Source organism: Homo sapiens, chromosome 17, assembly GCF_000001405.40.
Source record: "Homo sapiens chromosome 17, GRCh38.p14 Primary Assembly".
In the NCBI taxonomy this organism is placed as follows: Eukaryota; Metazoa; Chordata; class Mammalia; order Primates; family Hominidae; genus Homo; species Homo sapiens.
This window is the reverse complement of record NC_000017.11, coordinates 59,407,227-59,551,405: the sequence shown is the minus strand read 5'-3', so window position 1 is coordinate 59,551,405 and position 144,179 is coordinate 59,407,227. Positions and strand designations below refer to the sequence as shown.

General features: G+C 43.9%; 4 long non-coding RNA genes and 1 pseudogene across 4 annotated transcripts, besides 5 other annotated features; 2 read left to right on the top strand and 3 right to left on the bottom strand.

Moving 5' to 3' along the window:
- Positions 1 to 871: 871 nt before the first annotated feature.
- On the bottom strand, positions 872 to 21,615 carry LOC105371847 (uncharacterized). The gene is made up of 3 exons (XR_934889.2): positions 21,330 to 21,615; positions 20,484 to 20,668; positions 872 to 901 (listed from the first exon to the last, which is right to left on the bottom strand). It is a non-coding gene; the product is annotated as an uncharacterized LOC105371847 (long non-coding RNA).
- RNU4-13P (RNA, U4 small nuclear 13, pseudogene) lies at positions 13,907 to 14,050 on the top strand (annotated as a pseudogene).
- Positions 21,616 to 24,548: 2,933 nt separating the features above from the next.
- Positions 24,549 to 120,537, top strand: LINC01476 (long intergenic non-protein coding RNA 1476). The gene is made up of 3 exons (NR_110813.1): positions 24,549 to 24,926; positions 48,312 to 48,427; positions 120,486 to 120,537. It is a non-coding gene; the product is annotated as a long intergenic non-protein coding RNA 1476 (long non-coding RNA).
- LOC105371845 (uncharacterized) lies at positions 43,615 to 51,014 on the bottom strand. Its single transcript, XR_934887.2, has 3 exons — positions 50,977 to 51,014; positions 49,926 to 50,033; positions 43,615 to 44,689 (listed from the first exon to the last, which is right to left on the bottom strand). It is a non-coding gene; the product is annotated as an uncharacterized LOC105371845 (long non-coding RNA).
- Positions 51,964 to 110,733, bottom strand: LOC124904040 (uncharacterized). Its single transcript, XR_007065867.1, has 3 exons — positions 110,278 to 110,733; positions 109,770 to 109,941; positions 51,964 to 52,287 (listed from the first exon to the last, which is right to left on the bottom strand). It is a non-coding gene; the product is annotated as an uncharacterized LOC124904040 (long non-coding RNA).
- Positions 108,297 to 108,502: a silencer, noted in NCBI's record as "fragment chr17:57520265-57520470 (GRCh37/hg19 assembly coordinates)". NCBI's record gives its function as "represses an EF-1alpha promoter that drives an FKBP-Casp9 reporter gene in an ReSE screen in HepG2 liver carcinoma cells and phorbol 12-myristate 13-acetate-treated (for megakaryocytic differentiation) K562 erythroleukemia cells {active_cell/tissue: HepG2 | K562(+PMA)}" and the evidence as "EXISTENCE:reporter gene assay evidence [ECO:0000049][PMID:32094911]".
- Positions 110,531 to 110,590: an enhancer, noted in NCBI's record as "active region_12508". NCBI's record gives its function as "activates an Ori minimal core promoter by ATAC-STARR-seq in GM12878 lymphoblastoid cells {active_cell/tissue: GM12878}" and the evidence as "EXISTENCE:reporter gene assay evidence [ECO:0000049][PMID:35858748]".
- Positions 110,601 to 110,710: an enhancer, noted in NCBI's record as "active region_12507". NCBI's record gives its function as "activates an Ori minimal core promoter by ATAC-STARR-seq in GM12878 lymphoblastoid cells {active_cell/tissue: GM12878}" and the evidence as "EXISTENCE:reporter gene assay evidence [ECO:0000049][PMID:35858748]".
- Positions 123,563 to 123,692: a silencer, noted in NCBI's record as "silent region_8780". NCBI's record gives its function as "represses an Ori minimal core promoter by ATAC-STARR-seq in GM12878 lymphoblastoid cells {active_cell/tissue: GM12878}" and the evidence as "EXISTENCE:reporter gene assay evidence [ECO:0000049][PMID:35858748]".
- Positions 135,012 to 135,061: a silencer, noted in NCBI's record as "silent region_8779". NCBI's record gives its function as "represses an Ori minimal core promoter by ATAC-STARR-seq in GM12878 lymphoblastoid cells {active_cell/tissue: GM12878}" and the evidence as "EXISTENCE:reporter gene assay evidence [ECO:0000049][PMID:35858748]".

The window sequence follows — 144,179 nt, the reverse complement described above, 5'->3', positions numbered from 1 at the left end:
ACATTCAAGAGAGAATTCAAGATATTTTCTGACAAATACTAAAATAATATATAGTAACAAGTCATTGCTTTAAAAAATACACTCAAATATTCCCAGCACTTTGGGAGGCCGAGGCGGGCGGATCACGAGGTCAGGAGATCGAAACCATCCTGGCTAACACGGTGAAACCCCGTCTCTACTAAAAATACAAAAAAATTAGCCAGGCTTAGTGGTGGGCGCCTGTAGTCTCAGCTACTCGGGAGGCTGAGGCAGGAGAATGGCGTGAACCCGGGAGGCGGAGCTTGCAGTGAGCCGAGATCGCGCCACTGTACTCCAGCCTGGGCGGCAGAGCGAGACTCTGTCTCAAAAAAAAAAAAAACACAAATATACACTTAAAATGAAAGAAAGTAAACTGGTGGTCAGCCCTGCTGCACCAGGCCCACTCTGCCTGCGAAAGAAAGAAAGAGAGAGAGAGAGAGAGAGAGAGAGAGGAGAGAGAGAGAGGGAGAGAGAGAGAGAGAGAAAGAAAAGAAATTAAACCCAGGAGAAAGGACCCGCTGTAAGTACTAATGGTGAACAGAGAAGTTAGTAAAAATACTGGTAAATCTATATTAATATTAACTGTTAAAAAGCAATAATAGACCAGGCACAATGGCTCATGCCTGTAATCTCAACACTTTGGGAGCCCAAGGCAGGAGGATTGCTTGAGGCCAGGAGTTAAGAGACCAGTCTGGGCAACATAGCAAGATCCAGCTCTACAAAAAAAAATTTTTTTTTTAATTAGTGCCATGTGGTGGTACATACCTGTGGTCCCAGCTACTCAGGAGGCTGAGGTGAGAGGACTGCTCAAGCCCAGGAAGTCAAGGCTGCAGTGAGCTGTGATTATGCTACTGCAGTCCAGTGTGGGTGACAGAGAGAGACCCTGTGTCAAAATAAAACAAAATAAAAGCAATAATAATAAATACTCAGGCCAGGCACGGTGGTTCACATCTGTAATCCCTATACTTTGGGAGGCTGAGGCGGGCAGATCACTTGAGGTCAGGAGTCCGAGACCAGCCTGGCCAACAAGGTGAAACCCTGTCCTACCAAAAATACAAAAATTAGCCGGGCATGGTGGCGTGCACCTGTAATCCCAGCTACTCGGGAGGCTGAGGCAGGAGAATTGCTTGAGCCCGGGAGGTAGAGGTTGCAGTGAGCTGAGATCACACCACTGCACTCCAGCCTGAGCAACAAGAGCGAGACTCCGTCTCAAAAATAAATAAATAAAAAATAAAACAAAAATAAAAATAAATAAATTAATACTCTAAGTTGAGAGGGTTTTTGAAAAGGTGAAACCAAATTACTATAATAACAGGAAGAATGGGAGGAATAAAGTTTCTCAGATTGTATACTGTTCAAAAGAGGCTGACAGTATCTTAGACCAAGTTGAGCCATGCATGTTACAAATTTAAGAGTAAACATTGATTCAGTAAAAGGAAGTGATATTGTTCTTATAAATAAAAAAAGCAAAAGTAAGTTCTTGTTAATTTTACCACTGTGAAGAAAATATACTTGGTAACTGTGAACTTGCCACCAAAGGTAAAGTATACAAGGAAAAATGGATAAAACAAACTTAAAAAAATTTTAAGCTTCTATGTAATTACAATGAGGAAAAGATTGATTTCAAAATTGTGTAAGCCTGTAAGAAAACAACATGCTTTGTTTACTGATACATTTTTCTATATCACATAAAGCTTTACGTTATAAACCTGAAACCCCACTTTTTTATCAGAGAAACTCCTTTTTAATCGATAATAAGTAAAGGTTAATTTTTTTAACATAACTTTCAAGTCAGTAAGGGTGAAAAATAAATCAGTAACTCAATAGAAGGTAGGAAAGTATAAAAAAAGTAAATACATGGTAGATAAAAAACATTAAATAAAAAACAATAGAAATAAATTACTTTTGCAACTTTTCTGATATAATAGAGAACTTATTTCTACTATGTAAATAACTTAGTCAGAGATATGTGAAGGAGTGAAGAATGTGCCATCCCAAAATATTCCGGATTGGTATAGTAATTATTTGAAATTGAAAACAGTTGAGAAATTGTAATTTCATGCAGCAAGAGATACAGATGCCTCTGGGAGGGGCACCCTCTGCATACCAGAGCGAGCAAACCCTTATCACCAGAGACTTAGAATTGGAGGCTGCAGGCCAGGCGGGGTGGCTCACGACTGTAATCCCAGCACTTTGGGAGGTACAGGCGGGCAGATTGCCTGAGGTCAGGAGTTCAAGACCAGCCTGGCCAACATGATGAAACCCCGTCTCTAAAATACAAAAATTAACCGGGCGTGGTGGTGGGCGCCTGTAGTCCCAGCTACTTGGAAGGCTAAGGCAGGAGAATCACTTGAACCTTGGAGGAGGATGTTACAGTGAGTGAGATCGCACCACTGCACTCCAGCCTGGGGTGCAGAGTGAGACTCCATTTCAAAAAAAAAAAAAAAAAAAGAATTGGAGGCTGCAATGGATCGAATAAATGTACTTGACGAAGTAACCCTTTTCTTCCACCTGTTTTACATCCTCCATACATGTCCGAGTGACTCCCCTAGAAAATTTACTGCCCCTGGCCAGATACTCTTTGTTCTGTCATTTCTTTTCAAATGTAACATTTTTTGTCTAAAAATACAAAAGCATCTTGCTTTGGCTACTTATTCAGACTTCATGCTCTTGTGAATACCCCCATGTACATGTAGAACTAATACAATTTGTTTGCTTTTCCCTTGTTAATCTGCCTGGTGTCAATTTGGTTTCTAGATCTAGCTGAAGAGGCCACTAAGAGCAAAAGGGGGTTGATCTCTGGCTCCCCTAAACATGCACTCTGGTATAGAGACAAATTTGATCCTGAGACCCCCACATAGATCTGAGGCCCTTCCTCTCCTTGCCACCCTAGGTCACAAATCCCTCTGTACAGCTAGACATTATTTTGAACAGAAGCAGAGGGAAGCAGGAAGAAATGTGAAAGATTCTGGATTTAACCAAAAGAAAATTTGTTATTCAAAAGTGACTATTTATTTATTTATTTATTTATATTTTTTGAGACAGGGTCTCAGTCACTCAGGCTGGAGTGCAGTGGCACAATCATAGCTCACTACAGCCTCAAACTCCTGGACTCAAGAAATCCTCCTGCTTTGGCCTCCTGAATAGCTGGGACTACAGGTATGCACTGCCACACCCAGCTAATTTTTAAATTTTTTCTAGAAACGGGGTCTCGCTATGTTTCCCAGGCTGGTCTTGAACTCCTGGCCTCAAGCCATTTTCCTTCCTTGGTCTCCCAAAGCACTGGGATTAAATAGAGAAGTAAGCCACCATGCAGGGCCAAAATAAACTATTTAAACTAAAAAAAGATTGTTGCCTGGAATGACAAGTTTAACGTTTGGTTGGTTTTTTTCCTCTTATTATAGAGCAAGGTGGAAGCTTGCAAGGAAAAATTAGGTCCATGATAGAAATTAAAAAGGAGTATTTTCTTTGCATGTATTGGAATTATAATGTGGGTAAATGTTTGACCCCACTATAAACATTTTTGTAGGATTATTTTTCCACACTGTGTTTTTTCTCCTGGTGTTAATATTTTTCTGCGATTTGCATGCATTACCCCTTTTTAAATTAATTGTAGTCCCCATTGCATTGACCAAGGCGCCACCAAAGCGCCTTGTCAGTCTGGAAATGGCAGGTGTAAAGCATAAAGCAAGGGGCAGAAAGGGTAAGAATAGACCCAGTTCTTTGCAATCACAAGAAAGTGCTCACCCAGCCATTCTGCCCTTTTTAATTTGTTCCTTTCCTCGGATCTAAATGCACTGACAATTAGGACTATAGAAAACCATATGCATCGTGACCATCATTACTCACCGCCCTGACCATTCCCCTGGGTAACACAGAACATTTAATAGGCCTGTCCCAGCATCTGATAACAAAGGAAAAACATATGGCAGATCACGATAATGATTTTGTGTCTTTCTGTAATGATGAAAGAAAAACCTGATCCTGCATAATAATCGCTTTGTTATTCATAGAAGTTAAACGGCATTTCCTCATGAATTTTAATGTGCCATCCATTTTCTCACTACTTATCCCCACAATTCTTTGTGAGCCTTTGCAGAACATTATTCTCTTATCTCTTTCTTTCTTACAGTGATGTAATTATTCTGTCTAAACCATAAGACTTCAGGATGTTGTCTTTTTACTGCATTGGTCACACAGTGCTGGTCTAGGTTGCCATAAATAATCTGAAAAGATCAAGCTGTGCACTTAGGATTTCTGCACTTTTGTTTCCTGTATGTATGTTACTTAATTTTAAAGAGTTTACTTTTTAAAAATTATCTGGAAATCCTGTAATCATAAATTTGTGCCTTTTAAAATAAATTATAATTAATTAGTGGCACTCATGAATCTTTTGTTTACTATTCTAAAAGTTCAGGAACCATTTACAATATTTTTTCTTCCTTATTCTTCTTTAGTGGGCATAATTCATATTGAAATTCAGTCCCATATTATGTGTAGACAGAGTAATCTCAAAATTACATACGACTAGACTAGATTTTTAGCTATTTAAGGACATAAACTGAGTCTTACTTATCTTTGTATTCTATGAAGTATCTATCTAGCTCAAGGACTTCTAAGTAGAAGGCCCTCATACCGGGCATGTAAAGGCGTGAGCCAGCACTTTGGGAGGCCGATGGGGGCGAATCACGAGGTCAGGAGATCGAGACCATCCTGGCTAGCACGGTGAAACCCTATCTCTACTAAAAAATACAAAAAATTAGCCAGGCGTGGTGGCGGGCGCCTGTAGTCCCAGCTGCTCAGGAGGCTGAGGCTGGACAATGGCGTGAACCCGGGAGGCGGAGCTTGCAGAGAGCAGAGATCGCGCCACTGCACTCCAGCCTGGGCGACAGAGTGAGACTCCGTCTCAAAAAAAACAAACAAAAATGGAAGGCCCTCATAAATATTTGCTTATAAAGTAAAAAGTATCTTTTGCAGAAAACAAATCAGTGGTTGCCAGGGGCTGAGGGTAGAAGGGGAAAATTGCTTTCAAAGAGGTACAAGGGAACTTTTTACAGTGAGAGAAATATTCTACATATTGATTGTGATGCTGATTACGGTGTGCATTTGTCAAAAATTATACACTGAAAATTGGTGAATTTAATTACATGTAAGTTATATTTAATTATATGTAATTATAATTAATTTATACCTTAATAAAGCTGATTAAGGAAAAGATCTTGTGATGACATCATCATTTCCTTATGGGAAATAACTAACAACAAATGCTATTAACAAATAACTACCACATTCTTTACATGAACAAATAACCTGGTTTCAGATCAAGCCTTTAAAAATGCTTAATTTCTTGATTGAATGACCAACAATTTATTAAATATTACCATGTATCTGGTCCTGTACTAGATTATTTATTTATTTATTTTATTATTTATTTTTTGAGACAGGGTCTCACTCTGTCACCCAGGCTGGAGTGCAGGCTGGATCTCAGCTCACTGCATCCTCAACCTTCCAGGCTCAAGCATCCTCCTGCCTCAGCCTCCTGAGTAGCTGGGACTACAGACACATACCACCAGGCCCAGCTAACTTTTGTATTTTTTGTAGAGACTGGGTTTCACCATGTTGCCCAGGCTGGTCTCAAACTCTTTGTTCAAGTGATCTGCCCACCTCGGCCTCCCAAAATGCTGGGATTATAGGCATGAGCCACCACACCCGGTTCTCTTTTCTTGTACCAATAAATGCTGTCAAATGATTATTATTTCTGATTTTTACAGGAATAACAATTTTACACTTAGGCTCTGAGAGGTTAGGTAAACTTGTCTGAGTCCAGATATTTTATTTTTTAAAAAATCAGCTGGGCATGGTGGCTCACGTCTGTAATCTCAGCATTTTGGGAGGCCGAGGAGGGCGGATCATCTGAGGTCGGGAGTTCAAGACCAACCTGACCAACATGGAAAAACTCCATCTCTACTAAAAATACAAAATTAGCTGGGCATGGTGTTGCATGCCTGTAATCCCAGCTATTCGGGAGGCTGAGGCAAGAGAATTGCTTGAACCCTGGAGGTGCAGGTTGTGGTGAGCTGAAATCATGCCATTGCACTCTAGCCTGGGCAACAAGAGTGAAACTCTGTCTAAATTTAAATTCAACAAATAAGTATTTACTTTGTGACAGGACTGTACTAGATATTTCAAGAACTATAATGCTAAAAATATATAGACTTTGCTTTCAAAACATATACCACATTAGTCAGGCACCATGGCACATGCCTGTAGTCCCAGCTACTTGGCAGGCTAAGGCAGGAGGATCCCTTGAGCCCAGGAGTTCGAGACCAGCCTGGGCAACATAGCAACAGAGCAACATAGCCTCTGCCTCTTAAAAGAAAAATCATATGCCATATTAAATGGATATGAGATGTGCAAATAAATAGCAATAATACCAGACAGAGTGTAGGGCTAGAATAAGACTAGAAGTAATTTTGGGCAGGGTGCAGTGGCTCACATCTGTAATCCCAGCCCTTTGGGAAGCAGAGGTAGGCAGATGTTTTTTTTTTTTTTAGACGGAGTCTCACTCTGTTGCCCAGGCTGGAGTGCAGTGGTGCAATCTCAGCTCACTGCAAACTCTGCTCCTGGGTTCATGCCATTCTCCTGCCTCAGCCTCCTGAGTAGCTGGGACTACAGGTGTCCACCACCACTCCTGGCCAATTTTTTTTTTTTTTTTTTTTTTGTATTTTTAGTAGAAACGGGGTTTCACCATGTTAGCAGAGGCAGACAGATCTCTTGAGGCCAGGAGTTCAAGACCAGTCTGGGCAACATAGACCTCGTCTCTATTAAAAAAACAAAAAGAAAAAAAGAAGTAATTTTGCATTCAAGAAGGAGGAAGTACCTTCAACTTTGGCTAAATTGACTAACCAGCCACAAAGAATAATTTAGGAGACATTCAGGCTTAGATGTTTTTGTGACAAAAAAAAAAAGAAGAAGAAAGGCAAAAACTTTTCTCCTTCTCTTCTCTATTTATTTATTCTCAATTCAAAGCGAATCTGACAAACAACCTATGAGTATATGTGGCTAAAGTAGATGCTATTTCATAGACTTCTACACTGATACCTCCCTCATTCTGATCTCTGCTTAAGTTTCCTTCCCAGAGAAGCCTTTCCTGATGATGCTACCTAAAAGAGTGTCTCATCACTCTCTATGCTCTCTTCTTTATTTTTCTTCTAATCATTGATTACTATTTGATATTATATTGTTTTTTTTTTTCGAGACGGAATCTCTTTTTGTCACCCAGGCTGGAGTGCGGTAGCACGATCTCAGCTCACTGCAATCTCTGCCTCCCGGGTTCCAGCAATTCTCCTGCCTCAGCCTCCCGAGCAGCTGGGATTACAGGTGCGTGCCACCACGCCTGGCTAATTTTTGTATTTTTAGTAGAGATGGGGTTTCGACATGTTGACCAAGCTGGTCTCGAACTTCTGACCTCAAGTGATCTGCCCGCTTTGGCCTCCCAAAGTGCTGGGATTACAGGCGTGAGCCACCGTGCCCGACCAATATTGAGTATTTTTGTATTTATCATTTGTCTCCCCACATTGTTTTTAAGCTCCTTTCAGAAGGATCCATATGTCTTGTTCACTGTTGTGTCTCTAGCACTTAGATTAATACTTGGCATTCTGTTGAATGAATGAATGAATTTGACAAAAGGGTCTTTCTGACTACAACAACTCATCTCCAACTATTCCAGTCTTCACTTGAAGTTCTACCAGTTTTTCATTTTACGGTTATTTGACTTTTGCTACAGATTAATATCTTAACTATATTGAAGTAGAAATATACAGTTTTGAATCAAGGCACATGAAAGAAGATTTGAACCCTAAGACATGCCTGTGGTTTCATGTAATCTTTTGAAAGTGAGTTGTTTCAGAATACTTCCCTCTTCTCTAGGCTCTAGCTTGGGTTACCCGGAAAACAGAACCTAAAAAAACGCTCATAGAGCTCATTTTTATTGTATGTGGGGAGAGGGAGGAAGATGAGTACCATCCTAGAGAAGGAGGAATCGGGGCTACAGCTTCTCAAAGAAACACAACTGGTTGCCTGATCAAATGAGAACATCTCTGGAATGGCTGTATGGGTCTCAATAATCTGTTGGAGGACACAGAAGAAGAATAAATAATTCATCTCCCATGAGTCGTTACCTGACTTCTCCAAGAAGCCACTGGGGAAGCCAGAGCCTGCATACGTTCAGTCATGAGAAAGTAGGTTCCGGAAACTGCTGCTGCAGCCCAGTCCTCACCACCAAGAGGTTGCCTCTCCCTATTCCCTTGGTTATAAAACCCTGGACTCAGCTACCATCTCCTAATACCCCTCTGGCAAGGAAGAAAGCCAAGTGACCGAGATCCTGAGAGGAAGACAGAGCCAAGCAGATCAAGGAGGGCATTTTTTGTTTGTTGCATTTTTTGTTTGTTTGTTTTCAGACGGAGTCTCACTCTGTCGCCCAGGCTGGGTTGCAGTGACTGCAATTTCTGCCTCCCGGGTTTAAACAATTCTGCCTCAGCCTCCCGGGTAGCTGGGACTACAGGCACAGTGCCGCCATGCCTGGCTAATTTTTGTATTTTTAGTAGAGATGGGGTTTCGCCATGTTGGCCAGGATGGTCCTAACCTTGTGATCCACCCACCTCCGCCTCCCAAAGAGCTGGGATTACAGGCGTGAGCCACCGTGCTCTGCCAAGGAGGGCATTTATAAACACATCCCCTCCCCAGAAATTATTCAGGGAAATTATTTCTAGCAACCAAAGCCCAGGCACATGTGTGACATATGGATACATGTAGATTGTCTCCAAGTGCTCACTCTTCGGTGGTATTTTTAGTATAAATTCCCTAATTCTACATCTTGTTTGTTCTAAATGCCTACATTCTCTTCCAAAGTAGTAATGTTTGTTTTTGTTTTTTAACTTTGAGAATTTTGTTCAGCAATTTGAAATGATGAAAAACCCTGTGCATGGTAAAGTTATGCTTGAATATCCTTTCTTATATCAATTTGGCATCATTAATTCATTCAACAAATATTTAATGAGCACCTACTATATTTTAGATTCTATACTAACTGCTAATACTACTACTGCGAATAAAACAGACAGACATTCCTGGATCCCTGAAGCATACATTTTAGTGAAGGGAATCACAATAAACAATGTAAACAAAATATGTGTATTATGTTGGATGATTATAAGTGCCAGGAAAAAAAATAAAGAATGGTGATTTTCTTTTTGATTCAGTGATCTTTTGAATACACAATCTACGAAAGCCTTCAGGGAGAGAGGAAGAAGATGTAAATGGGGCATTTAGACAATGAAGTGTTCAGTAGGATTAGAACTCTGAGTTAGGCCTGTGACCAGGGAGTAAGGAAGTAGCATGGAAGATGTAGAGCATCGTGGCGTCTCTGTACAGGACACAACTTTTCATAACTTTCTCCAAGGAAGTAATAGGCAAGACACATGACACAGAGCAATGTATCTGTGTGAGATACAATTGCTATTAACTCAGCTTTACTCCACAAACAGATTATAGAAAGTACATACTACAGAGAGCTGGATTCTATCAGTTATACAGAAGGAAAATATACATTTTTTTCTATATAACTGATGAAGCCGCCTGATAACTCTAAGTTACTCTTCATGCTTACAACATGAGGTGTAAAGCTACAGAACTGGAGTTCTGTACTGGAGTGAGATACTGAGAAGCAACACTTAATTCTCCAAGATTTCTTGAAGTATGTGCTGCACCAAGTTTTATGTTCCTTCTCTACAAATACTAGAAACTGAGCTATCATTTCCAAGCAGGGCACCTGAAATGCCCTTAACCATGAGAAGAACTTGGAGAACCTACAAACGACCCATATCGTTGGTGACCAAGAGAGCTGAGGGGAAGAATTCTCATATGGTAAATATCAGGTTGCTCTCTTAGGTGGAGATGAAGGACTTTTCAGAGAATCAGACAGCAGATGTCAGTCATTGATGACCTGTTTGATGTGGACACCTAGAAATGAATATCTTCAAATAAGGCATCATGTAAGCTGAACAGGTATTTGATTCCAGAATGGTAGAGCTGAATGGTCTTAACCAAACTGGATGATCAATTCTCATGATGCCAGGGCTCAGAGTAAAGTATGGAGTTCCAGAAGCCAAAAAGTACAAATATTAAAGCTTACTCTCTTAGACCACTGGGTAGATAATTCATTTCCCAATGAAGGATCTCATTTGTTCATGTATTCAAATAATCATAAGTGCTTACAAATTACCTGTGCCAGGTACTTTGCTAGCTGTTGGAAAGACAAAGGTGAGCAAAAATTAACGTGTATCTTGCCCTTACAGAGTTTATAGTTATAACTATAATTCTAACAAAGGCCATTAAGGAAAGCTTGAGACGGTGCTGTGGCTCATGCCTATAATCGTAGCACTTTGGGAAGCCGGGTCAGGGGAATCGCTTGACTTCAGGAGTTTGAGACCAGCCTGAGCAACATAATGAGACTTCTCTACAAAAAAATTTTAAAAAATTATCCAGGCATGGGGTGCATGCCCGTAGTCCCAGCTACTCAGGAGGCTGAGGTGTGAGGATTGCTGGAGCCCAGGAGATCAAGGCAGCAGTGGGCCATGATTACACCACTGAACTCCAACCTGGGCAACAGAGCAAGACCCTGTCTCAAAAAAAAAAAAAAAAAAAAGATAGAGAGAGAGACTAAGGATTCAAGGTTTTTTTTAAAGTCATTAGTAATTTTGATTTTTATTCAAAGATCAGTTGCAAATCTATTACAGGTTTTTAAGTAGGAGATTTGAATTTTGAAATGATCACTCTGGCTGGGCGCGGTGGCTCACGCCTGTAATCCCAGCACTTTGGGAGGCCAAGGTGGGCGGATCACGAGGTCAGGAGATCGAGACCATCCTGGCTAAAACAGTGAAACCCCGTCTCTACTAAAAATACAAAAAATTAGGTGGGCGTGGTGGCAGGCGCCTGTAGTCCCAGCTACTCGGGAGGCTGAGACAGGAGAATGGTGTGAACCCAGGAGGCGGAGCTTCCAGTGAGCCGAGATCGCGCCACTGCACTCCAGCCTGGGCGACAGAGCGAGACTCTGCCTCAAAAAAAAAAAAAAAAAAAGAAAAAGAAAAGATCACTCTGGATGTTCATGGACAGAAGATTGTAGATGGATAGGAGGGGTTCAGAGACACCATTTAGAAGGCTGTTGCAGTAGTTTCAGGCAAGAGATAACAGTTGCTTTGACCAGGGAAGTAAGCCACTTACTTAGCAGAATTGCTTTTGAAGTGAACTTTGTAATCAGCATTGTTCTTCGGCCTCCATCTCTTTCCCACCATTCCCCCATTTACTTTGTGTTTGTTGTTGTTTTGTTTGTTTTTGAGGCTCCAGGCTGGAGTGCAGTGGCACGATCTTGGCTTACTGCAACCTCCGCTTCCCGTGTTCAAGTGGTTCTCGTGCCTCAGCCTCCTGAGTAGCTGGGACTACAGGCACATGCCACGCCCAGCTAATTTTTGTATTTTTAGTAGAGATGAGGATTCGCCATGTTCACCAGGCTGGTCTCAAACTCTCGGCCTCAAGTGATCCGCCAGCCTTGGCCTCCCAAAATGCTGGGATTACAGGCATGAGCCACCATGCCTGGCTCCCCATCTACTTTTAAAACTTGTTTACGGCTGGGCATGGAGGCTCACGCTGGTAATCCCAGCACTTTGGGAGGCCGAGATGGGGGGATCACCTGAGGTCAAGAGTTCAAGACCAGCCTGATCAACATAGTGAAAACCGTCTCTACTAAAAATACAAAATTAACTGGGCATGGCGGCACATGCCTGTAATCCCAGCTACTTGGGAGGCTGAAGCAGGAGAATCGCTTGAACCTGGGAGGTGGAGGTTGTAGTGAGCCGAGATCGCACCATTGAACGCCAGCCTGGGCAACAAGAGTGAAACTCCGTCTCAAAAAAACCCAACCAACCAACCAACCAAACAAACAAACCTGTTTACAAGGGCATCCAGCCCTTTCCTCTGTGAGGTCACAGCCCCCAAAACACAGATTATTAAAGGTTTTTAAATGTCTTTGTCTCCGTTTTTTACTGATTCCAATAGATGCTCTCTACAAGCATCCATGCATTCTATGAGGTCCTTTCAGGCTAATGTGAGTTCCTTGAACAGTACTTTATTGCTCTAAATAAAAAAATTGAGAGAATGTAACATAATATAGGATATTTCGTAAGAACTTAAATGGAAGGTGTTGCCCTCTTTTCTGAGAAACTCTTTAAGGAAAAATTCTGCTTTCTATTCAGTCATATAAACCACCTGCTTACTATGGACACTGTACGACTGTAAGAACTGAGGTTGCAATGGTTAAAAATAAAAATAAATGAAAAATTTAAAAAACAGCCCTTACTCTCACAGAGCTTATATTCTAGAATGGGAGGAAATTGTAATAAAATACATTAAGCACTATAAGATATGAAGTACAGGAGACTAAGGAGACAGGATAACTAAATGCAATATGCTATCCAGGATTAGATCCTAGAACAGAAAAGGGACATTAATGAAAAAAATTAGTGAAATCTGAATAAAGTCTGTAGTTAATAGTATCATAACTGTGTTCATAACTTAGTTTTGATCATGGTACCATGGTTATGTAACATGTTAACACTGGGGAAGCTGGATGAAGGGTACATGGGAACTCTGTGTACCATCTTTGTAGCTCTTCTTTAAATCTAAAATCATTTCAAAATTAAATATGTACTAGAAGAAGGAGAAGGGGAAGAAGACAGAAGAAGAACAAGAATAAGGAGAAAGAAGAAGGAAGAGGAGGAAAAAGAAAAAGAAAGGAAGGAAGAAGAAAGGGAAGAAGAAGAAGGAGGAGGAGGAGAAGGAGGAGAAGGAGGAGAAGGGGAAGAAAAAGGGGAAGAAGGGGAAGAAGAAGAGGAAGAAGAAGAAGAAGGAAGAAGGAAGAAGAAGAGGAAGAGGAAGAAGGAAGAAGGAAGAAGAAAGAAGAAAGAAGAAAGAAGAAGAAGAAGAAGAAGAAGAAGAAGAGGAAGAAGAAGAAGAAGAAAAATACAGGATGATTTGGGAGCTCCTAGCAGGGCACTCAGCCTAATCTGGGGGTGGGGGAGGCTTTCTGGGGAAGTGATGTTTAAGCTGAGACCTGAAGGACAAATAGAAATTAACCAGACAAGAGATATTGAAAAAGACATCCAGAAATAGTATGTAGAATGTTTACAGTGCCAGAAGCAAGAGAAAGCATGACAAATTGTAGATATTAAATAAAATTAAGTATGGCTAGAGCTTAGAATAGGGTGGGGAATGGGAAGGAGAGGAGTGGTAGAAGATAAACCCGGAGTGGTAGGACACCAAGTGCCTTAAAAATCATGTTGAGGAGTTTAGAGTCTAAGGACAATTTCAAGAAGAAATAAAAATGACTAATAAAATGTATATTTTAAAACCTTCTTTACTGGTAGTCAAATAAATGGAAATTAAAGTAATTGGATAATATTTTGACTTACTCATTTACCAAATATTTTAAAATTATAATATTCTTTGCCACCAAGAGTAAGAAAAGAGAATTTCTTACTTTCTGCTGATAATATTAATATTTCTGGAATGCTATCTGGCAATTTAAATACAAAGGTCCAACAATGTTCATATCCTTTTATCCCTTCAGTTTTATGTCTGGGATGTTATTTTAAGGAAATAGTCAGAAATCTATTTTTAATTAACGTAAAAAGATGTTTCTTATCATTATTTATAACAGTACACAATTTAAAACAAAATTTAAAAAATTTAAAATTTAAAACAAAATAGGGACATAGTTAAATAAATGATTATGTTTCCATATGATGAAATAGTATGTGTTAAAAATAACATTTACAGCTTTGTGCAGTGGCAGTATCGTAGCCAATGAGGTTTATCCGAGGTGCTATTACTGCTAATTGAAAACTTTTCCCAATACCCCGCCATAATGACTTGAAATATAGTTGGCATTCGCAATTTTTGACAGTCTCTATGGAGACTGAACAAAAAAAAGAAAAAAATAACATTTACAAAGAATTTTAATGACACAGATTATACATATAATGTACATATTATATATAATATATATCTTACATATATGTTATTATATATATAATTAGTATGTGCATCATCTGTAGACAGAACTGGCTGTGTAATTTGCAGGGCCCAGTGCAAATGAAAATGCAGTTCAAAATTATTAAGAATTTTAAGAAAGCAACAACAGAACCTCAAATCAAGTGTGGGACCCTTCTGAATAGGGGCCCTGCGTGACCGCACAGGTTGTACGCTCTTGTAACTGGCCCTGTCCCTAGAAAAAAAGATGAAAGGAAATATCCCAAAATGTCAGTAGGGATTATCTTTGGTTTGGGGATTACTGATGATTTTTATTTCATGAGTTTAAACAATTTTTCACAATAGACATATTTTATAATCAGAAAAAAAACCAGTATGCATCTTTTTTTTAAAAGCCCCAAGTTACACTAAAAGCAGCACTACAATGAATTACATTATATTTTGCTTTTAGGCTCTTTTAAATATCCCTTTTGGGCCACTGGGAATAACAAATTCTATTTTTAAAGTTTCTATATTGTGTTTTTAAGTCACTGTAGAGAATAGAGCAGGATATAAAAATGAAATCAGTTCTTTGCTAAGTTTAAAAAAAAAGCAAGCACAAGCTGAACTACAAATAACACATTTCCATCTATTTTTGTCCCATATAGAATTAGCTATTTGGTTGGACATTGAACATTTGCTTGAATGGTATAATGCTGAAAATTCCTTCTCTAGCATCCTTAGACCTATATTCATATAATTGGCAGCCCACACTGGCAAAAAGAAGGCCTGCAAGAAGTCTATTGCATCCTTGTCCAATGAAGAATTTAGCAATATATTTTTTATTTTAATTTTGATTTATTTGTTTTTGAAATGGGGTCTCACTCTTTCACCTATGCTGGAGTGCAGTGGAGTGATCTTGGCTCACTGTAACCTCTGCCTCCTGGGCTCAAGCGATTCTCCCACCTCAGCCTCCTGAGTAGCTGGAACTACAGGCGGCCGCCACCATGCCGGGCTAATTTTTGTATGTTTTTGTAGAGATGGAGTTTCACTATGTTGCCCAGGCTATTTTTTTTAATGAAGAAAGGTTGCATCTGGAAGGCGATAAAAGACCCCTTAAATGAGAGAGCATTAAGTGACTTAAAAAATCATACAGATGGGCTGAGCACAGTGGCTCACGCCTGTAATCTCAGCACTTTGGGAGGCCGAGGCAGGCAGATGACTTGAGGTCAGGAGTTCGAGACCAGCCTGGCCAACATGGCGAAATCCTGTCTCTATTAAAAATACAAAAATTAGCTTGGCGTGGTGGCGGGTGCCTGTAATCCCAGATACTAGGGAGTCTGAGGCAGGAGAATTGCTTGAACCCAGGGGGCAGAGGTTGCAGTGAGCCGAGATCGTGCCGCTGCACTCCAGGCTGGGCGACAACAGCAAGACGCCGCCTCAAAAAAAAAAAAAAAAAAAAAAAAAAGTCATACAGATGGTATCTGCAACGTGAGAAAGAAAGAAACTTTTTATCTGAGAAATGCAAGCCCCGCTTTAAATTATCAGGCCCAGAGCATTGAAATGTAACAAGAGTCACGCTTCACTCCCCCTTGAGCTAGGTAATCACTTCATGAAGCTACTTGCTATGTGGGCTCTAGATTTACTGACCCCAAGTAGCTATAAATAAACCTAACAATGCCATACTCTGGACACCATAACTCATACTCTATAGTTCAGCAATGTATATTGCCAATCGTTAATCAATATTATTTCTGTAAACCAATGAAAATTCCTCACAAGGTAGCAGTGAGCCGAGATTGCGCCACTGCACTCCAGTCTGGGAAACAGAGCAAGACTCTGTCTCCAAAAAATAAAAAATAAAAATAAAAATAAAAGAAAATTCCTCACAAACGACTTCTGTAATCACCCCCTCTCCTGATTCATTATTTTTTCTTTAAAAACGTAAGCCTCAGCCAGGCTCAGTGGCTTACTCCTGTAATCCCAGCACTTTGGGAGACTGAGGCGGGCGGATCAACTGAGGTTGGGAGTTCGAGACCACCTTGACCAACATGGAGAAACCCCGTCTCTACTAAAAATACAAAATTAGCCGGGTGTGGTGGCACAGGCCTGTAATCCCAGCTGCTCGGGAGGCTGAGGCAGGAGAATTACTTGAACCCAGGAGGTGGAGGTTGCGGTGAGCCAGAGATCGCGCCATTGCACTCCAGCCTGGGCAACAACAACGCAACTCCGTCTCAAAAAATAAATAAATAAATAAATTAAATTAAATTAAAATTAAAAAAATAAAAACGTAAGCCTCTCCTTTATTCTCTGGAGCACTTCCCAACATAACTAGGAAGTGTTTCCAGGCTGCAGTCCTCAACCTTGGCCCAAATAAACTATATTAATTTTGCCTCAGTTTCTTTCTTTAGGTAGACAAATGCATTCTTTTAGAAGTTACACAGAGAAGCCTTAACAAGTTGAGTTGTCAATTACATAACTAGCAAGTTTGGCACAAATGAAAGCCAAGGCAAATCATTTAATACTTTTAGTGCCCCTAAAGGACAATCTGTCTAATTACACAGGACTGTCCCTGCAGACCTCTTGAGTACAGGCTTCGTATTTTGGTATATGAGTACAGGCTTTGTATTTTGGTATCTGAGTACAGGCTTCATATTTTGGTATATGAGTACAGGCTTCATATTTTGGTGTATATATATATATATATATGTACACACACACATGCTTATAAATATATACATTTATAAGTTATACATATAAAACAAAACTATATATATCATTTTGTTTTGTTTTTTGAGACAGGGTCTTGCTCTGTCACCCTGGCTGGAGTGCAGTGGCACAACCAAGGTTCACTGTAGCTTCGACTAACTGAGCCCAGGTGATCCTCCCACCTCAGCCTCCCAAGTAGCTGGGACTACAAGCACACACCACCATGCCTGGCTATTTTTTTCTTTAATTTATTTTTTTGGAGAGACGGGGTTTTGCCATGTTGCCCAGGCTGGTCTCGAACTCCTGGGCTCAAGTGCTTCACCCACCTTGGCCTCCCAAAGTGCTGGGATTTCAGGGGTGAGCCACCACACCCAGCCTTTTTGGTATATTTTCTATTGTTTTGTGCTAAATGCACTACTGTTTTACGCACTCAATTAATCCTCTGCCCCACTTTGTGTAATCTCAGACAGAAGGAATATGAAAAAGAAAAAGAAAAATGATTATTTGTCATCCCTTCCTGTCTCCCATATTCTATTAATTGTGTATCCTGAAGAAAAGCTTTTCTTTAGAGTAGTTACTGGGGAGGTAGAGATGCAAACTGAAGAACCCAAAAGGGGGTCACTTGTTTCACTTCAGAAAAGGGAAGAGACCTACAGGGGAAGATAACAGGGAAAAAGAGGAAGAGGAAGAGAGGAAGTACGAGGGTCAAAGACCGGGGGGGAGGCTGAACAGATTTGACAGAAAGAAGAGAGAGGCCGGGCGTGGTGGCTCACACCTGTAATCCCAGCACTTTAGGAGGTTAAGGTGGGCAGATCACTTAAGTTCAGGAGTTCGAGACCAGCCTGGGCAACATGATGAAACCCCATCTGTACAACAAATACAAATTTAGCTGGGCATAGTGGTACGCATCTGTGCTCCCAGCTACTCAGGAGGCTGAGGTAGGAGGATCATTTGAGCCCAGGAGGCAGGGGTTGCAGTGAGCTGAGATTGTGCCACTGCACTCCAGGCTGGGTGACAGAGTGAGATTCCATCTCAAAAAAAAAAAAGAAAAAAAAAAAAAAAAAGAGAGGTGTGTGGCTCTCTCTCTCTAGGGAGAGAGAAATGCTTCAGGTAAGAATTGTTTGTTTGTGTGTTTGTTTTGAGATGGAGTTTCACTCTTGTTGCCCAGGCTGGAGTGCAGTGGCGCAACCTCGGCTCACTGCAATCTCCACCTCCAAGGTTCAAGCGATTCTCCTGCCTCAGTCTCCCGAGTAGCTGGGATTACAGGCATGTGCCACCACGCACAGCTAATTTTTTGTATTTTTAGTAGAGACGGGGTTTCTCCATATTGGTCAGGCTGGTCTCCAACTCCCGACCTCAGGTGATCCGCCTGCCTCGGCCTCCCAAAGAGCTGGTGTTACAGGCATTAGCCATCGCACCCAGCCTCAGGTAAAAATTTAAAAGGTGCTGGTAGTAGTGTATTTCATAACTTCCTCTTCTGTTTCCCTTGAAACCTTCAGTAAAAACATTACTCTCCAGTATTTTTGTAGTGGGATTTGCATTGTTTGGATGAGATGACATTTGAGAGGGGCCTTCCTAGGGAATCACAGAGTGCCGAGGAGGCTCAGGTACGTTCACATTACAGATCAGAGAGGGGAAAGGAAGGACTCCATTCTTTCATGTTTATTTGTCACAGACAAAGAGGAGATGCACACTCATTTGTGTTTAAATTCATCTAGTCTGCAAATGTGCACACATTTAAATTTCATTCATTCACTTATTACTCATCAGCTTAACAAATATCACTGCAGCTCCTACTGTTTGCCAGGTACTGTGCTAAGTTGTTCCTAGGGATAAACACCAAGTAATACAAACCTGCTTGCTGTCCTATTGTAGCTTACAGTTTAAAACTATATAGTCTAGTGTGAGGACAAGACCCAAAAGAAGTTATGAATAAATATAGTGTCTAAAGATACTATAATGTATGTTGTTGTTGTTATTTTTTAAAAAGCAAAACTGGCCGGGTGTGGTGGCTTACACCTGTAATCGCAGCACTTTGGGAGGCTGAGGCGGGTGGCACACCGGAGGTCAGGAGCCTGACCAACTTGGTGAAATCCCGTTTCTACTAAAAATACAAAAATCAGCCAGGCATGGCGGTGGGCGCCTGTAGTCCCAGCTACTTAGGAGGCTGAGGCAGGAGAATCGCGTGAACTCAGGAGGCAGAGGTTGCAGTGAGCTGAAACCGTGCCATTGCACTCCAGCCTGAGCAACAAGAATGAAACTCTGTCTCTCGGCCAGGCGCGGTGGCTCACGCCTGTAATCCCAGCACTTTGGGAGGCCGAGGCGGGCGGATCACGAGGCCAGGAGACCGAGACCATCCTGGCTAACGCGGTGAAACCCCATCTCCACTAAAAATACAAAAATTAGCTGGGCGTGGTGGCGGGCACCTGTAGTCCCAGCTACTTGAGAGGCTGAGGCAGGAGAATGGCATCAACCACCCAGGAGGCGGAGCTTGCAGTGAGCGAGACAGTGCCATTGCACTCCAGCCTGGACGACAGAGCGAGACTCCGTCTCAAAAAATATATATAAAAAAATTAAAAAAAGAATGAAACTTTGTCTCAAAAATAAATAAAAATTAAAAAATAAAAAAGCAAAACTTTTCAGATAATTTAGTTATAAGCAAATTGCAATGTTTTACTACAATCTGACTGCAAGGAAAAGGCCTCTAGCAGACCAATCCAAAGATTCACTCTTGGCAGAAATATTTTATAGGAAAACAGAAAGGTTAATCACTTTTAGATTAGATACAAAAGAATGTTTGTTTAAGGTCACTCTACTTAGTTAAATGGCCAGGTGATTGGTTTTCCCAGAACAAGTCGTAATTTAAAGTTCAGAAAAATTCCTTAAGTATTTTATCAGGAATGCAATTCTCTCCCCAGAAGGAGCTTGTGAATTATATTCCAAAAAATATTCCATCCCAGTCCACGTTTGGAACAATTTTTCTCCTATTGAATATTTTAAAATGTAGTTTTACAAGATGGTTCAATGTACTTATTCATCTCAATTTTTAGCAGCAAATACGTTTCATTTCCTTATGTCTGTCCATACTTAGAACATAGTAATTGTTCCTTTCAGTTGTGAAACAAACAAAGGGTTAAGTTGGAGAATCACAATGGAAGTCCTAGTTTAAATAGAACGGACTGGGAAGACCTCTCTGAAGGGGTAAATTTGAGTTGCAGAAGTCATATTTAAGTTGAGGTCTAAAGGGAGACAAAAAAAGCTACTCAAGTGAGATGATAAGGAAACACATTTCACAGGGAAACAGCTTTACAGAGGCCCTTAGGAAAGGAAAGTGACTTTGAAGATGGTATTACCTGAGGAGGCCAACACAGAAAGTTGAAATTGATGCAGAAAGTTCAGAGATGGGTTCTGATTGGTCCATTCTGATGGGTTTTCTCTTCAAAGCAACCCTTCGAGGTACAGTACTAAGAGTAGTATGGGAAGAACTAGGATGAGGTGCTATTACCAGAGAAAAGGGGATCAGAACCCAAGAAATGGGGAGGCAGAGGGAGTGACTCTCCTTAATATTTCCATATCCACAGACAAAAAGGAGACTTGTAGAAATAGACTCCCTGGGGGGTCCACACTGCACTATCCGTGCCTGCTCTTCCTTCAGGGAAAGATGAGTGACTTACCTGATTGCTGACATCAGGACAAGCCATTAGAAGCAGGAACCAGGAGCCATGCACTGAAAAGGGGGTTTGTTCTCTCACATATGCTTGCTATGCTATCTCTTCTGCAGTGCCAGGGTTTATGAAACAGATCTTGATCCTATGCACCACTGGCTTAAGGAGTGTCTTCCTGGCAGAGCCAACTTTTTCTAAAGATAGATTGGAAAGCCTGGATGTGAATAGAATTAGTGAAAGCCCTACTTCAGCTTTGGACTTAAGCCACATTGCTTCAACACAAGTTACAAGGAAACCCTCCCCAGATCTGCTTTCGGAGGGGTGGGATAGAGCTTGAAGGGAAAGAAAAAAGAAGAGCTTAGCCCTCAGACCTCTAACATGTGGATTTTGGTTAGATATGTGAATTTCCCTCCCTCCCTCCCTTCTCTCTCCCTCTTTCTTTCTTTCTTTGATGGACTCTCACTCTGTCGCCCAGGCTGGAGTTCAGTGATGATATCTTGGATCACTGCAACCTCTGACTCCCAGGTTAAAACAATTCTCCTGTCTCAGCCTCCCGAGTAGCTCAGACTACAGGTGCACCCCACCACACCTGGCTAATTTTTGTATTTTAAGTAGAGATGGGGTTTCACCATATTGGTCAGGCTGGTCTCGAACTACTGACCTCAGGTGATCCACCCACCTAGGCCTCCCAAAGTGCTGGGATTACAGATGTGAGCCACTGTGCCTGGCCAGATATGTGAATTTCTTGAAATACAGGGCTATATTAGTTGGGACTCTTCATTATAAGGACAAAAATTCAACTCAAAGTAGCTTAAGCAAAGCAAAAAAAAAAAAAAAAGTGGTTTATTGGCTCACCTACTGGGAAGGACAGGGTTGTATGTGTCATTATGACTTTCTGCCTCTTCTTTGTCATCTCTACTTGGCTTGGCTTCATTCCCTGATTACTTGGTGCCTTCAAGCTTTCTTCAGGGTGACTTTAAAGGTCGGGGAAGATAGCTCCAGTAGGCCCAGGCCTACATCATAGCCTAAGTACCTCAGCTTTTCTCTCCAAACATGTACACATCGAATCCTAGGGAAGATCTATGGATCAAATGGGTAAGAGTTAGTTCCCACATGGTAAGGGGCACTCAATTATCAAAATACGGGGACGAAAAGGGCTGGGCACTGTGGCTCACGCCTGTAATCCCAGCACTTTGGGAGGCCAAGACACGTGGATTATTTGAGGCCAGGAGTTCAAGACTAGCCTGGCCAACATGGTGAAACCCCATCTCTACTGAAAATACAAAATTAAGCCAAGCGTGTGGTGTGCGCCTGTAATCCCAGCTACTTGAGAGGCTGTGGCACAAGAATCAACCTGGGAGGCAGAGGTTGCAGTGAGCTGAGATCATGCCACTGCACTCCAGCCTGTGTGAGAGTGAGATTCTGTATCGAAAAAAAAAATGGTGATGGGGGGGTGGGGAGGAGGAAAAAGATGCTAAAGAGACAAAAATGACAAAATGTGGAATAATAAAGGAAGTTAAGTATAAATTGTCTTATGAGAGCAACACAAAAGATGTGTAAAAATTACACAATCCAGCTTGGCTTTACTCTCCCAGCATCCACTTAAAATACTCTGCCTAAAGAGTAATTTTTTTCATGAAATGAAACTCACGTTATTGAGAAAATGCAGCAGGATGGGAAATAATCTTGCTTTCCTCAGAGGTGTAGAGAAGGGCAAGAACTGGAAGAGAGTTCCTCCACCAAGGTAAAACAGGCATGGAAAGGGACAGCGATGGGCACAGGTGGGGTGGGGGGTAAATCTACCTTGGGCAGGTACAGCAAGAGACATTAGGTAACAGTCCAAGAAAAGTCAGTACCCACAGCCTGGGCAACATGGAGAAATCCTGTATCTACAAAAAATACAAAAACTAGCCGGGTGTGGTGGTGCAAGCCTGTGGTCCTAGCTACTCAGGAGGCTGAGGTGGGAGGATAACCTGAACCCAGGTAGGTCAAGGCTGCAGTGAGCTGAGATTGAGTCACTGCACTGCGGCCTGGGCAACAGAGCACGACTCTGGCAAAAAAAAAAAAAAAAGCCAGGATCAGTGGCTTATGCCTGTACGCCTGTATTCCCACCACTTTGGGAGGCCGAGGCAGGTGGATCCCCTGAGGTCAGGAGTTCGAGACCAGTCTGGCCAACATGGCAAAACCCCATCTCTACTAAAAATACAAAAATTAGCTGGGCATGGTGTTGCACGCCTGTAATCCCACCTACTCAGGAGGCTGAGGCAGGAGAATCGCTTGAACCTGGGAGGCAGAGGTTGCAGTGAACTGAGATCGCGCCACTGAACTCCAGCCTGGGTGACAGAGCAAGACACGGTCTCCAAAAAAAAGAAAAAGAAAAAGAAAAAAAAGAAAAGAAAAGAAAAAATAAAGAAAGAGGAAGGAAGGAAGAAAAGAAAAGTCAGTACCTGTCATCTCAATACAAAGAAGATGGAATGTCTCAGGTGGTAGATGTTAAGTGTTTCCCTGAATAGATCTCCAAATATGGAGAGTTATCTGTCAGATATTTAGGCTGAAGTTGTGGAGCACACCTTCTGTCCCTAGGTATGATAAGAATAGAGACTGATAAGAACAAGGCAGGCCTCCAGGTCTAAAGAAAGTGTGGTTCTCAGTAGGTTTCTAAGTCAGGGATCCAGGCACAGGGAACAGACAGGGATGTAGTTACAAAAACTGGTTACCAGAAAGCCTGGTTTTGGAGACAAGTAGGAAGTCCAGTTATTGGAGCATGTCAGAGCTAGCCTAGCAATGAGTATGACTTTGTGTGCCAAATCTCTGAATGACGGACATGAGTGCCCTCCTGGGGCTGAGATTTGTTTTAGGGGCTGGAAGGTTGGTATCTGTTGGGAGATGAAGGATATAGAAGTAAGGAGTTAGGCAGGTTCTGACAGACACAAGGAAAGATTTTACTATGCAAGTTGAATAGCATGTATTTTGATCAGCTCAATTCTGAAGCTATAAAGTACAATAAAGGAGATGTTTAAAAAATAAGAGGCCAGGTGTGATGGCTCACACCTGTAATCCCAGCACTTTGGGAGGCTGAGGTGGGTGGATCACTTGAGCCCGGGAGTTTGAGATCAGCCTAGGCAACACGGCGAAACCCCGTTTCTACCAAAAATACAAAAAAATTAGGCAGGCATGGTGGCGCATGCTTGTAGTCCCAGCTGCTCTGGAGGCTGAAGTGGGAGGATCGCTTGAGCCTGGGAGGCCAATGGTGCAGTGGGCTGTAATCATGCCACTGCACTCCAGCCTGGTCAACAAAGTGAGAACCTGTCTCAAAAAAAAAAAAAAAGTGGAAGAATCCACATCTAATTTGAAACACCCAGAGCTGTGGGAATATGATAACCAGAGCACAAGAGGTACAATATTGGGGCACTTAGATAAGGGTAATTTGTATTATTGATTTGTATTCATCTCTAAGATGTGCCTCTCACTGTGAAGTTCCATGGATAAAGATTTGGCTTCAGTTTCTGTCTGGAAACCTGGCACCATTTACTTACAAATTAAAAATACAAGTGAATCATTTACATATCTCCTAGAAACCAAAGAGTTTGTATGTTATACCTCAAGTAATTTGGATAATGCCGTGGGTTGTGTTTTTTTCTTTTTTTAAATTCTAATTAAGCCGTCCATCACTTCAAGGTGATAATTTTCTCAAGTATGCTCTTCTTAAAACGATTGCATTTTATTTAGTATCTTACAGCGTGAAGAATTTTGACTCCTAGGGAAAATCTCATGTAAGTGATCATCTGTTATCTTGAGGGGAGGAGGATGGGGAGGAGTCTTTTCTGATCCTCTTCTTTTGAAAGCTATCACCCTCCCACTCTATGGGATTTAGGTGGGTCTGTCAGATACATGGGTTTAAATCCAGAACCTGCTTGATTCCCAACTTCTGTATCCTTTCTCTCCCCACAGATACCAACCATCTGGCCCTAAAACAAATCTCATCAGTTTATGAACCAGGCAGCCCAATCACAGTGCCTAATTCTCCCTATCACACAATTGGTCAAGGAGGGAGCAAGTGACATAATCTAAATTCTTTCCAAAGATGGATGCAAATGCTGGGAAAGCAAGAGTTGAATTGCTAGCCATGAGGAAAACGTAAGCCTGAGCTGTTTGCTGGCCATCTTTGCTTCCACATGGGGATGGCCTGCCTGGAAATGAAGCCACACAGAGAAAACAGAAGAGCAGTGAAGAGAAGGGTAAAAGGAGAGATCCCATGACATGATTTGCACTCTTAGATCCAGTTATGCCTGATGCAGGACCCACCCCTTGGACTTCCCATTTCCAGGAGCTAAAACTAGACTGAGTTGAGTTTCTGTCACTGACAGTTGACAGAAAATATCAACAATCCAGCCACATGGAGCCTCATGGCAGTACCACTAACCCTGGTCACCACATGAATACTGACCAGAGGTAAGCATTATTCGTTTCTGCTTTGTTGGAGGAACATTTGAGAATCTATTTTGTGTTATGTAATCTTACTTTTTGCCTCCAATGTCTACTTGTTGCAATTGCATGCAATGAAGGAACACAAAATAGACTGAATAATAAATGGGTTTTATTTTAATTGAGCACCAAGGAGTTAATATCAAGCCACAAAACTTTAGACGTTAACTTGCTTTGCTAATCATTTTTGATGACAATATTTTGAAAGAATTTAGTTCACATATGTGCTTGCAAATAAGGTGTAATCTTGCAAGATATTCAAGATTGCTCTGTCACTGGGGGTGAATGAAAAAGGTTTCTCTGTATCACTGGACATTTGAAAGAATGTATAAAAAGTGCAGGATGACTCCTTACTGGAATATAATGTTTCCAACTTTGCTATTCTAAAGTTCAAAGCCAATCTGACTCTTGATCCTTGAGTATGTGTTTTTTCTCCTCTCCAGAGGCTTTGAAGATCCCTTTGTCTCTGATGTTCTGAAGTTTCACAATCGTGTGTGTTGGCATGAGTCTTTCCCCATTCTTGTTCTGAGTGGATCCTTACACTCTGAAAATTGATTTCTTGCAGAACTATTTATTGATGGCCTACTGTGTGTCTGGTTCTATTCTACGCAATGATCAAACATACAAAATCCTTGCCATGCAGGATTTCACATTATAGGCAGGTATTGGACATTCTGCAGTGATCCAATAGGTTCCTTATTTTTTTTCTCTTCAATTTCCACTTTCTTGTCTTTTTTTTCTTCTTTCTAAAAGAGTCTTCAATTTCATCTTCCAATTCCTTTATTAAAGTTTTTGCTCCTGCTATATGTTCAATTTCCAAGGGCTCTGTATTATTTCATAAGTGCGTATCTTCTCTTATCTCTCTGAAGACGTCTTTAACAGTTTTATTATTTATTTATTTTACTTCTTGCATTATCTCAATACCTCTACATTTTGTTGTCCTGTTTATTTGTTTTGGTCTCTGTTTTTTAATGATAAAAACTTTCTTTCTCACTTGTATGTAGGGGGCTACAGAACTAAGAATGTACTGACAGCTCTGTCTGAGACTATGGGACTTGTGAATTGAGCTTCATTTGTAAGGTGATTGGGCGAAACTTAAATTTCACTGAGGTTTTCCTCCCTCCATATTGTCTTATCTATAGTTAGTTGCTAGTGTTTACACATGATGTTCTAGCCTCAAGGTGGATTTACTCTAAAATTTATTTTACTCAAGCTTGACATAGAATGTTTTAAATTTTTGTTTGTTTGTTTTTTGAGACTGAGTATCTGTCATCCAGGCTGGAGGGCAGTGGCGCAATCTTGGCTCACTGCAACCTCTGCCTCCTGGATTCAAGCAATTCCCTTGCCTCAGCCTCCCAAACAGCTGGGATTACAGGCACCCACCACCATGCCTGGCTAATTATTTTTGTATTTTTAGCAGAGACGGAGTTTTGCCATGTTGGCCAGGCTGGACTTGAACTCCTGACCTCAGGTGATCTGCCCACCTTGGCCTCCCAAAGTGCTGGGACTGCAGACGTGAGCCACTGCACCCAGACTTTAAATTTTTATTCTACATAATAAAATCAAATTACAGAGCAGCTGCCTGGTACGATTTGTATAAAACAACTTATATTTGGGCCGGGCACGGTGGCTCACACCTGTAATCTTGGCACTTTGGGTGGCTGAGGTGGTTGGATCACTTGAAGTCAGGAGTTTGAGACCAGCCTGGTCAACATGGCAAAACCCCATCTCTACTAAAAATACAAAAATTAGCCAGGCATGGTGGTGCACGCCTGTAATCCCAGCTACTTGGAAGGCTGAGGCAGGAGAATTGCTGGAACCCAGGAGGCGGAGGTTGCAATGAGCTGAGATAGTACCAGTGCACTCCAGCCTGGGCAACAGAGCAAGACTCTGTCTTGAAAAAACAAACAAACAAAAAACAAAAACCGCTTATATTTGGAGAGTAAAAAAAAACCACAAAACAAAACAAAAAACAAGACTTTATTGCAGAGCTGCCCAACAGGTATGCCACAAGCGAGTTATAAATGTCCTGAGGTATGGACCCCTTCCCTCGGGTCAATAAGGTGAAAGTACATGTGTAACAACCAGCTCTCCAGGAAAAAAAGGCTTGATTTGTAGCATTTGTTAATTTCATCTTACTTTTTAGAGATAGAGTCTTACTATGTTGCCCAGGCTGGCCTCAAACTCCTGGGCTCAAGTGATCCTCCTGCCTCAGCCTCCCAAAGCGCTGGGATTATAGACGTGAGCCGTTGGGCCCAGCTTGTATTCGATAATTGTTTTATTTCCGTGGTGTAAGTACTCCTACCATGGACAATTTCAGACTACCAGCAAGCTGTCATTAAGTGCAAATTGGGGAAGATATATACACATTTGGCTCTTGGGATCTGGTAGGAGCTGGCTCGAGCACATTTCTGAACACTTTAAACTCTTGGGAGTTCTGGTGGATGTCTCAGGTGCGCAGTGCCTGCCCTGGGTTATTGCCTTCTGCTGAGAGCAGTCTTGTCAATTTACCCCAATGTGCTGTTCAACTACTATCATTCATATATATATATTCTTCTCATGACATGAGAAAGGCTGGGAAGCCCTGCTCCATCGGATTTTTGTTTTTTGTTTTTTGTTTTTGAGACAGAGTCTCGCTCTGTCACCCAGGCTGGAGTGTAGTGGCACAATCTTGGCTCACTGCAACCTCCATCTCCTGGGTTCAAGTGATTCTCCTGCCTCAGCCTCCCAAGTAGCTGGGATTACAGGCATGTGCCACCACGCTTGGCTAATTTTTGTATTTTTAGTAGAGACAGGGTTTTGCCATGTTGGCCTTGCTCGTCTCAAACTCCTGACCTCAGGTGATCAGTCTGCCTCAACCTCCCAAAGTACTGGGATTACAGGCATGAGCCACCGCACCTGGCCGGATTTGTTTATTTCTAAAATATTGTGTGTTTGTATCTGTCTCCACACATGCAACTCAATTCACTAAAATATATTAATATTTTCTTATAAGTGTATAGATGATATTACTTTTGTGGCCATACAAGAAGTTTCTTGAAGTTCGAAAAACAATTCATACAGAATATTCGACAACCCTGTTTTTCTGGATAAAACTTGAAACCGTGGAGAAACAAAACACTATCCTACCCTCAGAGAGCACACAGTCTAGGAAAAATGATTCCATTTGAAATAACTCAAATACATTTTAAGCTCAGTAGGTTTATTAATATTAGGCAACAATAAACGATGCTTAATATTCTTCATTTTATCCTTTAAAAATTTTGGCATTTCTATTTATCGTTATTAAATAATATACATTAAAAATTGGAGAGGGAAAATGTCTTTTAACCTCACTGAATAAAAGAAAATAATTGAAACTTTAATTTTCATTTTAAAAGTAATTACATGCAGTGATAGCCTAATTTTGATGGCATGGTAGTTAACAGACAGCTGCTTTTATTTTAAATGGAATTGCATTTTTAACAGAAACTACTCTCAGTGTTTGCTTTCATCTTCTGAATAGGAAAGCCAATTTGAGGGTTGAATATTTGGTGAGTTTGATGGAGCCAATTAAGATAATTCAGGTCAATAAAAAAATAATTTAATATGTTTCTCACTTAGCTGACTCATAAAGTTGACAATAACTCCTATCTACAATAGCTATACCAAAAAAGTCCACGATAAATTCAGCCTTCTTCTTAAAGGAAAAGCAGAATACTGTAAATTTTATTCAGAACTTATATTTTTAAACTTCATTAATTGTACACAATAAATTGAAGTGACGATATTTATATAATATAGATTTCAAGATTATCTTCTCAGCACGTATGAAGATTTATTATGATGTTTTCATTATAGCTATGCACCTACTTACATTAAAAATTAATGTATCACAGCAGTGTCTTTCAGGCAGTAGTTAAAATAAAGAGAAATTCTCCACTAGATAGGATAAATACTAACAAGAGGTTGCTGCAAACCCCAAAGTGCAATTTTTTTTTTTTTGAGATGGAGTCTTCCTCTGTTGCCCAGGCTGGAGTGAAGTGGCGTGATCTCGGCTCACTGCAACCTCTGCCTCCCAGGTTCAAGTGATTCTCCTGCCTCAACCTCCCAAGTAGCTGGGACTACAGGTGCACACCACCACGCCCGGCTAGTTTGTATTTTTAGTAGAGAAAGGGTTTCACCATGTTGGCCAGGATGGTCTCGATCTCTTGACCTCGTGATCCACCTGCCTCAGCCTCCCAAAGTGCTGGGATTACAGGCATGAGCCAATGCACCCGGCCTGATGATTGGGTGTCTTAATTTTTACCTGGGAGGCTAGAGTCACTCGTGTGACTACATCAGGGTGGCTATTTGGTTATTTTCGTGATTGTTTAATGTCTTTGTCTGTGTTCATGTTCAGATTGAGTAAGTTGCAATCTTGTTATTGTCTTGTTCCACCATGGTTACGGAGGGACCTTGTCTGATTATTGTTGTTATTCTGTGAAAACTGCTTATCTTGCGTGAGGGAACGCTAGATAGCCGCCAGCTGCAGGCTGTCAGGGTCATCCTGTTGTGTATCACATTCTCAACCCGCTATTAAGCTTGGACTCTGACATGTGCTTGTTTCCACATAGGACTTTACGAAACCCAGGTCACAACGTGTGACCAAGAGTTGGGAAGAGGGATAGTCCCCCTGTTTCTGTAGAGTTTCCATGCAATGACTGAGAGTTTGCTGCTTCAGGAATGCTCTGGGCCTGATGGCAGCATCCTCTTCAGGGCTGGGGTCGGGGGTGAGAGGGAGCTGCTGCCCTCCAGTGGCTGTCTAGGAAATTACATCAGTGACTCTTCCCCCAAATCATGCTTAGATTTTCTGGGAACTTCCCCGAACGTGGCAAGGCAGAGCAGAAGGAAAGAAGATTCGCCTGGGAGTAAAAGCCAGCAACTTTTGGGTATTACTGTTAATATGGCCCCATGAGTACTCTCAACTTGGTGAAGCCTGGAAAAATGGAGATTATGTGACTTGTAGGTTTTTGATAATTATATATTGTGTTGCTTTTATAATCAAAGAAGGTATCTGTTGAAGATAGAAGAATAAGAACTTAAATATTTGTGGCCAGGCACGGAGGCCCATGCCTGTAATCCCAGCACTTCTGGAGTCCAAGGTGGGAGGATCGCTTGAGGCTGGGAGTTTCAGACCAGCCTGGGCAACAAAGCAAAACCCCACCTCTAAGGAAATTCTTTTTTAAAAATTAGATGGACATGGTGGTGCATATCTGTAGTCCTAGCTACTTGGTAGGCTGAGGCAGAAGGATCTCTTAAACCCAGGAGTTCAAGGCTGTAGTGAGCTATGATCATACCACGGGACTTCAGCCTGGATGACCGAGCAAGACCTTGTCTCTCTATAAAAGGACCATGCAACTTAGAAATACAGCATAATTAAAGATAAGAGGGTTAGAAAAGTTTTTACTATCAAGGGTTACATAAATAAAGATTAAAATTTCACTTAAGTTGGAGAGGATGCTGAGAAATTGGAATCATTGTGCATTGCTGATGGGAATGTAAAAATGTGAAGCTGCTGTGGAAAACTATGTCAGTTCCTCAAAAAATTAAACACAGGATTATCATATGATCCAGCAATTTCACTTCTAGGTATATGGCCAAAAAAATTGGGAGCAGGGATTCAAACCGACATCTATGTTCATGGAGGCATTATTCACTGTAGCCAAAAAGTGGAAATAATCAAAATGTCCATCGACAGATGAATGGATAAATAAAATGTGGTATATCTATCTATTCAATGGAATATTATTCTGCCTTTTCAGAGGAAGAAAATTCTGGTACTTACTACAACATGGATGAGTCTTGAAGACATTATGCTAAGTGAAATAAGCATAAGCAAAAGGACAAATAGTGTATGATTCCATTTATATGCGCTACCTAGCACGGTCGAATTCATAGAGACAGGAAGTAGAATGGTGGCTGTCAAGGGATGGGGAGGGGAGAATAGGGAGTTACTGATTAATGGGTATGGAGTTTCTATTTGGGAAAATGAAGGAAGTTCTGGAGATGGGTGGTGGTGACGGTTGCACAACAATGTAAGTGCACTTAATAACGCTGAAGTGTATACTTACAAATGATTAATATAGTAAATTGTATGTTTTGTATATTTTGCCACAATTAAAAAAACAAAAACAAAAAAACCCTGATTCTGAGCCCTAAGCCAAACCAATTGAGTTGGGGAGAACAAAGGGGGAACAAGGGGTCAGGGTCTGAGTGCAGGCTTTTTAAAAAACTTCTCAGCCAGGCACGGTGGCTCACGCCTGTAATCCCCGAATTTTGGGAGGCAGAAGTGGGTGAATCACCTGAGGTTAGGAGTTCAAGACCAGCCTGACTAACATGGAGAAACCCCATCTCTACTAAAAATACAAAATTAGCCAGGCGTGGTGGCACATGCCTGTAATCCCAGCTACTCAGGAGGCTGAGGCAGGAGAATTGCTTGAATCTCGGAGGTGGAGTTTGCAGTGAGCTGAGACTATGCCATTGCACTCCAGCCTGGGCAACAAGAGCAAGACTCTGTCTCAAAAAAAAAAAAAAAAAAAAAAAAAAAAAGCTTCTCAGGTAATCCTCCCATGCGTAACGAAAGTAGAGTACCCCTGACCCAGATGATGTCTAAGATCCTGTTTTGCTTCAGCCGTCCATGATTCCAAGTAAAATGACCCGACAAGACTGCCAACATTTTGCCCCAGTTTCATAAATACAAGTAGCAGCTTCCTTTGACAAATTGTCTGAATCCAAATTGCTAATGAACGTACACTGCTTTTTTAAAGCTATTTTTTCTGCATATTAATTTTACTTATTTTCCTAAAATGAATTGATCTTTTCCACAAAGTTTCATTTGACAGATGTACAAGTTTCCACTCAAATAAGACTTTTATATGCAACAACAGATTCTAACATAAGTTGTTCTTATAGAGAGAGGATACTGTATGTCTACATTCAGCAAGATGTTTCTTTGCCAAAGCTAATCTGTTTTGAAGCCTGGCATTTCTGTTTTACTTGTCACAAATATCCAAATATGTTTTTTACCCAAGGCTTTAGAGTAATACTTTAGAATAATTTTTTCTCAATAAATTATTGTAAAATAATTGATTAGTAAGCATTAAAAGTACTGAGAAAGTTTTCAATAATGAACATTTGAAGTGACATAACGGAAGAAAAACATGGGTTATTTTTCCAGAAGTTTAATTGTTTTATAAAATAGTTGTTTTGAAATATTTCATCGTCCTGATGCAATAATCACAGAATGTTGAGAAAGTCTACAAAATCAGGGCTAAGTCAAATTAAAGATGAAATGGAAAATATTTTTAAATGTTTCATACTAAAATGAGAGAAATGATGCATGTGAAATAAAAAGTAATAGCTTTCCATTCTAGGAGATTTTTTAAATGTACATAACATATGCATCTTTTTTTTTTTTTTTTGAGACGGAGTCTCGGTCTGTCGCCAAGGCTGGAGTGCAGTGACGCGATCTTGGCTCACTGCAACCTGCACCTCCCGGGTTCAAGCAATTCCCTGCCTCAGCCTCCCGAGTAGCTGGGATTACAGGTGCCCGCCACCACGCCCGGCTAATTTTTTGTATTTTTAGTAGAGGCAGGGTTTCACCATCTTGGCCAGGCTGGTCTTGAACTCCTGACCTCGTGATCCACCCACCTCGGCCTCCCAAAGTGCTGGGATTACAGGCATTAGCCACCGCGCCCGGCCAACATATACATCTTCTAATGAGTTTCTTTTCATTTACTAATGAGTTTTGAGTAAAAATTATTCTTAGCAAAACAAGCTTAATTGAATTCAAGCTTCTAGAAGTCAATATTTAAAAATTTTTGCCTTTCTCTGTTAAAATTCTGACTTGAAAATTTCACTTTAAAACACATAAGTTCTCAGTGAACGATGTGGCTTAAATGTGCTTTATCCCGATGATAGCTATGGAATTATTGAATCAATTTGCACTAACAAAGGAGCATATTTTTGTGCTTTTCAACCACATCAGCTACTGGATTCAAACAAGGCATTTTTCTTGAAATCAGTTCAGAGCAGTCAAAAGTCCTGATAATGAAATGTATGATTTAGCTGCTTCCTGTCCTAGAAGAAAAAAAAAGTATGGTTTCAAAGAATAAACATAGTATTCTCTCTCTCAATCTCTCTTCCAAAAAAAATTTATTGGACATTTATGTGCCTTTGCTCACTCCTACGTGTACAAAAAGAATATATCACATTCTTTGCCTTCAAAGAGCTCACAATGAAATGGAGGAAGTAGACAAATAAACATATAATATGCAACGATGAGCATAAACAAATAAATACATAATACGCGTATGCAATATGTTTAGATGCTCACGGTATTTCAGAAGCACAGAAGAGAGGTACCTATACTGGGAAGAGAGAAAGAGAAGGAGGCAGAGAAGGCTTCCCTGGAGCAGGGCGCATCTGAGCATGTACTATTTCTTTGAATGAATATAGAGAGTTTCTTATAATTTGTGATTAAAAAGCATCAAAATATACTTTTTTTTTTTTTTTTTGGAGATGGAGTCTTGCTCTGTCGCCCAGGCTGGAGTGCAGTGGTGCGATCTCAGTTCACTGCAACTTCTGCCTCCTAGTTTCAAGCAATTCTCCTGCCTCAGCCTCCTGAGTAGCTGGGATTACAGGTATGCGCCACCCTGCTCGGCTAATTTTTGTATTTTTAGTAGAGACGGGGTTTCACCATGTTGGTCAGGCTGGTCTCAACCTCCTGACCTTGTGATCCGCCTGCCTCGGCCTCCCAAAGTGCTGGGATTACAGGCCTGAGCCACCTTGCCCAGCCAACATACTTTTAATGTATTTTGGGGTTTCACTATTTTACATCTAAACATTAAGCTCTGGTTTTGTATAGAAAGCATTTAGTCTTACAAAAACAAAGTAGAATGTCCTCTTTGGTTTGATCAGAAAAGGTCTCAAGAAGGCAATGACAGCTGCTCCAGTCTTTCTCAGCCATTCGCTGTGAGGCCCACCTCTCTATCTGGGCTCTCTCATTTTGATTCCCTTCACTAAAATTACCACCTCTGTTCCCAGCAGTGTGGCCAATGCCCTTTTGCTGAGAACCAGAGAAACAAGCCTCTCATTCCTCCATGATACTCCACTGAGTCTTGTCTAAGGAAAATTTAAAAGGAATTAATTTCAGTAAATAGGCCAAGCACAGTGGCTCATGCCTGTAATCCCAGCACTTTGGAACACTGAGGAGGGCAGATCGCTTGAGCCCAGGAGTACAAGACCAGCCTGGGCAACATGGTGAAATCCTGTCTCTACAAAAAATACAAAAATTAGCCAGGCATGGTGGTGCACACCTGTGGTCCTAGCTACTCAGGAGGCTGAGGTGGGAGGATCTCTTGATACCAGGAGGTTGAGGCTGCACCACTGCACTCCGGCCTAGGTGACAGAGAGACCCTGTCTCAAAAAAAAAAAATTTCAGTAAATATAAATATAACAATATATTATAGTATACAATATATAAATATTATATACTAATGTATAAATATATAAAATATGATATGATAATATATAAAATAGAAATAAGAACCAAGGCAGTCTAAAAAGCATCTCCATCAATCTATATTTCTTCACATGGCATTCCAGGATTTTCATAGCCTGGCCCTCACTTTCTCTCCAGCCTTATCCCTTGCTATTTCTCTTTGTATATTTTGACTTCCACAGTGTCTGATTGCTCTCAGTGTCCTAAATAGGTCAATGTTTGCTCATACTTTCACACCTTAGAACACAAGGGTAGGGTCCCCTGCTGGGGTGTGAAATAACTTCTGTTCCTGCACCTCCTCTTCAGCTGTCACCTTCTCTGTGAGGCCATCCTTAACTCCCCAGGCTGAGTAGACACCCCACCTTAGGTTTCTCGAGCATTTGGGCACACACCTTTACATCTATGCTTCCCAGACTTTCCTGAATATACGACTCAACTTTAGTGTTAGTTAAAAAACAGATTCTAGGCCAGGTGCAGCGGCTCATGCCTGTAATCCCAGCACTTTGGGAGGCCGACGCGGGCAGATCACAAGGTCAAGAGATGGAGACCATTCTGGCCAACATGGTGAAACCCTGTCTCTACTAAAAATACAAAAAAAAAAAAACCTAGCTGGGTGTGGTGGCGCGCACCTGTAGTCCCAGCTACTCAGGAGGCTGAGGCAGGTGAATCGCTTGAACCCGGGAGGCAGAGGTTGGAGTGAGCCGAGATTGCGCCATTGCACTCCAGCCTGATGACGGAGTGAAACTCTGCCTCAAAAAAACAACAACAACAAAAAAAAAACCAGATTCCAGATTCTAAAACCTCAGAATTTACATGAGAAAAGTCTGGTAAGTTAAGTTCCATATTTCACAAGCGGCCCTGGGGATTCCCATCATTAGAAAAGTTTTGAAAACATTGCTCTGTATCATGACACTTCTCATATTGCATTACAACTATTTGAATTACTGGACTCTCAATAGCCTGTGACCTGCATCTGTTCATTATTGTATTCCCAGTCCCAATACAATGCCCAACTCATGGAAGGAAGCAAAATATGAATGAATGAAAATTCAAATGTGTATGTTTCATTTATTCATTTTTATTTTATTTTATTTTGAGACAGAGTCTCACTCTGTCACACAAGCTGGAGTACAATGTCATAATCTCAGCTCACTGCAACCTCTGCCTCTTGAATTCAAATGATTTTCATGCCTCAGCCTCCTAAGTAGCTGGGACTACAGCAATGTGCCACCACTCCTGGCTAATTTTTGTATTTTTAGTAGAGATGGGGTTTCATGATGTTGCCCAAGCTGGTCTCAAAATCCTGGGCTCAAGCAATCCTCCCACCTCAGCCTCCCAAAGTACTGGGATTACAGGCTTGAGTCACTGCACCCAGCAAGTTGCTCTAAATATGTTTGTTCCTCTCTCTTAGCACCTCAACTAGGGACTTCTTTTCCAGTATCCAGATGCTACACATCACCAAAAGCTCACCAGTGGTGGGATTATGACTCAGTTTTCTTTGTATGAAGAGAACGTTAATAGTTCCTACTTCATGAGTTTTTTTTTGTGAAAAGTAAATGGAATAATACACGTAAAACACTTAGTACGATGTCTAATATTAGGAAGTACTAAGTAAATGAGGTAATAATAATGACAAAGACCAGTCAGACAGAGTCACTTGGGAGATGTCATTCCCCTTGTGAAGCCAAAGTACAAAAAAGGAGCCCACAAAGTCATGCTTTCAGCCGTCCTGAAGGGTACACTGCAAGATTTAAAAAACCCTTTCTGGCAGAGCACGGTGACTCACACCTGTAATCCAGCACTTTGGGAGGCTGAGGTGTGCTGATCGCTTGAGCCCAGGAGTTCAAGACCAGCCTGGGCAACATGGTGAAACCCCGTCTCCACTAAAAAGACAAAAATCAGCAGAGGAAGGTAGTGCATGCCTGTAGTCCCAGCTACTCGGGAGGCTGAGGTGGGAGGATTGCTTCAGCCCAGGAGGCAGAGGTTGCAGTGAGCTAAGATGGCATCACTGCACTCCAGCCTCAGTGAAAGAATGAGACCCTGTCTCAAAAAATAAATAAATAAAAATACAAACCCTTTCTTCTGTTGCCAAATGTCAACATCCTTTCTGATTCAGCCTCTCTTCCCCATCACTGTAATAACCCACATTTCATGGCAAAAAATAGTATTATCAAGAGAGACAAGAATTGTTGGCACACGAATACAAACTTTGTCGCTATCTGGAAGAGTTTGTTCTTGGAGATTTTCTCTAAATATTTGTCCTTCGCATTCTTAGCTTCTTGTAATGTTTAGTACCTTCCCATAAACACTGATTTCCAAAGGATCAGAACTTTAATCACCATCTTGACATCTCCCCACAATGTCCGGTACCAATACATCAATACCAGAATGTCATTGTTTCTGTGCTAGGGGAAAGATGATGGCCAAATATTCTGGGTCCAAAGAGAATGCAGGTTATTGACTCTTTTTAACAGACAAAGAAATGCAAAATGACAGAAGGCCACATTGTTGCCTAATCCTGGACAACAAAGGAGAAGAAACATTAACCCAAGAGATTTGGCCGCATGCCCAGGCTGCTTAAGTGCTAATGCAGAATAGCTCTCAACTCTAACTGGTTATCCCACCCCCTTTTAACCTCCTCACTCAGCATAATTTTCCCCTGCTAAAGGCCGATCTCCTTGAAAATATCTTTACCTACTTTAAACTGCCAAGATCCTTTAGTAGCTTCCTAGTTAACCTTTTGAGGTTGACACTTCACAACATATTTGCAGAGTCTTTCCAAGCCTTGGCATCTGCTCCAGCCTACTCTGGTGCCTTCTGTAAGATTCAGATCAGGCTGACCTAGGAGAAGATCTAGGTCTAGGGGGAGTCGTCTCCCCAAAGTATACCTATCTATCTTATTATATTATAATGTAATGAGATTTAAAATATAGAATCTATAAGACACAAGGTACTTTTTAAAAGCCTGAAAGCCGGCTGGACAGGGTGGATAACGCCTCTAATCCCAGCACTTTGGGAGGCCAAGGCGGGCGGATCGCTTGAGGTCAGGAGTTCAAGACCAGCCTGGCCAACATGGTGAAACCCCGTCTCTACTAAAAATACAAAAATTAGCCAGGTGTGGTGGCGCATGCCTGTGATCCCAGCTACTCGGGAGGCTGAGGGAGGAGAATTGCTTGAACCCAGGAGGTGGAGGTTGCAGTGAGCCAAGATCGCACCACTGCACTCCAGCCTAGGAGACAGAATGAGACTTTGTCTCAAAAAACAAAACAAAACAAAACAAAACAAAACAAAAGCCTAAAAGCTATTACATTTTATTTATTTATTTATTTTTGAGATGGAGTTTCGCTCTTGCCCAGGCTGGAATGCAGTGGCACAATCTCGGCTCACCACAACCTCTGCCTCTTGGGTTCCAGTGATTATCCTGTCTCAGCCTCCTGAGTAGCTGGGATTACAGGTATGTGCCACCATGCCTGGCTAATTTTATATTTTTAGTAGAGATGGGGTTTCACCATGTTGGCCAGGCTGGTCTCAAACTCCCGACCTCAGGCGATCCTCCCACCTCGGCCTCCCAAAGTGGTGGGATTACAGGTGTGAGCCACCGTGTCCGGCTAGCCATTACATTTTAATGTGAAACCACCACAATAGCAACACTATTTGGAATATGTTACCGTCCTTATCCCATCTTGAGACACACTCAAGTGCTTTTAGTTGGAAATGCAGCTGCTAGCAACACTTCCTTTTTTCTGGTATTTAAAGTTGTGAGACTGAATTTAGACAGAGTATAGACAGAGAAAAGACATAATAAATCACTTCTCAAGTAAATGAAACTTCCTATATCAAATGACTTAATTATCTGCATTCAATTTGTCTGCCATTGTGTGGTCTGGCTCATGTGACCCTTCCATATTTACAAAGCATTTATTGAGTACATGTTATGTACTGGACATGGTTCTGGGTAAAATCTCAGACATTATCTTATTATTATCCATCACCTTTTAAGCATAAGGAAACAAAAGCTTAGTGAGTTTAAATACCTTGTCAGATTCTAAACGTAATTCAAAACTGGTGCTACACCATTACTTCCTCTACCAAAATATAAAAAGCAAGATATCTTTGTACAAAGAGGAATTAAGAAATAAAATTTTCTTTTCCTTGTTTTCATAATTTTTTTTTTTTTTTTGAGACAATGTTTTCGCTCTTGTTGCCCAGGATGGAGTGCAATGGCACAATCTTGGCCCACTGCAACCTCTGCCTCCCGGGTTCAAGCGATTCTCCTGCCTCAGCCTCCCGAATAGCTGGGATTACAGTGCGCCACCATGCCCGGCTAACTTTTTGTATTTAGTAGAGACAAGGTTTCACTATGTTGGTCAAGCTGGTCTTGAACTCCTGACCTCAGGTGATCCACCTGCCTCGGCATCCCAAAGTGCTGGGATTACAGGCGTGAACCACCGCGCCCAGCCTGTTTTCATAATTTTTTCATTCAATAAATTTTTTTTTTTTTGAGAGACAGAGTCTCGCTCTGTCACCCAGGCAGGAGTGCAGTGGCGCAATCTCGGCTCACCACTACCTCTGCCTCCCGGGTTCAAGCAATTCTCCTGACTCAGCTTCCCAAGTAGCTGGGACTACAGGCATGCGCCACCATGTCCAGCTAATTTTTGTATTTTTTAGTAGAGATGGGGTTTTACTATATATTGGCCAGGCTGGTCTCGAACTCCTGACCTCAAATGATCCATCTGCCCACCTCGGCCTCCCAAAGTGCTGGGATTACAGGTGTGAGTCACTGCGCTGGCCCATTCAATAATATTTAAGGAATATTTATTGAGCACTTATTATATGCCAGGTACTGTCCTAGACACTAGGAATGCAGTAGCAAATGAAATAGAATGTCACAGAGCTTACAGAGCTTACATAAGAATGGGAGGAGACAGAAAAAAAGCAAATGTCAACAGGTAGTATATAAATAAGATAGCAGTAAGTGTTAAAAGCTCCACATTGCTCAATCTAGTAATAAATTTCCTGTCCTCATTTTTCTTGTCCCAGAAATCAGCACCTAGTGCACCTGGTAGACAGCTGATCACTCCCTCCTTGATGCATTTTCTTCACTATATATAGCAGCAGCTACCCCAATGGCTATTCTTTCTCAGTCTGCCTTATTGGTTCCTCCTTATCTTCCTGACCTCTAAGCATGGAGTCCCAGGACTTGGCCCTCATATCTATTCTTTATCTATGCACATGTTTCATTCAGTCTTGCAGCTTTATTTTATTTTATTTTGTTTTGAGACAGAATCTTGCTCGGTCATCCAGGCTGAAGTACAGTGGCATGATCATAGTTCACTGTAACCTCAAACTCCTGGGCTCAAGTGATCCTCCTGCCTCAGCCTCCCAAAGCGCTGGCATTATGAGTGTGAGCCACTGCACTGGGTCTCATTCAGTCTCACAACTTTAAATACTATCATGCACTGATGAGTCCCAAATATATATCTCTATCCTAGTCCTCTCCTCTGAATGTCTGACTGTCAGACCTTGGCTATCTAATAGGTATCTAATAACTAATGAAAAAGAACCAGCCAGGCGTGGTGGCTAACACCTGTAATTCCAGCACTTTGGGAGGCCGAGGCAGGTGGATCACTTGAGGTCAGGAGTTCGAGACCTGCCTGGCCAACATGGTGAAACCCCGTCCCTACTCAAAATACAAAAAGTTAGCCGAGTGTGGTGGCATGTGCCTATAATCCCAGCTACTCGTGAGGCTGAGGCAGGAGAATCAATTGAACCCAGGAGGCGGAGGTTGCAGTGAGCCGAGATCATGCTACTGCACTCCAGCCTGGGCAACAGAGCGAGACTCTGTCAAAAAAAAAGAAAAAAGAAAAAGAAAGAGAGAGAGAGAGAGGGAGAAAAGAAAAGAAAAGAAAAGGAAAAAAAAGAAAAGAAAAAGGACCGAAACTTTATCCCAAACTTCCAGTTACTTAGGCCAAAAACTGTGGAATCATCCTTGACTCTTCACTTTCTTTCATCCCAAAATCCAATTTATCAGCAAATCCTGTTTATTCAGCCTTCAAAATATACCTCTTATCTGTCCACCACTCTTAATTTCCACTGCTACCACTCTGCCCTAGACACCATCTGTCATCCAGATCATTGCAATATTCTCCTCCCTGGATTCCTAGCTTCTGCCCTTGCCCCCTCCATTCAACAACCAAATTAATTCTTTTAAAATATGTTAGCACATGTCATTTAAAAAAAAAAACCTGCCCAATGGATTCTCATCTACGTTGAGTAAAACCATAAAGCTCCAATGGCTGTGAAGGGCTTGGATGGTTTGAACTTGTTACTTCTCTGACCTCATCTTCCACCCCACCTTCTTTCCCACTGCACTTTTAACACTCTGGGTTTTGTTTTGTTTTTGTTTTAGTTGAGGCAGGGTCTCACTCTGTTGCCCAGGGTGGAGTGCAGTGGTTCAATCGAGACTCAATGTAAGCTCCAACTCCTGAGCTCAAGCCATCCTCCCACCTCAGCCTCCCAAGTAGCTGGGACCACAGGTATATGCCAATGTCTCCAGCTAATTTTAAAATTTTCTGTAGAGACAGAATCTTGCCACATTGCCTGGGCTGGTCCTGAGTTCCTGGGCTCAAGTGATCCTCCTGCCTCAGCCTCACAAAGTGCTGGGATTACAGGTGTGAACCACCACGCCTGGCCACGTTTAACACTTTGGCCTCACTGTTCTGTAAGCATATACTCAACTCAGGGCCTTTGAATTTTTTGTTTCCTCTTGCTGGAACCCTGCTACCACTCATGGCTTACTCTCTCACATATTTTAGGTCTCTTCTGAAAGTCACCATATCTGTGAGATGTTCCCTGAGTCCCTTATAACACTTACTTCCCCTTGTCCAGCTTACAGAACTTGTCATAACTGATTCACAATATACACATTTACTTTTTCTCCTTTTCTTCTCACTAGAATGTCAGTTTCTTTTTTCTTTTTTCTTTTTTGAGATGGAGTCTCATTGTGTCGCTTAGGCTGTAGGGCAGTGGCATGATCTCGGCTCACTGCAACCTCCACCTCCCAGGTTCAAGTGATTCTCCTGCCTCAGCCTCCTGAGCAGCTGTGATTACAGGCCTGTGCCACCACGCTCAGCTAATTTTTGTATTTTTTTTTTTTTTTTTTTTAGTAAAGACGGGGTTTCACCATGTTGACCAGGCTGGTCTCGAACTCCCGACCTCAGGTGATTTGCCCACCTCAGCCTCGCAAAGTGCTGGGATGACAGGCGTGAGCCCCCACGCCCGGCCGAGAATGTCAGTTTCAAATGCAAATCCAGGCCCACAGGGAGTTGTATGTCTTGTTGACTGCTGTTTTCCTACACTTGGACCATACCTAGCACACTGAAGGTATTCAATATTGACTGACTGAATGATTCACTGCTAGGAGTTAGTTTCAGGTAATAGAAATCCCAGCTGAAACTATTTAAAGCAGCAGTCCCCAGCCTTTTTGGCACCAGGGACCCGTTTTGTGGAAGACGATTTTTCCATGGACCGTGAAGGATGGTTTCTGGATGAAACTGTACTGTACTGTTGGCAGTACAGTACATCAAGCATTAGTTAGAGTCTCATCAGGAGCCTGCAACTTAGATCTTTTGCATACTCAGTTCACAATAGGGTTTGTGCTCCAGTGAGAATCTAATGCCGCTGCTGATCTAACAGGAGGCGGAGCTCAGGTGGCAATGCTCGCTCCTGTTTGCTTGCCACTCACCTCCTGCTGTGCAGCCCTGTTCCTAACAGGCTGTGGACTGGTCCATGGCCTAGAGGTTGAGGACACCTGATTTTTTTTTTTTTTTTTTTTTGAGACAAAATCTCACTCTGTTGCCCAGGCTGGAGTGCAATGGCATAATCTCGGCTCTTGCAAGTCTGCCTCCCAGGTTCAAGCAATTCTCCTGTCTCAGCCTCCCGAGTAGCTGAGATTACAGGCATGCACTACCACACCTGGCTAATTTTGTATTTTGAGTAGAGATGGGGTTTCTCCCTGTTGGTCAGGCTGGCCTCAAATTCCCGACCTCAGATGATCCGCCCGCCTTGGCCTCCCAAAGTGCTGGGATTACAGGTGTGAGCCACCACACCCGGCCAAGGACATCTGATTTAAAGGAAGAAAAGGGAATTTATTGGCTTGCAGAACTATCAAAGAACAAACTTGCAACAAAAAAGTTTAAAGATCCAATTGGCTTTTGTTGGTAATTCATGAATTGGGCAGCGTTTCTTCTATGAAATACAAAGGCACCCTGAGGAGCTGAGCAGAGGAGCTGGGCTTTACAGGCAGAAGAGGCAGAAGAAAGCAGAAATAAGGAACAAAAAGCAGTTTGGTTGTTTCAAAGTCCCTTTTCTTATAGAATTAAAGCAGAAGGGACTTCCTTATCATGCCAGCTCAGGTTGATGGGGCCTCTTTGGATTGGTTGCTGTGAATCTTCCTTTTTTTTTTTTTTTGGAAAACTGATCCACTTCTAAGTTCAGTTTGACTACGTAACAGCTAGCATGAGTGACTCCATTCTGGTTTGGTCTGATCTGTTGGGGCCCAGCGCAGGAGCTCAGTCCAAACCAATGGCATCCCCATAAGTTTTACTTAACAGAACTAAAAGCCAAGGGATATACAGGCTTCAGGTATATCTGGAATCAGGGGCTCAAATGATGTTATCAGGACCACTGCTCTCCTGATGTCTCTGTTTTTCCTGCCTCTGTTCTGGCTTTATTCTGAGGCTTACTTTCATTTTATGGGAGGAAGATTGTGACCAGTAGTGGCAGGTTTATGACCTTATAGCTCCAGGCAGAAAAAGAAAAAGCTTTTCATTGCCATCAATATAAAGTTAAGTCTAAGCTGGGCTTGGTGGCTCACACCTGTAATCCCAACACTTTGGGAGACTAATGCAGGTGGATCACTCAAGCCCAGGAGTTTGAGACCAGCCTGGGCAACATGGCGAAACTCTGTCTCTACACAAATTAGCTGGGTAGAGGGGCATGCAACTGTAGTCCTAGCTACTCAGGAGGCTGAGGCGAGAGGATCAATTGAGCCTGGCAGGTCCAGGCTGCAGTGAGCCGTGGTCACACCACTGTACTCCAGCCTGGGTGACAGAGCCAAGACCTTGTCTCAAAAATAAAATAAGTTAAGGCCTGACATGAATTGGCCTGGATTGTAACATGTCTCCTTTCCCCAAAACCCATCACTGTGGCTGGGAATGCCATGATCTAATTATCCAGGTGCCAAGCACATACCCCCTCCTGGAGCTGAGGGTGGAGCCAACACCGCAGAATTCCATGGATGAAAACCATGATGCTGCCGTTGACTAAAGGCAACTTTAGTCAACTGATAGATGCTGAGTCAACCAATAATGATTGTCCGTTAGATCACCTATTGCTCACATTAGGCAGTCTCTAGTCTCTAAAGTAGCCACACAGCAAAATCGCAGTGGTAGCAAAATCATAGGAGAGCCCAGCCTAACTGCTGGAATGGGAATCCACAGGAAAATTGCAGCCTGGCTTTGCTTAAACGGGTCAGCCACAGTGCATTTTCAGTGTTGGCAGTACAGTCTAAGGATGTGACAAGATCCTCACAAGGTGACTCACAGCCACATGACATTTCTAAATGTGAGGAGAAAAGCGGAATATCCCGGTTGTGGCCAACAACTTATTGCCACTTTGAGGATAAAATAATTCCCAGCTTTGGTTTCCTCCTCAGGAAACTGCAACTGGTAAAACCTACCTTGTGAGTTATTGCAAAGATTAAAGAGAGGATCATGAGAAAATAGTGTTACAGTGCCTGGAAGAGAGCAGTCATCTGATAATAGTTTCCTTTCCCTGGACTTAAATACTCTGCTCTATTTTAATGTAATGTATGCGAGTCATGTGTTTATGACATGCTAAACAGGCAACAGTTATAGGGCACTGACGAACTGTTGGCCAATGGTCTAAGCACTTTACATTCAATAATCCATTTAATTTTTGGTCCCTCCCCACAAGTCTTTGGGGAAGAAAACATTATCCCCATTTTAGGAGATGAGGTGCTGAAAGGTTGAATAACTCACCCACGGTCTTACAGCTAGTTCGTGGCAGAAACTTATTTCAAATGCAGGCATTCTGACTGTAGGGCAGATGCTCGAAACCAGGACAGCATACAGCCTCTTCCTGAGAACATCTATTTCTTCCACTCTGAGCTGTTGTCTTATGTCTCCTGTCAAAGGATGCCACACAAACCAGCACTTAATAAATGCGTGGAAATATGATGGGGTGACAGACATGGAGCCTTTTCTGTCTCCTGCCAAGAAAGAATTCGAAGTTCAGCTTTTGGCCATTGTCTCCTTGGGTAGTCACTAGCCAATGACAGCACAGCAAGAATGCTAGGGCCTAGCCATTTCTGTTCAACACAGGACTCCTCCAATGGGCAATCTTTGCCATAGAGCTCCCTGTTGGGTTGGCAGAGACTTTATAATATCTGCTCACTATTCTAACACTCTCCTTGCACAATCCGGCCTCCTCTCTTTTATCCTTCACAGACATTACTCCCTCTCCCAAGGAATCACCTGCATTCCTAACTCCTTCTCAGCATCTGCTTTAAGGAGTGGTGATAAGAGAGGGTTTGGGGACTGGACCACTCACCACTTAGCCTGCAAGGACCCCATCCAGGGTGGTATGTGGGACGTGAAGAGTTTGTGGCACAAGGTGGCAGCCCAGTTGGTAAAACTTTCACTGGAGGGGACTCGGGAGAATGTTTCAATGAAGGGAAATGCCTTGGCTGATGCAACAATTTGGACTTTTGTACAGGGTTGAGGGTGAGGGGAGCATGGGAACAATGCATACAAGGACAGTGAGTTGGTTGGTTATTATGAAGTTGCACTGATGCTCAATGAAGGTGGGATGTGAGGATAATGAAAAGCCAAGATCATTAACAAACAATTGAAAACTACATATGAAGGCCAGAGGGTCTCTTTGGAAGTTTACAAAGAGGCCCTTAGTCCTGCAGTGGAAGGATAGAAAAAGCTAAAGGCCAAACTCCAGAATTAGCAATTAAGAGTTGCAGAGCTTCAAACCTGATTGATGCTCAGCTGAGTCAGTCTGTTATGCAATGATCAGGGCCCTGGTATGTAAAACCTGGAACCTGACACATGGGATGGAGCCGCCTGGCTGCATACCTCTAACCGGTTTGATTCCCTGGATTCCTCTGAATCTTCAGAGGCTGCAGAGTTGCTCCTCCTGCTTCCCTCTCCCAGTAAGAGCTTGCATTCCCCAGTGTGAAAAGATACTGTAGAAGCCTCAACCTCACAGGACAACAGGAGTCCCCTTCAACATATGCCTCATTTTCTCTCCCAGCTGTAGGTGAACAACTATGTTAAATTGCAGCCTAATGTAGGTGGGATTGGTAGCAAGGAAGGGATTATACTCAAGTGGAGCTTCAAGCATAAACTGGAACATACCTGAAGGAGTCAGAGTACTTGTGGGACTGGATTTTGAGGGTGCCTGATGAAGGGGCCAGGACATAACATTGGCTGAAGGAAAGTTTGTTAAAATCTCATACGCCTACTCTCCCAGGATATGGGATTTAACATCCTGGCAAGGGCCCTGGGGGGATGGTGCAGACCTACTGCTAGGGTGGCTCTTAGAAGCATGGAGAAAGCAATGGTCCATGCTGAGCAAAGTTATCATATCAATATTGCCCTGGCAGATGGTAGAGGAAGGAATAAAGATGCAGAGGGAAGTGGACATGTTGGAATAGATATCTTCTGTGAGGCCAGAAGACCCCCAGAGGATTATGCGACACATAGGCCCAGAGCTTATGCTTCACTTGCCAAGGACATGAGGAATACTCCAGGGAGGGGATGCCAGCATCAGGGAGAAGTTCAGTGCTGGCGAGGGCTGTGGGTAGGAGATGCTGTCACAGAGCTTGGCTCATGGATAGCAATGAGCATGGTGGGCTCCTGAAGCAAGAGGCCAGGGGCGGCACTTAACCACTAGAAGCCAGAGCGTTGTAATTATAGTAATGACCAGCAAAACAGAATGGCAGCCAAGGGAGCTTGATCCAAAGAAAGTTGTGGAGATAGTTCACAGAATATGGTGTCCCAAAGGACAAAGTCAATGACCAGCCAATGGAGATGTTGCTTAATATGCACCATCAAAAGAAAGCAAGAATGAGGCTGGGCACGGTGGTTCACGCCTGTAATCCCAGCACTTTGGGAGGCCAAGGCGGGCGGATCGCCTGAGGTCAGGAGTTCGAGACCAGCCTGGCCAACATGGTGAAACCCTGTCTCTACTAAAAATACAAAAATTAGCCAGGCGTGGTAGCGGGCACCTGTAATCACAGCTACTCGGGAGGCTGAGGCAGGAGAATTGCTTGAGCCCGGGAGGAGGAGGTTGCAGTGAGCCAAGATCGTGCCACTGTACTCCAGCCTGGGCGACAGAGTGAGACTCTGTCTCAAAAATAATAATAATAATAATAATTAAAAATAAAAAAATTAAAAGAAAGCAAGAATGGAGGAGCAGGAGGCTGCAAGAGGTTGCCCTAATGAAACGTCATGGTTGGGGAAACAGCAAGAGTTCCATTTGAACTATAAAATATGGCTCCTGCCCCAGCATTTTGAATTCTTCGTGTCCATGAACCAGCAGGTAAGAAGAGTTGCCATCTTGGCAAGGGTAATTGCCCCTGATTAGCAGGAGGAGTTTGGGCTGCTGTTACAAGTGGGGGCAATGAAGAATATGTGGAGAACTCAGGCAGTCCAGTTGGGTGCTTTATGATACTCCCTGGCCCAACTGAGAACATACATGGATGAGTACAGCAACCCCAGCTTGAGATAAGTATGGTTACCAGTGGCTTCATTCAGAAATGAAAGTTGTGTCACACCACCAGCAAGTTACTGAGACCACTAGAGATGATAACTGAGGGAGAGTCAATTTTGAATGGATAGTGGAGAAGGGAGAGGATAAGTATCAGTTGCAATCCCAAGACCAACTGCAGTGACAAGGGCTATAGTTCATCCCACTGATCTGCCTCTTTTAAGTGTCTCTGCAAGAGAGGCACACTGGAACCCTGGAGTAGCTGTTCCCTAAATGGGAGGGGAGCTGCATGGTGCATGGGGTGAACTGTGGCAGTTGTGAAGACACACCACTTGGCTCTCCATTCGAGAAAGAACTTCCATTCAGCTGCAAGGAGAGTGGTTAGTTGACAGCCTCCAGCTGCAGCAGCTTCACACCACCTCAGTTTTCAAGCTAAGGCCACACTCTTCCTGAACGGTCTCCAGATAATAACTGAACATAGTGGAAGTACTAGGGGCTGGCTATTTCTGGCCAATGTGGATATCTTCCAATCGGCAATCTTTGCTCTGGAGTTTCCCATTGAGTTGGCCAAAACTGTCAGGTGTGCATTGCATTCTGAGGTGCTCCTGTTCAATCCTGTTTCTTCACCACTATTTTTTTTTTTTTTAAACAGAGTTTTATTTTTGTTGCCCAGGCTGGAGTGCAATGGCATGATCTCAGCTCATCGCAACCTCTGCCTCCCGGGTTCAAGCGATTCTCCTTCCTCAGCCTTCTGAGTAGCTGGGATTACAGGCATGTGCCACCATACCTGGCTAATTTTGTATTTTTAGTACAGATGGGGTTTCTCCATATTGGTCAGCCTGGTCTCGAACTCCCAACCTCAAGTGATCTGCCCACCTCAGCCTCCCAAAGTGTTGGGATTACAGGCATGAGCCACCGCGCCCAGCCTCTTCCACACTTTTTTTTTTTTTTCACAAGTGTCAGATTAATATAATGGCCTAAAGGCTTTATCTGTCCAAGCTGCTGATTCTCCCTTTTTTCTTTAACAGGCATTTCACCTGAATCAACTGTTTGTGTTCTTAACTCCATCTCCTCATCTGCTTCCTGGAAGACCCAACTGACATAGATGGTTACAAGAAATGATTTCCTCCTTATAAAACTCTAGGTAAATAAACTCTCTGAGCTTCAGCTTTCTCCCTGTAGAAGGAGCATATTAACTCTCTCACTGGGTATTTGGGAGGCTTAAATATATACATTTTAGATTTTTATGAGAATTAAATAAGGCAATGCATGTAAGATGTTTTGCAAACAACCTTGCACATAGTAAATGCAATAACTTATTCAAATGGAAGAGATAAAGCCAACCATGTGTGGAAACGTATTAGCTTTCTTCACTCCTGATGGATATGGCCATTTGCCTGGCACTGGAGAAGTGTTATTTTTTTTCCCCATTGCTATTAACATCTTTACCTTCAGTGAGAAGTATTGGTTATGCCAAACCAAGAAGATGAGAATAGACCTTAAGTACAAGTGATTGTAGTGGTTTTTAGAAATACATATATATAATATTTAGAACATATATATACATATATATTTTTTTTGAGATAGGGTCTTGCTCTGTCTCCCAGGCTGGATGGAGTGCAGAGGCACGACCACAGCTCACCGCAGCCACAAGCTACCAGGCTCAAGTGATCCTCTGAGGTTAGCCTCCCAAGTAGCTGGGACTACAAGTGCATGCTACCACACCCAACTAGTTTTTAAATTTTTTGTAAAGACAGGGTCTTGCCATGTTGCCAGGGCTGGTCTTGAACTCCTGGGCTCAAGTGATCCTCCTACTACGGCCTCCCAAAGTGCTGGGATTACAGGCATGAGCCACTGTGCTCGATTATATATTTTTAAGTGATATAATAATGACAATGAAAATTTGAGATGAAAATTGAATTGTGATTATATAACCAAATGATTTAAATCTACAATGTTTAAACAGGAAGAACACTATACATTTTCCATATCTGAAAACTCTATTACAAGATTGGGTAATTTATTCTTCTGCAATGAATTTTGATGTAGTATTCACGAGTCCATAACCAAGATATATTTTAGTTTTCAATAATATGTGGTTTCCTTTTTAAATCAAAACTTTTCATTTGATTTCATTCTCATGTATAAAAATGTACACATCACTTTTGGCTAAGTTTTTGGCAAAGCTAGAAAGTGGAATACCATTAGGAACTTTATCCAAATGCTTAGAAGAGCATAGCTCAGCAAAAAAAAATTTACCCATCTAGAGGCTATAAACTGCCTATGGTAAGCTTTGTGCTGAGTTTAAGTCACATCTGAAGTAAATTTATGGTACAGGTATTTATTAAAGTATTTATTACTGCCTCTAGCAAGTCCTTCAGCTAGTGGAATTTTAAGACATGTAACCTGGAGTACTGACTTAATTATATTCTGTATTTGATTTTAATGGAGAAACTAATCATTACAGTGCATGAAACCATAAGATAGAAATAACCATCCTTTAGGAGACAGGCTAAGCTTTTTATGTTTAATTTGGTAATTTTCTGACAGCCACACCATTTTCTGCACCTGTTGTTTTAAAAATTAATTTGGAAGAAATTTCCTTATTGTAGGTGGACAATTTGAAAATGAAAAATTCTTACCCTGTGAATTTCTCATCCAGAGCACTTTCTTTAACTTTTCCACCAAGGACGTCCCCCTCCCTTCAACTCAAATTAATGAATGAACAAGTTTGAATGCACACGCTCTTCCTGGGGAAAAAAAAAATTTTTTTTTGTTATCTCTGTTGGTTTTGCCAGTTAGAATGAGAAGACTGCTTTTTCTGTTTCTTAGAATATTATCCTAAATTTCTGTTTCAACCACTGTCCTAATAACCTCCCTGAATGATCAGTTGGATATAAAATCATAAAGACACGCCGGGTTTGGAATAATCACATTTCCCCCACCCTTCTACTTTATTTTATTTTTTTTTTTTTTATTGATCATTCTTGGGTGTTTCTCACAGAGGGGGATTTGGCAGGGTCATAGGACAATAGTGGAGGGAAGGTCAGCAGATAAACAAGTGAACAAAGGTCTCTGGTTTTCCTAGGCAGAGGACCCTGCGGCCTTCCGCAGCGTTTGTGTCCCTGGGTACTTGAGATTAGGGAGTGGTGATGACTCTTAATGAGCATGCTGCCTTCAAGCATCTGTTTAACAAAGCACATCTTGCACCGCCCTTAATCCATTTAACTCTGAGTGGACACAGCACATGTTTCAGAGAGCACAGGGTTGGGGGTAATGTCATAGATCAACAGGATCCCAAGGCAGAAGAATTTTTCTTAGTACAGAACAAAATGAAAAGTCTCCCATGTCTACTTCTTTCTACACAGACACGGCAACCATCCGATTTCTCAATCTTTTCCCCACCTTTCCCCCCTTTCTATTCCACAAAGCCGCCATTGTCATCCTGGCCCGTTCTCAATGAGCTGTTGGGCACACCTCCCAGACGGGGTGGTGGCCGGGCAGAGGGGCTCCTCACTTCCCAGTAGGGGCGGCCAGGCAGAGGCAACCCTCACCTCCCGGATGGGGCGGCTGGCCGGGCGGGGGGCTGACCCCCCCACCTCCCTCCCGGACAGGGCGGCTGGCCTGGCGGGGGCTGACCCCCCCCCATCTCCCTCCCGGACGGGGTGGCTGCCGGGCGGAGAGGCTCCTCACTTCTCATACGGGGCGGCTGCCGGGCGGAGGGTCTTCTCACTTCTCAGACGGGGCGGCCGGGCAGAGACGCTCCTCACCTCCCAGACGGGGTGGCGGCCGGGCAGAGACGCTCCTCACCTCCCAGACGGGGTCGCAGCTGGGCAGTGGTGCTCCTCACATCCCAGACGGGGCGGCGGGGCAGAGGCGCTCCCCACATCTCAGACGATGGGCGGCCGGGCAGAGACGATCCTCACTTCCTAGATGGGATGGCGGCCAGGCAGAGACGCTCCTCACTTTCCAGACTGGGCAGCCAGGCAGAGGGGCTCCTCACATCCCAGACAGGGCGGCGGGGCAGAGGCGCTCCCCACATCCCAGACGATGGGCGGCCGGGCAGAGACGCTCCTCACTTCCTAGATGTGATGGCGGCCGGGAAGAGGCGCTCCTCACTTCCCAGATGGGATGGCGGCCGGGCAGAGACGCTCCTCACTTTTCAGACTGGGCAGCCAGGCAGAGGGGCTCCTCACATCCCAGACGATGGGCGGCCAGGCAGAGAGGCTCCTCACTTCCCAGACGGGGTGGCGGCCGGGCAGAGGCTGCAATCTCGGCACTTCGGGAGGCCAAGGCAGGCGGATGGGAGGTGGAGGTTGTAGCGAGCCGAGATCACGCCACTGCACTCCAGCCTGGGCGCCATTGAGCACTGAGTGAACCAGACTCGGTCTGCAATCCCGGCACCTCGGGAGGCCGAGGCTGGCGGATCACTCGCGGTTAGGAGCTGGAGACCAGCCCGGCCAACACAGCGAAACCCCGTCTCCACCAAATAAATACGAAAACCAGTCAGGCGTGGCGGCGCGTGCCTGCAATTGCAGGCACTCCGCAGGCTGAGGCAGGAGAATCAGGCAGGGAGGTTGCAGTGAGCCGAGATGGCAGCAGTATCGTCCAGCCTCGGCTCGGCATGAGAGGGAGACCATGGGGAGAGGGAGACCATGGGGAGAGGGAGAGGGAGCACCCTTCTACTTTAAAAAGACGTTAAACCTTAACATCATATAATCCATATATTCCATACCTAGTCATTAGTTGCTATTTCACAAAAGTAAAGTCACCAACATGTCACTTATGTAATATTTATTTCTGTTCCACTGCCCCTGCCTGCAACTGTTTAGAAGCTCTTCCTATCCCTGTCCTTGCTTCCAACATTGCACACATTTTCTTCTCGTGCTTAAAAATAAATGTCAAGTTCTTGATCTTTTGTTAAAGATTCATTGCCAAAGATGGTTTCACAGCAGGAGCCTTCCTAGGGAGAGAGTTGGCTCACATTCCTGCTAAGAATGTAACCTGGGAATGATGGAAAAATAATTATAATCAATGTCAGAGAGCATATGGGTTTCTACCGAGAAGGCTGCCAAGTAGGACCTGCACTAATCCTTTCCATCCATTATCAGCCAGTTGACTCTAGCAGAAAAATTCCTCATATTTGGATAAATGAAAGTCCAAATCTCACACATATTTCTCCCACATCTGAGAGGTTTCTGAGTGAAACCAGTGAATGCCTTGCATTTCTGAAGCTTAGTTTCCATAAAACTACATTATTGTTTGTTTTCTTGTCTGTAAATGTGGGATTGCCTTATTTCTACCACATCCTTTAATGTAGGTGACCCACTAAGGTCAGTACACACATAGTGAAAGAAATGAGGCCATTCTAATATGTACATTGAAAAGAACCACATTTTAAAAGCTTTGTGCTGATGTGTGTTTCGGCTGGATATACCCCAACAGTATGTGTCGTTTTCTAAAAGAGGAATTATGCTGAGTTAATTAAGTGGAAGCAGAAACACCTGGTGCATATCATTATGGCATAAGGCCCTGGGTGATTTAATTAATATCTTTATTGTTACCAAGTGGCTTTCCAAGTATTTTTCCACTGAACTTATATTTTACTTTGCCCTCCACCCTGCTTCTCTTCAGATATATGCCAGGTGGTATATAGTTCCTTTTTTTTTTTTTGAGACAGTCTAGCTCTGTTGGCCGGGCTGGAGTGCAGTGGTGTGATCTCAGCTCACTGCAACTCCTGCCTCTCGGGTTCAAGCGATTCTCGTGCCTCAGCCTCCCAAGTAGCTGGGATTACAGGCACATGCCACCAAGCCAAGCTAATTTTTGTATTTTTAGTACAGATGGGGTTTCACCATGTTGTCCAGGCTGGTCTCGAACTCCTGGCCTCAAGTGATCCACCCATCTTGGCCTCCCAAAGTACTGGGACTACGGGCGTGAGCCACCGTGGCTGGCCGGTATACAGTTCCTTTTAGGAGAGAATTTTGTCTCTGTAGAATCTCTGAATACAGGCAAACCAGACATGAATTTGAATTCTCCTTATAAGCTTCTGTGCTTAAAGGATTAGAGCAACTTGCCTCTTTTCTACATAGCAAAAAGATAAATTTCAGCCCGCCCTAAACCAACATTCTCTTATTTTCTAAGCATCAATAAATCAATAAACACAATAAATATGGCTTCTTGTTAAAAAAAAAACACAGAGTAGACAAAGCAGGGGCATTCTGATTTAGAATAGATGATTCTTCCAATATTTAGAACACCTCAAGCAAGGAGAAAAATGAACTGGAAATGAGGTTGCTGTTTGCTAGTATGGAGTTCCATTCGTAGATCTAGCACTCAACACAGATACAATAAATTGGGCAGCGGCCTCTCAGTCCTCTCTGCTCCAGTGGAAATATTCGGTATGGCTGTCCAGCTCTCAAGTCATATTCTAAAACAAAAACTTTAAAAGACGAATCATATATTGATATTGTGATGCCACTCAGCCATATAACTTGGCCCCAGATCCCACTGCTAGAGTTATAAAGATGAAATGATTTTTGGCTGGGAACAGTGGTCACACCTGTAATCCCAGCACTTTGGGAGGCTGAGGCAGGTGGATCACTTGAGTCCAGGAGTTTGAGACCAACCTGGGTAACATGGTGAAACCCTATATCTATTAAAAAAAAAAAAAAAAAGAGAGAGAGACTGGGCATGGTGGCTCAAATCTGTAATCCCAGCACTTTGGGAGGCTGAGGCAGGTGGATCACTTGAGCCCAGAAGTTTGAGACCAGCCTGGCCAACATGGTGAAACACCATCTCTACTAAAAATATAAAATTAGCTGGGTGTGGTGCTGTGTGCTTGTAGTCCCAGCTACTCGGGAGGCTGAGGCAGGAGAATGGCATGAACCTGGGAGGCGGAGCTTGCAGTGAGCAGAGATCGTGCCACTGCACTCCAGCCTGGGTGACAGAGTGAGACTCTGTCTCAAAAAAAATAATAATAATAAAGAAAGAAAATGAGGGATCTACCCCAATGCTGCATTATCAGCTTTCAGGAAGACTTGTATTTTACTTCTTATTCACCCGCCCTCCCACCTTACCAGCATATATCTATAAAACCTATGAAAACTTCAGGGTGACCAATATCCCTAAAATACACCTGGGTGCAATTCTGTATTTGTAGAGTAAAATGAGTCAGATATGGACATCCTCACACAGCAACTATTCAGAGGAGGATGAAAACCAGAACTCAAAGACTTAAAGCATTTTTAACTGAGAAAAAAAATTCTAGCTATATCTCTGCAACTGGTTTGACAGAACCTAGAAATCAAATTTGCCAAATACTGGTCCCATGTGTTTTGTGAGGATACTACGTATATCATCAAAAGGCTCCATAGTTCGTTTGGTGTGGTGGCCAAATAAGATTATAGAAGTTTTCTTTTTCTTGAGTAGGCAGTACTGTGCTTATTAATAATAAAAACACTTCACCCACTTGTTCAGTATAAAGGCAGGCTCTAACGCCCTAGTGAATTGTGTCGTCAAGTTTATTAGTAAGTTGATTATTTAGAAATCAAAATTCCATAAACCCAGTGGTATAAATGGTAGTTAAATTCCAAGCATAAATCCCAAATAGGATTGACTTCTAAGTCATGGGAGCAAAACCAAGGCTGAGTTCCAGCTGCTGGGAGTGAACACCTGTGCCGGTTCTTCTCCATTTATCATCTGCTCAGTGCTCTGGAAGGCCAGCTTCCTACAGACTGATTTGTTCACCTGGGCTCCCTTGCTGGCTGGCTTTCAGTTGGCTTCAGCCAAGAAGGGGCACAGACTAGAAACAGGAGATGGGAGAAGGTGGGGTATTTCTTCATCTGTTCCTCTCCTGCTTAGCTGCCAGCAACTGGCAATGGCTATGTCCCTTCAAGACTATATTTCTAGCTGGGAAGCCTCTTCCACAGCCCCAGCCCTTACTGGGCTCTGAGAATATGGTTCCTTCCCTTTGGCCCCCAGTCTTGGGGGTATAACAGCTCCTTGCTCTTGCTCCTCGCTGGTATCTGAACATCCTGTGTTGGTTTTCTTAACCCTGTCTATGCCTCAGAGAATAATCTCTTCATTACAGTTTCTTCATTTGTACCATCTAAGGAGAATTTCATTCATCAAGATCCTGACCAGCTGGGCGCAGTGGCTCACGCCTATAATTCCAGCACTTTGGGAAGCTGAGATGGGTGGATCACCTGAGATCAGGAGTTTGAGACCAGCCTGGCCAACATGGTGAAACCCCGACTCTATTAAAAATACAGAAATTAGCTGAGTGTGGTGGTTTAGGCCTGTAATCCCAGCTACTCGGGAAGCTGTGGCAGGAGAATCACTTGAACCTGGGAGGCGGAGGTTGCAGTGAGACGAGGTGGCACCACTGCACTCCAGCCTGGGTGACAGAGTGAGACTCCATCTAAAAAAAGAAACAAAACAAAACAAAACAAAACAAAACAAAAAAAGACCCTGACCAAGAGAGTGAAGGGGGAAGAAGAGGAAAAAAATATTTCATGTTTCTTTCCTGAGTGTAGGAATCCCTGGTGGAATTTCAGACATGATAATTCATGGATCTAACAGGTATTAATCATGTTCCTCTTATAAGCCATTCATAATGAATAAAGTAGGTCTAGTTCCTGCCCTCAACAATAAACACACACATGAATAACCAAAATAGGTACATGTTTTGGAAAATCTTACGTAGGAAATAAACAGGGTGCACTGATAGAGTCACTCATGGGGGAGAGCAGTTTTGGATAGGGTGGTCAGGGAAGGCCTCTCTGAGGAGGTGACAGTTAACTGAGACCTCAAGGTTGAAAAGGAAACAGCCACCGTGCAAAGATCAGGCAAAGGGCAGGGAACATGTGTTCCAGGCAGAAGGAGCTGAAAGTGTAAAGGCTTGGAGGTGGGAAAAGAGCTTTGTGGGAAAACCAGGATGTATGGCAACTGTTTGACTTTGGAGGAAATTAAAGACATATTTGCAAGCCACATGGAGAGTGGAAGGAAGACAAATGCGACTGGAGGAAGGGCCAGGTGGAGAGTGGGAGAGACGAGGCTGGACAGGAGCTCAGAGAATGTAGGGCAGGCCCTGTAGGCCAGGGTGAAGATGACGGTTTTTATTCCAAGTGTAGTGGGAAGCCAAGAAGAGTTTTAAAGAGCCGAGTCATGCAATCTGGTTTATCTTTCTAAAAGATCGCACTTGCTGCTCTATGAAGAAGGACTTGGGGAGAAACAAGTAGAATCAGGGAGAACAGTCCGAGGGCGATTAAAATAATCCAGACGGAAGATGACTACGTTTTAGTCTGAAGTGATAGGAGTGGTGATGGAGAAAAGCAGACGTCTGCGAGTTTTATTTTGGAGATAGAGCCACAGGACTTGGTAAGGATTGGGCATGCGGGGAGGCAAGGGGAAGGGAAGAGTCAAGGAAGCCTCCCAGGTTGCTGGCTTGGGCCTCGGTCTGCAGGGTGAAGCTGTTTATGGAGAGGTGGAAGACTAGGGGAAGAATAAGGATGGAAAGATTTTTAAGATGAAGATGTCCACGAGACATCCAGGGGAAATATCAAGCCGGTAGATCGCTGCCTGAACCTGGAGCCCAGATGACAAGTTTGAGCTGGAGGATCTTTTTTCTAATCTCTTAGTGGTCAAGTAGGCATCTCGGGTCAACCCAGCTTATGCCAAAAGAGACCTCCACCAGGCCTGTATGGACCTGTTAAAACTCTATATGGGGCTTAGATGTGAAGCCCCACTTAGTAAAAAGCATCCCTATACCCTGCTTTGTCATAAGTGCACATATTTTCTTTGAAGAAAAGGATTGCTAGTCAAAAACAAGATTTGAGAATTCCTAGGTCCCTGACTTAATACCCTCATAATCTTGCCCTTAGAGTTCCAATTTTAACATGACTTAACGGTATATTTAAAGAGAAAGCCCCAGAGTCCAGTTGGAGTGACAGACAATATTGTCCTCATGGGGAGACATGGGCCCATAGTAAGAGATAAAGTTCCAAAGCTTTTCCTTCTGGTTGTCATGGCAACAGCAGCAAGCGCTCTAGAGGTGGGAAGGAGGACAAGGAGGAGAGAGGAGCAACCAGAAGCTATGGTGGCTGTTAGTCTGCAGAAAATAATTCAAGACAGATATTTGCAAGCTGCATGGAGCACACGCCCTGTACATCCAGGTTAGTTGTAAGTATACAGTTTGTAAGTGGACAATTTGTTCTTTTTAAGAACCAGAGATACACATAAAAGCTTTGTCAGACTAGGGGGCCAGGAGTACATCATGCATCTGTTTTTTTTTTTTTTTTTTTTTTTTTTTTTTGAGACGGAGTCTCGCTCTGTCGCCCAGGCCGGACTGCAGACTGCAGTGGCGCAATCTCGGCTCACTGCAAGCTCCGCTTCCCGGGTTCACGCCATTCTCCTGCCTCAGCCTCCCCAGTAGCTGGGACTACAGGCGCCCACCACCGCGCCCGGCTAATTTTTTGTATTTTTAGTAGAGACGGGGTTTCACCTTGTTAGCCAGGATGGTCTCGATCTCCTGACCTCATGATCCACCCGCCTCGGCCTCCCAAAGTGCTGGGATTACAGGCGTGAGCCACCGCGCCCGGCCCATGCATCTGTTTTATCCCTTGCACTGAGTGGACTGCCTGGGGCTCCATGTACTTGAATAAATGAGCAAATGAGGTCTCAAAAGAAGAGTCACTACCCTGCTTATTTCATATGGGTTCAAAAGTTGCCAGGTGGATAGAGCCTTTGGATAAAGATTTTAGTTTACATCAGAACCATATGCATATTGTGGTCAGTGATTACAGAGTGACAAGAAGTGAAAAGAAGGCTAGCCCCCAAGCCAAAAGCCCAAGTCGGTGGGAAGTGGGACGTAGGTCTCGTTCCCCAAGATAGAAGCTGAAAATTATTCACTAACCATGGATAGGATGTTATATAATTGTACACTTCCCATCAGGATCCAGTTTATGATAGTTTTAGACTACATTCTTTTTTTTTCTCTCTTTTTTTTTTTTTTTGAGACAGAATCTCGCTCTATTGCTCAGGCTGGAGTGCAGTGGGGTGATCTTGGCTCACTGCAACCTCTGCCTCCCGGGTTCAAGAGATTCTCCTACCTCAGCCTCCCGAGTAGCTGGGACTACAGGCGTGTGCCACCATGACCAGCTTTTTTTATTATTATTATTTTTAAATAGAGATGGGGTTTCACCATATTGGCCAGGCTGGTCTCAAACTCCTGGCCTCATGTGATCCTCCTGCCTTGGCCTCCCAAAGTGCTGGGATTACAGGCGTGAGCCACCACACCCGGCCTGGACTAGATTCTTGAGGTGATTAAATATCATCTGTAACTGGGAATGTAACAAAGGCTGTGGAAGTAAGGAAAGGTGATGGTGTGATAAAGAATACAGACAAAAGGGCATGGATTCCTGCCTACCCTAAAAACAAGGAGACTTGAGGAGTTAAACTTTGTTCAAGAGAGTTTAGTATATCTGATGCACACAAATATCCAGATATTTGAAAAGGAAAATCCCCAGTGCTGTGGACCCTTGGAGAGCCTATTAAAATATCCCTCAAGACCTTTCATCTGTCTTTGCTCTAATTCTGTACTCACCAAGCAATCAATATTTTCATCACTAATTCTGTTTCTTTATATGCTAAAAAGGATACCCTGAATAAAAAACACGCATATCTGATCATAGGAAAAGTACATTCCCCTCTCCAAATTGCACTGATAATAAAATTCAGACACCTTATCAAGGACTTCCAGCCCTCCTGATTGGCCTCTGATGACCTCTGTGATCTCAGCTGCTGTCCCTCTCCCCTGTGACACTAAGCTCTAGTCACCTGGACCTTCTTTCCATTCCTGCAATACCACAGACTTCCTGCTCAGTCTGCCCCTTCCAGTTTCACCTGCCAGCCCTGCTCTTCCCCAGATATTCCCATGCTTGGTTACCTCTTACCTGCCCATCAGATCTTAGTTCAAATGTCACCTCCTCAGAGAGATTGCTGTGCCCGTTGTTGCAACCTTTCCCCACTTTACCTCCCCTAATGGTCACTTTCTATCCCTTCGTCTGTTTTCTCTTTCACTAAATAATATCTTATTTGTATACTTGCTTATTATCTGATTCTCTCCATTGGAATACAAGTCCAATGCCACTGTAGCCTCAGCACTTAGCACAGACTCAAGACTCAACAAGTATTTGTGTAATGAATGGAATGTGGGAAAGAATAAAATACGAGCTGCTATAGATGAGAGAGAGGAGATACAAATAGGGAGCACAGACGAGGTAAACAGAACACACACACTGTGATTTTTACAACACACCACTCATTGCAAATACAGCTCATGCATATAGCTTGTCTGTCTGTGTATGTCCCTTTACCCCTACTCTACTTTATTATTATTATTCTTTTAATAGAGACAAGGTCTCACTCTGCCAACCAGGCTTGAGTGCAATGACATGATCATAGCTCACTGCAGCCTCAAACCCCTGGGCTCAAAGGATCCTCCTGCCTTGGCCTCCCAAGTAGCTGGGACTTCCAACGTGCACCACCATGCCTGACTAGTTTTTAAATTTTTTGTTGAGATGGGGTCTCACTATGTTGCCCAGGCTGGTCTCAAATGCCTGGCCTCAAGTGATCCTCCCATCTCAGCCTCCCAAAATGTTGGGATTACCGTGAGCCACTGTACCTGGCTCTACTTCACTTTAGACTGTGAACAACTTGAGGACAAGGACCATCTTGTTCATGTTGGCATCCCCATGACCAAATAAATGTCTGTGGGACACTTTAATGCCCTTCTGATGGAAATGGGAAGTTCAGAGAAAATTTTGAGATTTTCTATTGGGTGAGCGTGGCTTAATTGGCTGGGTGAGAGCCTGCCAGAACAAGCAGTTTCTACAAGATAAAAGAAAAAAGATGTGTGGGTAGTGACAGCACCAAAAGATAGCCTACGGTGGGTCTTTTAGCCCTTCCTCCTCTGTAATCTCCATCAGCATCCTCCAGATCTAAAAAGATTCCAGGGAATTGCCTCAAGCTTCCCCCATTTTGCTGCCCCGATTGCCCCCAGATTGCTGCCCTGAGCTTTTCCGGCTAAAAATACCATAGCCTCACCTACCACCAGGGATACGGTTAAAAACATAAAAATAAAAATAAAGAAGGAAATGCCAGAGCCATCCCTGTACATAAAAGTTAGACAGGGCTGGGCGCGGTGGCTCACGCCTGTAATCCCAGCACTTTGGGAGGCCGAGGTGGGAGGATGATGAGATCAGAAGTTCAAGACTAGCCTGGCCAATGTGGTGAAACCCTATCTCTACTAAAAAAAAAAAAAAAAAAAAAAATAGCCAGGTGTGGTGGCATGCACCTGTAATCCCAGCTACTCAGGAGGCTGAGGCAGGAGAATCGCTTGAACCCGGGAGGCGAGGTTTCAATGAGCTGAGATCACACCATTGCACTCCAGCCTGGGTGACAGAGTGAGACTCTGTCTCAAAAAAAAAAAAAAAAAAAAAGTTAGACAGAAACAGCTCTCACTTGACAAAAATCCGGAAAGGGACTTAAGAAGACAGGCCAGCTGAAAACAAGGGTGCACAAAAGAGCACCAGTGAGAACCAGCATTCAACAAGGAGTGACTGGAAAGAACTGTTTCATGTTTCAAACATTGCCAGCTGAGTAACATGAGAGCGAACTCGTTATTTAGCTCAGCTATATATAGTTTGCATCCTGGAATCCACTCATACTATATATAGTAGAGTTTTATGCATGCACTTGAACTGATTGTGTGTGCTGGACTGGAGTGTTCTTGTGGTGCCAGAAATGAAGAGAAAATGGAAATCTTCCATGGGCCCATGGGTATGTTCATTACCACTGTTGCCATTTTCACAAATGTATGACAGTGGCAGAAAGCTAATTGAGACCAGCCATGGAATAACAGGGCAGAAACGGGTAAGGAATACTTTGGTTTAAGGATTTCTCTTGGAAAGGTGCCTCCTTTCCATCTATTCCTTGTGGAGTATTTAAAGACTGCCTATGGTCGTCGATCAGAAACAATATATATTAAAAGAAAGTTTCAAGGTCCAAATAATACCGAGGTGTTATACCAAAAAAAAAAAAAAACACACAAAAATAATTTATTGTCTGGTCTAACTCAACAAAACAGTTCTATCAAACTGCTCATCATTCCCTGGCTCCTAAAATTCAGTTTTGGGAATATAAGTAATTTTTTTGAACTTCTGCTTTTTCTTGATTAGAACAGCAATTTTTCTGACCTGCTTTGAAAAGTACAGTGTTCTCTGGATAGCCTATTTCAGGCCAAAAAAACTCTTATTTTAAATCAGGAGTCTCAAATCTCTTTTGAAAAGCTGCTTTTTTAGGTCAGGCACAGTGGCTCACGACTGTAATCCCAGCACTTTGAGAGGCTGAGGCGGGTGGATTACTTGAGTCTAGGGGTTCGAGACCAGCCTGGCCAACATGGTGAAACCCCATCTCTACAAATAATCCAAAAATTAGCCAGGCATGGTGGCTCATGCCTATAGTCCCAGCTACTTGGGAGGCTGAGGCAGGAGGATCATTTGAGCCCGGGATGCAAAGGTTGCAGTGAGCCAAGATGGTGCCATTGCACTCCAGCTTGAGAACACAGTAGTGTTTTTTTGGTGTTTTTTTGTTTGTTTGTTTGTTTGTTTTTGCAACGGAGTCTCACTCTATCGCCCAGGCTGGAGTGTAGTGGCTGCAATCTCGGCTCACTGCAACCTCCGCCTCCTGGGTTCAAGTGATTCTCCTGCCTCAGCCTCCTGAGTAGCTGGGATTACAGGCACCAGTCACCACGCCTGACTAATTTTTGCATTTTTAGTAGAGATGGGGTTTTGCCATGTTGGCCAGGGTGGTCTCAGACTCCTGACCTCAGGTGATCCACCAGCCTTGGCCTCCGAAAGTGCTGGGATTACAGGCGTGAGCCACCATGCCCTGCCAAGAGTAGTGTTTTTACTGTCCAATATCTAACATCCCTTCCTGATAATATACCCCAGTTTCACTTTTCTACCTATGCACTTCAGATGAAGCACTTCACTCCTATGCCCACAGTGGGGCATGTAACCTAGACTAAGCCAATGATGGCATGCCCTCTTTGGCGACAGTGATTGATGAGATGGGCAAAGGATTAAAACTGGGCCAATCAAAGCCCGTAAGACTCAATTCTGGAACTTTTATGGAAGCTATTAGAGGAAAAGTGGATCTTTCTTCCATAATTGGTTGTCGTGATGTTGATAGCCCGTAGCTGCTGGTGACCACTGGCAGGGTCTGAGAACAGAACCAACTCTGAGGAAGCAGAGCTGTGGACTGGATCCTTGTGTTCTCTAGTTTAATTCCTGAGTCAAGCTGTGCCTGAAGGTCTAGGCCTGGACTTTTCAGTTTACCTCAATCAATTCCCTTTCTTTGCTTAAATCAGCTGGGGTTGAGTTTTCTGACACCTGCATCAGATGCACGTGGAGCTTGCAGGAAAATGCGGTGCTTGAGGAGGGGAGGATTCAGTGGGTTGAGAATTCATGGAGCTGGTGGGAGCAATTGGCATGAGGGTCTACCAGGAAAGGTCTAGAGATAGCTCTATGGATCTCAGTCTACTGATTGAAGATCCTGATCTTCCAAGTAATTTTTATTTTAGTTTAACTGTGTGTTTCATGATTCAAAAATCAAAACTAAATAGGAAGGTATACACAAATAGTTTCCATTCATTCCTTTGCCCCTCTTTCCTCCATGGGTAACAACTCTAATATTTTTGGTCTATTCTTCAGTGTTTATTTATGCATATACAATCAAATATGAATATATTTTAAAAAGATATTATGCTTTGCTCTGTTCTACATGCATTTTATTTCTTCAATATATGTTCATTCAAAGAGTACCCTTCCTTGAAACTCTATAGTGCTTTTGAATATTCCTGGTCACCTTCCACATAATACTTCAAGTGGCTCAGAGCCTCATCTATCATATCCTACCACTTCTCTGCTCTATTACCCTGGAGACATCTTGGTTTAATACTGGAGAATCCTATTTCACTGGTGTCAGAAAATTACAATCAAGCAGCTAAAATATGGATCTGACTGTAAGTTAAAAAAAGAGAAACACATTTAGAAAGTATAATATGAATAATACTAACAAACAGAGACTATTGCAAGGGGAAGGGAATTGCTACAAAAATAAAAAAGCTATGAAAAATCTAAATTTTTAGCCAAAGAGAGATTAACATTGATGGACAGGTACATAGGCAAATATCCTAGAAAGAAGAGTAGTGTATTAATTGCCACCAAATGATCTATGATTTTGAATTCAGTCAAAATTCAGTCCTCTTAGTTGGGCAAAAACCCCTGATCAAAGCAATACACTGGCCCACATGCTTTTAACATTCACAGATGTCTTACTAACCCTTTCAACCGACAGTGACTTAAACAGGGCTTAGATCCAGGCTGACAGCCTCGGAACTGAAAACGTAGGATAATTCACTTAGGGCAATGTGAAAAAGAACACTTCAAACTGAGCCTACATGGTGGAAGATCTAAAATTAGTCTTTTTCTAAAAAGTTATATTCAGCCTTTAGTATGGGAGAAAATATCTAAAAATAGGAATTTCAATAAAACGATGGAGTGAAAATGAAAGATAATCTGCAGATACACGTAATTTCACTGCAGACAGACTTGATAATTCACCCTGTTCTGTTAGGCATTTGGCACTTGGATGGACTGAGCCCAGTGCTTGGCATGACCTGGTTGCTGACTACGTCTTTGTGGGTGAATGAACACATGAATGTCTCTGCATAGTGTGTTCATCATTTTTCCCATAATACGTAGGGGCAAACCACCATCTGTAGATGATAACTTCTTGTGTTTTAGTTCTTATGCAAGGGCTTCTTAGCTGTATTTGATAGGAAAAAACTATTGTAAGAAAAGGAAATTGCCATTGGATCTCATTTTTCTGGCCACATTTTTTTCTGTTATATTACAAAACTGTGTATTGATACACTTAGGGGAGGTTGATGTTTTCTCTGGATTGGTTAGATTTTAAATGAGTTACATAAACATATTTCTATTTTTATGGTCTCATGCACGTCTTAATTAGAAGCAAATGAGTCAGGGATTATGTTCTTTTATCCTATAATAAATTAGTACTTATTGCTTACTTTCCGTTTGATCTTCTAAAATTCTAACTAGGGAGTTAGAAGAGTCAGGAGAAAAACATTTTTAAATTTTTAGATAAATATATTTGCCATTTGTGTTTTATCAAGCTACAAAACCCAAGGAATAAATAAAAATTCAAAGCAGACATTTTCAAAGATAATAAGCCTTATAACAATATACTGCAGTTTCTGTAAGTCATAGACTTAAAAATTAGGGTTAAAGTTTTACCTTTTTGGTCTGAAAAATGAAATACTTGTTCATTGTACAGATGATACTGTGAATGCATTTCCAGATGCTAGGATCTTAGGAACAATTGTTGAACATACTTTATGTATAATATGTGCTATTTTTAATTAAGATATGTGGTTTATGGTATTGACAAATTGCAATAACTTTATTTTGGGTGCAATAAGGCAATCAAATAACATGTATTTTGGAGCTAATGCTATTATTCTAAGAAAGCACATTTTACAAGGGCTAATTCAGCATTAAACTTATTCCAGTCATAAATCCGTAGACTCAAAATGTGATTTAGCTCATGGATTTACACTTGTAAAATAAGCAAGGTTTTAATTAAAAGTCAATAGATTATGTCTAAGCATCAATGAATTTTTTGCCCTCGGGCATAAACCATTTCTATATTAAGTAGCCTAATAGAAAACACTTTACTTTCAAGGTTTTATTTCTTCACCAACACACCATGTATGAAACAATCCATTCTTGGCACAATATATTATACAATGGAGTTTGATTAGTTACATATGTTTCTGCCATTTACAAAACCCATATTGTCCTCAGAAGGTAGTACAGAGTATATTAGGCTACAGACTACAAACAACAGAAAAATAAGTTGGTCCATGATTTGAATAGACTAGAATGTGTAACCAATGGAGACACTCCTTGTTTGTGGCTTTTTTAGAATGTAGTAAACAACTGTCTTTCAGGATGGGCCACCAACCAAAAATTGTAACAAAACAAAATCTTAAGGAAGTCTTGCAGAAGAGAAACTAGTGCATTAGATGAGCAATCCAAAGAGAAAAAATGGAGACAATGAAATGTGCAAGAAGATTTGGCCATGAGGAATCAGAACTTTATGTGTAACTTAACTAATCCAAGTCTGATTCTGTTATGATGCAGACCTAACAATCTAAAAACAAGTACCAGATCTAAAAACCCATGGATCTAAAAACAACTACAACAATTAAAATCTTCCACTCTATTTCTTCTCTCTCTCTCTTTTTTTTTTTTTTTTTTGAGATGGAGTTTCACTGTTGTTGCCCAGGCTGGAGTGCAATGGCACGATCTTGGCTCACTGCAACCTCCGCCTCCCGGGTTCACGCCATTCTCCTGCCTCAGTCTCCTGAGTAGCTGGAATTAGAGGCACCCACCACCAAGCCCGGCTAATTTTTTGTATTTTTAGTAGAGACGGGGTTTCACTATGTTGGGTAGGCTGGTCTTGAACTCCTGACCTCAGATGATCCACCCACCTCGACCTCCCGAAGTGCTGGGATTACAGGCTTTAGCCACCGTGCCCAGCCTATTTCTTCTCTCCTAACAGCTAACTGTCCCTTTACTGAGCTTCCACTTCATCATACTTTGCCCATCAAGGATCTTTGATTCACTTTTACTCTTTACTAATTTAATTGACAATGATGCTGTTATAAATATCATATTATTCTTCATGAAATTGTCTACTTTATAATGACTAAACGTCACCATTAAATTCTAAATCCACTTCCCTCATAAAAATGTCTTTGTGGAATGAGTCATTTTTCTTTCAGCGTTTCTTAGAGTTTCTTATCAGTCATAATTTAAAAAATAGTATCAGGGCACAGATCTGCTAGGTCTCAAATCATTTTACTGGGCGTTTAAGTCTAATACTGCATTGTGCCCCTGTTGCATTTGTGTTAGGGCTGTTTGTACTGGACCTGAGGTTTTATGAAGTAGCCAATGAGGGATTAAATTTAGTTTAGGTTAGGTTTTTAGTCACTGGCTATCATAATATACATTTTCTTTTTTCTTTTCTTTTCTTTTTTTTTTTTTTTCTGAGACAGGGACTTGCTCTGTCACCCAGGTTGGAGTGCAGTGGTGCGATCTCGGCTCACTGCAACCTCAGCCTCCCAGGTGCAAGCAATTCCCCTGTCTCAGCCTCCTGAGTACCTGGGACTACAGGCTTATGCCACCATGCCCAGCTAATTTTTGTATTTTTAATAGAGACGGGGTTTTACCACATTGGTCAGGCTGGTTTCGAACTCCTGACCTCAAATGATCCACCCACCTCGGCCTCCCAAAGTGCTGGGATTACAGGCGTGAGCCACTATGTTTGGCCTTACATTTTCTACTATGTACGTATTTCTGTACATTTCTAGAACATCATGGTTTTGCTGTCTAACTTTGTGGAATTTGCAACTCCTTTAATTATCTCAGAGGATTTTTTAAATCCTTAAAACAAGATTAAATCACTTACATTTAAAAATATAATACATATATTTTTAAATAAATATATACATTATACCCTGTTTGTAGAGAGAAGGAATAACTCCAAACTAAATTCAAATAGATGTGGACATTTCTTTGCCCAAGATTCAGTTACTTACAATAGAGAACTCTTTGTATACTTCTCATGGTAAAGGAGAAGTCCTAATGATCAATATTCCACAGAATTCTATCCAACCAACCTGTATTGAGCTGCCTTTTTTTGAATGTTGTTTGCATAGTTTAGGCAAAAAAAAAAAAAAAAAAAAAAAGAAATATCCAGAAAGCAGTAATGGGAGAGGAAATAAATTCCTGTAATGTTAAGTTCGTATACATGCACTCTAATGATTTAAACATTACCCAGCACACGTGCTGGTCAGCTCAAGTTGCTACATAAATATAGGTCCCGGGAGGTTAATAAGTCTACCTGTCACCTTTGGAGAACTCTAGTTACAGGTCAGCCATTTCCTCTTCCTGTCCCTAGATCAACCATTTCCTCTTCCTGTCCCTACGTCTCAGTAAGTGACTTCTGTTTTACATTATCCAGAGTGACCAAGTCCAATTTAAATCAAACTTCGTGGTTTTTTTTTTGGTTTGTTTGTTTTTTTTTTTTTTTTTGAGATGGAGCCTTGCTCTGTCACCAGCCTGGATTGCAATGGCGAGATCTCGGCTCACTGCAATCTCCGCCTCCTGGGTTCAAGCGATTCTCCTGCCTCAGCCTCCCAAGTAGCTGGGACTTCAGGCACACGCCACCACACCCAGCTGATTTTTGTATTTTTAGTAGAGACGGGGTTTCACCATGTTGACCAAGATGGTCTCGATCTTTTGACCTCGTGATCTGCCCGCCTCAGCCTCCCAAAGTACTGGGATTACAGGCGTGAGCCACCTCACCCGGCCAACATCATGGTTCTTAATGAGAAGTTTCAAATGCCTTCATAGTTAGCTTTCCATGAACAGCCAGGACTAAAGAGCTGTTACTAAAATAGCTGTATTTTCTTTATAGCCAGTTCTTGCCCTGGGACTAAATCATGTTTGGTTAAGGATACTAAATTGAGACAGGCTCCTTCATTTAAAAAAAAAAAAAAAAAAATTAGGACAAGTTCTGCAATGTTTTTGTAACAATTCAAACTGAAAGCAAATGGATGTTCCGTTTTTCAGCCATACAAAAAAGAACGAGTGTATATTTCATCTTATTTATTTTTCAAGTTATTGCCAAGAAAAGACAGTTCTTTACACAAACCTATTTGGACTGAGTTCTTAGAGGTAAAAGAAAATTGACTCAGTACTTGTCTCGAGAAGAAGGATGCTATGGACCCCAAACAAAGAGGGGACTGAGAGGGAATAGCAAAAATGTTACTCACTCAGACTTGAAGGGGCTGTCCTTGATTTGAGATACTTTAGAATATCTTTAGAATATGTACTTTTTTAAAAAAAAGAATATTCTGTTAGTGTTTACCTTTTACACTTTCCTTCTTTGAAACCTGGCACTCTCAAATCCAATTACTATTATTATTATTATTTTTTTTTTGAGACGGAGTTTTGCTCTTTTCGACCAGGCTGGAGTGCAATGGTGTGCTCTCGACTCACTGCAACCTCTTCCTCCTGGGTTCAGGCCATTCTCCTGTCTCAGCCTCCCCAGTAGTTGGGATTACAGGTGCCCCGCCACCACGCCTGGCTAATTTTTTTATTTTTAGTAGAGATGGGGTTTCACCATGTTGGCCAAACTGCTGAGATTACTGGCGTGAGCCACCATGCCGGCCTATTTTTATTATTATTTTTTTAGTGACAGGGTCTTGCTCTGTCGCCCAGGCTGGAGTCCAGTGGCGTGATCAAGGCTGGCTGCAGCCTTGACCTCCTGGGCTCAAGTGATCCTTCCACCTCAGCCTCTCAAGTAACTGGGACAATAAGCATGCACCACCATACTCTGCTCATTTTTATGTTTTTTGTAGAGACGTTGCGGGGGCGTCTCACTATGTTGCCCAGGCTGGTCTTGAACTCCTGACCTCAAGTGATCCTCCCACCTTGGCCAATTGTTATTTTTATTCTCACTCCCGGACAGCTATACATGTCCCCCATTACCTTCCCTCCACCTCTCATACTATATAGCTCCCTAGCTCTTCCTCGGTCTCTTCATTTTACCCTTCTTTGCTCTTTCTTACCTTTCCTCCTGAAGGCGGCTTATTACTAAGCAGTGTTTCCAGGTTGTCTGTCACGTCCCAAGCACACATCTTAGGATCGCCTCAGGCCTTTCCTTTCCTCTGCCTACCATGGGCAGCCATGTGCTTGCTGCCCAGTCCTGCGATTCATGAATTCCTCTTGTCCTACTCTGTCCCTTTTCAAATGATAAAGGCGCTCTAAGGCTGAAAACACATCCAGCTAGAATGAACATGAAAACTGGCCAAAGAAAGACCCTTCATTTCCCCTTCTCATGTTTAGGAGGAAATACAAGATGTGAGTCTACATCTGTGTTAGCTCACTTAGTTTATACAGTTCCTTCAAGAAAGAGTTTTGATTCTTGGCACTGCCACTTATTGTCTGGGTGATCTTGGACAATTTACTTAACCAGTTGCCTGAAATCCTTTCTGGAACAAGGCAATGGTATAAATAAATGAACTCACTCAAACTTAATTTCCTAATTATGGAGGAAATCTAGCACAGAGATTAAAAGCATAGGCTCTGGACTTAACTCTAGTTTGTGGGGAGTCCTGGACTTTCCAGTGACTTGATAGGTGGCCTTAGTTTCCTCATTTGTGAAATAGGGCAAATAATTATGCGGTATCAACCTAATAAGGTTGTGGTGAGCACTGGATGAGAAATGCATAGAAAGCTTCTAAAACAGTGCCTGGCAGTCCATAAATGTTAACTATTACTATCACGAAGGCTGTTATTCTGGGTACCATTGGGCTGGGTGCAGTGGCTCACGCCTGTAATCCCAGCACTTTGGGAGGCCGAGGCAGGTGAATCACCTGAGGTCAAGAGTTCACAACCAGCCTGGCCAACATGGTGAAACCCCATCTCTACTAAAAATACAAAAAATGTGTCAGGTGTGGTGGCACCTGCCTGTAATCCCAGCTACTTGGGAGGCTGAGGCAGGAGAATGGCGTGAACCCGGGAGGCAGAGCTTGCAATGAGCTGAGATCACACCACTGTACTCCAGCCTGGGTGACAGAGCGAGATTCTGTCTCAAAAAAAAATAAAATAAAACAAAAAATAAAGCTCACAGGCTGTATTGTAAAGTTAAAAGTGAGATACCATACTTCTAATCACCAGGTCTATAGAAGAGTTTAAAAAAATGTGATATATACCATTTTATGAAAATAATCTATATTAAAAGAATTTCAAGCACATTTAAGTAATATCGAGTCTACTTTGTTAACACTCTAAATAGTTTTTGATTTTCTGATTTTATTTTATTGTTCATTTATTAATTTACTTATTTATTTATGTTTTAGAGAGCACGGTCTTGCTCTGTTGCCAGGGCTGGAGTGCAGTGGCATGATCATAGCTCATTGAAGCCTTGAACTCCTGGGCTCAAGCGATCCTTCTGCCTTGTACTGCAGGCATATGCCACCATGCCTGGCTGATTTTTTGTAGAGATGGGGTTTCGCTATGTTGTCCAGGCTGGTCTTGAAATCCTGGCCTCCAGCAATTCTCCCTCCTCAGCTTCCAGAAGTGCTGGGATGACAGGTATAAACCATCTTGCCTGGCTTTTTCTGATTTTAGAAGTGAAAACGCACTTGCTTGCCAAAGATTTCAGTTCTTTTGAACTTTAAAAATACATATATAGGTCAGGCACTGTGGCTCACACTTGTAATCTCAGCACTTTGGGAGGCCAGGGCAGGCAGATTGCTTTAGTCCAGGAGTTTGAGCCCAGCCTGGCAGCATGGCGAAACCCTGTCTCTACAAAAGATACAAAAATTAGCCTGGTGTAATTATGCATGCTTTGGTCCCAGGTACTTGGGGATTTGAGGGAGAGGATTGCTTGAGTCCAGGAAGTTGAGGCTATAGTGAGCCAAGATCGCACTGCTGCACTCCAGCCTGGGTGACAAAGCGAGACCCTGTCCTCCCCTCCTCCCAAAAAAAAAAAATGCATACAATATATATGCTGAGTGTGGTGGCTCTTGTCTGTCATCCCAATGCTTTGGGAGGTCAAGGCAGAAGGATCGCTTGAGCCCAGAAGTTCAAGAAGTTCAAGACCAGCCTGGACAACATAGCAAGACCTCGTCTCTACCAAAAGAAAAAAAATTAGGCAGTTGTGGTGGCAGGTGCCTGTAGTCCTAGCTACTTAGAAGACTGAAGCTGGAGGATTGATTGAACCCAAGAGTTTGAGGCTGCAGTGAGCCATGATTGCACCACTGCACTCCATCCTGGGTGGCAGAGTGAGAGACTCTGTCTCTTAAGGAAAAGAATTACAGGCTGGGCGCGGTGGCTCACACCTGTAATCCCAGCACTTCGGGAGGCTGAGGTGGGCAGATCACTTGAGGTCAGTAGTTCAAGACGAGCCTGGCCAACAAGGTGAAACCCGTCTTTACTAAAAAGATATAAAAATTACGCAGGAGAATTGCTTGAACCTGGAGGGAGGCGGAAGTTGCAGTGAGCTGAGATCGTGCCACCGCTGCACTCCAGCCTGGGCAACAGAGTGAGACTCCATCTCAAAAAAAAAAAAATTACATATGTATATTAATTTTTTAAAACTAGGGTCAAATACTGTTTATAGCCTGCCTTTTTCATTTAACAATATAAAATGGACATGTTTCCATGTAAACAAATGTGAGTCTACAACATAATTTCTAATGGCTATAAAGCACTTCAACATATGGTTATATCATCATTCATTTAACAAATTTCCTATTGTTGGCAATTAGGACATCTCCAATTTTGCTATTGTAAACAATAATAAAATAACCAACTATCTTTATTTTTGCTCACTCAATCAATTATTTTCCTTAGAAAAAGTCTTAAATGTGTTTCTTGGTTAAAGCGTATGAAAGAAAGAAAGAAAGAAGGAAAGGAAGAAAGGAAGGAAGGAAGGAAGGAAGGAAGGAAGGAAGGAAGGAAGGAAGAAAGGAAAAGAAAAAGATTTGGTATGTTACCTAATTGACTCCCAGAAGAAGCAGGAGCAATTTACTTGCAACAGTGGTGCATGGGAGCACCTATTTACACACATCTGCCTCAACAATGGGTCTCAGTAAACATTATCTTTGCCAGTCTGGCTACACTGATTCAGTCAAAGAGTTGCCATGTAACCCAAGCTTGGCCAGCCAAACTCCCTCCAGGACTTTGAATCTTGTTTGGAGTGACACAGAGATGGAAGAAACCATACGGTTGAGCAGTGGGTGATCAGCTCCTATTACCAAGACATTCTGGAAGCGCCAGGTCACTTTCTGTCTTCTTCGGCCTCCTTAACCTCTCCCATTCCTATTACTCTTTGAGGCCCTCACGGCTTTCCAATAAATTTCCTTTTTCTTAGATAGCTAGAATTAGTTTTTATAGCTGGTAACCAAACAGAAATACCAAGTTGGTTGTTGAATATGCAAGTCTGGGGCTCAGCTAGGGGGTAGCATGGGCAGAAGATGTAGATTTGGGAGACACTAAGTGCTGTAACTGATAAACATACTGAAGATAATATGAACTCCAGAAGGAGATGAAGTTCTTTTTTTTTTTTTTTTTTTCTGAGATGGAGTCTCACTCTGTCGCCAGGCTGGAGTACAGTGGCACAATCTCGGCTCACTGCAACCTCCACCTCCCGGGTTCAAGCGCTTCTCCCAGCTACTCAGCCTCCCAAGTAGCTAAGACTATAGGCACGCGCCACCATGTCTGCTAATTTTTGTATTTTTTGTAGAGACGGGGTTTCAGCATGTTGGCCAGGATGGTCTCAATCTCTCGACCTTGTGATCTGCCCGCCTGCACCTCCCAAAGTGCTGGAATTACAGGCGTGAGCCACCATGCCCGGCTGAAGTTTTCTAATTCCTTTTGTTGTTGTTTTTTGAAACGGGGTCTCGCTCTGTTGCTCAGGCTGCAGTGCAGTGGTGCAATCTCGGCCCACTACAACCTCAGCCTCCCGGGTTCAAGCAATTCTCCTGCCTCAGCCTCCCAAACTGGGATTACAGGCGCCTGCCACCACACCCAGCTAATTTTTGTATTTTTCTAGTAGAGGCGGGGTTTTACCATGTTGGCCAGGCTGGTCTGGAACTCCTGATCTCAAGTAATCCACCTGCCTCAACCTCCCAAAGTGTTGGGATTACAGGCATGAGCCCCTGGCCCCTCCTTCTAATTCCTAACCTAGTTCTTAGTAAAGTACTATATATATTTTAAAGACATGATCTTGCTCTGTTGCCTAGGCTGGAGTGTGGTGGCCCAATCATAGCTCACTGTAATCTCGAACTCCTAGGCTCAAGGGATCCTCCCGCCCCAGCCTCCCAAGTACCTGGGACTATAGGTGTGCACTACCGCACCTGGATAGTACTAATTTCTTTAGAACAAATTTGATTTTTTATTTATTTCACTGCCTTAGAAAACTATCAGAGGAAGCAAACTAACCATATTGGTTGACTTAAATAGCGTAGATATGTTTATTTATTTATTTATTTTGTTTTGTTTTCGTAGATGTGTTTTATATTGGAAAAAATACACACACACACATTCATAGGATAAATATTGTAAAATTGTGTTTTTTTTTTAAATAAAACCATGTCAGGCAAAAAAACATTTTTGAACTGGAGCCCAGGTTCACCGGGGACATTTCCTTAAAATTTGAATTAGTCTTTCTTAGGCCCGTATTCTCACAGTATCGCCTAGCAAAGAAGACATTACACTTCGTTTGATTTAGATCTTCTCATTTCCATTCTGAAAAGAAAGCCCAAACTCCAAAATGCCAGTCCAGAAATGTACCCTAAGAGTCCCAAACAGTATTGTGTAGAATAATACATTTTATTTGTCTTGAAGCAGTTTTGCCATGGAACTACCTGGAATGTAATGCCAGTTTCCTCAATATTTATATGCTCAAATGAGCAGAGTTCAGTATCATATATGGTAGTTACTGAAGAAAAAGATCTCTTCTGAAAAGATGAAAAATCATGAAAAGAGTGTCCTAGTGCTGACTCTATTAAGCCTGCAAAAGCACGAAGAGGGTTGGAAGAAGGAGCAATTAGAAAGTCAGGTGCCCTACTGTGGTTATACCATGCCTAAATTTGGATAAATGAGTGCCCTTAAACAATCTAAGAACAGTGCCTGGCAACTAGCAATAGTGCCTGGGTCAAATATATGTTGAAAGAATGAATAAGTTTATTAGTTATTAATAAATAAGAAATGTTTAAATAAAAGTTTGCATGTAAGTGAAAACCTAGGTGAATAAGATAAACATTTGCCTACTTGTTGTTATTGATTAGAAAAGTCTTGGCAATGCACAATGGCTCACACTTGTAATCCCAGAGCTTCAGGAGGCCAAGGTGGAAGGATCACTTGAGGCCAGGACTTGGAGATCAGACTGGGCAACATATGGAGACCCTATCTTTATAAAAAATGGAAAAAAAAATAGAAGTGACTTAAGTCTCTTTCCACACCTCAACTTATGAGTGAGAATATAAATATCCAGAGAGATTAATGACATTTGCAGTCACAATGTTAATGCTTTAGAAAAGTGAAAAGCAATTTTATTGTTCTGTATATCCTTAATTTTGGTTCTTATAGTTGATCATGGTTTCAGTTACTATTGCTGCATAAAAAACTACCCCAAAACGTAGTGGTGTAAAAGAAAACTGTTTTTGTTTTGTGTGTGTGTGTGTGGCTTTTTTTTTTTTGAGACGGAGTCTCGCTGTTTCCCCAGGCTGGAGTGCAGTGGCCTGATCATGGCTCAGTGCAGGCTCAACCTCCTGGTCTCTAGCAATCCTCCTGCCTCGGCCTCCTGAGTAGCCAGGACTACAGGTGCATGCCACAACATACATACAGCTAATTTTTAATTTTTTGTAGAGATGAAGTCTCACTATGTTGTGCAAGCTGGTCTCACACTCCTGAAGTCAAGTGATCCTCCCACCTTGACCTCCCAAAGTGCTGGGATTACAGGAGTCAGTCGCCATGCCAAGCCAAACAAAACCATTTTATTTTGCTCATGATTTTGACGGTCAGGAAACTGGGAAGAGCACTGATGGGCAGTTTGGTCTTGGGATCTCTCAGGTGGCTGCAGTCAGATGCTGGCTGGAGCTGCAGTTGCTTGAAGACAAGATTGGGCTGCACATCCAAGATGGCTCCCTGCATTGGCTGGCAGCTAGTTGATGCAGGCAGTTGGCTGGGAGCTTAGCTTGAACTATCTCCTGGATTGCATACACAATGGCTTCTCTAGCAGGTGGTCTCAAGGTTGTCAGACTTCTTACATGGTGGCTAACTTCCCACAGGACAAGGGTCCCAAGAAAACCAGGAGGAAGCTGCAGCACCTTTAATGACCCAGCCTCAGAAGTCACACATCAGCACTTCCTCTGTACTGGATTAGGCAGAGCAATCATAAGCGCATCCAGATTCAAAAGCAGAGGACATAGAGCCCCCTGCTTAATGGGATGAGTGTCAAAGAATTTGGGGACCATTGTCCTAAAACCACCACAGCCAGGTTGAGCATTTTTTGGCATAGTTAGCCCATGCTTTAGAAGAGTTAATTTAGTTTGTGGTATAACTATCTTTAGATTACATTTTCAAACTTTTTATTATGGAGACTTTCAAACATATATTAAAGCAAAAAGAATGGTATAATGAACCCCTGTGTGCCATTTCTCAGCTTCAATAATGATGAACTTTGTTTCATCTGTACCTCCACCTGCTTGCCCCATCTCAAACTCTCATATTATTCTGATGTAAAGGTAATACATCATATTTATTTATCTGTAATTATTTCAGTACATATCTTTAAAAGATAGGATTTTTAAAATAGTTGTATCAATTATAAACAAGAATTGCTTAATATGATCAAATATTTAGTTGGCATTTAAATTTTCAATGTCTCAAAAATGTCTTTTTTTTTTTTTTTTTTTTTTTTGAGACAGATTCTCGCTCTGTTGCCCAGGCTGGAGTGCAGTGGTGCGATCTCAGCTCACTGCAAGTTCTGCCTCCCGGGTTCACGCCATTCTCCTGCCTCAGCCTCCCGGGTAGCTGGGACTACAGGCGTGTGTCACCACAACCGGCTAATTTTCTGTATTTTTAGTAGAGATGGGGTTTCACCGTGTTAGCCAGGATGGTCTCGATCTCCTCACCTCATGATCCACCCACCTTGGCCTCCCAAAATGCTGGGATTACAGGCGTGAGCCACTGCACCCGGCCACAAATGTCATAATTTTATATTTGTTTGAGTCAGGATCAAAATAAGGTCCACATATTGCAATTTGTCAATGTGTCTTTAAAGTCTCTTTAAGGCTGGGTGCAGTGACTCATGTCTGTAATCCCAATATTCTGGGAGGCTGAGGTGGGAGGATCACTTGAGCCCAGGAATTTGAGACCAGCCTGGGTAACATAGTGAGACCTGGTCTCTAAATATTAAAAAAAAAAAAAGAAAGAAAGAAAGAAAGAAAAAAACCCAGAAAAATTAGCTGGGCATGGTGGGCCTGTGCTCCCAGCTACTCAAGAGGCTGAGGTGGGAGGATGGCTTGAGCCCAGTAGGTCGAGGCTGCATTGAGCCATGATTGTACCACTGCACTCCAGCCTGGGTGACACAATGAGACCCTGTCTTAAAAAAAAAAATTATAATTATACAGGCCAGGTGCAGTGGCGCCTGTAGTCCCAGCACTTTGGGAGGCCAACGTGGGAGGATCACTTGAGCCCAGGAGTTTGAGACCAGCCTGGGCAACATAGGGAAACCCCATCTCCTCAAGAAATACAAAAATTAGCCAGGCTTGGTGGTGCATGCCTGTAGTCCCAGCTTACTCAGGAGACTGAGGCGGGAGGATCACTTGAGCCCAGGAAATTGAGGCTGCAGTGAGCCGTGATCGGGTCACTACACTCCAGCCTGGGTTACAGTGAGACCCTGTTTCAAAAAAAAAAAAATTACAAAATGGTGTTATTTTAGGCTGGGCACGATGGCTCATGCCTATAATCCCAGCACTTTGGGACACCCAGGCAGGTGGATCACCTGAGGCCAGGAGTTCGAGATCAGCTTGGGCAACATGGTGAAACCCCATCTCTACTAAAAATACAAAAACTAGCTGGGAATGGTGGCGGGTGCCTGTAATCCCAGCTACTCGGGAGGCTGAAGCGGGAGGATTGCTTGAACCCTGGAGGCTGAGGTTGCAGTGAGCTGAGATCGTGCCACTGCACTCTAGCCTGGGTGACAGAGAGAGACTCCATCTCAAAAAAAAAAAAAAAATGGTGTTTAATTCAAACATTCTTTTTTTACTTGTTGGATGGAAGGGTTTAATAAAGAGAAAATTTTCCTCATTAATGCTGCCATTCAACTTTTTGTGTTCTAACTGTATCCTTGAGTAACAAACTTGAAGATGAGGAAACAGTTGAAACAGTGAGTTAGTAGATTACTTTAAAAAATCAAATAGGGATTTACTTTGCAAAAAACAAACAAACAAACTTTAGAAGGTATGTGGTTTTTTTTTTTGGTTGGTTTTGTTTTCTACATTTTAATGACACATAAAAACAAAAAGCTAGGAATTCCCAGATTGTCAGTTGTGTGCAGCTGTTGAGAGCACTCTGCCCAGACAGAACAAAGGAAGTTTCCGGAAGAGTTCTAGGAAAACTATGGAAATTACATGTGCGAATATTTGGGAGACATTTTGATATGTAAGTGACAGAGGTATTGAAATGCTTGGGGAAAAATTGGATGAGTTCGTGGGCAAATAGGCAAGTGAAAAAACATGGCAATTTTTAATATAGGAAAAATTTAAATACAAGAAAGGAGGTGTGGTTGAAAATAGAATACTATTTAATACTGTCTGATTTGGTTGTCACCAATATTTGCTCAGCCATAATAATATAAACACTGACTTTGGATATAACATAAAATGTCAATATGCTTAGGTAGAAAAAGAGATATGAGATGTCAATAGGCTTACATAGGGAAGGTGGGAGAAAGGGAAGTGGAAAAGGTGATATGGAAAAGGGAAACCCTCATCTATGATGGTGGGAAATCAATAGATTATACCTAAAATCTATCAGCTAAGAAGTTAAATAAAAACATATTATTTAAAAAGTGATTATAAATGTTAGAAGGAACAGCTGAGAGCTGAGGTGATTGTCTCAAGAGAGTAGAAGTATATAGGGATCAGACAGGGAACTTTTTTTTTTTTTTTTTGAGATGGGGTCTTGCTTTGTCACCCAAGCTGGAGTGCAGTGGCGCAATCTCAGCTCACTGCACTGTCCGCCTCCCGGGTTCATGCCATTCTCCTGCCTCAGCCTCCCCAGCAGCTGGGACTACAGGAGCACGCCGCCATGCCTGGCTAATTTTTTTGTATTTTTAATAGAGACGGGGTTTCACCGTGTTAGCCAGTATGGTCTCGATCTCCTGACCTCGTGATCCGCCCGCCTCGGCCTCCCAAAGTACTGGGATTACAGGCGTGAGCCACCGCTCCCAGCTTGATTTTTTTTAATTAGAAATTTTAGGCAATGCTACCCTTTTATACTATTGTGTACAGTTATGCACTGCTTAATGATGGGAGACATTCTGAGAAATGTATCACTGGGCGATTTCAACATTGTGCGAGCATCATAAAGTTTACTTACACAAACCTAGATGCTATAGTGTACTACACACATAGGCTATATGGTATAGCCTATTGCTCCTGGGTTACAAATCCGTACAGCATGTTACTGTACTGAATACTGTAGGCAATCATAACATAATGGTAAGTGTTTGTGTATCTAAACATATCTAAACATGGAAAAGATGCAGTAAAAATATGGCATTATAATCGTATGAGGCCACCCTCATATATGCAGTTCCTCATTGCCCCAAACCTCATTATGCAGCACATGACATTACATGTATAAAAACAAAAATTGGCCGGGCGCGGTGGCTCACGCCTGTAATCCCAGCACTTTGGGAGGCCGAGGCGGGTGGATCACGAGGTCAGGAGATCGAGACCATCCTGGCTAACACGGTGAAACCCCGTCTCTACTAAAAATATAAAAAATTAGCTGGGCGTAGTGGCGGGCGCCTGTAGTCCCAGCTACTCGGGAGGCTGAGGCAGGAGAATGGCATGAACCCCGGAGGCGGAGCTTGCAGCGAGCCGAGACTGCGCCACTGCATTCCAGCCTGGGGGACAGAGCCAGACTCCGTCTCAAAACAAACAAACAAACAAACAAACAAACAAACAAACAAAAAAATTAACCTGAAGATTGGGTGCAGTGGTTCACACCTATAATCCCAGCACTTTGGGAAGCTGAGGTGGGTGGATCAGTTGAGCCAAGGAGTTCAAGACCAGCCTGGGTGGCATGGCGAAATCTTATCTCGACAAAAAAAAAAAAAAATGTACTTGGGTGTGGTGCATGCCTGTAGTCCCAGCTACTTGGAAGGCCAAGGCAGGAGGATCAATTGAGCCCAGGAGATCGAGGCTGCAGTGAATGGTGATCATGCCACTGCACTCTGGCCTGGGCAACAGAACAAGACCCTGTCTCAAAAAAAAAAAAAAAAAAAAAAAAGAAAGAAAGAAAGAAAGAAATTAACCCTAAAATACAGGGCTACATTGTCCGTCCAATGTGAAAAATGTAGAAAAAAGAGAGCTGCAAAGTAAAGATTACTCTAAGATCAGAAAAAACAACACACAAATGTTTCAGCTTGTGTTTTACATGTGGATTTAATGATGATCTCTTTTCACCTGATGGACTTAACAGTGGCTTCCTACTGCCTTAAAAACCAGGATCATTTTTTTTTCTACTTCTAGTGCATTCTCAGTCATAATCACTAGCTTTCATTTCACCTCTTCACAGATTATTCAAAGTCACTTCATTTTATAATCGCATTCTCAACTCTAAGCATGATTTCAAGCTAAATCCTCTCCTGGAAATGACCTATAATTGCATTGATCTCACTGGACTACCCCAGGCCATTACAGAATAGTGGTTAAGGACTTGGAGCTCTGGAATCCAACAGACCTGGTTCTGTCCCCACTGGGCCACCTGGGGATTAGATGACCTTGGGAAAGTTGCTCTCTATAGATGCCTCAATTTCTTCCTTCATCTGTTCATGGGGGTAGTAAGAGCACCTATCTCACAGGTGCAAGGATTAGAAGAGGTAATATCTGCAAACAGAATAACTCTTCCAAATAAAGATGTGTTATTAAAGACTGGGCTAGTGTGCATTCAGAGGCACCTCTGCTAATTCTCATCTAGAGAAATTCAATGCAGTGTATTGCTGAGCAAGTGAACTAGAGAAGTCGGTTTACAGAATAACTGTGAGGGACCAGCTCGTGGTAGGCACTGGAGGTATCAAAGATGACTAAGACACATCTGTGGCTTTCAAGAGGCCTAAGACAAGAGCCGGGCACAGACAATAGTCCCCCCACTTATTCGTGGTTTTGTTTTCCCAGATTTTAGTTACTCATGGTCAACAGGGGGTCTGAAAATATTAAATGGAAAATTCCAGAAATAATGCATCAAATGTTTTAAACTGTGTCACTCTGAGTAGAATGATAAAAGCTTGTGCTGTCCTGCCCTACCCCACTGGGGACATGAACCATCCCTAGGTCCAGCATATCCAGGCTGATACGCTCCCCGCCCTGAAAGTCACTTAGTAGCCCTCTTGGTTATTGGTTATCAGATCAACTGTCATATCACAGTGCTTGTGTTCAGGTAACCTTTATTTTACTAATAATGGCCCCAAAGCACAAGAGCAGGGAGGCAGTTGATTTGTGCAAGGGCATTTAGGAGATTGTAGACTCTTCCCCTAGTGCCCCAAAGACAAACTCTTTTATTTTTTGAGATGGAGTTTTGCTCTTATTGCCCAGGCTGGAGTGCAATGGTGCGATCTTGGCTCACTGCAACCTCTGCCTCCCGGGTTCAAGCGATTCTCCTGCCTCAGCCTCCCGAGTAGCTGGGATTACAGGCACATGCCACCACGCCCGACTAATTTTGTGTTTTTAGTAGAGACAGAGTTTCTCCATGTTGGTCAGGCTGGTCTCGAACTCCCGACCTCAGGTGACCCACACCCCCTCAGCTTCCCAAAGTGCTGGGATTACAGGCGTGAGCCACTGCACCCAGTCGAGAAACTCTTTTGTAAAGCAGATATCCCTTCCCAACAATGGAATAAAGACATGAAATTTACCACCACAGTAGCAGGGATAGTGGTTGCAGTGGTGAGTCTTGCAATGGGTAAGAGCTGGTAAGCTCACCATAGACAGAATCAAGTGTCTCCTGAGCTCCATCCCACACTCCGATGGACACATGGATGATAACAGCACTGTGCTGGCCAGGCAAGACAAACACTAGGAATACTGCCAAGTGGGAAGGTCTGATAGATGCTAAAGGAGCAAAGTCGTTGTGTAATGAAGAATTAACCTGCCCCAAAGAGAGGTCTGGCTGTTGTCCTTGGCTACCAGGAGGTGATCTCTAGACCCCTGGAATGTCCTGACTGATAGGACTGTTTTTGTTTGCCTATAGGCTTTGGCCATTGAGCAGTCTAACAGTGTGATTTATGATGAAGGCTTTGGGTCATGTCACATCAGTTCTGACCTCTGGAAAGGACTAGATACCAAAATTTGTTGTAACTGAACTCCCACAAAAACCCTGAACACCAAAGGCTTAGGTGACCTTCTCATGTTGGCAATACAGAAGGTCTCTGACTTAGGATGGTTTGACTTAGATTTTTTGACTTTATGATGATGCAAAACTGTCACAATTTCTATGCAGTATACAGTATTCAATAAATCACATGAGATATTCACCACTTTATTACAAAACAGGCCTTACATTAGATGATTTTGCCCAAATATAGGCTAATATAAGCATTCTGAACACAATTAAGGTAGGCTAGGCAAAGCTGTGATGTTCGGTAGTTTAGGTGTATTAAATGCATTTTCGATTTGCAATATTTTCAGTTGGTTCATTGAGAGGTAATTCCATTGTAAGTCAAAGGGCATCTGTACTATATATTATCACACATCATGTTCAAGACTCCATGATTCTATGGAGAGATGATGACCAGAAGCTCCTCAAGTGGATATCGTTTGAAATCTGCTCTTGCATCTCTTCCCTTGGCTGATTTGAGTTTATCTTCTTTGCTACAATAAAATTGTAACCATAGGCCGGGCGTGGTGCCTCACGCCTGTAATCCTAGCACTTTGGGAGGCCGAGGCGGGCGGATCACGAGGTCAGGAGATCCAGACCAACCTGGCTAACACAATGAAACCCTGTCTCTACTAAAAGTACAAAAAATTAGCCAGGCGTGGTGGCAGGCGCCTGTAGTCCCAGCTACTCGGGAGGCTGAGGCAGGAGAATGGCTTGAACCCAGGAGGCGGAGCTTGCAGTGAGCCAAGATCGTGCCACTGCACTCCAGCCTGGGCAACGGTACAAGACTCCGTCTCAAAAAATAAAATAAAATAAAATTGTAACCGTAAGTATAGCACTTCCTGAGTTCTGTGAATCATTCTGTGAGGGTGGTTTTGAAAACCTCTGAGTTTGTAGCCATATAGTCTGAAGTGAGGGTGGTCCTGCAAACCCACAAACTTGTGGCTGGTGTCTGAAGTGAAGGCAGGCTTGCAGGGACGGTTCCCTCCAGCTGAACAGTTAGCTAAACTCCAGTGCAGCAGCTCAGCACTGGGGAGCTGCCAGAACAGAAGGACCACGTGGGAATGGAAGGTCCTTGTAGGTGAGTGTCAGGCCCTGCTTAGCTCTCCAGACTCTGCCGTGCCCTCTCCTCACACTTGTAACCACTGAGTACCCACCTCAGGCTTAGCACCTCTTTCCCACAGTGCCAAGTCTCAGAGACCAATGCTGACCTTAGATTGCAGGCGTTTAAGGAGCACTGATCCGGCTGGGCATGGTGGCTCACACCCATAATTCCAGCACTTTGGGAGGCTGAGGTGGGCAGATCACCTGAGGTCAGGTGTTCGAGACCAGCCTGCCCAACGTGGTGAAACCCTATCTCTACTAAAAACACAAAAATTAGCTGGGCGTGGTGGCATGCACCTGTAATTCCAGCTACTTGGGAGGCTGAGGCAGGAGAATCGCTTGAACCCAGGAGGTGGAGGTTGCAGTGAGCTGAGATTGCGCCACTGCACTCCAGCCTGGGCAACAGAGCAACACTCTGTCTCAAAAAAAAAAAAAAAAGCACTGATCCAATGCTCTGGGACTCAAATCACCACGCTGGCTGGAAAACAAAGAGAAGAGTAGCATGGGAGTTCAGGCTAAAGCCTTCAGCAGTAGACAGACCTGGTACAGCAGTCAGTCTTACCAGAAAGACCATAAGTCAAGAAGGACTTATTATAAAGAGGCTTCCTCCAAAAGAGTGGGCACTGGACAACCACAAGGGATAGAGCAGTAGCAGCCCTAGATTCAAAGACACAGAGAAGGAAATAGAAGGAGAAGATTATATAGAGAAAACCACTTTGTGGCACCACAAGCCAAAAGCACCCTCTCCTTTCTTCCCTCTTGTCTGTGGGGCTCTCCACTAACAGACCCAACTGGTGCTAGCGGGGAAAGGGAGGCTGTTGATGCAGCTCATAAGGTCAGCCTCTGGGGTGGAGAAGGACAGCAAGCTCAGCTAGAGGGATAAATGGAAGGTATTCAGCGCCTGGGTTCAAATCCTTGTTACCTACCGGCCATGTGATCTTCAACGTGTCACATGAGTTCCTCCATCTATAAAACTGAGTGCTTTGGTAAGTAGGCAAGGACCAAAGGAGGTAAGGCACATGAGTTGCTTGCTGTAGCACCTGCTTCATAGGAAGGGCTCAGTGTCCAGCAGACAGTAGTACTAGGTTTGCTGCTCTGCCTCTGGCTCCATGCCCAGCTATAATAACTGGGCTTCCAACTTGCTCCTGAAATCCAGTTGCCCCCAGTATCCCACTCTGATCATTGGATCCAGGTTATTTTCCTTGGGCCAGAGGCCCCCTGTCTTGCTATTTGCTTAATCCAGGGGTCTCCTGGGAATGGCACCTTGCTGTATGCTTGTAGGTAACCACGGAAACTGGCTGCCTTTGTCAGATAAAAGGCAAGTTGGTAACAGCCTGAATGGTGATGGGGAGAGAGGCTGAGAACAAAGATTTTTATGAGTCATGTTAAGCAAAATCCATGCTCCAGGTTAAATATTTTCATCCCTCAAGAGAGTTAGCACGTACCCAGTTCTACATTGAGAACCCTCTCCCTGAAACCACATTGAACATAGGACACAGAGTATCTTCAGCCTGCAAGGTGGAGTGTAAGGTCCCCATGCTACTCTGCCTGCCAACTTCCAATGAGCTCTGCATACCCATGAGCTCTGCTGGAGCCATTTTTATTGAAAAGCTCTCTGCAGATCTGCCTCTTCTGAAGCCTGGGTTCAGGAAACCAGGACTAGATTGGCCAGAAGCAGACTGGAACAGGCCTAGAGTTTTAGAGAAAAGAGGTGCATTTATTTTCTAGGGCTGCTGTAAGAAAATACCACAAACTGGGCCTGGTGTGGTGGCTCACACCTGTAATCCCAGCACTTTGAGGGGCCGAGGCGGGCGGATCACAAGTCAGGAGTTCGAGACCAGCCTGGCCAACATAGTGAAACCCTGTCTTTACTAAAAATACAAAAAATTAGCCAGGCGTGGTGGCAGGCGCCTGTAATCCCAGCTACTCAGGAGGCTGAGGTGGGAGAATTGCTTGAACCCACGAGGCGGAGGTTGCAGTGAGCCGAGATCATGCCACTGTACTCCAGCCTGGGCAACAGTGCGAGATTCTGTCTCAAATAAAAAAAAAGACAAGACCAGACCACAAACTGGGTGTCTTCAACAACAGAAGCGTATTGTCTCACAGTTCTAGAGGTCAGAAGTCCAAGGTCAAGGTGTCAGCAGGGTTGGTTCCTTCTGAGAGCTGTGAGATCGAATTTTTTCCATGCCTCTCCCCTCGCTTCTGGTGGCTTGCTGGCAGTCTTTGGCATTCCTCAGCATGTAGAACCATCACCCTGATCTCGCCTTCATTTTCACACAACATCCTCCCTGTGTGTGCATTTCTGTTTCCAAATTTCCCTTTTTTTTTTAAAGAAATTTCTATTTATTTTGAGACAGGGTTATGAGACTGGCTAATTTTTGTATTTTTGGTAGAGTCAGGGTTTCACCACGTTGGCCAGGCTGGTCTCAAACTCTAGGGCTCAAGCAATCCATCCTCCTTGGCCTCCCAAAGTGCTGGGATTACAAGTGTGAGTCCCTGCGCCTGGCCCAAATTTCCCTTCCTATAGGTACACAAATTATATAGGATTAAAGCCACCTGAATGACGTCATCTTAACTGCTTACATCTGTAACAACCCTGTTTGCAAATGAGATCACATTCTGAGGTACTGCGCCTTAGGACTTCAACATAAGAATTTGGGGAAGACACAATTCAACCCGTAACGGGGAAAAAGAGGAGAAAGTCTACCCTATGACATCTATCCTGGTTCTTAAATATTGACCCTTCTTGAATTTCTCAACCCAGGGCTACCTTGTTATCAGAAAGCCTCTGATATTCTACGTTGTGCCTTTTGCCCTATGACATCTAGTCCTGGCCCTCTACCTGTCCACTTTGGCAATCTAATTCTATCTAGTTCCAGCCCTCACTGCTGGGCAGGCATTTCAGTATCCCTTTTCTGCCAGTATTTGTTCTGCCAGCCATAGGAGACTTCCTCCGAGTTGAGCACGTTCCTCTTAGAACTGGCCTTGCCTTCGGCTGGCACAGTGGCTCATGCCTGTAATCCTAGCACTTTGTGAGGCCAAGACGGGTGGATCACCTGAAGTCAGGAGTTTGAGACCAGCCTGGCCAACATGGCGAAACCCCGTCTGTACTAAAAATACAAAAATTAGCTGAGCATGGTGGCGGGTGCCTATAATCCCAGCTACTCAGGAGGCTGAGGCAGGAGAATCGCTGGAACCCAGGAGGCGGAGGTTGGGGTGAGTCGAGATCGCGCCACTGCACTCCAGCCTGGGCGACAAAAAAAAAAAAAAAAAACTGGCCTTGACTCACAGGGTGCAGCTAATCCAAGTCCTTGTTTGTTTAGCTCTGCCCCAACCTTTGCAGGTGGTGGGGCCAAACCCAGCTGCACCCTAAGGCAAACCAGCAGGGTTTGAAGTGCAGGGTTTGAAGTGCATGGAAGTAGGGACAATAAGCAGGTATTTAGAGCCAGACGGGCAGGGTTCAGAGCTGGGTGGAAGCATGCTGCAGCATGGCACAGGGGCAGGGCTAGAGTGCAGCCTAGTGGATCTAAGGGTGTTTACTCTTGGCTTTATTTCTACTGCCCCTTGTATGGATGATCCGGGCCCACAAGGCTGGACATGGCCATACGAAGGTCTGCAGATGAGTCTTGCCCAGAGTAAAGCAGGAACAGTCTGGGGGTGGTTAGAAGCATAAACTTTGCTCACTAAGCCTCAATTTCTGCATCCATAAAATAAGACCTTTAACAAAACTCATCTGATGGGATTTTTGTGAGGATTAAATGAGTAATGAATATATAGCCTTTTTTTTCTTTTTTAAAAATTTGTTTCATTTATTTATTTTTTGGAGATGAGGTCTCACTCTGTCGCCCAGGCTGGAGTGCAGTGGCACCATCTTGGCTCACTACAACCTCTGGGCTCAAGTAATTCTCCCACAGCCTCCCAAGTAGCTGGGATTATAGGCATGTGCCACCACGCTCGACTAATGTTTATTTGTTTGTTTGTTTTTGTAGAAATGGAATTTCGCCATGTTGCCCAGGCTGGTCTTGAACGCTGGGACTCAATCCACATGCCTCTGCTTCCCAAAGTGCTGGAGTTACAGGTGTGAGCTATCCTGCCCGGCCAATATATGGCCTTAACTCAGGGCCTGGTACAAAGTAAGCATTCAAAGCTGGGTGTAGTGGCTCATGCCTGTAGTCCCAGTTACTCAGGAGGCTCGCTTGAGCCCGGGAGTTTGAGGATACAGAGAGCTATGATTGCACCACTGCACTCCAACCTGGACGACAGAGCAAGACTCTGTCTCCAAAAACCAAAGTAAGTGTTCAGCACATGTTAGCCATGGTGATCATCATGACCACTTATAGCATTTTACTGCCTCCGCAGAGTTTCATGATATTGGCTATCAGGTAGTTTCTGGGTATGACAGACTAAAACAGCTGCTCTTTTCTTATTGAAATAATGTACCCACACAAAATTAAACAGCCTCTCAGGAAAATGATGGCACTTCTTTGAGATCTTTTTCTTTCTTTTTTCTTTCTTTTTTTTTTTTTGAGACAGTTTAGCTCTTGTTGCCCAGGCTAGAGTGCAACGGCACAATCTTGGCTCACCACAACTTCCACCTCTCCGGTTCAAGCCATTCTCCTACCTCAACCTCCTGAGTAGCTGGGATTACAGGCATGCGCCACCACCTGGTTAATTTTGTATTTTTAGTAGAGACGGAGTTTCTCCATGTTGGTCAGCCTGGTCTCGAACCCCCGACCTCAGGTGATCCGCCCGCGTCCGCCTCCCAAAGTGCTGGGATTACAGGCGTGAGCCACCGCGCCCGGCTTCTTTGGGATATTTCTTAGTGTTATTGGATTATGACCATTGTTCCAGGATAGGAGCTATCAATGTGCAATCTACCTTAATTTTTTTTTTTTTTTTGAGACAGTGTCTCACTCTGTCACCCAGGCTGGAGCACAGTGGCACGATCTTGGTTCACTGCAACCCCTGCCTCCCAGGTTTAAACGATTCTCCTGCCTTAGGCTCCTGAGTAGCTGGGATTACAGGTGCTCACCACCACGCCCAGCTAATTTTTGTATTTTTAGTAGAGATGGGGTTTCTTTCTTTTCTTTTTTTCTTTTTTTGTTTTTTTGAGAGGGAGTTTCACTTTGTCACCCAGGCTGGAGTGCAGAGGCACAATCTTGGTTCACTGCAACCTCCACCTCCCATGTTCAAGCAAGTCTTCTGCCTCAGCCTCCTGAGTAGCTGGGACTACAGGCATGCGCCACCATGCCCAGCTACATTTTGTATTTTTAGTAGAGACGGGGTTTCACCATATTGGTCAGTCTGGTCTCGAACTCCTGACCTCGTGATCTGCCCACCTCGGCCTCCCAACGTGCTGAGATTACAGACGTTAGCCACCATGCCTGGCCTACCTTAATACTTGAAGCAGCTTCCTGCCACATGTAGGTATCTTTTCTTTCCTCCCCAGGGAGGGGATGGATTTTGTGGATTTCTGATTTTTTTTTTTTCTTTTGAGACAGAGTTTCACTCTTGTCACCCAGGCTGGAGTGCAATGGCATGATCTCGGCTCACTGCAACCTCCGCCTCCTGAGTTCAAGCAATTCTCCTGCCTCAGCCTCCCAAGTAGCTGGGATTACAGGTGCACGCCACCACAGCCAGCTAATTTTTGTATTTTTTTTTTTTTTTAAGTAGAGATGGGGTTTCACGATGTTGGCTGGTCTGGTCTTAAACTCCTGACCTCAGGTGATCCACCCGCCTCAGCTTCCCAAAGTGCTGGAATTACAGGTGTGTGCCACCATGCCCAGCTTTTTTTTTTTTTTTTTTTTTGACACAGGGTCTTGCTCTGTCTTCCAGGCTGGAATGCACTGGTGCAATCTTGGCTCACTGCAACCTCCGCATCCCAGGCTCAAGTGATCCACACACCTCAGCCTCCCTAGTAGCTGGGACCACAAGCATGCACCACTATGCCCAGCTAATTTTTGTATTTTTGGGTTTCGCCATATTGCCTAGCCTGATCTTGAACTCCTGGACTCAAACAATCCTTTTTCTCAGCCTCCCAAAGTGCTGGGATTACAGGCTTGAGCTACTGTGACCAGCCAGTTCCCGAGATTTTAACACTGGGCTAGAACTAGGTCCTCTGAGTGCTAACAATTATCCTTCACACTTCCAAAATTAGCTCAAAAATGCCCACGCTCTTAAGAACAGGGTCAGGAGCACCTGATCATTTTGAAGAGATAATTTCCTCAGATGAGAAGCCACATAAGTAGTCATTATGTGCATCCCCTCCTGCCTCGTCTTAGAAGCCAAGTATAATTTAATGTATTTTAGGAACTAAAGTTCAAAATGTGAATTTCCCGTGTAGAAAAAAAAAATCTGTCAGAAAGCACTTAGGAAAAGGCATGGCAGTCAGATCAAATAGTGTTCAAAGATCTGTCCTTGGCCCTCTTTTCAGATTTTCCTTGACAATGTCATTCAAACTCGAGCTTGTGATAGAGGATCACTCCCCTGCCTGTGGCAGCAGCCTCGCCCCATCTCTGGAGAGCTGGGTTCCAAGTCTCTACTGCCTACTCGAGACCCATCTATAACACTGTGAAATCAACATATCTCAGAGGGAAGAGACCATGTCTCTGCTCTTCCAGCCAACCCTACCTCCTTATGTCTTGCCTGTGACCCCTACTTGCATTCATGTTACTACCATCCTATTGGTCATCTAGGCTTGAAACCACTAAGTCCGTGATTTTTAACTTTTTTTTTTTCTTGAGACACAGTCTGGCTCCATCACCCAGGCTGGAGTGCAGTGGTGCAATCTCAGCTCACTGCAACCTCTGCCTCCCGGGCTCAAGCCATCCTCCCATCTCATCCTCCCATCTCAGCCTTCCAAGTAGCTGGGACTACAAGCACAATGCTACCACACCTGGCTAATTTTTATATTTTTTGTAGAGATGGGGTTTCACCATATTGCCCAGGCTGGCCTTGAACTTGTGAACTCAAACAATCCACTCACCTCAGCCTCCCAAAATGCTGGGATTACAGGCTCCAGTCACCACACCCGGCCTTCCTTAGCCTTTGTTGAAATCTCAGACACCTTTGAGGTTGGATGGGAGGTATGAACTCTCCCCAGGAAAAGAAGCATTCACACAAATATTTGCTCAAAATTTCAGGAGGTCTTTAGGCCCCCCTAGCTAAGTGATCTTGATTACTCTTTTTTATTTCCTAATAATACCTGCTCAAAAACCTTCAGTGGTGTTTGAGTGGCTCCCCACTATCCATAAAATATGTCCGTGTTTCTTAACTTAGAGCAGACCATGATCTGACTGCAGCTTCTCTTTCTAAAATAAATGGGTTAGGTTGGGCGCTGTGGCTCACGCCTGTAATCCCATCACTTTGGGAGGCTGAGGTGAGTGGATCATTTGAGATCAGAAGTTCGAGCCCAGTCCTGCCAACACGGTGAAACCCTGTCTCTACTAAAAATACAAAAATGTGTTGGGTGTGGTGGTGCATGCCTGTAATCCCAGCTACTGGGGAGGCTGAGGGAGGAGAATCGCTTGAACCCAGGAGGCAGAGGTTGCGGTGAGCCAAGATTGCACTACTGCACTCCAGCCTGGGTAACAGAACGAAACTGTCTCAAAAATTAAAACAAAGCAAAACAAAATAAAACAAAACAAAACAAAACAAAATAAAATAAAATAAAATAAAATAAAATAAAATAAAATAAAATAAAATAGTTAATATGTGCAAAACCCAGTAATGGCACCAGGTGAACTGTGGAAGTGTTAGCTATTACTGCTGTTGTGTCCTGTGTTTCAGCCCACCTAATGTCTCACTTGTCCCTTTACCTTTGCATGTCCTGTGTTCGCTCCCTCTGTGTCTTTTTATTCTCTCCTTGCCAATCATGTGTCCCTAAGTCCCCAAGCCTTCTCAGATCAGTTTCCCTAACTTAAGCCCCCATCCTATAGGAAACTCGATCTCTTCTTCAATATTTCTGAACCCACCCAGGGCTATTTCACCTTCTCCGGAAGTAAGCATTCAGTATATATTAGCTGAATGGTAAGTGGTCATCATGACCATCATAGCTAACCTGTGCCCAATGCTTACTTCTGGGGCTTACCTCCTCCTGCTCTGAATACCTGTCCTGGCTTTTTCTCCAGAGACTCTGGCTGTTGCACAGCTTTAGGAACCCCCCACTCCTTGTCACCACAAACATGGACACAGCCTCCCCCTCCATCTCCCCCACTAACTAACCCGGCAGCCAGAGCCATCTTTTTAAAATGTCATGAATCAGCTCGTCATTCGTCTAATCAGAACCTTTTAATAGCTTCCCGTCATACATAGAATAAAATCCAAATCCCTTCTTTAGCAGCAAACTGTATATCTTCTTGTACCTAGGGAAAGATTTAGGTTTTGTGGGTCCTGGAACTTACACAATTTCGTAAAGAGGGAGGAGCCTCTTTACGAAAAAAAATATAAAATCACAAATATTGTTACTTTTATTTTTATTTATTTTTAATTAATTTTTTTTTTTTTGAGACAGAGTCTAACTCTGTTGCCCAGGCTGGAGTGCAGTGACACGATCTCAGCTTATTGCAACCTCCGCCTCCCAGGCTTAAGCGATTCTTCTGCCTCAGCCTCCCAAGTAGCTGGGATTACAGGTACACACCACCATACCCAGCTAATTTTTATATTTTTAGTAGAGACAGGGTTTTGCCATTTGGTCAGGCTGGTCTCGAACTCCTGACCTCAGGTGATCCACCCGCCTCGGCCTCCCAAAGTGCTGAGATTATAGGTGTGAGCCACTGCGCCCGGCCTAAACACAAATAAAACACTAAATTGAAAATGAATATTTAGCTGGGCACAGTGGCTCACGCCTGTAATTCTGGCACTTTGGGAGGCTGAGGTGGGAAAATTGCTTAAGCCTAGGAGTTCGAGACCAGCCTGGGCAATGCAGGGAGACCCTGTCTCAAATAAAAAGCAAATAAATTAGTTGAGTATAGTAGTATGTCCCTGTAGTCCCAGCAACTGGGGAGGCTGAGGCAGGGGGATCCCTTGAGCTTGGGAGATCCAGGCTGTAGTGAGCTATGATTGTGCCACTGCATCCCAGCCTGGGCAACAGAGCTAGACCCTGTCTCAAAAAAAAAAAAGAAAAGAAAGAAAATGAATATTTGTTTAGAATCCAAGAAGAAACCACAATAAATTTCAAATTTTCAAAAACTTGCAAAAAATATCACCAAGTTTAGGAAAATAACCATAATTATATATTTATTACTATATTATATATTTATTACTACATATATAAGTATGTAATTTTTTAAAATGAAACAGGGTCTCACTCTGATGCCCAGGCTGGTCTTGTACTCCTGGGCTCAAGCAATCCTCCCACCTCAGCCTACCAAAGTGATGGGATTACAGGTGTGAGCCACTGCACACAGCCCAAAATATATTTTTTATGAATTAACTTATTAACACAACTAAAATACTTTTTGCTACATTTTTTCACTAGTCTTTGTCTCTTCATATGACAATTTAAAATATCTTTTTTTTGTTTTTTCATAGCTTACTGCAACCTCAAACTCCTGGGCTCAAGTGATCCTCCTGTCTCAGCCTCTTGAGTAGCTGGGACTACAGGTGTGTGCCACCACACCCAGCTAGTTTATTTCATTTTATTTTTAGTAGAGACGAGGTCTCACTAGGTTACCCAAGCTGGTCTCAAACTTCTGGGCTCAAGCAATCCTCCCGCCTCGGCCTCCCAAGGTGCTGGGATGGCAGGCATGAGTCACCATGCCCAGCCTAAATATCATTTTTAATTTCATTTTCTAAGGAAAGGGTAGAAAGATAATTCTCTGTCCTCCAGCATGGTTGCTTGAAATTTGTTTGTTTGTTTGTTTGTTTGTTTGTTTGTTTTTTGAGACGGAGTTTCACTCTTGTTGCCCAGGCTGGAGTACAATGACGCGATCTTGGCTCACTGCAACCTCCGCCTCCCAGGTTCAAGCTATTCTCCTGCCTCAGCCTCCCGAGTAGCTGGGACTACAGGCATGCGCCACCATGCCCGGCTAATTTTGTATTTTTAGTAGAGATGGGGTTTCTCCATGTTGGTCAGGCTGGTCTCGAACTTCCTGACCTCAAGTGATCTGCCTGCCTCAGCCTCCCAAAGTGTTGGGATTACAGGCGTGAGCCACCACACCCGGCTGAAATTTGGTTTTTATGATATTTTAAAAGAGTGTCTTTCAACTACATGATTCATTATTATGTAAAATTTTAGGACTGTTGTTAAAACCTCTATCAATTTTCTATCCCAAATGAGCTGTAAGATTTTAGGGCATTTCATGTTTTCTTGTTAAGATTAATCTTAAGTATTCTTTGATTTGACAATAACCATTATGAGTTGGTTGTTGAAGTCCTTGTTTTAGTGGTGAATCCTCAGTGTTATGTGACTTTTACTGATGTCAATATTTTGTGTTAAATCAGCAAGAACTCAAAATCTTTTTCTTAGGGGTTCCTATCTTTCCCTTATCTTCATTAATGGTATTATCCAGCAAGCTAGAAGCTTATTTATTACCTCTATTCAAGTGTTGTCTCTTCCTCTTAACACTAGTACTTTCTGTAGAATCTGAACTTTTTGTTGTTAATTCTTTTCTTGATGTTGGAGTATGTACTAATCACATATCTTCATCACTTTTGTTTTAATCACATATCTTCATCACTTTTGTTTTATATTCTACTGATTTTTTTCACCCTGTCTTGTTTTTTGTTTTTTTGTTTGTTTGTTTTTTGAGATGGAGTCTCACTCTGTCTCTCAGGCTGGAGTACCGTGGCACGATCTCAGCTCACTGCAACCTCCGCCTCCTGGGTTCAAGTGATTCTCCTCCCTCAGCCTCCCAAGTAGCTGGGATTACAGGCACACAGTACCACGCCTGGCTAATTTTTGTATTTTTAGTAGAGATGGGGTTTCATCATGTCGGCCAGGCTGGTTTCAAACTCCTGACCTCGGGATCTGCCTGCCTTGGCCTCCCAGAGTGATGGGATTACAGGCGTGAGCCACTGTGCCCAGCCCTCACCCTGTCTTATGGTGCTGATAGTCTATTAATTTTTAATCTGAAATTTTTACAGTTTCTTAATAAATAAATGTAAAAATTTCAACACAAGGTACCCTTCATATTCAAGTCAGGAGTCTGTGGCTTCTAGCTTTTTGGTTGACATGTTACAAAATGTCATTTCATTTGCTTCATGGGTAAAAATCAACCTCGCATTCCAGTGCATGTTCCCAGCCTCCCCCATGGCATGCTGCAGCCACCTGGCCATTGGGTTCTTTGAACAAGCCAAGCTTGTTCCAGCCTTGGGGCCTTTGTACTGTTCGAGATCTTTCCCTAGAATGCTCTTTCCTCCAGATCTTTACTTACCTAGCTGCTGATTACCATTCAGACCTCAAATGGTAAAAGTTCTGGGATTACAGGTGTGAGCCACTTCTTCAGAGAGGCCTTTCCTGGCCATCCTGGTCTTAAGTAGCCACCAGTGCTATTATATCAACCTACTTGAAAGCTTTACAATGCAATTATTGCTATCTATCATCTGTTTATCTTTCTGTTTCCCTCACTAGAATGTAAGCCCATGAAAACAGAAACCTGATCAGTCTTTTTTTTTTTTTTTTTTTTTTTTTCTGAGATGGAGTCTCGCTCAGTCACCTAGGCTGGAGTGCAGTGGAACAATCTCAGCTCACTGCAACCTCTGTCTCCTGGGTTCAAGCGACTCTCCTACCTCAGCCTCCCGAGTAGCTGGGATTACAGGTGCACACCACCACGTCCAGCTAATTTTTGTATTTGTGGTAGAGACGGGGTTTCACCATGTTGGCCAGGCTGGTCTCAAATTCCTGACCTCAAGTGATCTGCCCCCCTCGGCCCCCCAAAGTGCTGGGATTACAGGTGTGAGTTGCTGCGCCCAGCCTATTTTGGATAACGGAAGTGTTTAATAGGTACCGCCATTGCTGAAGTCGGTTGGCTCCTGCCATGGGGAATTTGGTAACTGGCCTGCTCTTCTTGACCCACAACATGTTGCCCTTTGCTAACTTCTCTTTTTCATAGAATTTCATTGCCTCCTTCCTCCTTTGAGTTCTAAGCCTCCTGAACTTCTGTTCTGAGGCCTGCCCGAAGGACACAAATATCATTTGACATTGCAACAACATCTCTGTCTCAAGAAAGACACAGATTTATTGGCTTCTCCAGAGGAATTCAGCTTCCTCTGGACTTCTACTTTCCCTCTCTTCCCTAGGGCTTGCGTTTCATAACCAAAAGACCCATCCATGATTTCTCCTAAAACAAGAGGAATTCTGTAGCATTCCTCATAATGTGAAAACTGTTGCCATCAAAAAATTTTTTAAATACAGGTAGTAATTTTCCCTTCCTTTGACACTTATTTCTTCACATCCAATTTTTTCCTCCAGTCTCTCCAGTCCCAAGTATGAGGACTACCTTTTCCACAAGGCCTTTCCCAACTTTCCAAGTCAAAAATAAATCTTTTCTTGAACTTCAGTTGTACTTTTTCTGTATGTGCCTTATACTTACTGCTTTCCATATTGTTTCTTTATATACATATCTTATCTCCCCTGTAACATTTGAAACTCCTTAAGATCTGTGTTTGGTTGATAGGGCACAGTGCCTTGAAAACAGTGGATGCTGGCTTTAGGGTTAATCGTGACCATCTAGAAGATCTCAAGGATACCCCCAAATAGTGCTAGGATCTTCTCAGCTGACACAGTTTCCACTTCCTGGAGAAATGAAACTGGGATGATCTTGGAAAACACTTTCACTTGTAAGTGGGCCAAGTGATTTGAATCTCCTCGCCATTTACTTAGTGTTAAAAGATACCCTTCAGAACTGGGAGTCAGCTTTGGAGAAGATCTGCTAGTGAACAGGTGTTTTTTAATTTATTTTTATTTGTGTGTGTGTGAGACAGGGTCTCATTCTGTTGCCCAGGCTGGAGTGCAGTGGCATAATCATGGCTTACTGCAGCCTCGACCTCCCTGGGCTCAAGGGATCCACCAATCTCAGCCTCCTGAGTAGCTGGGATTACAGGTTCCTGCAACCATGCCCAGCTAATTTTTGTATTTTTAGTAGAGACAGGGTTTCATCATGTTGCTCAGGCTGGTCTCGAACTCGTGACCTCAAGCAATTCACCTGCCTCTGCCTTGCAAAGTGCTGGGATTACAGGCATGAACCACCAAGCCTGGCCTGTATTTTTTTAAATGACATTAAAATTTATTAACAAAGGGGATTCACTTCATTTTCGTACTAGAATGGGAACTTAAGAAAATGGATATAGGATGGGAATATCATTAAATACTAAGCAAAATAACCCTGGAAAGTAGAATATCTATATAGATTACTGGAACAGGAGTTGAAGAGAAGAAACCCAGTATTTGCTCAGATAGAGATATGCAGAATAAATAATAATGAGGAGGAAGAGGAAAAGAAGTATTTATTGAGTTATTTGTATGTGCTGGGTACTACAGGTACATTATCTCATTAATCCAGCAAGCGTTAAGAGACTGAATGTTTGTGTTTCCCCAAAATTCATATGTTGAACTCTAAACCCCCAGTGTGATGGTGTTAGGAGGTAGGGCCTTTCGGAGGTGATGAGGTGATGAGGGTAAAGCCATCATGAATGAGATTAGTGCCCTTAGCAAAGAGACCCAGAGATCTCTCCAGCCCTCTTTCTGCCATATGAGGGAGGATACAAGCAGAGGTCAGCAGGCTGCAACCCAGAAGAGGGCCCTGCCCAGAGCCTGACCCTGCTGGCACCCTGATCTCAGACTTCTCGCCTCCAGAACTGTGAGAAATAACACTGTTGCTTCTAAGCCACTTAGTCTATGGTAGTTTCTATAGCAGCCTGAACCAAGACAGGTAGGAAATATTCATTACACAGGTCACTAGATAGAGATGACTCAGAATGTAAGTCATGGAGCTGGGATTCAAACCCAGTCCTGTCTATTTCCAGGGCACAAGTTCTCAAGTGCTCAGTGGGCAAACCCTGTTAGAAAGGAGTGGGCTCCCAGAAACTAAAGACGCCAGGACAGGTCAAGGCCCCTCTCCCTAGCACTGCTGCCAGCAGCTGCAGGCATCCCAATCCCCCTGCTCAGCCTCCCCAAAGAGCAAAGCTCGCTGCATGCCTAGGGGAGTGGGGGCAGAGAGAGGCGTCACCACCAAGGCTGAGAGGGAAGAAAGGGACCTTACTGTGTTCACAGTGTTAGGTGATGTTGGCTGGAATTGTTTGCCTTCGCCTCTAGCTGGAAAAATGGAATTTGCAGGCAGAGGTATTGTAGGATCTGCAGCTGTGTGCCAGGAACAGCACTATTGAGTCATGATGACACGAAACAGCCCAGTTTTAAAGAATGTTTTAGGTTCTGTTTCTTTTTTTTTTTTCTTTTTATTATTTTTTTTGAGACAGAGTTTCACTCTTGTCATTCAGGCTGGAGTGCAGTGGTACGATCTCGGCTCACTGCAACCTCTGCCTCCCGGGTTCAAGCAATTCTCCTGCCTCAGCCACCCGAGTAGCCGGGATTACAGGCACCTGCCACCATGCCCAGCTAATTTTTTGTATGTTTAGTAGAGACGGGGTTTCACCACATTGGCCAGGCTGGTCTCGAACTCCTGACTTCAGGTGATCTGCCCACCTCGGCCTCCCAAAGTGCTGGGATTACAGGCGTGAGCCACCGTGCCTGGCCTAGGTTCTGTTTCTGTTGTGACATTCTCACTAAGAGCCAGACACTGTGCTAAGAGTGATACAGGCATTATCTCATGTAATGTTTACAACAGCCCTTGTGACACCAGGGTTGTATTAACTGATAAACAACTAAACTTTGGAGAGATTAAGGAATTGTCCCCCAGGTCTTGCCGCTAGAAAAATTCATTTAGCAGGGAGTGGTGGCTGATGCCTATAGTCCTAGCTACTCTGGAGGCTGAGGAGGATGATCTCTTGAACCCAGGAATTTGAGTACATCTTAGGCAAGATAGTGACACCCTGTCTCTTAAAAAAAGAAAAAAAAGGCCAGGCACAGTGGCTCACGCCTGTAATCCCAGCACTTTGGGAGGCCGAGGCGGGTGGATCACGAGGTCAGGAGATCGAGACCATCCTGGCTAACACGGTGAAACCCCGTCTCTACTAAAAAAGTACAAAAAAATTAGCCAGGCGTGGTGGCAGGCGCCTGTAGTCCCCGCTACTCGGGAGGCTGAGGCAGGAGAACGGCGTCAACCCAGGAGGCAGAGTTTGCAGTGAACCAAGATCGCACCACTGCACTCCAGCCTGGGCGATAGAGCGAGACTCTGTCTCCAAAAAAAAAAAAAGAAAGAAAAAAATGTAGCAAGTGGAACCCAGGTCTATTAGGAATTTTATTGCTCTCTCTGCTAACTCCTCATGAAGTTGTAGCTCACCCTAATCTCTGTCAAAATGCTCACGTGATCCAGCTTAGAAATATCCAGCCATTGAGGCTGGGTGCGGTGGCTTATACCTGTAATCCCAGCACTTTGGGAGGCTGAGCTGGGTGGATCACTTGAGGTTAGGTGTTCGAGACCAACCTACCAAAATGGTGAAACCCCGTCTCTACTAAAATACAAAAATTAGCCAGGCATGGTGGTGTGCGTCTGTAGTCCCAGCTACTTGGGAGGCTGAGGTATGAGAATCGCTTGAACCCGGGAGGCAGAGGTTGCAGTGAGCCAAAATTGTGCCACTGCACTCCAGCCTGGGCAACAGAGGAAGACTCTGTCTCCAAAAAAAAAAAAGAAAAAAAAAAGAAATATCCAGCACAGCCTGGGCACAGTAGCTCACATCTATAATCCCAGCACTTCAGGAGGCCAAGGCAGGAGGATCACTTGAGGCTAGGAGTTCAAGACCAACCTGGGCAACATAGCAAGACCCCCGTCTCTACAAAATTAAAACATTAGCTAGGCATGGTGGAGTGTGCCTGTAGTCCTAGCTACTATGGAGGCTGAAGTGGGAGGATAGCTTAAGCCCAGGAGGTTGAGGCTGCAATGAGCCACAACTGTGTCACTGCACTCCAGACTTGGTGACACAGTGAGACCCAGTCTAAAAAAAAAGAAAAAGAAAATCCCAGCTACAGTCTTTGTACCAGCAGTACCTAACAAAGTGTTTTCTACATAGAAACTGAATTGAAGGTTGGGCAACTGAGCGAGACCCTGTCTCAAAAAAATAAAAATAAACAACTTTTTGGTAGCTTAAATAGTATGAAAAAAAGGAAACAGGCAGGCAGGGTGTGGTGGCTCACGCCTGTAATCCCAACACTTTGGGAAGCCGAGGCGGGTGGATCACCTGAGGTCAGGAGTTTGAGACCAGCCTGGCCAACATGGTGAAACCCCGTCTCTACTAAAAATACAAAAATTAGCCAGGTGTGGTGGCAGGCGCCTGTAATCCCAGCTACTCGGGAAGCTGAGGCAGGAGAATTGCTTGAACCCGGGAGGCAGAGGTTGCAGTGAGTCGAGATCGCGCCATCGCACTCCAGCCCGGGGGACAAGAGCGAGACTTCGTCTCAAAAAAAAAAAAAAAAAAGAAAGAAACTGAATTGAATTAAAAGATGCTGACAGATCTCTTTAATTATAGATGTCAATGTGATCTTTCACAAGCACACTGAAAAATTCACACCGTGGAAAAGAACTAAAGTCCCATCCTAATTCATCAGAGCCTTCTGTTTCCTGTAACAAAGAAGAACTCACAAGATCAGGATTCCAAGGTGATGCGTTTTTCTCTGACTAAAAGTACAAATGAGTCAGATGCTGTAATTGCTGCTGGAGATAGTAGTTAGGTAGGCACGTGTGGCTTCGTGAACAGCTTCCTCCTCAATGCTTCCCCTGCAGTGATGGGAAGAGTCTCAGCTGCCTGCTTTGGCTCCCCCTGTATCCCAGCAGCTAACAGTCCCTGGCAGGTAGGAAGCTCTAGGTAAATCGGTGTGGAAGGTCATTGGGCTGTTCTTAGGGTACTGGGACTGGGAAAAGTAATTCATGTTTATTGAGCACCCACCGCGCATCAGTACTAAGCTAAGTGATGGGGGTACAAAGGTGACTTCAGGACAGCTACACCATTTGCAGCGCCCAGTGCAGAATGATGAGGGGCACCTACATTTTATTCAGATACCGTAGTATTAAAAATTTCAAGACAGTGACAGCAGGGCATTGAACAAAGTGTGGGGTCCTTCTGATCATAGGGTCTTGTGAGACTGCACAGCTTACATGATCGGAAAGTTGGCCACGTGTGAAATACATATATATATATTTTTTTTTAATTTTATTTTTTTTAGAGATGGGGTTTTGCTATGTTGCCCAGATTGGTCTCAAACTCATGGCCTCAAGCAATCCTCCCTCCTTGGCCTCTCGAAATACTGGTATTATAGATGTGAGCCACAGTGCCTGGCCTATTCTTGATTTTTATTATTACTATTATTTTTAGGGACTGGGTCTCACTCTGTCACCCAGGCTGGAGTGCAGTGACATGATCATAGCTCACTGCAGTCTCTAACTTCTGGGATCAAGCGATCCTCCCACCTCAGCCTCCCAAGTAGCTGGGACTATAGGCATGCATCACCACACTGGGCTATCCCTGGATGAATTAGAAAGTTTCTGTCATCCCAGGGGTCTCAGTTCAGTGGACAAGACAGACAAAGACATACACAATGATAATTTGGTGTGATAACTATGTGTGTTTCAGGGGAGGAGAGCAAAGACTCACTTAGACCTCACACAGACATTATAATCATTTTTTTAATCTAAAATATTTTTTATCTATTTCTTGTTTAACAGATTTACTGAAACATAATTTGCCTACCATACCATTCTATTCTTTCATTTAAAGTGTACCATTCACTTGTTTTTAGTCTATTCACAGAGTTGTGCAACCAGTACCACGATACATTTTAGAGCATTTTATCACTCCCAAAAGCAACCCCATACCCATTAGCAGTCACATCCATTTTCCTCCATTTCTCCCAGTCCCTGGAAACCACTAATCTACTTTCTGTCTCCATGGATTTGCCTGTTCTGGACATTTCACATAAATGGAATGATACAATATGCTTTTATGACTGTCTTCTTTTGCTTAGCATAATATTTTCAAGGTTCATCCATGTCATAGCATCAGTATTCTATTTCTTTTTGTTGCCAAATAATATTCTACTGCACGGATATACTGCATTTTATGTGTCCATTCACCAGCTGATGAATATTTGGGTCTTTTTCCACTTTTTGGCTATTAAAAATAATGCTGCAGCCAGGCACAATGGCTCATGTCTGTAATCCCAGCACTTTGGGAGGCTGAAACAGGAGGATTGCTTGAGTCCAAGAGTTTGAGACCAGCCAAAGCAACATAGTAAGACCCCATCTCTATAAAAAATAATTAGTTGGGCTTGGGGCCAGGTGCGGTGGCTTGCGCCTGTAATTCCAGCACTTTGGGAGGCCGAGGCGGGCAGATTACCTGAGGTTAGGGGTTCAAGACCAGCCTCACCAACATGGTAAAATCCCATCTCTACTAAAAATACAAATATTAGCCTGGTGTGGTGGTGCACACCTAGAGTCCCAGCTACTCGGGAGTCTGAGGCAGGAGAATCGCTTGAACCTGGGAGGTGGGGGTTGCAGTGAGCCGAGATTGTGCCACTGAACTCCAGCCTGGGCAACAGAGTGAGACTCTGTCTCAAAAAAAAAAAAAAAAATTTAGTTGGGCTCAGTGATGTGAGCCTGTATTCTCAGCTACTTGGGAGGCTAAGGTGCGAGGATTGCTTGAACCCAGGAGGTCAGTCAAGACTGCAATAAGCCATGATTGCACCACTGCACTCCGGCCTAGACGACAGAGCAAGACATTGTCTCAAATAAATAATAATAATGCTGCTATGAATATCCATGTCAAGTTTTTGTGTGGGCATGTTTTTATTTCTTTTTCAGGTATATATCTAGAAGTGGAAGTGCTGGGTTATACGGTATGTTAGTCCGTTTGTATTGCTATAAAGGAATACCTGTGGCTGGGTAATTATAAAGAAAAAGGGTTTATTTTGGCTCATGGTCCTGCAGGCTGTACAGGAAGCATGGTGCCGAAGCTGGTGGGGGCCTCAGGGAGCTTATGATCATGGCGGGGTGAAGGAGGAGCAGGTACGTCACACAGTGAAAGAAGGAGTAAGGGCTGGAGAGGTGCCACGGTCCCCCAAACAACCAGATCTTGAGTCAACTCATAGAGTGAGAACTCGCTCATTACTGTGAAAACAACACCAAGCCATTCATGAAGGATACGACCCCATGACCCAAACACCTCCAGTTAAGGAGGGCCTTCCAATCACCTCCCAACATTGGAGGCCACATTTCAACGTGAGATTCAGAGAGGACAAAACATCCAAACCATACCATATGGTAACTCCATGTTATTGTATTTTTTTAAATAAGAACTTCATTGAGATAGAATTCACATAAAATATACCCTCTTGAAATGTACAATTCAGTGGTTTTTAGTATATTTACAAAATTGTGCAACCATTATCATCTAATTCTAGATCATTTTCCTCACCCACCCCCCCACCAAAAAAAATCCCCACATCCCTGAGGCAGTCAACTCCCATTCTCCACTTCCTGCAGGACCTGGCAATCACTCATCTATTTTCTGTCTCTATGGATTTGCCTATTCTAGACATTTCAGAGAAATGGAGTCATAGAATATATGACCTTTTGGCCAGGCGTCGTGGCTCTCGCCTGTAATCCCAGCACTTTGGGAGGCCAAGGCTGGTGGATTACCTGAGGTCAGGAGTTCGAGACCAGCCTGGCCAACATGGCGAAACCCTGTCTCTACTAAAAATACAAAAATTAGCAGGGAGTGGTGGCACATGCCTGTAGTCCCAGCTACTCAGGAGGTTGAGGCAGGATAATCGCTTCAACCCAGGAGGCAGAGGTTGCAGTGAGCCGAGATTGTGCCATTGTACTCCAGCCTGGGTGACAGAGTGAGACTCAGTCTCAAAAAATAATAAGAAGAATTTAAAAAAATAATATGTGATCTTTTGTGTCTAGCTTCTTTCACTTAGCATAATATTTCCAAGATTCATCCATGTTGGAGCATATATATATATGTGTGTATGTATAATGTCCTTTTTATAGATGACGAAATCAGGACTCTTGGAAGCTAAATGATTTACTGGAAGTCACACAAGTGGCAAGTAGCAGTATTAAGGTGACCAACCCATCCCAGTTCACCCAGGACTATCCCAATTTTAACACTGAAAGTCCCATGTCGTGGGAAACCCCTTAGTCCTGGGCAAACCAGGACACCTGGTCACCCTAGTTGGGATTCAGTAAAAGGTGAAAGAGAACCAGTGTATTCCTAGTTAGGATTCAGAATTGGTGTGCCTGAAATGCATACCAATTGTGAATACTAACTAGGAATACTTGAAATGGCTTCGTGTGATTAAAAGGTGCAGTATTCTTCAGGTGAAACCAAACCAGCATATCCTAGAATAATAGAAAATTTGGACATTATCTCAATATTCCCTAAATCCATCTCTATGCTTCTTTCATTTATTTATCTAAGTCTCCACTTTAGTATTTCCCAAATTGTCCCCTAACTCCTACTCGACTGTTTTTTCCCACAATTTATTTACTTATTATGTTTAGTGTCTCTGTCTGTCTCTCCCCCCCGGAATATAAGCTTCACAGGACCAGAGATCTCTGTTTTGTTCATTCAAGTATCCTAATTGTCTAAAATCATGTCTGGCTTGTAGTAGGCCAGACTCAAATAATCTTTACTGAATAATGCTTATGTGATACCTACAGCTTGTGTCAGAATGTCTAGCTAGTACATCTTAATATCTACCAGAAGAATAACAGTTACAATAAAATTCCGAGGCATAGTATGAAGTTTCTATTTTGGGAAAGTTTTACACTTCCAAACAAGCTGGAATAATAGTTCAATAAACATCCTAAACCTTTTACATAGATTTACCAATCATTAACATTTCACCACATTTTCTGCTACACACACACAGAACACTTTTTTTTTTTTTGAGTCTCGCTCTGTCACCTGGGCTGGAGTGCAGTGGCATGATCTTGGCTCACTGCAACCTCTGCCTCCCAGGTTCAAGTGATTCTCCTGCCTCAGCCTCCCGAGTAGCTGGGATTACAGGATCCCACCACCATGCCTGGCTAATTTTTTGTATTTTTAGTAGAGACGGGGTTTCACTATGTTGGCCAGGCTGGTCTCGAACACCTGACCTCGTGATCCACCAGCCTTGGCCTCCCAAAGTGCTGGGATTCCAGGCATGAGCCACCGTGCCCGGCCAGCACACTTTTTTAAAGGTAGTATGCAGCTGTCGTGACACCTCACCCCTAAATATCTCATTACAGATCTCCTAGGAAAAGGTCATTCTAGTATATAACCACAATAACACTCACTACAATCAGAATAAGAAAATTAACATCACTTCAAGAAGACAATTTAATATACTATCTCCAATGATCTTAAAAATGTCTTATCTAGCAGGCTTTCCCCCTCCCATCCAGGATCTACTCAAGGTTTACATATGGTATCTGGTTATCTCCTTGGTCTCTCTTAGTCTCAGAAAATCCCCACCTTTTGGTGTTTTCCATGACATTGAACTTTTTTAGAATCCAGGCCAGTTATCTTGCAGATTTTTTCCAGATTCTGAATTTCCTTGATTGTTCCCTTATGTTTATTTTCAGGTTAAACAATTCCAGCAGAATTCTATATATGGGTGTTGTGTATCTCTTAGTGCATTATAACAGGAGGCCATCCATTGTTTTACTATTAGTGATGCCAAGTTTGATTGCTTGGTTAAGAGGGTATTCACCAGATCTCTCCATGGTAAAGATACATTTTCCCTTTGAATTTATTAATTTTTTATTTTGAGGCGGAGTCTCACTCTATTGCCCAGGCTGGAGTGCTGGAGTGCAGTGGCACGATCTCAGCTTACTGCAACCTCCACCTGCCGGGTTCAAGCAATTCTCCTGCCTCAGCCTCCCAAGTAGCTGGGATTACAGGCGTGTGCTACCACAGCTGGCTAAGTTTTGTATTTTTAGTAGAGACAGGGTTTCACCATGTTAGCAAGGCTGGTCTCGAACTCCTGACCTCAGGTGATCCGCCCACCTCAGCCTCGCAAAGTGTTGGGATTACAGGTGTGAGCCACCATGCCTGGCCTGAATTTATTAATTGATCTCTGGGGTGCAACTCTGGAACCATGTAATTATCCTATTCCCCAACATCCTTTCACTCAATGATAAAATCATTGATGATAGCCAAACTGAATCAATGATTACATTGGCAGTTACAAACTCAAATTCTATCATTTGTCTACATTTATTAGCTGGCATGCTTCTGAATCACTGTGAATTCATAAGTCTTTTACATTTCATTTAACATGTTATAATCCATTATTTTTTGATGTACAAAATACATCAAATTGTCCTAAATTTGGCAAGTGGGAGCTCTGATGTTTGAAAGATCTTTATAATCATCTAACGTATATGTCACAAAACATGATGAGTTTGGAGGACATAAAACTCTAAAATGTAGCCAGGCATGGTGGCTCACACCTGTACTCTCAGCACTTTGGTAGGCCGAGGCGGGCGGATCACATGAGGTCAGGAGTTCAAGACCAGCCTGGGCAACATGGTGAAACCCCATCTCTACTAAAAATACAAAAATTACCCTGGTATGGTGGCGGGCACCTGTAATCCCAGCTATCTGAGAGGCTGAGGAAGGAGAATCGCTTGAACTCGGGAGGTGGAGGTTGCAGTGAACCAAGATTGTGCCACTGCACTCCAGCCTGGGCAATAGAGCAAGACTCTATCTCAAAAAAATTAAAAAACTCTAAAATATAGACTATAGTCATATATATATATAATTTATTTTCATTTTCATTTATTTATTTTTTTGAGACAGGGTCTTGCTCTGTCCCCCAGGCTGGAGTGCAGTGGCACCATCTTGGCTCACTGCAGCCTCCATCTCCCGGACTCAAGCGATCCTCCCACCTCAGCCTCCCAAATAGCAGGGACTACAGGCACAAGCCACCATCCCAGGCTAATTTTGTATTTTTTGTGGAGACAGGGTTTCACTATATTGCGCAGGCTGGTCTTGAACTCCTGGGCTCAGGCAATCCTCTAGCCTTGACCTCCCAAAGTGCTGGGATTACAGGTGTGAGTCACCATGCCCGGCCCTATTTATATATTTTTAAACACATTTTGGATAGCGTGTTGGCATAAAATGTTTGCTACCTAAAACAAGTTCAAAAAAATCTGTTGACAATCGCTTTGATTTTCTTAGCTGTATTACAGAACATTTTCTTTGAACTTGATGTTGATGTATTGTAATAAGACTTCTTCCTAAGAAACTCAATGGATTTTGATCTTTATATGTTATTTGAGTTTGTAACAAGATTTTAAATAATGTTAACTTCAACTTTTTAAAGTGGCACAGGAAGAGGGGGAGTTAATACAACTGCATTGCATGCCAGATCGCTGTTGCGTTTTCATTTCCTGAGCAATGTTGATGGACTGTGAAAATAGGAGGAAACTCTAAATAGCCCCAAATAGAAAGGCTTAGGGTTAGGTTGCAGGTAATAGAAAGCCAGATAATAATGGTTTTACTCCATGGGGACTGTATTTTTTCTCATGTAATAAGAAACCCAAAGGTATTCCACTCAGGGCTAGTGATGCTGCTCAATGATATCATTAAAGCTTCCTCTTTCTCTCCACTCCACCATCCTTAGTTTGTTGTTTTTGTCCTTGCGGTCACAAAATGGTTGCCGAACCTCTAAGCTATTGCATCTGTGTTCTAGGTCAGGAAGAAGAGGGAAGGGTCATGAGGCCAAATGGAAGCATCCCTATTCAGAAATTTTTGCTGGGCGCGGTGGCTCACGCTTGTAATCCCAGCACTTTGGGAGGCTGACACGGGCGGATCACGAGGTCAGGAGATCAAGACCATCCTGGCTAACACGGTGAAACCCCATCTCTACTAAAAAATACAAAAAATTAGCCAGGCATGGTGGCGGGCGCCTGTAGTCCCAGCTACCTGGGAGGCTGAGGCAGGAAGATCGCTGGAACCCAGGAGGTGGAGGTTGCGGTCAGCCAAGATCCCACCATTGTGCTCCAGCCTGGGTGACAGAGCAAGACTCTGTCTCCAAAATAAATAAATAAATGAATAAATAAATAAATAAATAAAATGATATACTGCTTCATTTGCTCTCTTTAGAACATATTTTTGAAAGTTCCAGGTAGGAAGTTCTAGGACTCTGGAAACAATCAAGTGTACTCAGCTTCATGTTGCCTCTTCACTACAGTTTCTTTTCTTTTCTCTTTTTTTTTTTTTTTTTTTGAGACGGAGTCTCTGTGATCCAGGCTGGAGTGCAGTGGCACAATCTTAGCTCACTGCAGCCTCCATGTCTCAGGTTCAAGCAATGCTCCTGCCTCAGCCTCCTGAGTTGCTGGGACTACAGGTGCATGCCACCATGCCCAGCTTTTTTTTTTTTTTTTTTTTCAGTAGAGACGGGGTTTCACCATGTTGACCAGTCTGGTCTCGAACACCTGATCTTTGGTGAGCCGCCCTCCTTGGCCTCCCAAAGTGCTGGGATTACAGGCATGAATCACCGTGCCTGGCCGCTTTTCTTTTTTTTTTTTTTCTTTTGAGACAGGGTCTTGCTCTGCCACCCAGGCTGGAGTGCAGTGGCACAATCTTGGCTCACTGCAACCTCTGCCTCCTAGACTCAAGCGATCCTCCCACCTGAGCCTCCTGAGTAGCTGGGACTACAGGTGAGAGCCACACAACAGATTCAAGTCCAACCAAAACACAGAGAAATCGAACCACTCCACTGAAGTAACTATTGTAGTCAAAAATATGATGTTTTTGGCCAGCCATGGTGGCCCACACCTGTAAACCCACCACTATGGGAGTCTGAGGCAGAAGGATCAATTGAGCCCAGAAGTTTGAGACCGGCCTGGGCAACACGGCGAAACCCTGTCTCTACAAAAAAATACAAAATTAGCCAGACGTGGTGATGCATGCCTATAGTCCCAGCTACTTGGGAGCCTGAGGGGAGGATCGCTTGAGTCCAGGAGGTTGAGGCTGCAGTGAGCCATGATGGAGCCACTGCATTCCAGCCTGGGTGACAAGTGAGACCCTGTATCAAAAAAAAAAAAAAAAAAAAATCAGTGTTGTCACCCAAAATATAACGTAAAAACCATAGCAATATTACTCTAATTCCTTGTCTTAGTAGGCAAAATATAAACATGTAAATATTTAAAAATAAAACTGTTGCATTAGGCTGCAAGCTCTCTTAAATCTTCTACATCTGAGATTGGCAAACTATGGCTTACAGGCCAAATTTGGACTGCTGCCTGTTGTAAATAAAGTTTTATTAGAACGCAGCCATATCCATTAGTTTATGTATTGGCTAAGACTGCTTTGTGACTACAAAGGCAGATCTGAATAGTTGTGATGGAGACTGAATGGACCTCAAAGCCTAAAATACTTACTATTTGGGCTGGGCATCATAGCTCATACCTGTAATCTCAGCACTTTCGGAGGCCAAGGCAAGTGGATCACCCGAGGTCAGGAGATCAAGACCAGCCTGGCCAACATGGTGAAACCCCGTCTCTACTAAAAAGACAAAAATTAGCTGGGCGTGGTGGTGGGCACCTGTAATCCCAGCTATTCAGAAGGCTGAGGCAGGAGAATCGCTTGAACCCAGAAGGTGGAGGTTGCAGTGAGCTGAGAACGTACCACTATACTCCAGCTGGGGAGACAGACTGGGACTGTGTCTCAAAAAACAAAGAAAAAAGAAATAAAGTAAATACAATCTGACACTTTTTATAGGAAAAGTTTTATTTATCTTTTTAAATTTTTATTTTTTTATTTTTATTTTATTTTATGTATTTTTTTTTTTTGAGACAGTCTCACTCTGTTGCCCAGGCTGGAGTGCAGTGGCACAATCTCAGCTCACTGCAACCTCCGCCTCCCGGGTTCAAGTAGTTCTCCCTGCCTCAGCCTCCCGAGTAGCTGGGATTACAGGGGCCCACCACCATGCCCAGCTAATCACCTGACCTCAGGTGATTCACCTGCCTTAGCCTCCCAAAGTGCTGGGATTACAGGCGTGAGCCACGGCACCCAGCCTATTTATTTATTTATTTATTTATTTATTTATTTATTTATTTTTAAGACAGGGTCTTGCTCTGTCATCCAGGCTAGAGTGCAACGGCACCATCATGGCTCACTGCAGCCTTGACCTCCTGGGCTCAAGTAGTCTTCCTGCCTCAGCCTCCCAAGTGGCTGGAACTACAGGCATGCACCACCACATCCAGCTAATTTTTAAAATTTTTTGTAAGATGAAGATGAAGAGATGAAGTCTTCCTGAGTTGCCCAGGCTCTTCTCGAACTCCTGGGCTCAAACAATCCTCCCGCCTCAGCCTCCTAAACTGCTGGGATTACAGGTGTGAGCCACGGCACCCAGCCTATTTATCTTTACTTTGCATATATTAGGTGCTCAATAAATGTTTCATGATTTATTGAAAGAATATATCAGAGCTTTCCAGTTGGACATGAAAAATTAACAAACTAGCTCTTTATATAAATTTCTAGGCACAATAGTCAATTTTAACAAATCGTAACACAAAGCATTTTGCAGTTCCCCAGTTTACCTGGTATTTGCTTGTTGCCTTGTCATTTGTTATTCAGAAGAAGACCACATGCCTTGAAAAAATCATATTAGTGCTTTAGCGTTCCAGATTGCAAAATGCTCTGTATTCATGTTTTCAAAGAGTTGGCCTTTGAGCTAAATATGTCTCATTGATATGTTTTATTTGGCTCAGAGTACTGTTGTTTGTTTTTAAGCAACATTAGCCGCCAACATTTAAAAATAAGGTGACTTCACATAATAATCCAAGTTTCCAGCTTCTCCTGAAAATGTGAAAGATCTAGCAATGTGGGTACACGGTTTGGTTAGGCCCATAATCACCTGGGACTGGTTGTTTCTGCTTCCTTAGATGGAGTGAGTACTCTCCTGTTTACCACAGTCCCCACCACTCCCAACAGCCTTACCTCTGGCTGCCTCCATCCAAGTACGATATCTGCGTGGCCTTTCTATAGACATTTGTATTTCGGATCCTTAGTCTAGGGGAGTATCATTTGCTACAAAGGCCCCTGAACTGCAACAGTAGCTGAAAACCACACATTTGCTTCATTTTCCAGGCTTGAAAACAGATTTGTGCATCTAAAGACAAAACAGGAAAGAATGACAATGCTATTAAGATGATGACTTTCATTCCAGCTAAAAGGCAACTTCATCCTCCCACCCCCTCTTTCCTTTTTCAAACAAGCCAGAGGACTTCACCCTCTTTCCTTTCCGCTATTCAGCTCCTTCCACCCACTCCATCTCCTGGTGTTGTTTACCTCAAACCCTGGGGTGCTGTCTCTCCCCAGTTCCCTGCTTCCTTGCTGACCTTAAAAACAACCTTGGTCATTTTTGTTTTTAGAGTTTTACTGCTAATCGCTGCAGCGAAACAGACAGGAAATAACAATACGGAGGAAATTATAAAGTTTAGAAGACCTTGTAGTTCTTAGTCATAGTCCCTGATTCCCTTAAAGCGGTGGCACCTGGAAGTGCATTATTTTTAGTCTCTCCTGTTAGACCCTCATAGCCGGTGGATGGAGAACAGAAAGGAAGAGTCTACCCTGCCTTGATAGAAGAGGAACCACTAGGTGGCAGCACAGGGCGTGTCTTTTCACGTCTTTCTACAACAGGCAGGCGGATGTGAGGCACCAACTTTTCTAGGAAGGGATAACTTAGTACCATATCAGGGCAAGCATTTGGGCTGAGACCAGTGAGAGAATACAAGTCAGCCAAGAGACTCCAGTCACATTGTGCTGTCAAGTAGCCAGCGTTGGAATTCTTGTCTCTTTGCCTTTCTCCCAAGTTGGCTGTTAGTTAACCTGTTAGGGCTGCTAGGAATCTTCTAGCCCAATACCTTCATTTTACAGATAAGTAAACCAAGGCCCTGAGAGACTTGACTCTCCTTTATTTATTTATTTTTTTTTTTTTGAGACAGGGTTTTGCTCTGTCACCCAGGCTGGGGTGCAGTGGGGCAATCATAGCTCACTGCAGCCTTGAACTCCCAGGCCCAAGCACCTCAGCCTCCTAAGTAGCTGGGACTACAGGTATGCACCACCAGATCTGGCTAATTTTTTACTCTTTTTGTAGAGATGGGGAGGGGGGTGGTCTTGCCATGTTGCTCAGGCTGGTCTCAAACTCTTGGCCTCAAGAGATCTTCCCAGCTCAGCCTCCGAGGTGTTAGAATTACAGGTGTGAGCGATGGCATCTGGCCTTGACTTTCCTCTTGCTGGTGTCATGCTAGGAGTCCAGCCAAGTGTCTTTCTGGTTTCATTAGTGCCGGCTTATCCTTCTGGTCTGTCCCTCCCAGTTAAAAAACATTTATTGGCTAGGATCATGCCTGTAATTCCGACACTTCGGGAGGCTGAGGTGGGAGGATCACTTGAGCCCAGGTGTTTGAGACAAGCCTGGGTAACATAGGGACACCCTGTCTCTATTTAAAAAGAAAATAGAAAAACGTTTATTGAAGTCTATTTAGTATGGTTAAAGGCTAATTTTCCTAGCTTCAGAGGTGAAACTAAGAGAGAATTCTTTGCCTCTGATGAAGTGGGACTTTCCACAGGAAACAGAGACTTACCAGGCACAGGAAAATAAAAGCTTTATGTCTGCTTCCAGCTACCTAACCCACCTGGGGGAAAAGCGAAGACCCCTCGTCCAGAAGGGGGTGTTACAGCTGTCAGCACTCTATGCGGGCTAGACTGTTTTGCCTTTTTATGGGATCAGCTGGTATAATTGTGGCGCTTATCAAGAGAATCCTAGGATTGCAGGGCTAGGCCATGCATACCCAAAATAACTCACCAATCTTCTCAAATTACATTAGTAAAACTATCTGTATTCCTAGATTTAAACACAAATTCAAACAACTGCACTATAACAAAAGCATGTCCTCAGGCTGCAGTTAATTTAGGGGGCAGTCTAGTGATCAAAGAGGAAACGCCTTATTGCAAGGTAGAATTTGCTTGAAGGGCTTGGGCCTCAGAAGGGAATTTTCCTAGAATACTACCAAAAGTCTTGCTTGTTTATGTTGAAGCACTATTCTGGGAATTACAAAGCCTTGCCACTCAAAAGTGTGGTCCTCCAACCAATAGCCGCACTTAGGTTGGCAATGCAGAATCTAGCCAGGCATGGTGATAGACGCCTATAGTCTCAGCTCCTTTGAGAAGCTGAGGTGGGAGGGTTGCTTGAGCCCAGGAGTTTGAGATTGCAGTGAGCTGTGACTGCACCACTGCACTCCAGCCTGGGCAACAGAGCAAAACTCCATTTAGAAAAAAAAAAAAAAAAAAGGAAAGAAAGAAAGCGAAGGAAGGAAGGAAAGAAAAGGAAGAAAGAAAGAGAGAGAAGAAACAAAGACAAAGAAATGCAGGATCTCAGGCCCAACCCATTCCTACTAAATCAGCTCTGCATTTTAGTAAGAAGCATTTAGCATTAATAAATATTTAACAGGTAACATTAATAAGCATATAATATGTAACAATAATAAGCATTTAATGTGCTTGTTAAAGTTTAAGAAGCACTGCTTTAGGATATCCAAGAGAAAAGGCCAAGAACAACAGCAACCAAACAAACCACACCCTTTCTCCTCCCAAATAGTCCCCACCTCAAGGAGCTTGTAGACTGGTTTAGGAACACAAACCACACATATGGAAAGTGGCATGAAAATGATCATTAAGAAAGATGCCGTTAATGCCGTGTGGGCTCCCCTAGGACATGTAGGACACACACATTTGGAGAGGGTGCATTTAAAAGAATGATTACAGTTAAGAGGCCAGGTGTGGTGACTCAGGCCTGTAATCTCAGCACTTTGAGAGGCGGAGGCAGGCAGATCACTTGAGGCCAGGAGTTTGAGACCAGCCTGATTAACATGGTGAAAACTCATCTCTACTAAAAATACAAAAATTAACCAGGCATGGTGGTGTGCACCTGTAATCTCAGCTACTCTGGAGGCTGAGGCAGGACAATTGCTTGAACCCAGGAGGCGAAGGTTGCAGTGAGCCCAGATCGGGCCAGTGCACTCCAGCCTAGATGACAGAGTGAGATTCTGTCTTAAAAAAGAAAAAAAAAAAAAAAGGATGATTACAGTTAAGAGGGGTCAGTCTGGGCAGTCTTCCTGCAGGTGGTGAGATTCTCCTTGGCTCTTGAATAAGGTGATAAGCATGTATTAATGGAGAAGGAAAGACAGAGAAGGGCATTGCAAGTGGACGGATCAGGACAAATCTGGGAGGAGGCAAATTGTAAATTCTAGACAGTGGCCTACAAATACTTAATTCTTTTATGCATATTCCCAGACTTTCACTAGATCCTTGCAGCTACACACGTCACACATTAACGTGGCTGCACACACGTTATTTAGTCACGTTACATTTTAGTCAGTGGTTCTCATGGAACTTCTTCAGATGTGTTCACCCACATACAGACTTTTTTCTTTGGATTCGTACAGGCAGGTCTTCACCTCTTCCTCTCTCGTGTCTTCAGCTGTGTTTTCTAGCTCTTCTTTCTAATCCGGTGGAAGGAAATCCCTTACATGTGCATTCTCCTGAATTGCTAGAGCCTTTCTTAACAGCGGTGCAAATCTTCTCTGTAAAGCTCTTAATCAGATCTCATAAACGATTAGCCCAAATGCGTTTTCAGTTTCTAAAGTTAATCATCCTTGAGGGCCAGGAGTTAACATGAAAATGGGGAACTTGCGGTTGTTCCCCTGTCTTAACATCCAGATTTAGTTTGCAAAGCAAAAGTCATTCCACAGAAGATGAAATCAAGAGTCTCAGCGTGTATTTTCCAAATGAGGTGGTGTGATTGTATCCTTCTCATCCTTGCACATATGTGGCAACCAAAAGAGTTGTCCCAGAGGTGAAATAGTGGGATGAAGTGAACAGTGTCAGAGCAGCCCACTGGGCCCCTGAGGGAAAGCACACAAAGGGAGCTGACCCCACAGCTTCCTGAAGTAACACCAGGAAATGAGACTCCAGATCATTTGGGGGGACATAATACCCTTTACATAGTTCTTTAGAAGAGTTCTCCCAGGCTGGGCACGGTGGCTCATGCCTGTAATCCCAGCACCTTTGGAGGCTGAGGCGAGAGGATTGCATGAGCCCAGTTCAACACCAACCTGGGCAACACAGGGGGACCCTGTCTCTACAGTTTTGTTAATTAGCCGGTCATGTTGACACACGGCTGTGGTCCTAATTACTCAGTAGGCTGAGGCAGGAGAATCGCTTGAGCCCGGAAGACTGAGGCTGCAGTAATGCGGTGAGCCAAGATCATGCTACCTGGGTGACAGAGCAAGCCCCTGTCTCAAAACAAAACAAAAGGAATAGTTCACCCATAAGCTGAGAGCCTCTTCCCTTGTCTGAGCCTTGCTGTGGGTTGCTGAAATCAGCATGGAGCACTGGGTCTGTTGGGGTGGTGTATGCTCATCGGCTTCAGGGCTGCAGATTCCTTTGCCCAGCAACGCCCTGGCAAGGACAGTGTTGACTGCCCAACAGCAGCCAAGTGTTCATCTCTGTCAGGGCCTATCGGCAAGCAGCTTGTCACCAGCTGCCCAGCACACCCGGAAAAAATGGCTCCTATGTTCACACAGATAATTTGGGTTGATAGGAACAGCATCAGGGGAAGACAATGGTGTCACCAAATCAATACTTGTGCTTCACAAATTAAAGTCTTGGCTCTGGCCCTGAGTTTATATTCAGGAGGGCACGACTCCCGGACAGAGACTAACTGCAACAGACATTTTGCTCCCAACAACAGCAAATTCTCTTTTCTTCGTAAGGAGTCAACTAGAGACTTGATATATTAAAGAAAATCCATTGAGGCTCATGCCCATAATCCCAGCACTTTGGGAGGCTGAGGTGGGTGGATCGCTTGAGCTCAGGACTTTGAGACCAGCTTAGGCAACATGGTGAAACCCTGTCTCTGCTTAAAAAAATATATATACATATATATATATAGAGAGAGAGAGAGAGAGACAGATAGACAGACAGACAGACAGAGAAAATCCATTGAGAGCATCCCTTAACTGTGAATTTATGTTTGTTGTGGCATCTCTCTAGAAAATAATGTTGGTAAGCTAGAAGAGGGGACCTGCATGCTGGCATAAATGAAGCTTTCTACACTCATGTTTGTAGCAGCATTATTCACAATAGCCAAAAGTTGGGAGCCAATCAAGTGTCCATTGATGGATGAATGGTAAACAAAATATGGTAGATACATACAGCAAAATATTCAACTTCAAAAGGAAGGAAATGTCAACATATGCTACAACATGGATGAAACTTGACAACCTTATGCTAAGTGAAATAAGACAGTCACAGAAAAGCAAGTACAGTATGATTCCACTTCAATGCGCTACCTAGAGTAGTCAAGTTCATAGAGACAAAAAATAGAATGGTGGGCCAGGCGCGGTGGCTCACACCTGTAACCCCAGCACTTTGGGAGGCTGAGGTGGGCAGATCATGAGGTCAGGAGATGGAGACCATCCTGGCTAACATGGTGAAACCCCATCTCTACTAAAAATACAAAAAAATTAGCTGGGCGTGGTGGCGCACACCTATAGTCCCAGCTACTTGGGAGGCTGAGGCAGGAGAATGGCGTGAACCCGGGAGGAGGAGCTTGCAGCAAGCCAAGATCGCGCCACTGCACTCCAGCTTGGGTGACAGAGTGAGACTCCGTCTCAAAAAAAAAAAAAAAAAAAAAGTCGAATGGTTGTTGCCAGGGTCTGGAGGTAGGGGGTGATGGGGAGTTATTGTTTAACGGGTACAGAGTTTCCGTTTGGGAAGATGAAAACACTAGAGGTGATGTAGTGATGAATGCACAACAGTGTGAATGTCTTTAATGCCACTGAACTGCACGCTTAAAAATGGTTAAAATGGTAAATGTATGTTATGCACATTTTGCCACAATAGGAAAAAAAAAAAAGAACGAATCTTTTACTCATCAGCCAGAGAGCAAGTCCTGTATTTAAATGGATCACAACATCGTGGGCTCTGTGGAGATTTCTTAGAAATGTTCAGTAGAGTAGAAAGGGTTTAGCCCCTGATTGAGTTTGCTTTTGGACATAAATTAGTAATCATAGAGGCTGACAAACTGATTACTCATAAATCAGTCACGCAAAACAAAACACAGATTGCAACACAGTACCCTAAGTTTTACCAACTAGGCAGTTTTCCTATCTTGTAGATCAGGACTTTTCAGACTTGAATGTGCATGGGAATCACCCAGGCATCTTGTTTAAAATGCAGATTTGGATTCAGTATGTTTGGGGTGGAGCTTCAGATTTCTGTCTGTACAACCAGTTCCCAGGGGATGCTGATTCTATTGGTCCAGGGACCCAGTTTCAAGTAGCAAGAGTGTAGACCTCTCTGTAATTAAGATTCCTTTCTTTGCTCATTTGGCAAGAAAAAAAAGGTTCCTGTCCACACCTTGGAGGTAACAGCCTCCTCATGAAAATCGAACACAGGCATCTCCAGATTTAGATGGAAGAAAAGTCTGTGGGAGATAGGAATTATTCCTGGGATCCTCTCATTTTGCTACTTACTGCCATCAAAAGTCAGGTTTCAGGGATCAACTCCATCTTTTTCTCCACCCAACCATGGACATACTGTAAATAAATCCCTTGCACTTATTCTCTTTGGGTATAGACCAGATCAGCTGCAATTTCAGAAAGAAAGAGAGAGAGAGAGAGGGAGAGAGAGAGAGGGAGGGAGGGAGGGGAGGAAGGATCAGCTGCAATTTCAGAAAGAAAGGAAGAAAGAAAAAGAAAGGGGGAGAGAGAGAAAAAAAGAAAAAGAAAGGAAGGAAGGAAAAGAGAGAGAGAGAATGGGAAATAAGAAAAATATGAGAAGCAAACGACTTCCTTTGAAGTGCTCTAACATAATCATTCAGCATCTCCTCATTGCTTTTAGGCTCAAGCTCCGAATCCTTAGAAGGGCTTCTGGGGTCTGATGAGGTCCCTGCCCACCCAGCTCATCTCTCACTCTTCCCCTGCTTGTACTCTGTGTTCAGCCATATTGAATTCTTTTCTTTTCTTTTTTTTTTTTTTTTTTTTTTACAGTTGCTGTCTCCTTGATCTGGAAGCTTGTCCCTCCTTGTAACACCTGGCAGGCATTGTCTCTTCTGGAAAGACTTTACGCCACTGCCCTCTTTTGCTGCCCTTTGAGTTGGGTTGTCTTTCTCTGTCTTCATTTGCACACTGTGCTTACCTCTGGCACAGCACTTCTCAGTATATTTCCATTGTATTCCCCTGTCTATGTCCCCCCTGAACTGTGAGCTCCTTGAGGGATGGAAAGATGTCAAAAGGCTGACAAACTCAGTGTCTCGAACATATGAGGTGCTCAACGTTGAAAGAATGGGCAAATGAAAAAGAACTGTAACATTGTGTGACATTTGAAGAAGACATTGCTGGCCCGGCGCAGTGGCTCACGCCTGTAATCCCAGCACTTTGGGAGGCTGAGGCAGGTGGATCACTTGAGGTCAGGAGTTTGAGACTAGCCTGGCCAACATAGCAAAAACCCGTGTCTACTAAAAATACAGAAAATTATTGCTTGAACCTGGGAGGCAGAGGTTGCAGTGAGCCAAGGTCACTGCACTCCAGTCTGGGCAACAGAATGGAAGGAGTAAGAAAGAGGAGGAGGAGGAGGAGGAGGAAGGAGAAGAAGAAGAAGGAGGAGAGGGGAAAGGAGGAGGGAGGGGGGAGGCGGAGGGGAGAAAGGGGAGGAAGAAATTGCTTAGTTCCTAAAACACCATGATGTTGCCCTCAGAATGACTTTTGTAAAGGCCAAACACATTGACACCAATTTCTGTGTTCCAGCAACTGCAACTGAACTCCTCTGTTCTGATAAATTATATTGCCCCAGCTTCCTCATTTTATATTGCTGACCATGTATCTTCTCCTGAAGACCAAATACGAAGAAATACACAAGGTGGTAGTAATAATTTTTAATGGAATTTGAGGAAAGCTAGAATCTCTTTTAATATTGTACTGTTTTTGGCTGGATGCCGTGGCTCAAGCCTGTAATCCCAGCACTTCGGGAGGCCGAGGCGGGTGGCTCACAAGGTCAGAGTTCAAGACCAGCGTGGCCAAGATGGTGAAACCCCATCTCTACTAAAAGTACAAAAATTACAGCACGCCTGTAATCCCAGCTACTTGGGAGGCTGAGGCAGGAGAATCACTTGAACCTGCGGGGCAGAGGTTGCAGTGAGCCAAGATTGTGCCACTGCACTCCAGCCTGGGTGACAGAGCGAGACTCCATCTTGAAAAAAAAATTTTTAAAAATTAAAAATATATATATATATATAGTACTGTTTTTATTGCTAATTTGACCTTTAAATAACACTTTAAAATTGCAGTGTTTCCAGATTTGAGGTCTCTGGGCATCTAGCAGTTACTAGCAGTTTCCAAATTGGTACATCTATATGTCTATCTATAGATCCTGGCACAGATACTGCCTGCTTTATACAAAGTACTGTGCCAGGAGTTCCTACTGTCACAGGCTTTGCTCTTTAATGGGGAAATGTCACAAATGCTACACTAGAATTCTCAGCAGCTCTGACCTACTTGACTGCCTCCTCTTCTTGTCTCCTATGCCTTCTAAGATGTTGGTCTCTGCCAGTTCTCCTAGCTGTTCTCTGGACACCTCTTTTTACTTTCCTTTTCTGGCTCCTCTTTGATCAATTCATTTATGTTAGTGCTCTATAGGGTCTGTGCTGGTGTCTCTTATCTTCTCACTTTCCAGCTGTACTTGGTGGGTGTGTGCCCTTTATGTCCATAGCCTTGGCACCTATTTATTCCCAGCTCAATCACTAGCCTCCAGCTCTCTCATTAACTCTAGGCAGAGATTTCCAACTGCCAGTGGGGCTTGTCCACTTGAATGTCGTGCAGGCATCTTAAACACAGCATGTCATTATCCTGTCTTTATCTTTCCTCCTGTTCTTCTATTCCCTACTGTGGTTAATGGCACCTTTGTTTCCTCAGCTGCATGGACTAGTGACTTCTAAATCATTCTTTTATTTATTTATTTATATTTATTTATTTGAGACAGGGTCTCACTCTGCCACCCAGGCTAGAGTGCAGTGGCTTGGTCATTGTGCACCGCAGCATCAATGTCCTGGGCTCAGGTAATCCTCCCACCTCAGCCTCCTGTGTAGCTGGGACTCCAGGCACGTGCCACTAAGCCTGGCTACTTTTTTGCTTTTTTTTTTTTTTTTTGTAGAAATGAGGTTTAAGCCATGTTTCCCAGGTTGGTCTTGAACTCCTGGGCTCAAAGGACCCACCCACCACAGCCTCCCAAAGTGTTAGGATTATAGGTGTGAGCCACCACACCCAGCTCCAAGTCATTCTTAATGCCTTCTTTCCCTACATAATCTTCCTTCCAAACAATAACCAAGCTTTGTTGATTTAATCTCTCAGTTCTTTCTTGAACCCATTCTGTTCCCTCTTTTTCAGTCATCAAGATGTTATCACTTCTCACCTAGATTAGTGAAATAGCGTTCCTGTTGATTTCTTGGCCTCCAGTCCTTCCCCACTACTACTCTTCCTTCAGACTGCTTCCAGAACGTCTTTCTAAAGCCCAAACTTGATCTTCTCAATCATTTACTTAAAATTCTTCAACAAATCCTTCTGTCTACACAGTTCAAAGCCCATAGCAAGATCTATGAAGCTCTGTGTGACTTACCTTTTAGCCCACTTATGTTTTCAGCCTCCTCTGCTGACACTCTCCCCACATACCCAAAGATCCCCACATACCAAACCACTCAGCATTTCCTCACACACCATTCTGGCTCCTCTTTCAGGGGCTTTCCAGCTACTTTGGAAATCCAGCCTAGGAAACTCCTGTTATTGTCAAGATCCACTCAAATATCACTTCTTTTGTGAAGACTTCACCTCCAAGCACTCAGGGCATATTTCTATTATAGCACCTCTCATGTTAGATAATAATTTTTTTTTTTCTTTTAGAGACCAGGTCTTGCTCTGTCAGGCTAGAATGCAGTGGCACAATCATAGCGTACCATGACTTCCAACTCCTGTCCTCAAGTAATCCTCCCTCCTTGACCTCCCAAAGTGCTGGAATTACATGTGGAAGGCACTGTGCTCAGGCTATAATTATGTTTTTTATGCCTCCTCCCCTCCTAGACTGAGCTACAGAAACCATGTCTCACTCTATTTTGTATCCTGGCCCTTGACACAATATTTAGCACATATCAAGCCTTGCATCAGTGTTCAAGGAGTAACCAAATAATTGAATGAATAAATAACCGACTGTGATACAAGTTAGAATAAGAGCAGTAGGCAAGGTGCAAATAAACTGCTGCTGTAGGGCGTTCAGAGGACTGGGTCACATTTCTTTGAGCAACCAAAAAAGACTTTGTATAATTGATTGCCATCTCTCCACTTAGCCCTATATATTTGTTTATGACTTAACACAAAGTCGGTTCATTCCATCCCAGATATAGCCCACTTCTTCTCCAGCCTCCACCCAAATACTGAAACTAGTTTTCTCTTTTCTGTCTCCTGTGTAATAGTAGATCTTTAGTTCATTTTAGCTTTGCATATAATTTTTATAATCATTTACCTATTTATAAAGGGAGGTCCCTTCTTTATTCTAAAAAGGATTTAAGTGCCTGCCTCATAAACTGATTGTGTGTTTTTATTATAGCTTCTTGTATAGAAGATACCTAAAAAGTGTTTGCTGAATGAAGAAATAAAGGATTGCTCAGGCACCACTGGCACTTTAAGTTGTTCAGCAAGTACTCGTGCCTCTTAAGAACTGGCCAAGGGCCGGGCGTGGTGGTTCATGCCTGTAATCCCAGCATTTTGGGACGCCGAGGCGGGCAGATCACGAAGTCAGGAGTTCGAGACCAGCGTGGCCAACGTGGTGAAACCCCATCTCTACTAAAAATACAAAAACTTAGCCGGGTGTGGTGGCCTGCGCCTGTAGTCCCAGCTACTCGGGAGGCTGAGGCACAAGAATTGCTTGAACCCACGAGGAGGAGCTTGCAGTAAGCCGAGATCGCGCCATTGCACTCCAGCCTGGGCAACAGGGCAAGACTCTGTCCTGAAAGAAAAAAAAAAAAAAAAAAAAAAAGAACTGGCCGAGGTCTTAGCTGGAGCACTCTCTCTACCCTGCATGTTTGACTGCATTTCTGTCCATTTTCAATCCGTTTTGGTTATACGTTTTTTCACACAGGTCTGTTGAACTTAGAACACCGAAGGCCTGTGTATTTTCATGGCTCACAGCTCATGTTGTGTTGACCTGCCCCACTGTGGTTAATGTTTAGCCCCTAAACCACCAGCTGAATGTCCTTAAATCTGAAAGAATAATGAACACACGCCAACAGATAGCTTAGGTTTATTTGGTGACTTGCGCCACATACTTTGCGAATATCATCTCAGTCATCCTTTTAGCATCTCTCTCAGGCACATACTCTCCTCTGTGGTGGCTCATGCCGGTAATCCCAGCCCTTTGGGAGGCCGAGGCGGGCAGATCACTTGAGGCAAGGAGTTCGAGACCAGCCTGGCCAACACGGTGAAACCCCATCTCTACTAAAAATACAAAAATTAGCCGGCTATGGTGGCATGCGCCTGTAATCCCAGCTGCTCGAGAGGCTGAGGCAGGAGAATCATTTGAACCCAGGAGGCAGAGGTTGCAGTGAGCCTAGACTGCACCATTGCACTTCAGCCTGGGTGAGACCCCATCTCAAATCAATCAATCAATCAATCAATCAATCAATCAATAAGGGAAAAGCTATCACACAGCAGAATACAGTCCAAGGGTAACTACTGAAGGGCCAGATCAAGGAGCAAAGTCTATCATGTATCAACCTTTACAGTGTCCCCAAGGGTCAGCTGTGTATAGGGGCCCACACAGAATTTGGAATCCAAATACATCTCTGGATCCCCAGGCCTGTGTTTGACTCGCCAGGTAGTAATGAGATGTCTCCATTTTCTGCAGGCTGAATGATTCCCTCAGAGCAGAAGTATAAGCATATTTATTGTTTTTCCTTCTATCATAAACAGTTATTAGTTGTGGCCCTTTCTCCCTTCCAAATAGGTGCCCAAATTTCTGGAAGTGGAAAGGGCCCAACTTTCCCATATCAGGGGGTGGGCCCCACTGGGCGTGAGCCAATCAGTGTCTTCTGTCCTGTGAGCTCCCGATTTATGCTGGTCTATAACCTGAGATGGCCTTCTCAGGATGGACCTCCAGGGATTGCTGGAACTTGGACTCTTGTCAGCCTGGTAAATGGTATGTCTTAGATCTGCTGCAGCCGTCGTGGAAAACTTGAAGCTGCCAGGAGAGAGGGGTTCCAACATGTGGTGGCTAAAGAATGAATCCAACTCAAAGGAAGCAGAGCCAAGAAATGGATCCATGCTGTTTGAATCTTGGATCAAATTGTGCCTGGATCTCCAGTGAGACAATAAATTCCTGTATTACTCAAGCCTATTTGAGATTGTTTTCTTTCACTTGAAACATTAAACTTTTAAATTGATACACCCTAGTTAAATTATAAACTGTGTGACAGCAGGGACTGTGTCTCTCTCTTTTTTTTCTTTCTTTTTTTTTTGTTTTGAAACAGAGTTTCACTACCGTCACCCAGGCTGGAGTGCAGTGGTGTGATCTTGGCTTACTGCAACCTCCGCCTCCTGGGTTCAAGTGATTCTTGTGCCTCGGCCTCCCAAGTAGCTGGGACCACAGGTGTCTGCCACCATGCCTGGCTAATTTTTTGTATTTTTGGTAGAGATGGGGTTTCACCATGTTGGCTAGGCTGGTCTCAAACTCCTGACCTCAAATGACCAACCAACTTGGCCTCCCAACATGCTGGGATTACAGGCGTGAGCCATTGCGCCCGGCCCAAGACTGTTTCTCTTGATCACTTATGTGTCCCCTGGCACGTGGTAAGGATTCAATAAATAACTTTTGAATGGATGCATTTTAGCTGCAAGGAACACCCATAAACTCTCTTTTACTCAGCTGACAGCTAAGGAATCTGGTGTTATATAAGAAAGTGATGATGTGGATCTATAAGTTGGACCTTACCCCAACACTGGGATTTTTCTAATCACAGGAAATCTTCCAGTAAATATGTTGGGGTCTTTGAGGAGGCCCCAAAATAGCAGTCTGCTCCCTTCTCTGTGAATTTTGAATTGAATCAGAAGATAGCAGCAAGCTAGATGAGGACCAAAAATAACCTTTTCTACTGATAAAGCTGATATTAGAGAACGTGGCTTATATCATCAGACAATCGAGCTTCCCGATACTCAACTTCAGAGTTAGGCAGACTTGGCGGCTCGATGACAGGCAGCTGAGCTGGAATGGGCCTACTCTTCCCACCCCACGGGAGCGAAGCTTGCTCCCAAGAAGAAAAGAGAGGATGATATAAGGCACAGTTCCTCCTTCCAAACTCACCAGTCATATTAAACCACTCCTCCTTCTCAGGGAAGAGGGGGCGGGTGGAGAGAAGCAAGGAGTGTTTGGACTCCTTTCAGAAGAAAGAAAACATCAGGAGTGGAAAGACCCAGTCTCCCTCACACACACACGTGTGATTTGGTCAGGTCATTGATTCTACTTTGTTTTCAATCAAAATGGGTGATATTTCCAAGTGGTGGGATACGTTTGCTGTCTAAAATATAGAATAGCTCACATAGAATAGCTCCATAGAATAACTCACACATCACAATATCAAGCTCCCCAAGGAGTTAGAGATCTTCATTTAAAATTATGCAAAATTCAAAAGAAGAAACAAGAATTCACGACGAAATTACACAATCAGGGGCACTAGGTGGCAATAAGCCTTTTGCTCTCTCACCATGCCCATCAAAGGCATTTCAAGAGCACTGAAAGCTCACACTCTTCCCACGCCGACTGTCAGTTTCTTTCTGGATGATCTCAGAGCCACACAGAGCATTCTTAGTCACTGGGAGAACAGAACCAAAGCTTAACTCCTTGGTGGCACCAGGGGAAATGGCACTTCAAGTTGGATTCCAGGAAATCCAGGGAAACACTTGACATAGGAAGTCTGCGACCACATTCCCAGTTTCCCCAGTGTCAAGGCTGGGGCCATGAGCATTGTTCAAAATACTCAGGCCTGCATTGTGTCTGTCTGCCACATGCTTTTGGTTTTACTCACCAGGGCACTTTTTCCTGTTTCTGTTTTTTGGAATTTTTTGGTTTTGCTTTTTAAGGTAAACATGTACCATCTAGGCTTCAAGAAACTTCCTTGAATAAACATCGTTTGTCGATTTGAAGTTTGATACACAAACTACCAGCTGAATTGGACAATCATAACCCCCCAAATGAGCCAAAATACATTTAAAATTCAACATGGATTTTCCTAAAACTGGTATTGGCTGTTTAATGTGACTGAGCCCGGTGAGAAACAGGATGCCCTGAACTCAGCAGAGATCCCCTCTGTTCTTGCTGCCAAGATAAAGTTTTGCTCTAATCTTTTTTTTTTTTTTTTTGATACGGAGTCTTGCTCTGTTGCCCAGGCTGGAGTGCAGTGGCACGATCTCAGCTCACTGCAACATCCGCCTCCCGGGTTCATGCCATTCTCCTGCCTCAGCCTCCCGAGCAGCTGGGACTACAGGCGCCCACCACCACGCCCAGCTAATTTTTTGTATTTTTAGTAGAGACGGGGTTTCTCCATGTTAGCCAGGATGGTCTCGATCTCCTGACCTCGTGATCCACCCGCCTCAGCCTCCCAAAGTCCTGGGATTACAGGCGTGAGCCACCACGCCCAGCCTGCTCTAATCTTAAGTAGCTTGCTGGTGGACTATTTGCTGGAGGTCACTAAGTAGACTTTGCTGGCCAGTCTTGGGAGAGAACCCAGGCTGACAAAGGAAACCTCGAACACAGCAAGATTGAGACAATATGTTCCCATCCTCTCTTCTCAAATGTAAAGCTATTTTCTCATCTATTACCTGCCCCTATTTTTACCATGAGAAGCTCTCCAATGCCACTTTAGCTATCGATAATTGGCAGTGAGTTTTGCAATTAACAGCTGCCCAGAATCAATTCCAAGGATGCGCAACTGAAACCACTTTTAAAAAGGCAGAGTTGGGGATTACTCAGCTGCCTACCTGACCTCCAATCCTTTTTCTTACCCCATACAAACCATTTGCTGGAAGAATCTGAAACTTGAACCACGTACCTAAATGCCCAGTTCTGGGTATGGGGTAGATATTTGAGAAATACTTCGATTGATTGATGTGTGCCCGGGGGAAGGGTACGGGCAGATCCACAAGGAGTTGCTGTGTAATTCATAGTGAGGAGTGGCTCTCCTGCTGACTCAAGACTCCTTTCTTATTTCAGGCCAAAGACTCCAGGGACAGATTTGGGTTAGAAACCTGGCCTCAGGGAAAAGCAAATGAAGCCTGTTCATTCCCCAGAAGAGAAGCAATAGAGAACTGCTCACCGTGATGGGCGCACCTCAGCTTTGCTAATTTATCGTCCTCATGAACCGCACCAGCAAGGGGCCTTCTATGAGGCCGAACTTCCCACTCACCCGAGCCTGTTGGAGACATGACCCAAGGCTTTGGGGGCTTTCTCGCAGCTTCTGCTTAAATGGAGGCAAGGAGGGAGCCAGTCCTTTCACCATGACCTCTAAATGACTCCAGTGCTGAAGGCTGTGGGGCCTTCGATCACTCGAAAACTAGGAGACATATATTTTTAGACACATGCTGTCATCTGGGCAGCCTTAAGTAGATGTTTTCTCTGTCTTTCCTCAGATCTAGTGGGTTTGCAAGAAACCCTCCCAGGGCAGCAGCCTTAGAGGAAGTGCCTGCTAATGCAAGAAGGAGGGCAAGGGGGACAGCAAGCTGGAGCCTGGAGCTGCTCATGCGCTTGGAATCCTCGGCGGGCGCAGGCGGGGATTTACGGACCTGCCTTTTCCCTCATCATTCCGCAGGAAGCTTCTTTAAATGAGCCTCAGCCCAGCAGCTCTCATGGGGCCTGGTGTTTATAGTGGAGACTGAGATAAAAGAACCGTGGAGATGCCAGCCCTGGATATCGACCCCACGGTCCAGGAATCATCAACTGGGCCCGAGGGCAAATTGTGTTCTGTTTTCTCTGTGCGAAATGCCAGAATGCTCCTGCCTCGAAGAGGTTGACTCTGTTGTCAGCTGTGGGAAAAAACAGCCAGAGTTGCTATTTACACCCTGAACTGCAAGCTGGGTAAAAATAGCGCTAGCAGCTTGGTCCAGCTTCAAACCCCACTGCAGAGAGATTATTTTTGGAAGAGAAGATTTTCCTCCCCACCCACAGATCTGAAAATGGTCACCTCCCCGGAAGAAAGGGGGAGAGATGATCCCACGCAAAGGTGAAACCTACCCCCTTCCCACTTTCCCTGCCCAGGACAGCACATCAAGAGACAGACAAGAAATGCCCTCCCCTGACAGCAGGTCAGGCCCAGCACAGCCCTGCAGCTGACCTAGTTCAAGGTACAGTGAGAATTAATTAACTTTGACTAAGTGAGAGGAGGCAGCTTTCTGAACCTGGATGCTGCACCATCCTGTTGCTTGTTATGGCTAAAGGCAGAAAAAATAATTGATCAAAAGAGTACGCAAGACCCCAAAACAATAGCTCAGAGCCTGAGGGTCAGGAAATTACTCTCCAGCCCTCCCACTCCGGATAGGCCGTGATACGGCTGTACAATGATGAACAAATTCCCAAAAGCTTGGTCTGGTCCTGCTTCTGTGTTGAGAACCCCTGGCAGCTGGGGGCTGAAAATTCTTCCCTCAGCTACTTGCTAGAGCTCAGGACCCGGTGTCTGGAGTTCCAGAACCTCCTTCAGGTTCAGGAAGTGATCCACATGACAATCAGTGGAAGAAAAGTCATTCCTTAATAGCATGCCCTTTATTCTGTAAAAAGATATTTTATAGGTACATCTAAGTATGTGGATTATGCTATCTTAGAACTCTAAAAAGATATACACATGTGGATAGTTCTTATCAGGTAAAACTATATTAAGACTATGTGAAAAACAGCAGAGAAAAATACCAGATCCATGGTGTCATGAAATTGTTCTATAATCTGAAAGCACCCAGGCTGCCCAGAGCTGAAACCAAGAGGTGCTTAATAAGTATTTTTAGGGAGGAAGAGAAAACACCTCCCACATCCTACCTCCATCCAAACCTCCTTCTACGGAGATCCAGGAACCAAAATGAATCTTCCAGTTTGAGAAGACATACCTCGGCATCCCCACCCACCTGATAGAAAGGCGAGAGAATGACATAGCGCTCCCCCAACCTCTCAGCACCCCCTACCCAACACACCAGATCTTCACTACCCTGGCCTCAGTGTGAGCTTTGGGGTAGCAACAAAGTCGGGGACACCTGGGTCTAGGTAGAAGTGGCACAGATGGGCATGTGCCAGGGGCACAAGGGCAGCTCATGCCTGGCTTCTCCTCCGGCGGCAGACAGACTGAGGTTTTAGTCTCGTCATTGTCACCTGCTAGCTGTATGACCAACTCACTTCACCTTTTTGAAATCTGTTTTCCTCGCTAAGAGGGCTGATACCACCCACCTGCTGGGGTTGGTGAGAACGAGCTGAAGCAGCACGTGTGAAGGCTGTTTGGTGGCTGCTGCAGAGTGAGGGCTATTGTGCATCCAGGGGCAGTCCTGTTTCTCCGGGGCATATCCTGGGCCAGATTCGGGGATCTGTCTTACTTCCAGCTACCTGACGATGGGGAGTCTACCAGACGGCTAAAGTCTGAACTCTCTGAGAAATGCATGGCATTGACAGAAATTGCTAAAAATGTCCTTTCTCCACAGTGTGAGGCCCTCCTGCACCCTGCCCTTCATTTACCGTGGCCCTTCACCTGAAATGAAAATGGTCACCTCCAAGGAGCCAGAAACAGAATCTCCCTAATTGGGTGTCTCTGCCAATGGGGGTTGTCCGGCCAGCTAAGGGCTGGCTCAGCACAGGCTTCTCAGCTGAGGGAGGTCACGGAAATGGAGTCCCAGTGCCCCTTTCCAAGTCTCATCTACTCATGACATCGGGAGGGAAGAGTTGCTGCTCTGCTGAGTCATAGCTATTTAAGCTATCAGTACTCCGGGCTCGGAGACTCCCCAAGGACCTGGGAAAGACAGCTCAATATCCCTTTGATCAGGACTGCTTCGGGTTTCTATTTCCAAAGTTGAGAAATCCAGATAATGCTGACTCCTGCCCAGGAACGAAGTGAGCTCAGGTCTCTCTCACTGACCTCCTGCTGAGAATTGTAGGCCAAGGTGGCCGGGCTCTCCCTTCCAGCCTAAGTCAGCTTCCTTCTGAGTCAGCATTCTTCACCTCCCTATTAATAGCCACTGCTTTGGCTGACTCCATGCACAGTATGATTACAGTTTAATAATACGTCTCAAACCAGGAAGCAGTCACCTTCCTGGAGCTGGGCTGTGGAGGGCCCCCAGAGCAGAGGCTCCATCCCAGAAAGCAGAGGCCAGAACAGCTGCAGAGAGGCTGGGGAGACAACGTAATTGGCCTGCAAGACAAGTCACTGCTTTGGGGGTTCTGTCTCACTGAGCTTCCTTTTGTTTAGGGCAGGAGACATGGACACAGGCTAACTTTCATTTTATTCTCACAGATATTCTTGGGCAGGACTGAAAAAGTGTGGCTATCTTATCCAATTATGCAGACCCCTCAGCTCACTGGAACGGCCAGTTCTAGGCCAACCTGGGGTTAGCCCCTTCCAGTGTCACCTTTTCCCTGTCACGACAGTAACACTGTGGCCTACTTAAAGAGGCTCAGGGCCAGGTGCAGTGGCTCACACCTGTAATCCCAGCACTTTGGGAGGCCAAGGTGGGCGGATCACGGATCACCTGAGGTCAGGAGTTCAGGACCAGCCTGGCCAACATGGTGAAACCCCATCATTACAAAAATACAAAAATTAGCTGGGCATGATGGCGGGTGCCTGTAATCCCAGCTACTCGGGAGGCTGAGGTGGGAGAATCACTTGAACCCAGGAGGCAGAGGTTGCAATGAGCCAAGATCGAGCCACTGCACTCCAGCCTGGGCAATACAGTGAGACTCTGTCTCAAAAAAAAAAAAAAGGATCAGATTGTCCAGATGGGATGGGATGCTGAGACCAGATTGAACCCCAGCAAAAAATAAATAATTTTTTTTCACTTCACCCCTCTTCCCTTTCTCTGTTTCTCCCCAGGAAAGGCAAACAAGCTAAACGTGCTTTAGCATTAGATCATACTGAGAAGCAATGAAGTCAGGCCACCCGGTAATTTGTTCCAGACTTCCCATCCCTTGTGGGCCCTGAATGGGCAAAACATACAGGTTTAGGAGCCAGACATCCTGGGTTCAAATTCTCACTTAGCCTCTGAGCTGAGAGGGCTTAGTAAATTTACTCCACTTTTCTGAACCTCCATCTTCTTATGTATATAAAAGGGATAATAATATATCCTGAAATGATTTTAATGCAAATGAAATGAGACAACTTTAAAAAGTATGCCAAGTACTGTGCCTGGAGTATAGTAAGTGATCAATAAACTGTCTTAATTTCTCTTTTCAAAAAATAAAAAATGGGGAAATGTGAGGACAAGCCAAGATCATCCAAACCCCTCACACTGGTGGGAAAACATGACCAGCACCTCTCAGTGTGCAGGCCCATGATGTAAACGTCTGTGGTATGAGGGCCCATGAGAACAAACAGAACGTTGTTTCTCTCCTCTGGATTCATACCATTCAGAAATTCCAAAGAGTGGCACAATCTGGACCGTGACAGGTTCCACTGAAGCCAAAGTGAGGCGTCTCCTGGCTCCATTTATCCTCCCTGTTAACAGTTCTCAGAAGTCTCATAGTTCATAGGCTGGGCGTGGTGGGTCATGCCTGTAATCTCAGCACTTTGGGAGGCCGAGGTGGGCAGATCACCTGAGGTCAGGAGTTCAAGACCAGCTTGGCCAACGTGGCAAAACATCGTCTCTACTAAAAATACAAAAATTAGCCGGGTATGGTAGCAGGCACCTGTAGTCCCAGCTACTGGGGAGGCTGAGGCAGGAGAATCACTTGAACCCGGGAGGTGGAGGTTGCCGTGAGCCAAGATCGCACCACTGCACTCCAGCCTGGGTGACAAAAGGGGACTCTATCTCAAAAAAACAAAAAACAAAAAACAAAAAAGTCCCACAGTTCATAAACAAAGGATGGCACCATGAAAAACACAGGCAAGCCGAGGGTACAGAAGGGCTTCCATGAGGCTGGGTGTTTATCTATATTTCAAGGTCCCCCTTAAAAGAAACAGGTCAGCCAGGCCTTTGGGTGAACCCTGCTATCAGGAAGGCCAAAGGAGAAACAAAATATCATGGGTGCCCTGTTTTTCAACCTGCTGAGAAATAACCTGCCCCCAGACACCTGATTATTAGATGACAAATAATGGTCTCTTTAGCCCAGTCCCAGTTGGCGTCCCTCAGCAGCCTGCAAGTCTGGGGTGGGTGGGGGTGGGGTCGGACTTTGTTCTTGCCACAGCTCTCTTCCCTCTTGCTTGCCAAGAGCTCACATATATCTGATGGGAGCCAGCCAGCACTGCTGGCAGCACAAAGTGGGGCCAGCCCCCCCATGACCTACCCTCACCCAACATTGCCCCCAGCTGACTAGGGGCTTCTGTGGCAGAGGAGAGAGCGGGCACTGAATTGACTTGGGCTCATTGCCATAGAGGCAGCCCAGAATTCCCCTCACCTCAGTAGGCAAAAGAGTGGTCCTTGTGTCCTTTGTGTTAACTCTAACCTGGGTTCTACCTACAGGCAGATGTTGAGGGGGATGAGAACGCTGTCTTTTTTTTTTTTTTTTTTTGAGATAGGGTCTCATTCTGTCACCCAGGCTGGAGTGCAGTGGTGCAAACACAGCTCACTGCAGCCTTGACCTCCCTGGGCTCAGGTGGTCCTCCCACCTCAGCCTCCTGAGTAGCTGAGTCTACAGGAGCATATCATCATGCCTGGATAATTTTTTAAAATTTTTTGTAGAGACAGGTTTTCGCCACATTACCCAGATTGGTCTCAAACTCCTGGCCTCAAGTGATCCTCCCCTGTCAGCCTTCCAAAGTGCTGGGATCACAGGCATGAGCCACCACACCCAGCCTACACCATCACTTATTTACATGCCACAAAGACCGCCCAATTTAAGGATCAGCTACCCTAACACCATTCACTCCTGCTGCCACTCAGCAAATAGTTTTTGAACATTTACCTTGTGCCAGCACTGTTCTAGGTTCTGAATGCACATTGGTGAATAAAACAAGATTGTCTCTGCCCTAGGGGAAGAGCCAGACAAAGAACTTGAAAATTAATACATAAATAATTGCAAATTGTGAGCAATGCTATTGAGAGAAGTACTTGGGGACAGTGATAGAGAATAACGGTGGTGAGGGGAAGGTGTCTGATTTAGATGAGAAGGTGAGGGAGGACCTCTCTGAGAAGGTGACATTTAAGGACTTGGGATTTCCTCTTTCTCCTCAGCTAAAAGTTCTCTCAGTGAAAGGCTCTGAGAAGAATGAAAAGGTACTTCAGCCAGAGGTGCAGTAAAAAGCATTCTGGAGACTGGGCATGGTGGCTCACCTCTGTAATCCTAACATTTTGGGAGGCTGAGGCAGGAGCATTGCTTGAGCTCAGGAGGTCGAGGCCAGCTTGGGCAACATGGTGAAACCCCATCTCTACAAAAAATACAAAAATTAGCCTGGAGTGGTGGCACGCACCTGTGGTCCCAGCTATTCGGAGGCTGAGGAGGGAGGATCACCTGAGCGCAGGAGGTTGAGGCTGCAGTGAGCCGATATCACATCTCTGCACTCCGGCCTGAGTGACAGAGTGAGACCCTGTTCCCAAAAAAAACAGCATTCTGGAAGGAGAGCAAGGGCTACAGAACCCTCGTTCCAAGTTTCCTGCTGTGGATGCATTTACCCTTTCTGCCCCATGCTCAGCATCCATCTTTCCTCCTTCCCAGGGCCTTTCTAGCACCTTGTCCTGTCCCCTAGCATGTTCTCTTCTCTGTGAGGACATTGCTCTTCCTTGCATGACATCTGACATGGACATACTGTCTTTGAAAACACTTTTTTTTTAAGACAGAGTCTCACTTTGTCACCAGGCAGGAGTGCAGTAGGGTAAACTCTGCTCACTGCAACCTCTGCCTCTTGGGTTCAAGCAATTCTCCTGCCTCAGCCTCCCAAGTAGCTGGGATTATAGGTGTCCGCCACCATGCCTGGCTAATTTTTGTATTTTTAGTAGAGACGGGGTTTCACCATGTTGGCCAGTATGGTCTCAATCTCCTGACCTTGTGATCCACCCGCCTTGGCCTCCCAAAGTGCTGGGATTACAGGTGTGAGCCACTGTGCCCAGCCTGAAAACACTTTTCTCTAGAGACCCTACAATCCTGGCCTTGAATCTCTGCAAGTCAAATAGTTCTGATCTGTAGGAGATAAAACTTGCCATTCCTCCTGGGCCAGCAGGCTGATTACAGAATCTGCTTTCTATAACTCTTTATCTCAGGACTGTTTTCCCAAATTAGCATTAGCTAGGTGGCTATCAGGCCATCTGCCCCGAGTTAAGGAGTTGGCCCCGAGATTGTTGTGAAAGCAGCCCAGACATTGCAGCCAAACAGACCTGGGATGAATCCTAGCTCCTTCTTTATCAGCTTTGTGACCTTAGGCAAGTCACAGGGCTTCTCTGGGCCTCAGGTTCCTTACATGCAAGATTAGGAGGAGGATAACATCTACTCCCGCAGAGTTGGCACAGCAATTAGCTAGGAGGCATGCAAGATGGATGGAAGTCATATGTACTCCACGAATGGGAGTCTTTGTTATGACATCAACTATAAAACAATCTGAGTAGAATTTTGGCAGTGCCTTTTATGAAGGTGACTGATTGCTCCATTAAGAATGGTGGCCAGGTTTCCATTTCAGCAACCATTTGGCCACAGGAGCTTTTTATTTTTTATTTTTTAATTTTTTTGAGACGGAGTCTCACTCTGTCGCCCAGGCTGGAGTGCAGTGGTGCGATCTCGGCTCACTGCAGCCTCCGCCTCCTGGGTTCAAGCAATTCTGCTGCCTCAGCCTCCCGAGTAGCTGGGACTATAGGCGTACGCCACCACGCCTGGCTAATTTTGTATTTTTAGTAGAGATGGGGGTTTCACCAAGTTGGCCAGGCTGGTCACGAACTCCTGACCTCAAGGGATCCGCTCACTTTGGCCTCCCAAAGTGCTGGGATTACAGGCGTGAGCCACCGTGCCCAGCTGACAGGAGCACTTTAATCTGGGGATTGCTACGAACCAGGTGAAAGGAGAACACTTTGGGACCTGGGAAAAGGCATGGCTCCCAGAATCCCAGATTGCTAAGAATTCTGAGAAAAGTCTAGTCCAAGTTTTTACTATCAGGCAGGATTGAATTTAAATCTCAGATATGGGTAAGCATATTTCCAGAACTTAAAATGAAATAAAAAGTAAATCTCAGACAGATGGAAATATTTCCAATACACAGTTGAACAGCCATCTCAAATGCTGCCATGGCTGTACTGCGTGATAATATGCTTTATTGTAATTACTTCACTCAGTCATTTAATTATCAATTCAAAAACATATTTATGGCCAGGCGCGGTGGCTCACTCCTGTAATCCTAGCACTTTGGGAGGCCGAGGTGGGCAGATCACCTGAGGTCGGGAATTCAAGACCAGCCTGACCAACCTGGAGAAACCCCATCTCTACTAAAAATACAAAATTAGCTGGGCGTGCTGGCACATGCCTGTAATCCCAGCTACTCGGGAGGCTGAGGCAGGAGAATCACTTGAACCTGGGAGGTGGAGGTTGCAGTGAGCCGAGATCTTGCCATTGCACTCCTGCCTGGGCAACAAGAGCAAAACTCCATCTCAAAACAAACGAACAAACAAAACGAAAAACAAAAAAACGTATTTATGGAGCACCTACTATGTACCACGTACTATTCAAGGCATGTGGGATATACAGGCAACGAGACAAGGTCTTATTCCTTGTGGAAACCACTTACACGTAGAGATAAAGTAAGAAAAAAAAGAGACGAAGAGAAAGAAAAAGGAAAGGGCTGGGTGCAGTGGCTCATTCCTGTAATCCCAGAACTTTCGAAGGCCGAGGTGGGCAGATCACTTAAGTGTAGACACTCGAGACCAGGCTGGGCAACATAGATGAGAACCTGTCTCTATAAGAAATACAAAAATTAGCCGAGTGAGGTGGTGCACACCTGTAGTCCCAGGTACTAGGGAGGCTGAGATGGGAGGATCACCTGAGCCCAGGAGGTTGAGGCTGCAGTGAGCCAGGATTGTACCACGGCACTCTAGCCTGGGTAAAAGAGTGAGACCCTGTCTGAAAAAAAAAAAAAAAAAGGAAGAAAGGAAGGAAATGGTGATAAGTGATATGAAGAAAATAAAACAAGGTAATAGATAAAGAGTGACTGGAGGAGGAAGGGGTGAGGTGGGGCTAGAAAGGGCCAACATTTGAGCAGAGACCTGGTGGGTAAGAAAGAGCCAGGTATGAGAGAACCCAAGGAAAAACCATCCTAAGCGAGGAGTGCCGAGATCAGCTCGGTCAGGGAGACCCTAACCCAGCTGCGCTAGAGGAATTAAAGACACACACACAGAAATATAGAGGTGTGAAGTGGGAAATCAGCGGTCTCACAGCCTTCAGAGCTGAGAGCCCCAACAGAGATTTACCCACGTATTCATTAACAGCAAGCCAGTCATTAGCATTGTTTCTATAGATATTCGATTAACTAAAAGTATCCCTTATGGGAAACGAAGGGATGGGCCAGAATAAAGGAATAGGTTGGGCTAGTTACCTGCAGCAGGAGCATGTCCTTAAGGCACAGATCGCTCATGCTATTGCTTGTGGCTTAAGAATGCCTTTAAGCGGTTTTCCGCCCTGGGCAGGCCCGATGTTCCTTGCCCTCATTCCGGTAAACCCACAACCTTCCAGCGTGGGCATTGTGGCCATCATGAACATGTCACAGTGCTGCAGAGATTCTGTTTATGGGCAATTTGGGGGCCAGTTTATGGCCAGATTTTGGGGGGCTTGTTCCCAACAAGGAGACCTCAGTACAAAGTCCCTGAGCAGAAACAAGCTTGATGTGTTCAAGGCACAGAAAGAATGTCCAGGTGCTTGTGGTCACGAGGCTGCGAGTGACAGACAGAATATGTAGGACCTTGAAGATTCTGAGTTTCATTCTGATTGCAGAGGAGCAGCAAGGTCTGCTTTATACCTTGAAAAGCTCACTGTGGCTATTCTTGGAAATGTACTATAAGGGGCATAAGTGGAAGTGAAGAGACCAGATAAGGAGGTTATTGCCGGAGTTCAGGCAAGACATGGTGGCTTGAATCAGATTGTAGCATTGGAGATGATGAAAACCCGTCAGATTTGAGACCTCTTTTGGGGGCAGAGCTAACAGGACTTGCCTAGGGGTTAGATATGGGTGAGGCGTATTGACAGAGAGGAATCAAAGCTGACTCCTGGATTTTGAACCTAGTAAACTGGGAGGATGGTGATGCTTAAATTAGATGGGATTGTTGGGAGAGATTACTTATTCCATGTCTTCCTCCTCCTCTAGAGAAGCTGGAGCTATTCAGAAGCATCATTCGTTACTTCCATAGCTAAAAAGTACAACAAATCTTAGTCGTGGCCCATGAGGATCAGCTCACAATGTTCTTAGTACTGCAGCCTTCTCCAGGAGTCTGCCCTCAACCTAGTGCACATCCACGCGATGACCCAGGCCAGGAACTTGGGACCCAGGCTACAGCCCTCCCTTCCTCTCACTAAAGGATAAAAACAGAAAAGTAGCTGAGCACTTCCGGTGTCAGACACTGTGCTAAGCACACGGATCTCATTTGATTTTTGCCACAACCCTGTGCTGTAGGTGCCATTATTATCACCATTTTACTAATGGAGAGACTTAAAGTTAAGCAACATGATCAAGTTCGCTGCTAGGAAGTGTTGGGTGGAGCCATAGCCTGTGAGGTAACCAAGCTACTACCTCGTGGTGAAACAGCCCTTGACTCCCATGGCTCTGCCTTCCTTATCTGTTTCTTCCTCTCTGTCCCCAGGGGCACTGCCCTTGGTTAGGCATTTCACTTTTTCTCACCTGCATTATTGCTACATCCTCCTCAATCACCTCTCGCCTCCATCCAGCCTCTGTGCCTCTCTGTAGTCCTTCCTTCCATAACTGTCCAAGTGGAAATGTGATGTGTATCTGACAACGTCATGCTTCCGCTCGAAAATCCTTTCCCCCCACCCCGTAAGTAAGGAAACAAGCTTGAAATTCTTTAATGACTTCTTGATGCCTATGAGTTAAAACCTAAACACCTTACAAGGCCCTTCAAGACCTGGCGCCAACCTCCCTGTGTGGCCTGATCCTCTCTTCTGCTGTTTCCCTTGAACTCTGTGTTCCAGGCATACCAGATGCACTTGAAGTCTCAGGTCTGAGGACTGGGCCAGATGTCCCCTCTGCCCACAATGCCTCTTCCTTTTCTCTTCTGTGCAACCCCTGTGCATATGCACACACACGTGTTACACACACATACACACACACACAGCATATCCATTTGGTGATTCCCACAAATTCTTTGAGACTCAGCTCTGAAGATGCCCCCTGGGAAGCTCTTCCTCACACTCATAATCAGATATAGGCACCTATTCCTCTGACACCACCCCTTCAGCCCTCTGATGAAGCAAATTATTTTTTATTGTAATTTTCTCTTTACAAACTGTCCGTCTTAGAGAATATAAGGTCTGTGAGGGCAGGAACCATAGTTATGTTGTGACTGTTGTATCCTCAGCATCTGTACATGTTCATAAATATTTGGCTTTTTGTTATTTATTTTTTTCTTTTTTTGACACAGGGTTTTGCCCTTGGTGCCCAGGCTGGAGTGCAGTGGCGTGATCTCAGCTCACCGCAACCTCCGCCTCCCGGGTTCAAACGATTCTCCTGCCTCAGCCTCCCAAGTAGGTGGGATTACAGGTGCCCGCCACCACGCCCGGCTAATTTTTGTATTTTTAGTAAAGACAGGGTTTTGTCATGTTGTGCAGGCTGGTCTCGAACTCCTGATCTCAGATGATCCACCCGCCTCAGCCTCCCAAAGTGCTGGGATTACAAACGTGAGCCACTGTGCCCAGCCTAATATTTGTTAAATGAATAAATAAATGGCTTCTTAAAATGAATTGATCTTCGAAGTAGATTCTGAAATCTTGGAAACACTTTGTCCTCACATTTTCCCTTTGTTGGACTTATTTCCCTGGGGATTTTTGCTATAGTGGGGCTTGGGTTGGAGGCTGAATATCTGGTGGTTAAAATATAGACTCCAGGCTGGCCATGGTGGTTCACATCTGTAATCCCAGTGCTTTAAGAAGCTGAAGCAGGAGGATTTCTTGAGCCCAGGAGTTCAAGGCTGCAGTGAGCTATGATTGCACCACTGCAATCCAGCCTGGGCAACAGAGCAAGACCCTATCTCTTGAAAAAAAAAAAAGAAAAAAAAGAAGTCACCATCTCAGCCTCTGTTTTATTTATTGTAAAACTGAGTTAATAATAGGACCTACCTTAGAGGGTTAATGTGAAGGCTAATGAAAAAGTACATGTAGGCTGGGTGCAGTGGCTCATTCTCTAAGAGTGCCTGTAATCTTAGCACTTTGGGAGGCTGAGGCGGGCAGATTGCCTGAGCTCAGGAGTTGGAGACCAGTCTGGGCAACGTGGTGAAAACCAGTCTCTACAAAAATACAAAAACTAGCCAGGCATGGTGGCGTGTGCCTGTAGTCCCAGCTACTTGGGAGGCTGAGGCATAAGAATTGCTTGAATCTGGGAGGCAGAGGTTGCAGTGAGCCAGAATCACACCACTGCACTCCAGCCTAGGTGACAGAGCAAAACTCTGTCTCCAAAAAAACCAAAAAGTACATATGGAACATTTGGTGTCTGGCACAGAGTGAGTGCTCAATACAAATGAGCTATTATTAGCAGCTATTTTCCTGACAGCTTCACTTGACCCCATTGTGTCACCATCACTTTTTGAACCAAATGTCTGGAGTCTGGTTCTCAAACATGGGCACTCGATTTCAGCAGGCTTTACATTTGCCATCGTACTGGGTCACACTGTATACTAGGCCTTGGGGGAAATGGATCCAGATGGTGTCTGAAACTAGGGAGTAGCCTTTTGCTTGTAAGTCATTATTTATTGCCTAGAAACGAAAAGTAAGCATTACCCACCAGTCAGCAGATTACCTGAATTCTTCAAAAGTCCCACCAGTCTATTCCCTGCTGCCCCTCGCTCTTTCTCAAATTTGGTCAAACAGAGGTGACTGGTGATTGTTGCAGCAATTTCCCCTTGGAGGAAAGGAAGTGGGACGCACAGACCCTCAGAGTAAGCTGCCGGATGTTTTGCTCCTTCCGTTGGCTACACAGGGTGTGTAAGAAAGCAACTCTGGGTAGACGGAGACCCCATTGTGACAGTCCCATACACAGCTGGAAGAAATGCCTTTCTTTCAATACTCAGGCAGAAGGAGGAGGTTGTAGTCTCCATTCAGGCTTGAGTTTTCTAGATGCTGGTTCAGCAGCCTCTTTGAGAGGTCATAATAGTCTCACTGGAGCCTTGAACTAAATAGCCCAGATTATAAATTGGGAGATTGGCCAGACATGGTGGCTCACATCTGTAATCCCAGCACTTTGGGAGGCCAAGATAGGTGGATGGCTTGAGCTCAAAAGTTCAAGTCCAGCCTGGGTAACATGGCGAAACCGCGTCTCTACCAAAAATACAGAAAATTAGCCAGGTGTGGTGGTGCACATCTGTGGTTTCAGCTACTCAGGAGGCTGAGGTGGAAGAATTGCTTAAGCCAGGGAGGCGGAGGCTGCAATGAGCCAAAATCGTGCCACTGCATTCCAGTCTGGGTGACAGAGTGAGACCCCATCTCAAAACAGACAGATAAATAAACAGCAAATTTGTATGCTAATGAAGTGAGGAGTGACATGATTTAAAGTAACAAAATGACTCCTCAAAAGGATTAAATGACTCTTCATGTCAAATGACTTTTTTTTTTTTTGAGATGGAGTTTTGCTCTTGTTGCTCAGGCTGGAGTGCAATGGCAAGATCTCGGCTCACCGAAACCTCCACCTCCCAGGTTCACGCAATTCTCCTGCCTCAGCCTCCAGAGTAGCTGGGATTACAGGCATGTGCCACCACGCCCGGCTAATTTTGACTCCCAACCTGAGGTGATCCACCCACCTTGGTCTCCAAAAGTGCTGGGATTACAGGCGTGAGCCACCGCACCCAGCCTTTTTTTTTTTTTTTTGAGATGGAGTCTCACTCTGTTGCCCAGGTTGGAGTGCAGTGGCATGATCTCGGCTCACTGCAGCCTCTGTCCCCCAGGTTCAAGCAATTCTCCTGCCTCAGCCTCCCATGTAGCTGGGATTACAGGTGCACACCGCCATGCCCAGCTAATTTTTGTATTTTTAGTAGAGATGGGGTTTCACCATGTTGGCCAAGATGGTCTTGATCTCCCAACTTCATGATCCACCTGCCTCAGCCTCCCAAAGTGCTGGGATTACAGGCGTGAGCCACCGTGCCCAGCCATCAAAGGACGTTTTAGAGCCATTAAGAAATAACATAATTTTGGGTCAGGGGTGAGGTCTTCTTTTAAATATGCAATCGTTTTGTGTTTTGTTTTGTTTTTTTTTTGAGGCAAAGGCTTACTCTGTTGCCCAGGCTGGAGTGCAGTGGTGCAATCTCGGCTCACTGCAACCTCAGCCTCCCAGGTTCAGGCAATTCTCATGCCTCAGCTTCCTTCATAGCTGGGAATACAGGCATACATCATCATGCCTGGCTAATTTTTGTATTTTTAGTAGAGACGAGGTTTCACCATGTTGGCCAGGCTGGTCTGGAACCCCTGGCCTCATGTGATCCACCTACCTGGCCTCTCAAAGTGCTGGGATTACAGGCGTGAGCCACCACACCTGGCCTAGTTTCTTATAAATTTAAACCTCCGCCTTACCATATGACCCAGCAACTCCACTCCTAGAAATTTACCCAAGAGAAATGAAAATGGAGGCACAATATCCATAAAAATCTGTACACAAATGTTTATAGCAGGTTTTTCAGAATAGCCAGAAACTGGAAACAAAACAAATGTCCCTCAACTGGTGAACATATGATGGCATATCCGTACAATGGAATACTATTCAGCAATGAAAGGAACAACCTATTGATCCACGACCATAATGAACCACGACATTATGGTTGAATCTCTAAAGCATTATGCTAAGTGAAAGAAGCCAGACTCAAAACGCTTTGTATGGCATTCTGAAAAAGGCAAACTATAGGAACAGAAAACAGGATTGTCAGGGGCTGGGGCTGGAGGAGAGAGGTGATTACAAAGGGGACATGTGGAATTTTTTGAGGTGATGAAAATATTCTGTATCTTGACTGTGGTGCATGACAGGTATACATGACTGTGTACATTTGTCAGAACTTGTAAAACTGTACACCTTTATAATTATGTATTTATTTAGAGACTGGGTCTCACTCCATCACCCAGGCTGGAGTGCAGTGGTACACAGCCTGGAACTCCTGGACTCAAGTGATCCTCCAGCCTCAGCCTCCCCAGTAGCTAGGACTACACGTGTGAGCTACCACACCCAGCTGATTTTTAAAATTATTTTTGTAGAGACAGGGTCTTGTTACGTTGCCCAAGCTGGTCTCAAACTCCCGGCCCCAGCAATCCTTTCACCTTGGCCTCCCAAAGTGCTGGAATTACAGGTGTGACCCACGGCACCCACCTTTTTTTCAAAGGTGAATTTTACTGTTTGTAAATTATATCTGATTTGAAAAAAATATGTGTATCTATCTCTCTGGCTCTTGAGTTTCATAATCCTAGGCCATCAAGGGTAAGAAAAAAAAAAAGAAAAAAAAAGAAGATTCTCAGTAAGGGCAAAGTATTTGGGAGAAAACACCATAAAAGAAAGCCATATTTTCCCACCTCCATCTCTCACTTGAAAGGAAAGGAAAGAGATTCCCTAGAGCAAAGAACAAGGAATAAGAGAGATTAGTGGGGCCTGGAGATGAAGAGGCTGGTCCTAAAGGGACCCCGCTGAAAGTTTTGCAGTCCATGCTCACTGACTGTGCAGCCTCTGACTTCGTGGGCTCATACATTGCTTGCATCCAGGCTCTACTTGTGAGAACTTCCTTTGGGCAACAGAGAGCACACCGCCCTCTGACCAGCCCCCTGAAGGGATTCCTGTTTGTGCTCCCAAGACTTTGCTCAGCATCCTCTCCAACATAGCCCATGTGGAGAAATCTGCCGCTTTGCTACTCCATGAGTAACTGCTAATCACCCCATTCTTCCCACCACTTGTACTTAAGTTGGACTGAATGGAACCATTTGAGGACCTTCCTTGCCCCCCCAACACTGGTTGTAGAAAACATCTGTCTACATGCTTTACTTAGGTTTCCCGTCCTCTAAGCTTCTCTCTCATTTACCTTAGAGTTTCCAGTGGAATAAGGTAAAAGCTAAAGTAATCTTTCCTTTCTCCCGCATATGTTCAATAAATATCATGAGTTTCCTTTTGGGTTAGAGTTGAAAGGAAGAATTCTTTGAGCATCTGTATATCCACTTGATTATTCCTTCAGCAACCCTTCATTGAACCTTTAGTCTGGGTAGCTGTAAAGAAAGAGTCTGGGCTGGGCACAGTGGCTCACGCCTGTAATCCCACTGGGAGGCTGAGGTGGGAGGATCACTTGAGCCCAGGAGGTCAAGGCCACAGTGAGCTGTGAACATGCCACTGCATTCCAGGCTGGGCAACAGAACAAGACGCTGTCTCTAAAAAGAAAAGAGTCTGGGTCCCTGCCCTCAAAGAAGGGCTAGGGAGGGACACAGATAATACAACTCGATAAGGACCATACCAGAGGCCTGGGCCAAGTGCTGCAGGGACCCAGTGGAAGAGGGGCCATGGTGGCAAGGCCCATGGGAAGCCTTTCTAGAACTTTACTTTCTAGTCCAACCAGTAACTGCTGTGGCAACACAGATCTTTCCTTCACTGGGCAACTACCCACTCCCCTTTTTGCATAAGCATTCCCAGGGGGACTGAGAAAACTCCCTAAGGGCAGAGACCTTGTCTGTTTATCCCTAGCATAAAGCCTAGCTCATAAATATTTGTTGAAAGAATGTGTGAGTGATTGTCTTTGGGGATATTTAGCATTTGCCAAATTCCCTGGAAAGAAATATAAAATAAAACATGTTTAGAAAGAACATGCTGGGAGCTAAATGATGAGAACTTAGAACACAAAGAAGGAAACAGACACTGGGGTATACTTGAGGGTGGAGGATGGGAGCGGGGAGCGGAGCAGAAAAGACAACTATTGGGTACTGGGCTTAATTCCTGGGTGGTGAAATAATCTATATAACAAACCCTTGTAACATGAGTTTGCCTATGTAACAAACCTTCACATGTACTCCTGAACCTAAAAGTTAAAAAAAAAAAGTACATGAGAAAAAAGGGATCATTATCATCCATGATATTAAGAATCCCTCTCCTCTGTGCAGTGTTTCACATACATTTTCTTTTTTTCTTTTTTTTTTTTTTTTTTTTTTGAGATGGAGTCTTGCTCTGTCGCCGAGGCTGGAGTGTAGTGGTGCAATCTTGGCTCACTGCAACCTCTGCCTCCCAGGTTCCAGCGATTCTCCTGCCTCAGCCTCCCAAGTAGCTGGGATTACAGGCATACGCCACCATGCCCAGCTAATTTTTTTGTATTTTTAGTAGAGACACGGTTTCATCATGTTGGCCAGGATGGTCTCGTACCTTGTGAGACTCAGTTGACCCATCTATAAAAAGGGGTTACAGGCCGGGCACAGTGGCTCATGCCTGTAATCCCAGCACTTTGGGAGGCCAAGGTGAGTGGACTGTTTGAGCCCAGGAGTTTGAGACCAGCCTGGGCAACATAGTGAGACCCTGTCTCTACAAAAAAATTGACCTCAGGTGATCCACCCGTCTCAGCCTCCCAAAGTACTAGGATTACAGGCATGAGCCACTATGCCCGGCTTTCACATGCATTTTCTACTTTGAGTAACATAAATCCATGCCTTGCCCTCACACTACTGAAGCAAAAATCATGACCATTTCTTCAGCTATACAGTGCCAGGCTTTCTCTATGTGCATGATCTCACTTAGTCCTCACAGTAACTCTTTTTTTTTTTGAAATAAGGTCTTGCTCTCTTGCCCAGGCTGGAGTGCAGTGGCACAATCATAGCTCACTGCAGCCTTAACCTCCCAGGCTCAAGCAGTCCTCCCACCTCAGCCCCCCAAGTAGCTGGAACTACAGGTGTACACCACCATGCCTGGCTAATTTTTTAATTTTTTTGTAGAGACAGGGTCTCACTATGTTGCCCAGGCCGGTCTCAAACTCCTGGGCTCAAACAATCCACTCACCTTGGCCTCCCAAAGTGCTGGGATTACAGGCATGAGCCACTGTGCCCGGCCTGTAACCCCTTTTTATAGATGGGTCAACTGAGTCTCAGAAGGTAACTGATCTGGCCAGGTGTGGTGGCTCACGCCTTTAACCCCAGTACTTTGGGAGACCAATGTGGGAGGATCATTTGAGGCCTGGGCAACATAGTGAGACTCTATCTCTACAAAAATAAAAATACAAAAATTAGCCGGGTGTGGTGGTGCAGGCCTGTAGTCCCAGCTACTTGGGAGGCCGAGATGAATAGCTTGAGCCCAGGAGATTGAGGCTGCAATGAGTTATGACAATGCCACTGCACTCCAGTGGCCTGGGTGACAGACCAAAACCCTATCTCTTAAAAAAAAAAAAGGAAGGTAACTGATCTATCCATGGTCACACATCTAACTAGCAACAGAACCAGGTCTGACTCTGGTGCCCGAGTTTTAAACCACATGCCTGTGCGTCTCATGCCCACTGGTAGAAAAGTCTTTTGCAGGCATTCTCCACCAGGCGTGGTGGCTCAAGCCTGTAATCCCAGCACCATAGGAGGCTGAGGCAGGTGGGTGATGTCGGGAGTTCGAGACCAGCCTGGCCAACATGGTGAAACCCCATCTCTACTAAAAATGCAAAAATTAGCTGGGCATGGTGGCACACATCTGTAATCCCAGCTACTTAGGAGGCTGAGGCAGGAGAATCGCTTGAACCCAGGAGGCAGAGGTTGCAGTGAGCTGAGATCGTGCCACTGCACCCCAGCCTGGATGACACAGTGAGACTGTCTCCAAAAAAAAAAAAAAACAACAACAGGCATTCTTATGTTGAGTTCTGTCTGCCTCGTCCCACTGCTTGCTTTTTCAAGCAAGCCTCCCTCAGGCTAAACCTGGGTTTACCCAAGGCAAGAGGAAATGTCTGATGCACTGGACTCAGAAAGTCCATGCCA